The sequence below is a fragment of the Cottoperca gobio genome, chromosome 18 (genome assembly GCF_900634415.1).
Source record: "Cottoperca gobio chromosome 18, fCotGob3.1, whole genome shotgun sequence".
Taxonomy (NCBI): Eukaryota; Metazoa; Chordata; class Actinopteri; order Perciformes; family Bovichtidae; genus Cottoperca; species Cottoperca gobio.
The window spans coordinates 11,144,661-11,281,608 of record NC_041372.1 but is presented as its reverse complement, the minus strand read 5'-3'; the positions used below and the strand labels follow the sequence as shown (position 1 = coordinate 11,281,608).

Sequence of the window (136,948 nt, the reverse complement as noted above, 5' to 3'; positions counted from 1 at the left end):
GTTACAGTGAAACAACTGCACAGCAATAGAGATAACATTATATAATCCTATTATAAAAGGATAATAAAATACGATGAGTAGGACACTCACAATTACCATTTCTAAACTAATCAAAATTGTTTTGATATGACTAGTAGGCTATAAAAGAATATGTATCCAAGTACACATTTTGAGGTACTTTACTTGAGTAATTCCATTTGATAGTTACAAGGGACTTTACAGATTTAGATTATTAATACAAAATATTATCAACAAATAAAATATGATATGAATTAAGCTACACAGCAGTATATAAAGTACTTACATTATTTAAATTCTGTATAATGAGTTACTTTAGGTAGCTTAAGTACATGTTGGTTGTAGTGCTTTCTGACTTTGAGTATTTCTACACATTACTACTTTTACTTCAGTAAATGAGTACTTCCTCCACCAATAAACACAAACAAGATCAGCTGATTTATGTTCAGGATAAAAATAGCAATGATGTAATAATCGTGTAAAAATAATGATGTGCTGTCAAATGATGTAACTTGTTTGACAACTGGTCAAAGCACAGACCACAGCGCCTTCCTGTGGGTTAAAAGAATACTGAAGGTCATTTAATCACAGCGTCTCACTTTATTCTCACTTCATGTGTTCTTTTAATTCATAATAGAGAGTTTCCTCTTAGCTGTGTGTACATTACAGACATTATTGACTTGTACAGAGTGTAAAATAACTATATAACATATATCGTTACAATTTACAATATACTTTAAATCCCCTATTTAGAATTTATAAGCGGTATTAAAACATTTAATAAATGGTTTATAGCACATTATCCAACTATAAGGATGTTTTAAGTGTTAAGTTGCTGACAAATACATTAATAAACCCCTATATAAGCGTACAACTACATAATACCATTTATTAGATGTTTATATTCGGGACTTAAGTTTAGTGCTATTCATCAGGGGTTTGCTGAATAACACCAATTTCTATGTTTTATTGATTTTTATACAATACAAATAGAGTACAATTACAAAACACTCCAATAAGCACATCATAAAACAATTAACTGTGTGATTCTGTCACATCCTAGTTGAATGGCCTTAATCAACGGCCAATATGGGAATAAAGAACGTCTTTGTCTTCCAAATAGATGTTGATCTTCTTTAAGTGTAGGCTAAATAAGCATATTACATTGACTTTAACACGAAGCTCATTGATGAGAAATGTGTCGCATGTGATCAACCATCCCCATCACACCTGTGGACTTTTGTCTTCACCTCCATCTCCCAGCTCCTTTCTTACACAGAAAACTTTTTAAATGACTTTTCCTTCTTTCTTTATTTGATTGAGACACGTCCCTTGTCGCCCACGAACGCATGTGGACAAACTTCTCACACATGGCTCCTTTCACTCCTTTTGTCCCGCTCCCTGCCCTGAGCATTCTTCTCCTTGGTTACTGGTTGTCATGGTTTCTGAAGCCCCTGTAGGCTAAAAAACTGGAGGGATTAGAGGCAGCCATTTTGGGGACAGCTGGGCCAGGTTGGTCCCTGTTGCCCCCTGTCCCGCTCCCAGTCACTCTGGGGGGAAGAGGGGTGGCATTGTGTGAGGATTAGAGCTTCCTGTGTGTCAGCTCATTACATGGGGTGGGAGGAGGGGAGGGGAGGGGGGGGGGAGTGTACAGGGGTGAGGGGGTGACGGGGGTGAGCAGAAAGAGTGAGGGAGAGAAATGAAAGAGAAAATGAAAGAGAGTGAGTATGAAAGAGCGTATGACACAGAGAGGGGAGGGAAAGGCAGGGGGAGGTAGGGAGGGAGGTGGCAGCCTCTACAGCTGCACCCTCAATCACACTCATACAGGCTCTGATTATCCTTTTCACACATACACACACACACACACACACACACACACACACACACACACAGTAGTGGGGAACTGAAACATATTAAAAGACGTTGAGGGCAAAAAAAAGAGGCAGAATTAGGAGACAGCTAGCCCAGCGCCCCAGACAAAGAGCCCCCCCGATCCAGACACACCGAGAGCTGGAACAAACAAGCGAAAACTGACCAACAGCACACAGAACAAGAGTCATGCAAACAGAATACTTAAACAGATAAATGAAGTGACAAAGACGCAGGCTTAAACTGAACCCAGACCACAAAGAATAGAACAAACCACAGACGAGCAACAAACAGGTCTCCTCTTCACATTGCCTTTGTTTTATTTATCTTTTATACATCACATGGGAGGCATGGGAACATATGTTGTCATTGCTACAAAAAAAGGGTTTACAAGGCATACAAATACTAAACTGGGCAAAGCAGGAATGCAGTGAGTGCAGACAATTTCTGCAGTAGCAGAAAACTCTCAAGTGCTTTGAGAGAGGAGAGCAGAGGGAAGAGGGGGAAAAGGAAAGATAAAGGATGGGGAATTACAACGGACAGGGTTCATCCTTGTTGTCGGTTTGACCCTGAAGATAGTGTCGACAACAAGAAAAAACATTTACAATCATCAGTATGGATAAGGTCATTTGCTGCTAGCAAATGTTACAGCTATAAGTACAAGGACTTCTCACAAAAGTACTGATAATCTAACACAATCATCGCCATTATTATTACCATCGTGGTTATCATCATTGCTAATGTGTTTGTTTAAGAAGATGTTTCGGAAGCACACGACACAGTGCAACTCACAGTGCAACTCAACACATCAGAAACATGCTTTCAGCAGCATGGCATTAAAAAACAAAACAAGGAAAGAAAAAAAGTAACAATAAAAAGGCATAACATGTAACCGCAGCTCATATTTACAAACATCGGCCATTACTAATTTGGCCTGTTTTGGTTTGGAGTTCATCTTGTAAAATGCTGGATCGTCCCTCTTATTCAAATCAGCTTATACAATATGTGCTGAAATAGGTGTCAGCAGACAAAAGCGCAAACAATTAATTCTCATTGTGACAATTCTGTGAAGTGTGTAAGATAAGGCCTCACTGTGGTCTTTGAAATACAAAAATAACAAAGCTAAAATACTACATTCACAAATCTCTTGCAATGTTACTAGAATAAAAACTGGATCTATCTGCCTAATACAAAAGGTAAACATGAATTAGAATTAATGACTCAAGAAAACAAATCTCATTCTATATAAAAAAAAAAAAAAAATACATTCCCTTGTCAGGACCCTTTTAAAGACTGACTGCAGCCACTTAACAATACTAACTCTACACAGTAGTGTCCATAGGCTCCACACTTGAAACAACCCCGATCGGTAGAGGATCTGTGCTGTCCCCTTTCTCAGGGGATTTAGCCGATCCCTGATTTTCTTCTTGCTGTCCCGGGTTCTTATTGGCTGAATCTGAGCAGCGATCCTCCGCAATGTCAGTGTCATTGGTTTGAGCCTTGGAGGGGGTATTGGTCAAAGCTCCAGGGTGAGTTTTCATATGGCCCTGTTGATTGGAGACACAACACAATAGTTTTTAATATATTCATATTAATACATTCAAATTATTGTCTTAGGACCCAAGAACAGTGTAAATCCACAATATATTCTGCCCTTACCTTCAGTCCACTCCTGCTGGCATACGCTTTTCCACACTGGGTGCAGCTGTAGGGTTTGTCGGGGCGAGAAGGCTGGGTGTTCAGTACTGGGACTGAGGGCTCTGGGTCCTCTGAAGGCTTTTCCTCCACTCCGTAACCCTCCTCCATTGGAGCATCCTTCTCTGGCTCTGAATCCAGCACTGGCAAAGGCTCTTTGGGTGCGATAGTCTCACTCTTGCCTTTGCTTTGGGCAGCGTCACTCTCTTGTGCCTCCTGCGTTACACTGCCACAGGCCTCTTCTGCTTCAGGGATAGCTTTGGGGCTGGCAGGTGGGGTGAGTGCAGGTGAGGGATTTGCAGCTGGGGGTTCGGGGTTGGAATCAGGACTTGTGGTGGGTTTGTCTGTGGAGCAGGCTTCATCATTATTAACCCCTGTATGCAGCGTATCATTTTCTACTCCAGGCTTTGAAACACATAGAGATAAAGGGGTGTCATCTGCCTCTGCGTCTCCATTCACTACAGCTAAGGGTGCTTTGAAAGGACTGGTGTTGACCAGGTCAGCATGGGTCTCCTCCTCCGAGTACATGGCACTGTTCATGGGGCTACCATCAGCTAGGGTGTTGTCTCCCAGACGCAGGGGGTCCTCGGCTCCCACTGAGGGGGGATTACGGGTCAGGGGTGGGCTAACACTGGGTGTGGAGCCCTCTGACTCTTCCATCTTCACAGAAGTGGCATCAGCAGCTGTGGATTTCTTAGAAGTAGACCCTGAGTTGAGAGCATTAATTGGAGACTTGGAGCTTGTTGTTAAGGCCAGAGGAAGGAGTTGTGGTGCCTTCGATGGGGAGTTATTAACACGCTCATTGAAAACGGCATTCTCTGTTTCTGCTGCCTCTTCAGGAGGCATATCTTCGTCAGGTGGTATTTGCCCTCCCAGGTGCAAGCGGATATGGTGCTGAAGAACCAAGGCATTTGTAAACTTGCGTGGGCACAACGGGCAGGAGTTCAAGGCACGGGAGTTGGCCGGTCTTGCACGGTGAGTGGCCATGTGGGCTCTGAGGCTGCCCTTTGTGGAGAAGGAACGGCCGCACAGCTTACAAGGGAAGGGGCGCTCTCCCAGATGTGTGGCCTGGTGCAAGCGCAGAGCTCTGGGGCAGCTGAGGACACGCAGGCAAACCCCACACTGATTAGCAGCCTGGCCGGTAGGCAGAGAGTGGGTAGTCATGGTAGTTGTAGTGCCAGAACCTAAGATTCCCTGGCTGGTCATTAGTCCAGCAGCATTGGTACTTGGGCTCAGGCCGAGAGCAGCCAACATTTCCCTGCGATAGGCACTGGAGGTGGTGGACAGGTCATGGCCGTATGTGTCCCCATGTGATTCAGCAAGTAAGGAGGCGGAGGAAGAAGAGGCACCTCGCTGTGGCTGCTTTTCAAGCTTCTGTACTAGGCGTTGCAACTTAGAGGTGTCTGAGGTCTGGGTAGAGGTGGTGGGGGAAGATGAAGACGGGGAGGAGGTTGATGGTTTGGGGAAAGGTGGAAATGGGAAGGGCAGCTGATGAGGCGAAGTGAGGTGGGAGGCAGATGGGTGACCTGGGGGCCGGAGAAGTGCAAGGTGGTGAGGGGAGGTACCTTCAGGGAAGAGAATCTTGGGGAGGTGGGCCAGTTGGGAGTATGGGGAGGTAGTATGGAGGGCGGAGTGAGGAGGTGTGTTTTCATCAAATCGCTGCTGCTTTGCTCCTTTGAACTGGCTGCCCATGGCGGAGGACGAGGACGAGGACGAAGGCAGTCCTGTGCCAGATGCGCTGGCAGCCGCTGCAGCCGAGGCTCTATTCAGTTGTAGCAGTGAATGGGCTGTTGACAGCAATGCCATGTCCACTGACGGGGGCAGAGGTAGAGAGGAAGGCGATGGCCGAGTGGACGCACCAGACAGGAATCCTAAAGCCATGTTCTCTGTCATCCCAGGAATGCTTCCTTTCACTGCATTAAATGGCTCGTCATCATCAGTCCGCCGTTTTCTCCTTCTCTGGATGGGACTGGGAACACTCAGTGCTTGCTCCGTCAGTGCTGGGGGCAGCAGAGAGAGGGAAAGCTCCGGGTTCTGCTCTCTGTGTCGCAGGAAATGGGCTTTGAGGTTCCCTCTGGTTGTAAAACGGCTCAAGCAGACGGGACATTGGTAGGGCCTTTCACCTGTATGCGACCTCAGATGAATCTGGAGTGAGGAATCGCTGCTTAACACCTTCCCACAAAAACGACACACATGTTGAGGGCGTCCTGCTGAGGAAGCTGAGCCCAGGGAGGAGCTGGGCTGGAGATCCTGGGAATGACTGGCGGTAGGAAGGGGAGGGGTGGGGAAACTGAGACTATTGCTATGACCAAACGAGGAGGTGTTGGAGGATTTCTCGTGGAGGTAGCGTGGTGGTAGGCCCAATGACAAGGACAGAGGGTGTAGGGAGGCAACAGAGGAGCTCATAGAGGATGAAATAGATGTGGAAGAGGTAGAGGAGGATGGAGCTCTGCTACCATTGACATGTGAAGCACCTGATTTAGAGATGGAGGGCTGTGGGAAGAGGGAAGATGGAAGTCCAGTCAAAAGCGATGAGGCTGTGCTTACTGCCGTGGCAGTGGAGGGGTGTGTTGGTGATGAAGATGCTGCTCCTATAGACTTCTGGTTGCTGTCTGCACTACTGGCATGTGTGTTATTATCTTGGCCAAAGACAGCACCCCCCAGCCTTAGAACGTGCCTGCAGATCTCCTCTGTTATCTGCATCTGGTGGATTTGCCTCTGCTGTAAAACCCTCAACTCTTCTAGCAGTATAGCCAAGGTCGGCGACACCTGGATCTGTCCCTGCTGCCCAGGAGAGCTGGAGGCCTGGTGATGACCTGGACTGGAGCTGTCGCGGCGAGGCAGCACATACTGAGAAGAAGAGGATGAGGAAGAGGAGGACGAGGTAGTGGTGGTGGCTGAGCTGCCCATCGTTGGGGAGGTCATGGTGGAGTGAGAGTTTCCTTGGTGGGACAGGTTGTGGGAACCTGAGGTTTGACCCAAGGGAGGAGGTGAGTGAGTCTGGGATGACAGCGAGGGGTGCGGAAAGTCTGGGGAAAGGGAAGAGTGGGTGTTGGGGAGGGAGGTGGTGAAGGGGGCTATGTGGCTGGGCCAGTGGGGAGGAGGCGAGCTCTCGCTGGGCAAGGAGGGCGCGTGGAGCCCACCAGGGGATGGGCGAGGGGCCAGAGGCGGCTGGCAGTCTTGGAGAGAGGTGGGGGATGAGGAGGAGGACCCTGATGAGGTTACTTCTGAGCCAAGAGATGTGGATGGTGACTTCATGCCCAGGTGATCATCTGAGGATTGACAGAAAAAAAGAGAACTTTTAATTCACATTTGTTTTTTTTTTCCAGGTATGTAAATTCATTAAAACTTTCTGCTTCAGTTACAGTCTGTTTATTTCATTGATTATGCTTATTGTTTACAAGTTTAGTTCGCAAAGTTGTGTGCATACCAAAAGATCCTGTTACGACTTCAAAAGAAATGCCTGCTAGGAAATGGCCTTGAACAAGCAAATAAACAAGTGGAAGAAACGCTGCAGTCTATGAGTCTTTCTAATGTCTTGTCTCAATCTGTGCTCTCCGGAGCAAAACTCCTCAAACATCTTGCACACACACAAAAAAGCTTACAGACCACCTTGCTGCTATGGCAACTCATTTTAGAGGACAATGGGCATCACCAAGACAACCCATAACCCCTCTTAACCCACCCCCTCCCTACAGCAGTTACGTCTTTCATCTCCCTATTCACCCTTCCCCCCTTTACGTCACAGTGGAGGTCAAGGGTCAGGCCAAGCTAAGGGTTTTGGGCACTGTCCAGACACTCTGATTGGTCAACTAATCTGACCTCTGCTGCTCAGGGGTCAAATTCTTTCAGAATCTTGAGCACAGAGTGAGAAAGAGTAAAAAGAAAAAGAAGGGGGAGGGTAACAACAATGGAGAGACAAACTAACTATTCCCTCCTGGAGTGATATAGTGATGGAATGAAAGACTGTACCTCAGTGAAATGCCTTCCCTGGGACTTATAAACAAACCCTAACCTGCAGGAAACACATAAATAACTCCCAGGCTAAACTTTCTTTTGAGGAAGTTTACCTGCAGAGAGTCTTAAGTGCATGCACTTAAAGATATAACCCATTGCAACACAGAACAAGTGCGAGAGCAATCTCACCATCCCCTCTGAATCTTTTTTTTTTCTCATCCATCTGAGCCCCCCGCCCCAACTGTGTAGGAGTATACAGTCAATAGGGTTGGGGGCGAGAAAGAGGGAGAAAGAAGGGGGAGGGAAGTATTGAGAAGGTGGAAAATGGGGGAAGAGGGGTGCATAAGAGAGAAAGGCTTGGACCAAGAGCAAAAGAAGAAGAGAATAGAAGGGTGGAAGATTAATCTTTACCAAAAACACTGCCTTCCCTTCCCCCCACCCATGCACCTTATTGTTAACAAATAAGAGGGTGCTCTATACTAATCAAAGACCTCCAGCAGTCAGCGCTGAGCAGCCTGTTGGTTTCCTAGAGGACGAACAGCAAATGAAAATGGCCACAGATGTATGTTAGTTAATCCTACTCTATTCATTTCACAGGGACACGTTTATTGGCCCCGACCAAAGTGCCTAAGGCCTCCATTTAGTGGGGCCCATTACAGTGAATGACTGAGCAGGAGAGGTTTCTTTAGTTGATAAACTTAGATCTTCAACTTTTTGATTTTGTTAAATCAGGTGCGTTTGTTGGAATGTGGCCATGCATAAATAAACTTTTGAAAATTACTGCAATCAACAGAGAAACCACACAATAGCCCAAACAGCGCACACAATTCATGAACGCCGAAACCCACACTTTTGCTTTTGATCAATTCTCTGAAGATTGTAGGACTCTCAAAGTAAATGCCGCACGCAGAGATGAGCACCATTAAGTTGCAGGATGGTTGCACTCTTTCAAGAAATTCAAGACAAAAAACGCATGCACATTCGTAAAGATGTTTACTCACCGTGAGATAGCAGCCGTGGGCCCCCCGGATCCGCGTTAACTAGATGCTGGGGTCGCTTCTGCTTCCGGCGTGACATGATTCACTGCGACTCAAACAGAGAGGGGGGCATCAGTCGGTTGAATGGCAGTAGGCACTTTTTTTTTTTGCGCACTTGGAAGCGCTCCTGTAACCATCCGAGCATCTAAAGTTAAAGAGTCGTGCACATCCCGCAAGTCCCGGGATAAAAAGTAAAATTTCAAAAAAATAAAAGAATGTCTGAGCTCACTTATAAATCTAAAAAGAGCGTCTTTTTGTGGAAGAATCTAAAAAAAAGTAGCACTAGGTGAAATAGGTGAAATCCGCAGGTCTGCACCGTGCCATATGAAGCTGCGTGTGTGTGTGGCTGTTTTCTAAAGTCTCTTCTCCCCCAAAAAAACTTGTCCAATTTGCGCCCCTCCTCTCCCGCTGCATGCACATACAGGGAACACACACACACGCGCGCGAACACTCACACACGAACACACTCACAAACACACACACAGAACCACTCCTTGTTCTTCAATGATATTTGCATTTCAATGGCGTGTAACACACAGCCTCCCTGGTTCTCTCTTTCTCTTTCTCCCCAGCTTTATTTTTCTTTACACACTCACGCAGCAGCTATAAACTTTCAATAAAACATGACAATTAGGTGTCAAAGCCGTTGGATGGCTGAAAAACTAATTTAAATGGGCGTTCGGATAGGCTATTTGGCTATAAGATAAATGTTTTAATCATTTCTGGAAGAGAATAAATCATTGTGGGTCAAATTAAGACGCACTAACATGTATAAAAGAAGTAACAAGTGACTCATCCATCAGGTAACATCTGTTGAAGACCCCCAGGTGTACTGCAGACACTTTTATAATGATCAGCAAGTATTAATAATTCAACCATAACAATTGACTTGCAGGTGGTTTCCATCAGTCAACAATATGTCTTCCCAGTGGTGTTATTGTGCCGGATGAGGAGTGAACATGCGATATTTCTACCCTTTGATTTCCATAGGGCCAATTATAAACAACAGTGCACTGAGTTGTGTGCAAGTGGGGCCACACAGCCATTCCACATGCATGCATGTATTTCGTGTGTTATCACCAAGCGTATAATACCCCCCTCCCACCCACCCCCCAAAAAAGCATCTTACACTGGAGCTCTATTTAAAAGGCAGAGAATAGATGGGAATCTTTGACAATGGCGTGCTGGACACAGTTGAGTGAGCATCTCCCCTCTCTCACTATGAACCCCCGGATCCACTGCCGCACAGCACAATGCCCCTCTTTCACCCCCCTCTTTTACTCCTGTACCACGTGGAGAAATGGATAAAAGAGAGAGAGAGAAAAAGTGGGAGGAGGTGGAGGAGGAGGTGGGGGGGGGGGGGGCATATTTAAGTAGGTGTCTCAGATTATACATATATCCACGCAGAGGCCGTGTTAGAAAATAGAGCATTATTTGTTTTGGGGGAAATAACTGCCATGTTTCTCTAAATGGTTACAGTTTGGGCTGCTCATTAAAGTGTCTCACTTCATCCAACTTAATCATCACCTGGAAAATAAACTATGTAAAGTCAAAGTCCAGGTTGCATTAAGTAAATAGCTACAGCCACATTATAAACATACTCAATTAAATTGAATTCAACATTTCAGTTTCAGCCGAAGTATTATGCATATAGGCCTAACATTGCCAACAGTAAAAGTTGTACTATTCAGTAGTTTTAGACTTAATTTATGTTACTTTTAAATAGCCTATCTGAAGTCAATTTCTTTAGGATTTTACCGTTGAGATTGTGTGTTGTGATCAACCAATCAGATTACAGTATTCATTTAGCGTCACGTGCAGTGCCGACTGAAGAGCTAACCGGTAGGTTGGTAGCGAATCTCCCGAAATGACCAGAATATATATAATATATAAGTCAAAGTTGTTCTTTTCATAGGCAGTGGCTAAACAGAAAGCAGACAGCAACAGTTTAGCCTGACTCTTATCAATTTACCTGCTAGCCTGCTAATGCTAACATTTAATGGCAGTTGGTTCAACATTAAGCTAGCTAATTTAGCTGAGCTACATTGCTACAAACAGCAAAGTTATGATATTTGGGGTATTTATTATTACGTTATCTTGTATATTCACGCTAGTAAAGAACAATTTGAATCTAAGACATAAAAAAAACATGAATAAAATGATGTAATTTCAGTCAGACAGTATTGCAAATGAATAAACTGAATGTAAACAGTAAGGCAGTCAATGTATATGCATAATGAGCAGTGAGAAATATATATACACAGATGTGTTTTTAAAACAGTAAGTATATAAGGTAAAATGTTATAGTGATGAGTTAAGAGCTCAAAAGTCCTGTTGCCTGCGGGATGAAGCTATCCCTGAGCCTGATGATGGGAAAGAAAAACTCTTAACAATGCATAAAATAGCAAAAACAGAAACCTTTTTTATCCCAAACCTAGTAATTTTGAGTTCCCAAATGTCACCAAATAGGACCTTGGATTCTTGAAACCTCCTAGAATTTGATTTCCGAAAGAGTGTAGGCTTGTGCCTGCTAATACATTTTATTGAATAGCCTTTTTCTCCTAAATATCTTTTTTTATATGCGTTACCTTGCTAGGTGAAGGTCTTTCAAATTCAAAATGTATGTGATGCTTTATAGAACCTTGCCTACTGCTCATCTCCATTACTGAAATATAACTGTACTTTTCACAGTCGTGGCCATGTCTCTCTGCGACGACACACTCCTTTGTAACTTCCCAAAGTGTCGGACCAAGCTGGGCGGCTTCGCCTGGGTCACAGCTTGCTCACATGTTTTCTGTGATCAGCACGGGTCCGGTGAGTTCAGCCGCTCTCCTAGCATCTGCCCGGCCTGCTCCTCTGCGCTGTCTGGGAAGCTGGACATTGTGAGGACGGAGCTGTCGCCCTCTGAGGAGTACAAAGCCATGGTGCTGGCAGGTCTGCGACCAGACGTGATTCTGGACATCAGTGGCCGTGCTCTGGCTTTCTGGAGCTATCAGGTCAAATATCTTTATGTTTGTGTTTACGTGAACATAGTGTAGCTCTGTATCTGCGAGTCTTGAAATGTAGCCTGTAGTCAGTCTTCTCTTTCCCTGTAAAACACCCAGCTTTTCTTTGTAAACAGGTCACTCAGGAGCGCATGTATCAAGAGTACAGCCTGTCTCGGGCCGAGTCCCAGCTGAAACAGTTGGAGAAGGTATTGACCCAGCAGAACCAGAGCAGAGAGGTGGAGCTCACCGGCATGAGGGGGGAAATCGCTTCCTTGAAGAAAGTAAACCATGATTCTTAAACTCAAGTGCAGATTCATAATGTCACATTTGAAATTGACCTTAATAAGAGTGTCAATCCACTTAAAAATAAATAGCTTAAGCATGCCCTTTGAACTGCCAAGAAATACCGTTGCCATTCTGTAATGAGTTACACCCGAGATAAGATTGTACAAGCGACAGAGGAGTAGCTCCATGTTCATGATCTCTATCCGTTTCTCGACTATAGATGAAATAGAAATAAGAGAAGTAAACGTCATTATTTATCTATGTTCATGATCTTGAAATCTTAACTTTTAGGTACACATGGCGATTTTAGTTGCCGCTTGTTCACAAGGATAGAAATGTATAATATTTTGTTTTGTTCAGGTGATGGAGGAGTATAAAAGGAAGTACAGCGAGGTGTCCGAAAGGTTGATGGAGAGAAACAGGCAGTACCAGAAACTACAGGGACTGTACGACTCTCTGAGGCTGCGCAACATGGTGGTGGGTGTGGGGGAGAGAGACATGGCGCCACAACTGGGACATCACGACTTCAACACTGGTAAGAACAGCAATTTGAACTTAGATTAATGTTACTGTTTAAAGATTCAGATACTTAAAATAATATACTATTTAAATGTTTACAACAATATCGGTGCCGATTTATTGACGGAAAGTTATTCGCCAGTAATTTTGATAATCATTTAAGTAATTTATTTGACTTTTACCTTCAGACTTTTGCACCTGTTTGTCAGACAAAACAAGCAATATGAGAACCTTGGTCTCTGAGAAGCTGTAAAGGGCATTATTTAACCATTTTCAACATTTTAAAGAGCAAATGAGAAACACAGATCGTGAAAATAATCATTAGTTGCAGTCCAAAAAAGAAAGAGTGTGGCAGGAAAGGAACTAAACTTGAATGCTTTTATTAAATCCGTTGTCACATCACACTGAGGAATAAGAAAAGGAAGGAAGCAGAGAGAATGATGTTAAATGGCACAAAGGAAGACACAGCTGTAGGTGTTTTGTCAAGAAGTGGTCATTAAGAAAAAAACAGTCGGAGTAATGAACTGATTGTCTATGTAGGGGAATTTTACCCAGCATAACAATGAGAAACATCCGTCAACCCCCCGTGTGTGTCACGCAGGGGGGGCTCGGCAGGCAACTCCCCAGAGAAGCCCTCAGTTCCTCCCCGTGGCCCAAGATGGGGACAGCAGATTCTTCTCCTGCCTGGAGGCTGACGGAGCCAAGACCTTCTTCCAGTATAGCTCCCCTACCAGGGAGAGAGGCCGGCTCTTCATGAAGAAGCATTGAGACGGCAACAGGTTTCAGAACGGTTGCACATTAACTTATGTGAACAAAGTGTTCTAATATCTAATTTAGTTGACTCAGTGTTTGCCTCGAGTGCATTTTTGTAATATCTATTGTAATTTTGAACTAAACTAAGAGTGAAATCCAAGGTTCAACTACTATTCCTGGTCCCTACCTAAGAATTGTGATAAGAAGTACTTATAAATTCTGTTTACAAAAAGCACTGCCTTACAGTCTTCTGTTAATGTAGATTGAGTCCGTTTTAGCGAAAATAGGATAGTAACAGCTTCACCTGCTTCTAGTAAAGAAACAGACACATTTATAAAAAGTATAAGAAGTTTAGTGGGTTGGAGTAAGAGGGGGTAGTCTCACCCGAACTGAAGTAAAGATAATGGATGCTTTGTTTTGGTCCAAAAAGTAAGAAATGCTCTATAATAAAAATAAATCAAATCATACATTTTCCTATATGGATACAGTACATATGTTTCTGAATGAATAACAGTAGGTGGTCTGTCATGCACACTGTGAGCAATTTGGCCAATCTGGGTTAAACCTGAGCAATTGGTTGGTTGTTGATTGGAAGCATAAGGAACCCCACTGAGGTCTAGACTTGGATATTGTGTGTAATGGGAACATTTTCCTTGCATAACAAACAACCAAAGCAGCTGGTAAACTGGTAAACCCAGTGTGTTTTGTACAGATTCTCTTTGAACTGTTTGATGAGTAACATTGTGGTGAAATATCTGATCAAGAGGTCTTTTCCACAGAACACATTTTGACATTACAGTCGGTAACATTAAATAATAAAATGATCCATTTAGCTGCTTCCTTTTCAGGGTTCTGGTATTGTGCACGCTGGTTCACTGTCACAGTTTACTGGGAACAATTAAATAGAGTCGAGCCATCGGTAATATCTTTTGTAATACCTGTGCTTTTCCTACTATGAAGTGTCCAAATGTATTCTGTGAAAAGTAAAATAAATTAAATACCAATATAGTACATTTCATCATGTACATTTTTTAGGACCCCTGGTGGCCCTATGCTGTTTTAAGACAAAACGCAAAACAATAAATTTACGGTAAAAGGATTTTTGTAACAAGGCTGACATCATAATGTCATCATCACAGGTTCATTCATATACAAAAAAAAAAGAACTCAGAGTTGTCTCCACAACAACAGAATACAAAAAGAAGCAATATTTATAATATTAACAAAGTGTCTATCTAAAGACAAATTAACAGGGTGACCTCTATTTACAAAACAACACATAAAAACAGGCACAAACTTTGGAAACTTCCATAGTTATCCAAACTGGTCTTTGAAATCCCCCCCAAAAAATTGGTCCTCTTGCTGCACTTCCTGTTGCTCGTTCAGCTCATTCGCTCTGGGGTTTGTAGCTGACGGAGGCAGCAATCTGACTTTGGACGTTTTGTTTCTTGCCGTTGACGATGAGCAGCAGAGGAGAGTCCACTCGTATACTTCTGAAGTCAAACGACTGCCGGAGAGAGGAAATGTGAAAGTCAGCCATTTGGAAAAACATTTCTCTAGAAATGTTGAACTGCACACATGAAACACTGACCTCATCTTTATGCGTTATACTGTTTCGTTTGACCTGAGGTTCAGGAATGACTACAGTGTCTCCGATCAGGACGCCCCAGCTGTCAGCGGTGTTGTACACCATCACCAGTATACAGGACTCCGCGCTGTCCACCATGCCAAACGTACTGGAGGGAAAAAAAGATTGCAAGATTTTTACACTACCGCTCCACAAAGTGTTTTGTCTAATATCACACCACGATATGTGGGCTATTACTGAGAAGCTAAGCTGCACTCACAAGGCCATGCAACCCTCAGAGGCCAGGCTGAACACCACCTTGCCCAGGGCGGCCACACCAGCGTTGTGACCGTGCGTGAGGGAGGAGAGAGTTCGAGGCTCCAGGCTGCCGACGCGGCCCGTCGGAGAACGGAACTGAGGGGAGGCGCAGGGACCCAAGGCCGACGTGCTGAGGTTAGAGAGCATCGTCCTTAACCGACGCGCCTTCACCTTCCCCTGAAGAGATGGAGAGACTGACGCTTAGGAGCTAAAACAAGAGACACGGATGTGCTTTGCTGCCATCTTGTGGTGAACAAAGCAATCTGTCATTTTGATGATCATATTTACATCAACTTAAACCAAGATGACATTTTATGAAATAAATATATATCATTCTTTTAAAAACAATAAACTAAAAAGGAGTACAATACTCATATACTCAGGGCTTATTTCTCTATAAAACAAGTTCAGTCCTAAAGCTAAAATGATGATAAATCAAATGTTGAGTACGTTTCACTGGTTCCATCTTCTGTTTTTCGTATTCTGCTATGAATGTAATATATATGTTTATGTGACGAAAGAAACAAGACATTTTTCTCCATACCTTGTTCTGTAAGAGTTCTGTGACTTTCTCCAGATACTCCAGCAGCTGCTTCTCTCTGCCTGGAGGCTCCTCCCAGCCCGGGTCGAGTGCCGCGGCTCGGCTGTAGCCGCCGAGCGCCGACCCGAACATCTCCTCATACTGGAACAGAGTGGCTCGGTTGAAATGCAGCTCCGGGTAGCACGAGGCAGCTCTGTCTACTTTCTCCTACAAATGAGGACGAGAGGAGTAAATAGTAGAATAGTGCAATAAGAGCTGATAGAATGTATTAAACATGTTTAGCGCTCATACTCACAGATTGAGCGTAGGCACTTAGAGCTTGTTGAGACAACTGTGGATTCTGTCCACTGGTGAAAAACAGGGACACATAGGCATTTCCCAGGATGTCTAAAAACAATTACATGAAGTACAATTTTAGCCACATCATTTGTATAATCACTGTAAGAACTTTCCTCCAACTCTTCTCTGCTTAATAGTAGTAGCCGGATGCTCTACTCACACCAGGACGTCCCGTCTGTGACATCCAGCTGGACAGCTTGTCGGGCCATGTCCACACTCTCCATCACCTGCTTGCTATGTGCGTCGCTGTCCGCCGCCGGCAGCTGTCTCAGCACCATAGACACGTTGCGTAGAGACACTTTGTTCTTGCTCTACAGAAGGGGAAGATAAAGCATAAGGCAGAGGAGTCAATGAGTGAAACCTGGCATGGAGAGAGAGAGAGAGGAATAATTCCACAGGAGTCAGAAACAACCTGTATATTCATTAGTTACGTAACATTTGTTTTTGACAGATTTAATTTTGTCCGCTATTTTTATTTATTGAGTCTTGTTTCAAATGTCCCTGTTAGTTTTTATCATATTTAGTCAACCTCATCCTGTTTTTATGCTATTTTCTAATTGACGAAAAGTCTGAGCATTTTAAGTTTTATCCTTGTCAAAGATAGTTTTCAGTCAATGGAAACCGTTGATCTTTTTTTAAGTCATCGGATTATGTTGAACATTTTAGTCAATCTAGTCTAGCCAAAATATCACCTTGTTTCTTTCTCCCAAGCCCTGTTGTTGTCATTGTTAACTTTAACGTAAGTAAGTTACTCCGAGTCCTCCTGACTGTGCTCATTGTGTGCTGCCGCAGTAGTCCTGATATGGCGCTCGCAGCACAGGAAACAGAACTGCTGCATTGAAGAAAAGAAAAAAACAGTTTTCTTTTTGACAACGAAAATAAAGAGGGATTTTGGTAAAGTGTTTATGTTTTACATTTTAGTCTCGTCTTTATTCGTGCACGATATTGCATGTCGATATAGTCGCGATAAGTGTTTAATGACATCGGTGCCGACTCATCGTCTTGTTGTTAAATAATTGCACCATGCCAAATTTTATAATGGAAGCGCTTTTACAATACCTTGTGTATTACTGTATATCTAAGTATGTGGTGCTTGTATTATGGCTTTTTGTGTGGAAGGAGAACGGAAAAGAATTCTTCACTGAGTTGAAATCATAACCATCTCCCTGTCTTTAATATACCTGTTGCAAGGCGCCGGTGAAGCAGTTCTTGGCACCGATCAGGTCTCCTTTTTTCCAGTACTGCTCCCCCAGTGTGTTCCAGCCCTCGACCAGGCCAGGCTCCAGCTTCACAGCGCGGGAAAGGCAATCTTCTGCTACGGCATTGAAGTCAGGAGCCACGTTCAGACACCTGCCCTTCTGCAGCAGAAACTCTGCTTTGTGTTTCAAATGCTCTGTGGGTATTCGTTAACGCAGAGATACAGCAAGTGTGAATTATAATCTTCAAAGTTAAAGACCGACGTGCTGTTGTGTAAATGTAACACTCACCTTCTTTCTCCTCCAGCTGCTTGAGTGTCTTTTCGATCTCCTGTGCGACATCACTTTGTTTCCTGCCAGCTTCCTCCACACTGTGAGTCTCAAAATAGCAATCTCTGAAATTATACAGTTCATCCACGAGCTCCTGTGATGGGAGGGCATGAAGAAGGAGGGGGGGAGGTAGAGAAAAAAATACATTTTGACAGCAGTTAAAAATAGACCAAAGGCACAGTTTTCATAGCAAAATCTGGAAAGAGGTGGGCATTAACCAGATAGAGAGGGTCTCATGGAAGAAGCTATTGAGTTGCATTATTGGAATTGTAGGAAGCAGTGTTTTAGATGCTTGACCCATACTTGGGTCTAAAAGCTTTATGGAATTGCAGTACCAACATGCCCCTTTAAAACAACTGTCAAATCACAGTTGTTATCGGAAAATAATATACGGATCTATCTTAATGTACACCTCCAATTGTACGGTGTGATGGGGTCTAAAAGTTATTGATAAAGGATGATTTAGGTGTGAAACCATTATCCTTGGTGCATTAAGCCCTAAGGCACACCGAAAACCTGATGATTCAGCTAGAAGTGAATTGATGCAAGCTAATAATGCTTATAAAAAGTAATGTATCTGTGTTTTAAAGGCTTAACCGCAAGGATTCGAAGTTATTCTACACATTAATTAAGTAATGTGTCACTCATACACCTGACACAGTATCAGAAATAAAGGGCGAATACTAAATAAGGTATGTTAGCATGTCAGTTGTTATAGTAACGAGATGTCCAGCGAGCACATTAAGAGGTAACACACGACGCTGAGCTCACGAGAAGTCAACAAAACACGAAGACTCAGACATTTAGTGGATTTAAATATTCGTGTGGTATAATTGAGAACAAATACCTTCATAATTTGCAGTTCGTTCTTCTCTTTCACAGGCTCACCACTCTTCTCCTCTTCCGCCATCTTTGCTTTAGCTCAGAGAGGAAATAGCCTGGTGACGGGAGGAGCAGCGGAGCAGAGGGTTTAGAAAGTTACGAGACGAGTATTAAATCTAAGGTTCTAACGTTGATATGATTACAGAAAATATCTATTTACTAAAATAGCACGAATGCAATGAATTTTAGCCCAGAGGAAATAGGTTTTTAATTTCACCAATGCCGGAAGTTGGAGTAGTCCGTACACAAAATGAGTCCGACTAAAAAACCTCTTCACAAATGAACTGAAAGATTTATTTTTACACGTTTTTCTTTGCTATAATACAGTTTTCAGTACAGGATGATAAGCGTATAATAATGTAAATGTTTCAAATAATATAACCACCAGAAGTGTTCGTTTACACCAGTCAGCCGGAACGTTTCTCACACAAGATGCTGGTACGTCACTTTTTCGTCTTGGACCATACATTTTTCGCTCCCAACAAGGCGGGCCAGTGTTCAACTTTTGTCTAAATATTGTTCAGTGTGACGGTGTCGGTGTTGCTATTGCTGTTGACTTCAGCTCGTCATGTCGGACACATGGAGCAACATTCAGGCGCACAAGAAGCAGCTGGACTCTCTGCGGGAGAGGCTGCAGCGGCGGCGGAAAGACCCAGCACTTTCCTCGGGTACGTTCAGACCAGAAAGCGATCAGTATCAGCAGGGCAGCAAATACCCATTGTTTTTGTTATTAAGTCAACAATTCCGTCTTTTTCCAATTAATGAGTTAATTATAGTGGAATGAAGACAAACGTCCATGTTTTATTACAAAAGGCCACAATAATGTTGATGCAACTGTCAAACTTTCAATTTACGTCACTTGTTTGCTTCACCATACTTTTTGCTAAAAGTTGATTGCAGAATATTTATATTTAGGGCTGCAATTAAATATTATTTTCATTATCGAATAATCTTCGGATTATTTTCTACATTTGTTGATTAATCGTTTGGTCTATACATTCTTAGAAACTATTGAAAATTATATTTCAGTCGATCGATTAGTCGAGTTATAGTTAATTTTCTTTTCCAAGGAACTCTCAACAAGTAAATTATATTTCTTGCAGTTTGATAGTTATAGTTTTGGGCTGTAACTGACTTGATTTATTTGTTGGGTCTATTAATACAGTCCCATGCCCATCATCATTTTCTTGAACCCAATATGACATCATCAAATACATTGTTTTGTTTTTGACTTATTGTCCAAAACACAAAGAAATCCAGTCTACTTTCACGGAAGGGAAGGAAAAGCAGCAAATATTAATTTGGTAAAACATTTGTGAAACTGGAACGAGTGAATATTTGCTTGAACAATCACAAACCATTACTTAACAAAATCTTATATCCAGATGAAATAGCTGAAAATGTAATGTTTGTAATGTTCACATTGTCACGATTGAAAATGATAAGGTGTAAAATGCTTTTGATATTTAAATAACCTGGAAAACTTAGCATAAAAAAACCTTTTTAAATGATGATTTGAACCTGTATTGTCTCCTCTCGGTCAGATGGAGGAAGCAGTACAGAGGGTTCCACAGCCAGGAGTGACAGCCCGGCTCCGTCAGCTCCGCTCCCGTCGCAGGAGGAGACAGAAAGACCACCAGACCCTGAACTAGAGAAGAGGCTGCTGGCATATCTCTCTGATCTGAGTCTTTCAATGCCAACGGACTCCCTCGCTATCACAAATGAACTAAGTGTGCGTCTTGAAATTCTTGTGGCGAATAGTACACAAGTTATGTAGAGGAAAGTGAAAACATGTTATGTTTAGCTTTGCTGCATCATATTAACAACTTCACATTTTAAAAACGTTTTTTCTTCTGTTTGTTTACAGTCTGAGTCAGCTGTCAGTCACGGATGCATCCAGAGTCTGCTGCTTAAATTCTCTGCTCAGGAGCTCATCGAGGTCCGTCAGCCCGCCTCGGCCTCTTCATCTACGACTTCCTCCTCCTCAGTCGTGGTATCAGTGGACCACACAAAACTATGGGCTATGATCGGGACTGGGGCTGGAGCCCAGCGGCCTGGAGTCAAGAGAAAAGCAGAAGATAAAACCCACCACAAAAGAGCTCCAGGCTTGTCGCCCGCACTTCAGCGTTCTGCTTCACCTCCGCACTCGTCCTTCACCTCTTCCTTCACCTCTGTAACGCCGGCTTCCTCCACACAGCTGGCGGGGCCTTCGGCATCAGGGAGCGGGGCTGATAAGAAGGGCAGGAGCAGCAAAAGCCAGTCGTCTCATTTGGACATGGAGATAGAGAGCCTCCTGAACCAACAGTCAACTAAAGAGCAGCAGAGCAAGAAGGTATGAAGAATAAGGAGATGACCGATATCTCCTCTTGTCTCGTCCAGCAACCGAAATGATCGACTGGTGCCGGATAGTGTGGAGGTGTGTTTTCTGATATGGTATGATGTTATTTGTGCACAGATGAGCAGAGAGATTCTGGAGCTGCTTAACGCCAGCACAGCTAAGGAGCAGTCCATCGTGGAAAAGTTCCGGTCTCGCGGCCGAGCTCAGGTCCAAGAGTTCTGCGACCACGGGACCAAAGAGGAGTGTGTGCGCTCCGGGGACACACCTCAGCCGTGCACCAAGTTACACTTCCGGTCAGTGTTCCTCAGCATGCTATGCTGTATTTATTTCCTGTCATCTCTCTCTCTATCAACCAACTTTAAAAACTTTCTATTTGATTTTGATTTAAAATACTATAATCAAAGACATACTACTTGTATTAAAAGTTGTTTTCTCATTCAGTCGCATCATCAACAAGCACACGGACGAGAGCCTCGGCGACTGCTCCTTCCTCAACACGTGTTTCCACATGGACACCTGCAAATACGTCCACTATGAGATCGACAGCCCCCCCGAGATAGAGGGGAGCCTGCTGGGGCCCCAGGGCGGGAGCACAGAGCTCGGCCTCTGTGCAGGGGACGCCGACAACAACGAGGGCAAACTGTTCCCCTCACAGGTGAGGAAGAGCGAGGAAGGGATGAGGAAAGAAGATGCAGTAGGATAGCGGGAGAGGTGACGTTTTTCCTGGGTTATGAAATGAACAGAGATTGTGTTTTGTCTTTGCAGTGGATCTGCTGCGATATCCGCTTCTTGGACGTGTCCATCCTCGGTAAGTTTGCTGTGGTGATGGCCGACCCTCCGTGGGACATCCACATGGAGCTACCTTATGGTACACTGACTGACGACGAGATGAGAAAACTCAACATCCCCATCCTGCAAGATGACGGCTTCCTCTTCCTCTGGGTCACCGGCAGGTAACTACATCAGCTTACTTAATTCCCTACAATGTCAAGATGTCCCTGAACTAAACACGAGAACTTACCTGGTTTCCTGGTCCCCAAAAGGGAGGGGGAACTTAAAAAATACAAGTAGTATTAGTGGGATTTATCATATCTAACAATACTTAGTCTACAAACACTTTTTCTACAGTATTGCCTCACAATACATTTATCCAGATGTAGTTGTGACTGCTCAAACTCACCATCTGCACAACTTCTCTTCTTCCAGGGCGATGGAGCTGGGCAGAGAGTGTCTCAATCTTTGGGGGTAAGATTTTACTTCTGTGCTTCCACGACCCTCAAGTCATGTTGGGACACCATTTCATTCAAATCCAAGTCTTAAAAGTGTAGAAAAATGCTGGTGTTTTAATAAGTGCTTGAATTTTACGAACCATAAATATATTCAGCTTTTTTAAAATTTGTTTATTTTCATATGTCAGCTATGATCGAGTTGATGAAATCATTTGGGTGAAAACCAACCAGCTTCAGAGAATCATCCGCACGGGAAGGACGGGGCATTGGCTGAACCACGGGAAGGAGCATTGTCTGGTATGTTTGTCTTCCGCTGCTCTTATGTATCTTTTAATCTGCCTGTGTGCATGAACGCATGAAGCTGCGTAGCGCCGAGCTTTAGGAATATGTCCTCCAGGAGCTTCTACTTCTTTTGCATTCTTCTTGGTAGTTGGCAAGGATTAGCTAGAAGATGTTTTGAAGAGAGATGCTGAGCTGCTACAGGCTCGTTCTTTATAAACGGGCCTCCAAAGGTGTGTGTGAGATAAATGTCTGAAATATAAAGCATGTTGCTTCTCTTCAGGTGGGCGTAAAGGGAAGCCCTCAGGGATTCAACCGAGGTTTGGACTGCGACGTCATTGTGGCCGAGGTAAACGATGTATTTATTCTATAGCCTGAGAAAGGTTGCTTCAGATTCTATCGCTCCGTCACATTTCAAACTCTCTTCCAGGTCCGCTCCACCAGTCACAAACCGGATGAGATCTACGGCATGATCGAGAGACTCTCGCCCGGCACCAGGAAGATCGAGCTTTTCGGTCGACCTCACAACGTCCAGCCCAACTGGTAACATAAAATAATCCCGCTTTATTTTAAAAGGCACAGTTCCACATATATTTCACAAGTACTGATTGACCTTTTTTTTCCTCCTCCACCTCCTAGGGTAACTCTTGGAAACCAGCTTGACGGCATTCATCTCTTGGATCCTGACGTCGTTGCTCGTTTTAAGAGTCGTTATCCAGACGGCGTCATCTCCAAACCCTAAAACCTGCAGTGATGACTTAATCAGTGGTCACAGGTTTGGAAGAAGTTTGTCTATAGAACTGTTTGCTTTTTTTTATACCGGTAAACTCATTTCTTAAATAAATGTTGTCAACAAGATACATTGTCTGTCTTGGGTAAGAAATGATCGATATGTGAAGAAATAATGTTTTGGTGTTACTTTTTCTTTTAAACAATGTTTTCATAATTTCTGTATGTAATTCCCATTTTTTATGCTGCAAACTTTTCACATTCACCATCAACAAAAACACAGGAGACGGTTTTAATGTACATTTTTAGTTATCATTTTGTTAGTAAAGAATAAAGATACTTTTCTTTTGACGTACTCTAGATATGATTAATGGATAATGGGTTTTGCCTAAAAGGACAAACATTGAATTTTGAAATTTCAGCGGTGGCATTTAGGATCAGCGCTCACATTCATATCTGTTAGATTATTGCAAATACAGAACCAGTTTCATCCTGAAAGTCTGCAGTTAGTAAAGAAAAAAAAAAAAGTTAATACATTTTAATATCAAATGCAACCAGGAAGGTTTTTTTTATAATTAAAAAAAAAATATATATATATTTTTTTTTTAATAATAAAAAATATATATATTTTTATAATAAATATATATATTGTTTTATAATAATAATGAAAAAAAAAATATATATATTTTTTTATAATAAAAAATATATATATTGTTTTATAATTAAAAAAATTATATATATTTTTATTTTATTTGCGTTGAAGCCAAACAAGAGTGACAATATACCAAATTTGAAAAATACTTTTTGCTGTGCAGCTCAGTTTGCTTAATGCTTTCAAAAGAGGCGCTAAGCATCTTCCTGTTAGGGTACAGGGGAGCAGGGTTAGAAAGAAAACAAAGTCCAGGGAAAGATCAGCATTAGAAATATGTTTCCGTCACTCTTAGGTGGTGACTGATGGTGACGAGGTTTAGATAAAGATGTTCATCATCACACTCTGAAGGTTAACTCCCTCATCCTGCTTTGGGAAACACTCATTTATCACAACAGGGAATTGAAAAATCTGCACTTTATTTCCAAAGGGAGTCAAAACAGTAAATAGAAAACAGTAAAAAAAAATAAGTTGTGCACTTTTTGGTTGTGAATGCTGTAAACGTGTCTTTTATGATGTTTTCTCTCTCATCAGCATGGTGTCCGTTTGGGCAGTGGCTCCACTCTCATGAAATCTTAATGCACAGAGATTGAAAACCAAGTCTGTGCCAGTGTGTTTCCCCCGGTCCCTTGTTGAGTCTGATTAATCATCGTGAGTTCTTTTGTGGGCAGCGAGCAACTAGGGGTTAAAATGCAAACTGAGGCTGTGCACAACTACTGTTGATCACATCTAAAAAGGTGGCGATAGATGCGCTTGCTCAGCTATCGGGCTCCCGTGTCCGCACCACAGGGTCCAAGCATGAATGGCTGACGTAAAACTTAGATACAGGAGTCCATTTATCTCCTCTGCAGCCCTCTGTCCTCCTCAGTAGGTGGCGTCCACTGCGTTGATGTTGCTGTCCAGCTGGTGTCTAAAAGACAGCCTGGCCTTGGTGGAGAAATATATCTGGGAGCCCCGACTCAGGTTTCCTGCTCCTTCACTGTCGCTACCCCAGGACGTGGTGGAGCACAGATGGGGCTTCATCTCATCAATGGGATCTGAGTGGTAGAAGACAGCGATAGAGAAGTCAGTCTTTAACAAGGCGTACTATCGTGAAATGGCGGTTTATTTGGTCTACATCGATTTTCTTAGAGTGTAGCTGCTCCTCACCTGCCGCTGGGGCGCCCTGCCTGCTCTTGCAACGCTCTTTACAGCGTCTGTAGAAAGGAAAACACTGCAGCATCTTCACACCCATGGCAGAGAAGTCTGTCGAGAGAGCAGAGTGAACATGAATATAAGAGAGAAAATGAAAAAACTTTTATATTACGGTTGTTTTAATGCACAAGGTTCCCTTTGAGACGGACGAAACAAATAAACTTTCTCTGGAATACGAAGTAAAACATATGTAAACACAATTATTCCCAGGATGCTTACTTCTGCTGTAAGCTTCCACTTAAGCATGTCTGAGTGCCTGCTGACAGCTCCTTGTCTCATCACCAGGTCACAGTTTAATGGAATTATGATCCTGCACTTAAGCGACACGATATCCTAACGTAAGCTGATAATGTCAACGAACGCCACGATGTCCCAGCAACCAGCCAATCAGTCAGTATTTACAGGGCCAGCATCATCCTCTACGCCGCTTAATCCTGGAACAGGACGTCAATGAGCTACGGCCGCCAGAGAAGTTATTAAGACTTCTCCTGACAACCAAACACAGATTACGTAGAGGTCGTCTGACGTATGCGAGATATGATTAACAGCCAGACAGGTGCATATCTCAACTGAAGCTAAAGCTGCCCCTTTACTCTGTGGCTCCTCTGAATGATGAGATAAAGCCAGGACCACGCTCCTGCACTGAGCTGTGTTTACTAACAGCGAGTGAAAAAAGGGTATTTATTTGAGTCTAATCAGGTTAGGAAATAGGTCAGGTGAAATGGAGCAGCGGAAAGTGATTGATCTCTGCAGTTTCTATTGTAATTGTGCTTTAGAGTAAGAGAAGAGTTGTGTAGGTTTATTGATTATGTTACTAATTATCTTAACTGTATAACTTTTACATGATCAAACATCAATAGCCACAGAAACGGCCACGTTTGTTGCAAGACGACCACAAATAGATGCAAAATGATTACAAAAACACTTGAATGAACCGCAAAGACACGCAAAACTACTACCAAGAGATACAAAACAACCACAAAGAAGTAAAACAACCACAAAGAGACGCACAATGACCACCAAGAGATGCAAAACAACCACCAAGAGATGCAAAACAACCACCAAGAGATGCAAAACAACCACCAAGAGATGCAAAACAACCTCCAAGAGATGCAAAACAACTACCAAGAGATGCAAAACAACCACCAAGAGATGCAAAACAACTACCAAGAGATGCAAAACAACTACCAAGAGATGCAAAACAACTACAAAGAGATGCAAAACAACCACCAAGAAATGCAAAACAACTACCAAGAGATGCAAAACAACCACCAAGAGATGCAAAACAACCACCAAGAGATGCAAAACAACCACCAAGAAATGCAAAACAACAACCAAGAGATGCAAAACAACCACCAAGAAATGCAAAACAACTACCAAGAGATGCAAACAACCACCAAGAGATGCAAAACAACCACCAAGAGATGCAAAACAACCACCAAGAGATGCAAAACAACCACCAAGAGATGCAAAACAACCACCAAGAAATGCAAAACAACCACCAAGAGATGCAAAACAACCACCAAGAGATGCAAAACAACTACAAAGAGACAAAGAGATGCAAAACAACTACAAAGAGACAAAGAGATGCAAAACAACTACAAAGAGATGCAAAACAACCACCAAGAAATGCAAAACAACCACCAAGAGATGCAAAACTACTTCTAAGTGACAAGAAACCACCATAAAGAGAAGAAAAACAACCACATGGAGATGCAAACCATCTAGAAAGAGATGCGCAAGACGACAACAAAGAGATGCAAAGCAACTACAAAGAGACGCAAAAACGACAGCAAAGAGATTCTAAATTGTCTGAAACAAACTGCTTGCTTCAGCCTGAGGAGTAAACCCACTAGTGATAAAACACTAAGCCCCATTGTTCATTAATCACAGACAGGAAGATAGTGATATCTGATGACAAACAGCAAACTGTGATTGCGACATACGGGAGAACTGTGTTCGGGCTGCCCTCTTTTTTTCACACTGTTTACTGCCCATTCCTCATGCAGCTTGACTCAGCGGACTCAGCAGATTCATGGAGACGTGACAGCTCACACATACGCACAGAGTCACGCTGCTGCAGCACATTTACAAGCCACAGAGGACACTTGTCTCCTCTAAAAACAAACCTCTGTTTCTCTGATTTAACTATTTGTTTGGATGAAAACAGAATAAGCTATTTTTTTCGCATCCATTTCTTAACCATCTAATGCACCTCTTGTCTCGTTTTCACCCAGGTGTGGCAGTGAAACCCTATCCCATTTACAGACACAGTGAATCCATTATTGTTCGGTCAATTTAGAGGTTCTGTCCTGTGAAATGAGAACTCGCAGTATAGCACACAAGGAAAGAGAACAGGGACAGTACTGATGTTGTTTTCCCACACATTATCCTACATTACACTAGTTCCATTCCACAATTATGCTATAAATTCTTTGTGTAATAATAACTCGGCAAGCATACACCTTCACAGAAACATGTGTGCAAAGAAGGTCCACACACGCCAACACACACAACATTAAGGCCCTGGTCAGTGGGGAGGAATTTTGGGCCCAGATCATGATTGGCTGTGGGGGTCTGGCAGCACACAGCCTGGAGGAGAAAAACAACCTCAGATGGTAAACGCACACACACACACACACACACACACACACACACACACACACACACACACACACACACACACACACACACACACACACACACACACACACACACACAAAGCACACAGACAGTACCCACATTGATCAGAGACGAGGGGGAGAAAAGGAAAAGTAGAATAAATAGATGGGAGGTAGGGTAAACAATGAAGATCTCAAAAGAAGTTGTGTCTTGACTTTGCAGCACCTGAATAATCCGGTTTCCCTCTCTCAATCAGTGGCAGCTCGCTGATGGAGCTGAAAATTGTGCAATCCTTCGGACAAGCATTAGCAAGTGGCTTTTGGCTTGAGGTTTTTGAGTGCATTGTGAGCATTTCCAGGGAAAAATAAACGAGTTTTGCGAGTTAAACGCATTTTGCAGCTCATGATCCCAACATATTCTCCATTTCTAAACGTCACCAGTCCACACTCATGCAGCAGAGCACATATGTTTACTGTAATGTTATAATAATCTCCACTTTTCCACTGAGCCCTCCCTTTCTTTCGTCAGTTATTCCCTGGGGATTTATGAAATAAAGTGCAGTCTTCAGTCACTGCCCGCAACACAAAGCTTCACACAGGCCTGCCAGGCTGCATGACGCACACACTCCTCTGTGCATGTATACCTGCACAAGTGCGTGTGTGTGTGTGTGTGTGTGTGTTTGTGGGTCCAATAATAGGATAAAGCAGCTTTTATGGGTTTTTCTAGAGCTCTCATACAACAGATGGATAAAATAATATCAGTATATTACTCAAGTGCTGTACTTAATGCACTTTTAAAAGGTACTTGTACTCCCATTTTTTGCTAAATATTGCACTTTTTACTCCACTAAAAATGTTACAAACAAAATATGCTCTTATCTTATAATGTATGATGTATTGTTAACCACCTAAATATAAAGTAGTTCAAATGAGTTCCACCTAATACATAATTAAAATGCAGCATGAAACAATCCAGTAATATAATATGACACTCTGAAAGGGTAAATCTTTTAGGGACCGTATGAAAATGATTGGGGCGGTGACGGAGGCTGAACCTTATTGTTCACTTGTTAATTAGTTTTTAACACTACTTTTACAAAATAATAATATTATTGGTGTAACTTCTTTAATGGTTTACATCAATTTCTGCATGTGGAAAGTGGTTTTTGATGTAACTATGTATGTTATTAAATATTTAAAAAATAAGGCTTAAATAAATTATAAATTTAGGATGGAAAAAAAAAAGACAATCCTCTACTTCCCCCCCAAAAAAAGTCAAACAATCCTAATTTTAGATAAAATAAAAATGTCAACATCCTCCCCATTTTCTGACCCCTCTAACAATTTTGGTACAGTCCCTAACCTGCAGTTGAGTATTACTACATTGTGGTAGATGAAGAAAGTAGAACTCCTTCCTTTAGTAGTCATTTGTTTAGCTAATCACCTTTTTAGTTTACAATTTCACTCTCAGAAGCGCGTGCAGGAGGCTTAGGCACGTGAGCGCGTGCGGGTGGAAGGTTGAATGAAGCCCCAGACGTGTTAATCTGAGTTTCCATCGAGAGGACTACCCGTCATGTCTGAACAAACTACTAAAGACGGGCTTGTTTACACATTGTAAGAGTCCGAAAGTGGAAACATTCATTAAAGTGTAAAGTAAAGTATATTTCTTTAAAGGTTTAAAACTCTGCCCAATCAGTGATGCCAATTAAACTGAGCATTCATACGTGCAGAATTAAGCTTTACAAACCGTATAGCCCAATGCTTTCACCACAGAGTGACTTCTTAATGAACAGGGACCTCCTCCACTGACACTCCTCCTGCCCCAAAACCAAAACAGCAACTCTTACACTGAATCTGTTTTGATAAGAGAGGCGTACATGTCAAGTATTATAACCTATATGTGTCCTCCCTTTTATTATGCATCAACAGAGCATTAGGAGTCATGAGATGCACGTCTTATAAATACATTAAATTGCCTTTTTAAATGACCTACCTGGTGAAATAAACTTGTAGACAGGCGTTGGAAAATTGATGCTTTTGATATTTCCCAGCTTCAACACGAGTATCCTCACTTCATGTGCACTTTCTAGTCGCTTCCCTCATTAAAATGCTCTCGGTGCGCTCCTCAACTGTGCGTCCCGTTGCGTCCTTATTGGCAGAGTGGAAAGGTCTCCGTGGCGCGGAGCGACTGAACTTTAAATAGCTAATCCCCCGGAGCATGGCGAGCGAGTGGACACGCCTTCACCCTCCCTCCCTGTGAGCTCCCTCCTCTCCTCTCCTCTCCTTTCCTCGTTAGCTGCCGCTCACCCATCATCCCACACGCCTCCTCCTGCATGCTTTGTTTTGCCTCTACCTCATTCACATATGTGTTGATACAGATAACACACACTTTGTTTTTTTTAAATCAGAAATAGCTCCCAGTGTATAAATAGTTCATCCTCAAATCATGCAGGATGAAGTCATATGTGCATACAAGGTCAGGATTACTCTCAAAGATCATGAGTCAAAGGGGATCTGATCAACACGATGATGTAATCATCAATCACACTGTTAAACTGTATTAATCACATTATATTAATACAGTTCTTCTCACCTGATCCATCTAAGGATCTTTTTATTTCCTCTACAGAGAGGTCAGAGGTCACTCTGCTGGTATTATTATTTAAAAAAACATAACTTTAAATAGCCTGCATGACTGTTTTACAAAGCACTTTGAGCTGCACTTTATGTATGAACGATGCTAAATAAGGATTATCACCATTATTACCATTTTATTAGGGATATGCAATTAAATGTAGGCCTCTGTATACTTCTGAATCAGCTCATTTAATTGCAGAACACTGGATGAAATTGCAGATATAGCTGTGGAGGACATCTCTACCTATCCTGTTAGAGTGAGAGTGTTTAGTCTGAAGTGGATACCGAGAAGAATTAGCAAGCAACGCCCCTCAAGTCCCACCTTGTGTAATACCATTTTCATGCAAATGAACCTCCAGTACACATAATGGATTCTCATTCTTTAACTATCTAATATCAGAAATCTAAGATCTGAATCTAACATGTAATCACTTGTTTCTTGGCTCATGCCACCACATTCAATGGAAACCTACCAAAGGTTTAGAAATGTCACATCATAGTGAGAGTCATGCTATGTAACCCTTCTTGGTAAAAGTAAATTGGCAGGTGTAGCTTCCTTGGCACCTATGCAATTTGAATTAGCACATTTGTAATGTACAGCACGTGCAAACGCAAAGGTTTAACCCATAAAATACCCTAAACTGCATCAACCCAAAAACAACCAGCTTGACTGCAAGACGGCTCATGTTCGTGGGTGGGAAACCAAATCATTTGTCATGTTGTCAGGAGGCAAAACCGGGAGAACCAATGACATTGCAGACAGTTAGGAACAGAACATACACTCTGCATAAAGACACAGAGAGATAGACCTTGGCTCATTAGATGGTTTATTGCTGTTTATTAGCTTTCTGCTGTTGGTTTAAGGCTTATTCTCAGGGCAGCTCACTCTAAGGAGGCGGTTTGTCTTTGTGGAAATTTACCCAGATGAGCTCTCCGAGTGAGTCTGTGCCTGCTGGTTAGACATCACCCAGGAAACAGCCTGTGCAGTCTGTGCAACAGCACATTTCTTAAGCTGATTCTACTGTGAACTGCAGCAGGGACTTAACCCACAAGTACAATAGTCATTTTTTTCCCCCCACATCAAATTGTAATGAGAATGCATGATGGACATTTACATGTTGTAAGCTTGCATAGATTGTGTCCCGTTGCACAGTCCAACACTAGTTATTCAAGTCAATCCTTTATAATTATAAGACAAGTGCATTTTAGTGCCCTGTGTGGCAAACTGCAAGTGGAATTAAAAACTAAATTAGATTGCAAGGGGAGCTAAATGTGTTTTTTGGAGTGAAAGTGAGAGATGTACTGAAGCTGATCCGTCAGTGTTGATGACAGGTTGTATCTGCTACTGTTGTACGTTCCACAGCGGCTTCTAAATCTCTGCATCTGTGTGGGAATGCCCGGTCGTACCCACATGATGACAGACGACCATGTGCTCACTCACGTGTGCGGATTTACACCTGCAGATGGTGAGGACATAGTTCTGTGGGACATCGTCTCTCATTTTAAATTACTTACTTACTCTACTTAACAGCAGTTAAGCGGAAAAATGGACGAAAGCAGTTTGGCAGAGTTCTAGTTCTAAATTAAAGATAAATAAACATATTTCTGATAGCATGAAACAAGAAAAAGATAACTTAATCTTCTTATTCCTCTCGAGACACAGTAACTTTCTATGATGAATATTCTCAACTGTTCAAAACTGGGAATTACGAAAACATAATAAACAACAGCCCTTTTGTTTTTTGTGCAACAGATTCCAATCTTGCACTGAGGTTACTGTCACGCCTTCACAGAGTGACAAGTGGTCCTTCTGCTGTGTCGCCTCCGTGCATTCAGACCCTCGTTCCTCTCCTTGTAGGGTGATAAGTGCCCTCTGCCAGTCTGCCGGTGGCCCGAGTACAATCATGAGGCAACACGGCAGCTTCCTGTGAGCTCAGATATCCAGAACGGAACCATTCCCACTGTCCTATTGGCTTCAAGTGCCTATCGTGATATCAGGGGGATAAACCATGGTGAGTGGAAAGCCACATTGTCAAAATACTGACATCTTTCTCTGTGAATTTTTGTGCCCCTCTGGTAATTAAACCCCTCAGTGATACTGCTCCACTGGCCGAGAGACAGGAAAAGCAGCCGTGCGAACGTGCAGGAAGGACGAAGACAGAAACGGAAAGAACAAGAGACACGAGAGGGTCAAAAGTAGAACATCCATAATCTAAAAATAATAACGTGTATATATAGATATACTAGGATTTGTGGTAGGATTTGCAAGACACCAAACACATAAATGCTTACCACGGAGATAACAAGAAGGGAAAATGTTCCTAATTAACTAATTAAGTTGATTTGGATCTCATTCAAATACTGTATAAACAAACTAAAATCAAGTCATTGCAGGTACAAATCTGTCTAGTGTGATCTCTGCGTGAGTGTTGACGTCTCCACCCCAACTGCGTGTTTTTTGCCTTCTCCCTGCTCCCTCACATGTCCAGACATTCCCACACCCGGAGTTTGTTTATTTACTGTAGATGTTGGCATGCGTCTGTGGAGCCGGAACTGACTGGCTGAGGTTGCTCATGGCTGGTTCCAGTCTCTGTCACCATCCCTTATTCTCCTCAGCCCCCTCCTCCCTCTGTACATCACGTCAACTATGTCATGCTTCTTAATAACCATGCCCCGTTTTACATTAGGACACTTTTATTGCTCTCAGTCATTACATTAATCCTCAAGTGCACTGGGGAAGGGCAAAGAGCAGACTGGCTTTACGGAAGAAACAGTGAAATTAAGAAGAAAGTGTGCTACATTTTTTTTTGCTAGCTTGTAAACAAATAGTACGGTTGTTATGCCTTTATTTTACACCTTTTCAGACAGATGATACCCTAAAAAACATAGCCACAGAACCGAAATTAATTAATTTACAACATTATACATTACAATATGTGAAGTTAAAGTAGCTTAACCACACTGAATCACATTAATAGTGTAGAGCTGAGCAGCTACTGAGCTCTGCTAACGCTAAGCTCATGACCATTAGCAGGAGTTTAGCTTAGTTTTTCACCGTCATGATTGGGTTTATCTGCTGACTCATTAAGTTATGTGAAATAACTGACTGAATTACTAATGTAATTAATTGAAATAGCTCATTTTCATCTACATATATCAGCTAGGGGGGGGAATAATAGCTTAATTTAGTTTTAGCTTTAGCTAAGGCTAGCTAGAACTACCTCACCACCTAGCTAACAGTGTTCCTGCTTCATCTGGCTAGTCTCTCTGACGCAAGGACTCAACTCAATTTTGACCAAATATGTCGTGACTGCCTCTTGCCTTTGAAGGGCAGATTTAAAGGTGCTTTCTTTGTGCATGACTTGATTTAACCTCCTGGACTGAAACCTCTCAGCTCCACACAGAGCAAAGCTAGCAGATTTGAAACAATACTTCTCCTCAGTTCTGGCTCAGTCTGTGTGTTTGCTGCCGTTGAGCAATGGTCGGTAAAGGAAAACAGTGATGCTATGTCTTGTTGGTAGGCCTAATGTGTTGTCTCAAGTGTAAACTATCACGTTTCAGGGTAAAATTATAATATAGTGGCAGTAACACAGACGCTGCTGTCAGCATCTTTAAGCAATTGTTACCTTCGCCGAAATTACAACCAGTTCAACTCAAATTAAGACCTGACGGGAAAAGTTCCATCTTCAGCCTTTTCTGTGTGATCCTATTATAAAATGTCATTTTCATTTGGATGAATATCGGGCCAAAAATGAGGTTAAGTCAATGTATTTATAGAGCACATTTAAAAGCAACACCAAGATGTGTAACGGAGGGATGTAAAAGTACAATTAAATAACCAGAACGCTTTTTCGAACAGCGTTGTAAATAAGCTTGCAAACTTGTTGAAGACGCCTGATTGTCTACTTTGTGGTTCCTCTTAGGTCATTCACAGTGTGGTTGGCATAATTATTGGGTGGTGGACACTGCTGAGTTATCACTTACGTGTGTCTGAGCTGATATTTGTGCCGCCAGCATGACTGTTCCTTTTAAACGAGGCTGCGGTTTTGAATGTGCTGAGGAGATTTCAACCAAGGTACAGTGGAGAAAAAGGAGACAGTAGCACCATTGTAGAAAAGTACGTTCAATTATAAGCTTTTATCGACTTGTTGATTTGTCCTGCTCTGTCCAAAAATGTTTTCGCTAGTCCGGCCCATACTGGCCAGTTCTGCTTCGTGTCAACTTGTTTTTCCTCTTCTGCTTCCTCATTGTTATGTCAAGTCAAGCCTGAAAAGCAGAGAGGAGGGGTTCACTTTTGGGAGAGGGGTACATTTCTAAATAATGGCCTCACCACAGGGTCTAAACGAGTGCTCAAGGCAGATCTAGAAGAGTTTAATGCTCGAAATGATTGTCTTTTTGACGTGTTGTCGTTCCTTCTTCAGGAACCACTCTCTGACTTTCAAGTCTCCCTCAGTGCATGCATGGATTTCCATTAGTGTGTGTCCACCACGCCATTAAACAGCAGTTACTTTGGATTCTTTCAGAGTGGCTACGATTTGCATGAGAAGTGGCTGAGAACGGGCCCCCTTCCCATTTTCCTCCCTTTTGTCACCATTCTTTCATTCCAAATTCTTCTCACTTATGCTCCTTCCTCGCTTTGTGCTGTGCATTATATAAGAGAGCTGCATAAACACCGGCCAATCAGTTAAGCTAAGATGGTCATGGTGTTGGGCACAGGCCTTTTGTTTTTCACAGCTACATAATTTCCCCTTCCCTGTCCTGGAAATATGTGCACACAGGAACTTGAAATTTGCCAGGAATTGTATGGTTTAGAAGCCAAAGTACACAGAAAAGCGGCATGGCATGATTGTTATTCACCTCATCTCATCATCGCTTTTATCTGTACTGCCGTGGAGGCAAGGCGTTTACTTTGAGCTTGGGATTGTTTGGTGTCTATATTTAACTGGGTGCAGCTCTGCAATAGGCTTTTAACTTAAATGTTAGGTAACAATTACCACGAAACAGCTTCATGGCAGCGAAAGATTACGAGCTTAACCTGCACCTGTGTACTGTTTAGGCAGCTGCAGTGTTCACAATGTCCACAGGGGGCTTTTTGAACTTTGACCTTGTCTCGACGCACACGATAATCCTGTTAGATCTGGCTGTCTGGCTGCATGGGCACAGCATGAGGTGAGTAATTGACAGAGATCCTAACAGTGATTCTGCAGAAGTCCTTCAACTAGATAATCAAGAGTTATAGAGTGACACAGTTAGGTGCATGTCCCTGTAAATATCAGTGTGTTTTGGGAGGGAAACAACAGCAAAGTTCACATAAAAATAAGTTTTTAATGTTGAAAGTCACAGAAATAACTTCCCGTGAGGAGTTCATCAGCTGTTATTGTGTTGTCACATTCATCTAAATATACAGCAGCACATTAAACAAATGCTTTGATCCATAAATGTTTGTCTTCAGTGAGGAAATTACTTATTAATTCAGTAATTAAAGACACATTCAACCAATAATAAGTCAGGCAATGCACCAGAATTCATAAAATAATAGAGTAAGGCTTTCATATATATATTTAAAATATCCTTCTGAGATAAATGTGAGACAAAAGAAAACCCCATCATCATACAGAGTTATCCCTGAATATGAAATGGCTCCTTTGCGACGGTGGGTTATGACTGGGCCATGTTCATTTTCACAATCCACCCTTATTCTGTAAAAAGACAGGAGACACATGTTTATGTCATCTTTGGGACAGGAAGCGAGCGCTCAGATGACTGACAGAGCTGTTAATAAATGTGAACATCATGTTAATGTGTAGACATTTGTTGATACAATACACAGGGAGTTAAATCACTCCCCATAATGGATTCTTGAGCGTCACTGATTGCACTGAAATACATTCTTGAGAAGAATAGTTTGGTATTTTAGGAAACATACATATCGTTATGTCCATTGCTTTCTTTTATGTTTGGAGTTAGAGCATTTCTTCACCTCTCTCTTTGGTTTCGCGACAGTCGCCACAGATGCATCCCAAGCAGCCGTTGACCACCTGGATGCCGCAGAGCACAACCTGCAGCACCCCCATGGCCAACAGTATGGCGAACAGAACGACGTGCCACATCACCGCGTTGAGAGGGTAGTCGCATATTCCCCACAGAGTCTGGTTTACAAGGTAGCTGCCATTGCCACTGTGAGGGGAAAAGAGAAGTAGAGCGTAAGCACCGTCCAACACACACACACACACACACACACACACACACACACACACACACACACACACACAGCATTAATGAAAATATGTGCGATGCACGCCAAATTTGGGGGCACAGGAAGAAAAAGTGTGATGACTGAGTTGAGGAAAAATGTGAGAGTGGAGAAAGAATGGAAAATAGAAAGGAGGGAGGGAAGTTCTTAGCCTTTGTTCACCCGTTAAGAAATATTTAGTAGTGGGAATTTTATAATTTTAGTTGAGAAGATTGATACAACCCACCTGCCTGTGTAGTAAATGTGTAGCCGTAAGCATTCTGTTAGGCTAGCTAAGCTTAGCTAGCTTGGTTCTGTCCAAATCTGCCTACTAGCACCTAAAGTTCAGAAACTAAAAAGCTTTTTCTCACTTGAGATAATTAATCCAAAGTGTAAAGAAGACACATGATGGGGATTTGTCATTTTTGACGGAACCAGACTACATATAAAACTGAAGAAAGCAGAAAATCCTCCCATTTGAGAAGCTGAGGCATCCATCCAGTTTAGCCAAATTGTAAATATTAGAACTAATTCTGGTTAATGATGCATAAAAGACAGTATTAATATCGCACCATGCAAACTTGGTTCCCTCCCTGTAACCACTGGTGCCCCTTAAACTGCCATGTCACCATCTGACAGTCTACATGTTAACAACGTGCTCATTTATATGTTTATTAACGATTGTCCCGATCACCTGTTGAGCGTCCATCAGGTGATTCAGTTTTCCCTGCCTCAGCTCATAAAATGCTTCAGTAGTGCCAGCTGTGCTATCCTTGAAGCATTATTGCTTCATTGCTTCAGATTGTCTTTATCTGAAGCTGCACAATAACACAGAACAGAAAGTGCTGCCACCTTCTGGATTTTAATAATATTGCAGTTGCTATTCTTTTATAATCAAGAACTGAAACTTGTTGAAAGTAAATATGATGGATGGAAATGACTCAACAGCATCGCCTACATGCCCAGAAAAGGTACATTTGAATGAGTATCACTCACGTGCCCAGGTCTTCAAAGGGGTAGACCCATGTGCCGTCGTCCAACCGACACTTGGGTCCAATAGCCAGACCAGCTGAGGCCACACTGGTGCAGTAGATCGCTCCAATCAGGCCGAAAGCAGAGGAGAACACAGAGCTCAGCATCTGACAAGAGGAATAGGAACATATTGTTTATGTGACATATGAATTAACACAAACAGCGACTTGACGTGATTTAACACAGACACAAACACACTCCCTGGTGTAGTCTGTGTGTCTCTGTGGTTGTTTTGCCCCTTCTTATAGTCGTTGTGAGTCTCTTTGCTGCTGTTTTGCATCTCTTTATAGTTTTATTGTGTCTCTTTGTAGTCTTTTTATTTATACAGTTTATTTGTGGTCATTTTCTGGTTGGCACGTGTCCTGTAGGCCAGTCCAGTAATCCATCTATGAGTACATTACATGTACCATGATGGTACTGTCCATATGGTGAGTTACTCATTTGTTTGTCCTTTGGTATTTGATATGACAGCACCCTCGCCTTTGCCTTTAACCGCCCGTCACGAACAGTCCGGTCCCCACACCGACATATAAATGTAAATCTTTCAAATTACTTTACTCACCCGGCAACGGTTGCCACAGCAACCATATCCACAGCAACCCTTGCCCCCGGCCCTGATAGCCGAGCAGCTCGGGCACAGCATCTGAGAAGTAAAAAAAAACATATAAAACATTTATCAAGTAAGACATTTAGTTTTCATCACGAGTTACATCTTATGTTAAGTCAGTAAGAGCTGGCATGGTGTGTGTCTTTGTGTCTAAGTGCACACACACTACACATTTGCATTTATATGTGTGTGTGTGTCTCTGTGTACGTTCTCTTATCTCAAGCAAATATTTGTGAATCCTCAATCGAGTTCTTTAAGGGAAAGACATCCAACTTCCTGGTGCTTGTTCCAAACTGTAATATCGGAGACTCAAAGGTCCCTCTGGTACATTTATGAGCTGCAATACTTATCAATTATTTATTGTCCGTGTCAACCTTTAAAAAAACCAAGATAATGTTGGTGGAAACTTGCTTTATCAGATCTGTTGTGTGTGTGTGTGTGTGTGTGTGTGTGTGTGTCCTTGATGAGGAAGTAGAGGATCAGACAATGTTTTAATCCCTTAAACACCACAGTATATATTTATATATTGTATCAAAGTGTTTAAATGTACTTGGTCAAGGCCAATTCTTTATATATGTTAAGTAGTTTCATCTATAACATCTCAACATATGTAAAGTATGTAAAGTATCTTTCTGACAAATAAATGTAGTGCAGTAAAACGTTAGTATTTCCCTCTGAATTGTGGGGGATTGGAAGAATAAAGTGGGTACAACCTTTACAATTGTACCCAACTTAATGTACTTTGTTCTCAATCTGTTTTAAGGATGCTTAAAACAAAATATTACGCATGTTAGGTTAAATTTTAAATGTTAAGATGCCTTTTGCCCCAGTTTAAGAGTTATTTGCTGGGAAGAATCTGGGTATAAAAGGTAAGGCAACGGTGAAAAAAATAATAAATCTGAATAAAATGATTGTAAATTAAACCAAAATTTAAAATGTGTTGATAACTATACTTTTAGTTTTTCGTCCCACAGTTCATCCCCTAAAAGTAATCACACTTTTATAGGTTTACACAGATTTTACAGGTTTACACAGAGCAGAGTTAATGACTTAAAAACCCAATAAAACACACAATAAAACATCAAACCACACTTTCGTAAATACAGCTCTACTCACAAAGAGGCCTCCTCCGATGAATCCCCCCATGAGCCAGACCTGGAGGGAGATCTGATCATTTTCCAGACTCTTCCCGTCGGGGAAGAACAGCAGCAGGTTGGCGATCATTGAGATGAAGGCTGTAGACAGCAGGATCAGGCCCACCAGGCGGGCACACTTCCCCGTACAGCACATGGTTTTACCTTTTTGTCTTATTCGCTGCTAAAAGTCTCTTTTCCTCTCAAAGTCAGAGGGAAGTCAGTGAAAAGTGGGGCGAAACAAATAGAGGAGGCGAATGAGAAGCTCACCTCTGCACTGTCACACTGCGAAAGTCAAACACAGCCAGTGACAGTTTCAACAGGAAGGAGGGAACAAAGGCCAAGTATTGGTGCGACTGCCTTCAATCTGATTTCAGACCTTTGTATTTTCTCATGGGTCTCACATAAAACTGGAAGTTCGACACTTCAATGTCCAAGTGAAAACGCGGGACAAACATTGAACTTAAACAAAAGAAGAAAGGGGTTTCTGTGTGTGTGTGTGTGTGTGTGTGTGTGTTCAGGGGGCTCGATCACGCAGTTGGACGCCCTTTGAAACCTGCTCATGATGATATCAGCCTGATCTATTTATGGCCTATAGCAAACACAAGAGAGAGGGCTTGCCTTCTTAACAAAAGATACACATTCGAACTTACTGTTACAGTATGAGCTGTACATTAATTAGCTTGTGTGTGGTGAATTTAAGGCATCACATTGGAGCAGGTTTGGCGATTAGGTACTTTAATTTCCCATTTATCTGCTACATTGCACCACTATAGTATAGGCCCTGTCAACCTTGTAAAACCTTTATAACTTCAGCTTACATGGCGTATGTTCCTAAAACATTTATTTAATCAATTGACCACACACACACTGGGCAGATAGTCTCCCAGCAAAATATTATTCTAAATGTTCTCAACCTTATCAGTAGAATCGGTTAATAGGAAAAAGAGGACGTATTTCACTTTCTTCACATGACGTACCATCCTATGTCATACTGTTCAGTGCTGAGCAAAGGTTGGAGACATCAGTTTGTAGAAATCCCCAGTTGTTCCTCGTTCCTTGTTTATCAAGTGTAGAATATGGAAGAATAACACCACTTTGTTTTTCATCTATAGACGATAAGTGATACTAATACTAACATACTAATTGGGACTTTCCCGTGTTTTTGTCATAATTTTTGCAATGGGAGAATTCGTAGGCCTAAAAACTACAATTGTTTTGATTATCGATTAATCTAGCAATTATTTTCTAGATTAATTAATTATTTGTTTGATCTATACAATAAAAATGCCCATCGCAATATTCAACAGGCAAAGATTATGTCATTAAAATGCTTATTTTGTCCGACCAACACTCTGAAACCCAAAGATATTCAGTTTAATATCACATAAGACATTTGAGAGGCTCTAACAAGGGAATGAATCGCATCTTTAATTGAAAAATTACTATTCTTTTACCAATCAACTAATCAATTCATCGACTATTTGTAGTTTCATTTTAAACTCGGTTATCGTTATGGTTCTCTGTCATATGTGTTTATTTTATTCTGCTTTATTTTCTTAAAATGTAATTTTTTATTTGATTCGACATGAACTATTTTGAAGTGTGTAAACTCATAAGATTTATATGTAGCCTGTTTAATTTGATTTATATGGAAGCCTAAGCTAATGTGTCTTATTTGTTTATTTAATATTTGTTTGCAAGGAATGTCTTTTTAAATAAAGGTTATTTGATTTAGCTTGGGGTGGTTTGTTCTCGTTGTCGTTAGCTCAAAGACCCCTTCTTCTCGCGAGACAAAAGTTCCAGCTATTAATGAGAGTCCAGTCCCGAACTGATCGATGACGCTGCGTTCAACCAGCCAATAACGTGATTGTAAACAATGCGCGTGCAGCTGTCATGAACCCCGCTGTTCTCGCTGCTCTGTAAAAGGTGACACAGCCCAAAACTGCCCACCAAAAAAACTGCGATGACAGGCAAGTTAATTTAACACACCTTTTCAGTTCCACTTGACTTGAGTTCATTATAAATGCTAGCTAACCTTTTGTTTAATCCTCGTGCGATCTGTTATACGCAGATCAAGTTAAAGAGCTCGTGTCAAAGTGCCTGCAGGCCCGGGACTTGGCGTACTGTCCATACAGCCGGTTCCCTGTCGGTGCCGCCATATTGACAATAGATGGCGCTATAATCACAGGTAAATAATACAACAGGTGACTTGTCTCTTATGTCAAGTGCACCCATCAAAACTACTGGAAGTGCAGTGGTGGAAAGTAACTACGCACATGTACTTTATAAATATAGGCCAACTGTATTTCATGCTGCTAAAACTGAGTACTTTGTATTTTAATTGCAATTTATGACTTTTGTTTTGTCACAATACATTTATAGTTAATACTTATGTTGGTGTTCGATTATTTAGTTCTTTATGTTTGTATTTATTCTTACTTTTGTATACAATAGATGCTCCCATTATTTATTTATTTTTAATAACATATTGATACTATGCAGACTACTGCATCTGTGTTTGTACTTTTCCTTATCTTATCTTATCTTCCAGTACAACTCTGAGGTGAAATACAACGCATTGTTACACAGAAAATCTGAAAAAGCTCCAACTCAACCAGCTACAGTATTAAAATGCATCACACAAATGCATCTTTAACAATGAAACGATGCAGAGTGTTTGTGCGTTTTCAGGCTGTAATGTGGAGAATGCCTCCTACGGGCTGACGGTGTGTGCTGAGCGGACGGCCATCCAGCGGGCCGTGGTGGAAGGACACAGAGAGTTCACTGCCATTGCTGTGACATGGTGAGCCTCTCAGTGTAAGGACTTTGAGGAAACATTTCATACAGCACATGTTGCGATGCATTCATCCTCTCCTCTCTTCTATGCAGTGATATTAAAGACCGCTTTGTCGGGCCATGTGGAGCATGTCGACAGGTTCTTATGGAGGTGAGTCATCTCTTTTATGACCAGTATGAACAAACATTAAGTGATACACTGCAATAACTTTCTACCTTATCAAATTATTTCTATCTATAATTTAATCCTAAATACAAAATGTTCTTAAAAGAAGATATAAAATAAATGTTATTCATGTCTTTTTCCTGCTATTATTAAAAACTTGAAGTGTTTTAGAAGGTGCTGAATTCAATCATTTCAATAATCAAAACTCATTGTTGGCATATGTTTTCTGTGATTTAGAAAGCTAAACTAGCTCCTTGATTCATAGCATGTTTAGTTTTTGTTGGGTAAAATATAATGTAAAACATTTATTCTGCACTGTAATCTGTATTTTCTCCAGGGAATTTGAGGGCTTTAGCAACATGGATGGGACTTCGAAACCACATTCAGACCCTTTAATTCACAGAAAACACAACTGAACAGTTAACAGAGTAATTACAAAATGAAAAATCAAGGCCTAAATATAAAAATGTAGATATGTGTCTGTGTGATACATCATTGAGTTGGACTCGTGACCTCAGTGTTAATATAAACCCTGGCTATTACACCTTGCATGCTGCTTTCTCCTTCACTACTGTGCTTCTCTCTCTCTGTCTCACCAGTTTGGATCCGACTGGATTGTATACTTGACCAAGCCAGATGGATCTTACAAAGAAACCAGCCTCAGTGAACTGTTGCCTCTAGCCTTTACCCCGGCCCACCTCGCAAAGAACTGATGAAGCTTCAGCTGCATGCTTGGACATAACTTTTTAATGCTTTATTAATACTTGTTTTTTTTATAGCTGCAATGTGTCTTGAATTGTGTTATGAAAACACTGCAAATTAGGAAAACAATAAAAAAAAATCCAATAGACATGTGTGTGATTATTATTATTATTGTTGTTGTTGTTATTATTATTATTATTATTATTATTATTATTATTATTATTATTATTATTATTATTATTATTATTATTATTATTATTATTATTATTATTATTATTATTATTATTATTATTATTATTATTATTATTATTATTATTATTATTATTATTATTATTATTATTATTATTATTATTATTATTATTATTATTATTATTATTATTATTATTATTATTATTATTATTATTATTATTATTATTATTATTATTATTATTATACCAGAGACTTTACTAGAGAGAGATCTGCGTAACAGCTTCGTCACGTGCTGACGTGGGCGAGGCCGAACTCTGTTTCCGGAAACATGGAGGCTGTTGTGAGCGATGTGGTAGCGCCAGAAGACCTTTTAGTAAGTTTTTCCAATTATTAAACCTCTTCATTTGATAAAACATAGTTTTTAACACATGGGTGAAACACACGGAACATGTGTTCACTCGGTAAATGCTGAAACTTGGGTAAAAATCGACGTGTCGGAAGATACTTTGTCGCGTCACCTAGCTAGCAATGCTAATGCTAACAATCATGTTTGTGATAAAAAAACAAGTCACGGTGACATCGTCATTTACGCTATTCTTTATTCATATGACTTATGCTAGTAACAGTTTGGGAATGAGAGTTTTTAAACCTTAAATCTAACAGCTGAAACTTGGAAAACATAACATCTGTCAGAAACAAAGACAGTAAATGACATAATATAAGAGTAATATAAGCAACTCATGGTGTTTCTGTTCCACTGCCTTCCTGCACGGATGGTTTATTTAAATATGACATGAATTAAATGATGTGGTCGCTTCATTTCTGCTTTGTTTATGACAGAAATTCGAGAAGAAATACAACAATGAGCTGCTGAAGGGAGCCGTCTCCAAAGAAACAAAGTTTGAGTATGCGTGGTGTCTGATCAGGAGTAAATACACAGTCGACATCAAGAAGGGAATTGTTGTCTTAGAGGGTAAGGAACATGTGTTTTTATTATATTCAAAGCTACATGTTGCCGTACAGACTAACAGTGGCTAACCCTTTTCAGATATGTGCTGGGAGAGACATTTTACAGATGAAAAACAAACTTATTGACAAACTAGAGATGGAATTTGAATGATTATGTTTTATTTCTAAGCGATTACTTTTTTTAAATCATAAACGTATCATAATGTAACAGTTCGAATCAATGTTTGTTTGTTTCTTGTCCTAGAACTCGTTCAGAAAGCATCGAAGGAAGATTCCCGGGACTTCTTGTTCTACCTGGCGGTGGCCAAATACAGGCTCAAAGTTAGTGTCATTCCTAAAATAGAAATTAAGATTGTAGCATGTTTTTAAAGCATTGTTTAAATCTATTTATTCTCCCTTGTTCTTCCAGGAATATGAGAAAGCCCTGAAGTACATCCGAACTCTCCTAAAGAACGAACCGGGGAACAAGCAGGCGCAGGAGCTGGAGAAACTCATCGACAAGGCTTTAAAGAAAGGTACGAACCAGAGTCGTGACAAATGAACAGAATTCAAACGGTTATTTGACCCTGTTGTTTAAGTGTAAAACCCACAATGCTGACATTCACATCTTGTCACCCAGACGGCTTGGTCGGCATGGCGATCGTCGGGGGGATTGGTCTTGGCGTGGCCGGTTTGGCCGGGCTCATCGGCTTGGCTGTGTCAAAGGGAGCTGCTAAATCCTAACGTGGACACGGGACGACGTTTCTTTATTTTGCTGGACTGACACACTCACCTGCATTTAAAAAAAATCTATAAATAATTAAGTTTGTGGAGGGCGCTTGACCGATGTAACATTTTGGTTTGAAGTTGAGTAAGGGTTTGAATAATGCCAGTGAATAACCGTATTGTAACAGGGTTGAGATTCACCATGTGTGTATCATTACTTACCTGTCTAGTCCCACACTATTGCATGGCACTTTCTAATTATTTGTGTAAATAAATTACATTTCTTGCTTTAGTTTGCACCTCATCCTTCAGTTCACATTTACATAGGAATAACATGTTTCTTAAAGTGCAGTTGTGGTTTTGTTGAATTGCTTCTGACTTAAAGAATTGTTAAGGAGTGTGTTATCGGTGCGGGAGGAAGTGTATGTGATACCGAAGGCGACTGTGATTTGTTTGCCGGTGAGGTAGAAGTGACTGTCGTACTGCTGAGGAGGCGATGAGGAGAGGTTTCTTTCTCCCATTTGTTCTGAATACTACTTTACATTTAAGGGAGGCAACACACTTATTGGAATACCTTTTTTGTTTTGTCATTTAAAAAAATGCATTTACCGGCGCTACATTTAATCGGTTGTGTTTTTCATCTTGTTAAATAAAATGCTGTTGAACTGAGAGAAGATTTGTGTTCTATGTTCTCTTCTTGTCGAGCCGTTCAATGACGTGTTGGAGTAATGAGTGCAGACAGACGAGAACAACAAACATACAGTAGTCCAACAACAAGTAACCGATACACCGACGGCATCAGGAACCAGACGTCTCTGAATGAAATGTACAAAGTGACATAAATGACGTCGCTTTGTACAAGAATAAATGTATAGAATTAAGAAACCCGGTGCTTTTTAATGGATGAACACACCGCTCGCTCGTCACAGTAATGTTGCATCGTTAACTCTATAACAAAGCTTCATATTTGACCAGATCTTTATATGTTCTGGGTGTAAAAAGTAAAGAAACTAGTTCCTATTTTTGTTAAATAAATGAAGGGAGTACAAGGAGCTGGTCATGTAATAGCATTTGGCACAATGTACTTATAGTAGCTTGATATGTCACTTATTTTTTATTGATGTGCCATAACTTCTTTTTATTACATTTTATTATTATTTATATTCTAATAGAGACATTATTGAAGAGGAAGAAATGCAAAAGTGTATCATCTGCGTACAAAAGGATTACGAAAGAACAGGGATTTTCTATTTATGTCGACCTGCATCTGATCAATTTATCTAAATCATGTTCTGAAGAATCTTTTGTTGACAGAGCAAAGTCCAAATATCTTATCCCTGTCATTTATTGACTCTATTAAATTTACAATGAGGTTTTGGTGGACACTGTAAAGACAGAAAAGAAAAAGAGTGCATTATGATCGTTATCTGGCGCTAAGATTGGCCCGTACATGTTTGAACAAATAAACGTGCCTGTCCTTGTTCCCTCGCTGTCGATCATCCTCACATTTTGACCCCCGGATAGATTCGAGTCTGGAACCGTTTTTACGACAGGAAGGCTTTCGGAGGTTATCAGCCTTGTAGGGTGTTATCAGCCTCGTGTGGTGTTACTTATTAACCCATCTGACGGGACCGAAACTCCCCAGGGACAGATCAGTGAAAACAATAATCTTCTCCTGTGTGAAAGAGATGATCGAGTGAGTAAACGGAAAGAGAAAAGTGTTGGGAGAGGTCCCCACATTTAAAGAAATCTAAAATCCAAATCAGAGGAGCAAAACACCCAGCTGGAGTTGTCGCCATGTGCGTCAATGATTCATCAAAGCCGGTGTAATTCAGATCCGCTTCAGCGGGTTCCAGTTTCGAGGGCCAATGTTCATTGAGTACCTGCTGGTTTAAAGACACGGCTGAGAGATATTAATGTGTAATCATCGTAAAGAAAGGGAATACGTCTGGGAACATGGTGTGTTGGTTAAACTACACCCTGTTTGTATGTCATCACACGGTAATTTGAAGTTACTGTATAATCCAGTGGAACAGCGCTTTATTGTCTTGTCTCTTTATATTACCGTAGGCGGTGACGGAGACAGTAAAACTATAATTTTGTAATCATTTTTATGTGCAGTTAATGTACAATATATGTTCCCGGCTTAGTTTTTTTATTTCTTTCCATGTTTCTTTTATTTTATGTGCAGAGAACTCACAATGTGTCGTTTAGGGAGCACCAATCGTGGCAACAGGCAACATTTTGTGACCTTTTTTTTTTAAAAGCACAGAAAAGATCAATGAAGCTTTTGTCCTTTTTATCAGTCGCTCCACTACTTTGATCCGGATTAAAAATCTCCCTGGCGTCATTGGATGGACCGGAACAAAATGTTGTCATTCGTGGTTCTCAGAGGATGAACCCTAATAAGTTTGGTGATCCCCCGACTTTTCCTCCAGTGCCACCGTAATGTTGTCTATTGGATGGATTGCCATGAAATGAAGTACACATTAATTGTTCAGTGCCTATAAAGCATATTTCTGACAACCTTTAGCCCTATATGTTGAAAACGATCCACTATATGGTCGTATACATGATGATTTACGTAGCAGGTAATGTGTGTGTAAGCATCTGCTGAACACACACATTCCACAGAGTTTTAATGTAGGCCTGGACCACAGGAGTGAATCCTCGCTGCCACGCGGTGAGTAAATCCTAGAAAGCACACAAAAAGAAATTATGGGCTTCTGTCTAGGTACCACTTTTTAAAAAAAATCACATAAACTTTGTTATCACAGACGAGGCCGGTGTGCCATTTGCATCCCATAAACAGCTCGGCCATTAAATGAGACATTTATGGCGCGGCAGGATCCTGTTTTTATTTCATTTAGACGAGCTCAGTCAAAGAGTTCAGATATAGATTTGAATAAAAGTGAGACTTCCATCCCGTAGATACTCTCACAGTGTCCACCATGTTAGTAAATGTGTTATTCCTCAAATGGATTCATTTACAAGATGGACTTTGGGGGTTTAACAAATAGTTAATCAATATAAACAAAGAATTACTTTATTCAAACATCTTTTGGTAATATCAGAGTAAGCACAAAGACATTTGGACAAGAGGTGAATGAATTGACGCGTCTCCAGAGTCAGAAACTTTCCTTTGCAAGAAGCAGCTCGAGTCAGCTTTATGGTTGGTGTGCGTCTATTTCTGGAGCCTTATTCTTGACCTTTATACAAAGCAGTTTACAAATATCCCCACCTCCACACACACACACACACACATCAGGGCTTTGTTTGAAATGCAGGCTACGATTTATCTTAATATTATCAGTGTGGCGAGCGCTATCTGAGCAAACGCTGAACCAGCGGCTATCAGGAGGATAATTAATGAAGACACACAAACACAGAAACTTCAGATCTTTGTCAATTAGCCTTTAGCCGAGACTTCGGGCCTCAAGTTGCACCAATTACCTGTTGATACCTTTCCAATATCTTGCAAAATCTCGGGTGTGGCTCTCAGTCATTTTGACCTTGTGTCATGTGGCCTTGAGATTTCCAAACCAAAACAATAAAACTGAGAAGATGCAATTGGCTTCTTGGCTGCGTTTGAAAAGTACTGTTTTAAAATGCCGCTGCAGTGTGACACTTGGGGTATAAAGATAACATTTTTGCGTGAAAGATCCAGCACAAAAAGCCCGTTTAAAACTCCTCATACATCGGTTAAAAAAAAAAACGTGTTGGAAAAATGCCTAATAAACATGAACAGTGCCGTGTCATTAAGAGAGACTGATGACCATTGGACCCTGAGAGTGAGCCGATAAACACCTGTTCAGTTTCAGGGGTGTAAGATACGAGAGAAAGAAGATAGAGTGTGTGTGTGTGTGTGTGTGTTAATGTTAGAGGGGAGGGGGGAGGAGAGAAAGCCAGTCATATAAATCATTATACATATCTGTGGAGCTGGACACATCTCCCAGTGGCAGACGCACCACTGGCACACTCTCACACACTCATTGACTTTCTATCAAACCAGAATCAGATGTTTTTATAACAGGTTGTTGTTGTTTTTTTACTGATTTTGAAAACTGAGATCTGGATATACTTTTGTTTGACTGCTGGGCCGACGAGGGGGCATGGATCCAATCGTGGAAGTCGTGGCTTTGGTGCTGGGGTTCATTGGTTGGGTGATGGTCGGGGTCACCCTGCCTAACCGGTACTGGAGGATCTCCACCGTCGACGGGAACGTCATCACCACGTCCACCATCTATGAAAACTTGTGGATGTCATGCGCGACGGATTCAACCGGGGTCCATAACTGCAGAGAGTTCCCTTCACTGCTCGCTTTGAGTGGTATGTTGACAAAGAAATATCGTCTAATTGCAATAAATACATTTAAAGTTGAAAGAAGAAGAAGTTAAAAGTAGTTGGACACCTTGAACTTTTGCTCTTTTGAACTTGAAATGTTCTTTTCTCATACAAACTGTCCAAAACCTCTTGACCTTTTTTGACTTATTCCCTCTCTGTGTTCAGGATACATCCAAGCGTCCCGTGCCTTGATGATCACATCCATAGTGTTGGGCACCTTTGGACTGCTGTTGGCCCTGATAGGAGTGCAGTGTTCGAAGGCTGGAGGGGAGAACTATGTTCTGAAAGGGAGGATCGCCGGCACAGCGGGAGTCCTTTTCATACTTCAAGGTAAACCAGTGACATTGAGCGCTAAACGAATGTTTGTTCAGACCAGTCTGACTTCCTAATATACGACTCAATAATAAATGATGTTTTATTGCACATCAAAATCAATCCATAAATGTCCATCCAGCAAGACTTTGGACCTCTGTGTAACTAGAATATTAATCTTTATTATCAACAGGTGTGTGCACAATGATCGCCGTGTCCTGGTACGCCTTCAACATCACTCAGGAATTCTATGACCTCTTCAATCCCGGGACAAAGTAAGGTGGTGGTGGTGGTGGTGGGGAGGGATGATTGCACGTGGGCTGACTGACTGACACTCTGCTGTGCGTCGCAGGTATGAAATGGGAGAAGCGCTTTACATCGGCTGGTGCTCTGCCGTGCTCGCCATCGCTGGAGGAAGCTGTCTCACCTGCTCCTGCAAGATGGGCACAGAGGAAAAATAGTGAGTTCACTTCTAACGGCTCTCCGCCTGCTGAAAATGTTCCTCCAGACACTATGTCAAAGCTTCAAAGTCACTTTTTAAATGTTAATAAATAAATAGATGTATTAAATAAAATAATTAATACATTTGTAGCTAGAATAATCAATATCTAAACAGATCGTTGACTTTGAAAATCAACGTGCAAAAATTTAATTCATAAATAACACATCATTAAATTGATTTGTCCAAACTGTGTATTTATTATTTATTATATTTATTTATGCACGTTGATTTTCAAAGTCAACGATCTATTTAGATGAAGGAAATTAAATTAATTATTATTTTATTTGTATTTTGGCTCACCAACTATTTAGACATTTATAATGTACATACACACATATTGAACACATGTGATGCAATTCATGAAATTCGTGGCACTCTGGCGCCTTGTTGTGGCAAAACTTTATTAATTCCCCTGTGGGAGAAAGCCCTGAAGGTCTCCTGTGTGCATTATGGGATGTAGAAGGAGCTCATTATCTCCTGATGTATCGGTCGGGCCTGCTCGTCTCAGTACCTTTGTGTCTGACATATGGAAAGTTTTATTTGGTCTCTGATTTAATGACCATTAAGTTTCGTTGTGCAAGATGAATGAGGTCGTAACAAAGTGCACCCAAGCGGGAAGTGGACTATAAATCAAAAGGAGTGGTAATTGATGAGTCATGATCAAATGACTCAGATTACCTTCATCAAATGTTCTGAATAGTTGTTCTCAGAGGCACATGAAACAAATAGGCCGGAGTGAGAATGGAAACTTGTTTATAGTGAGAAAAGCCTGAGAGGTTTGGCGCCCCTAGTGGCAGGAAAGAACAATACACTGCTTCAAGTACACAGTTCTGAGACAACTGGTAGAAGTGGAAAACATTTTGACATGTCACACATAGGGAAAGCACAAGTATTAATAATAAAATGAATGGCTGAATTCCACTAAGCTGCAGTTTCAGGGTTCATGCTATCGTGTTAGTGACTGATGTTTTTGTTTAACCTTCTTGTTTTGCAGCCCGTTGCCTCATCAAACTAGGGGAACTGTATATTCTGGACCGGCACAGACCAGGAGCGTGGCCGCTAGCACTTACGGACGAAATGCTTACGTTTGAGGATATAAAAACAATAACAAAGAAAAGTCCTGGGGTAAACCTTTTCATCGATACACCTCACATCGTCCTGATGTTCAGTTTTAACACTTCAGATGGAGCTTCTTTCGTCCATGGCTATGTTGAAAAGATAAAGGTCCATCATGAAATAACATAGCACCACTGAACTGTATATAATCATAAATTACATTTCAATTGTATTCTGTAAAATTATATTATTGAATCGCATTGAAGTTGTAGCTACTGTACGCTTTCAATGATTCTATTTATGTTTCCATGATGATGTAAGCACAAATACTTTTACATACAGTCACTTATAATCCAATCATTTGATGATCTGCATGCACACGTCTAGACATTTGTAAAGGGGAAGGTCAAAACTTTAATAATCCAGATATTTGTGTGTGTTGTACAGTTTTATAGATAGTACCTGTGAAAGAGGGTAGAAGTTATCTTTATATTGTTTTCTTGTTGTTTTTTTACGATTGCTCACAATAAAATGTGTTATGCTAAACATTTACGTTTTACTAGGTTTTCCTGTAGTCAATAAAGTTATGATTGCACAAACTTTTCTTTCTTTCACAAACAATAGCAAAGTTTATAATTATATATATATATATAATTTTTTTTTAAAGAAACCATAACTCAAATTATGGGGAATTACAAATCAGAGATCTTTTAATTTGTCTCAAATGTTATATTTCCTTCAAATAACAGTGTAAAATTGCGAAAACAAATTCTGTATTTATAAAATATAAATTATACTGTGTTCTTTTTAATTATTAAGATATACTGTGTAAATATATGATAACATGGCACATCATTATAAGCTACTAGGTCATAATGACATTTTTACTGTCATAGGTCATGTCCTTCTGAGAATTTGGGCAATATCATGACATATTGTACAATTCAGTAAAGATAATTATTAAAGTACTGTTACCTACTGAGGTACAATTTTCAGGTATTTCCATTTTATGCTACTTTATAGGTCTACTCCACTACATTTTGACAGCTTAGTTACATTTTATCTCACAATTATTAACTAGTAATGACCACAACTTAAATGTATAAAGTGTTTTTCAATATAAAGTAACATGTGAGAGTCTTATTGTGTAATTTAAGTTAACTTTCGATGTCTTGTTCTCCCTGACCCACTGTTATTGACACTAAACCGACGCTTGGTTACAGCACACGCCGCCTGTCTTGGCCCATGCAGGGCAATGGGAGTACCGTCAGGGTTAAAATAGTCTGTCCAATCAGAGCAGCCCACGTTTCCAGACGAACACGGAAGTGCGGCGCGTGGACCAACCACGGACAAGAAAGGGAGGGGACGACGATACAAGAGGCAGAAATGTTCCGTGTACAAAGTGTACAGGCTGTCAGCTGTTCAGCTTCTCCATCATCATGTTACGTGGATATGTTTTAGGTTCAACTAAAGTCCATTGAGTCCCTGTCAAGTTGGGGAACCGCTGTTAAAGCGTTAACATTTTTAGGGGGAACCTTTCAGCTGCGTGCCTTATTTCTACACGGATTACTGTCACACCGGGACCGTAAATACACCGTCGTAGCTGTTCCTGCGGTCTGGCAGAGGGGAAAGATGGAGATTTAATTAAACAATTATTACCGTTTCAATGAAACAAACAGGTATTTTCCCTCCACGTGAAAACAGAGGCGTGAATTTAGCTGGTTCCGGTGTGAAGAAGTGAATCTATCCGGTGATGGAGTCGTGTCGGCGGACTGGACTCAGCGGGGTCCTGTGCTCCTTGTCGCTGCTGTGTGTCATCCTGGACATCCAGCTGGACGGTAAGGCTGACTTCACAGTCACTAGCAATGTATTAAAAGCCTTAATAAACAGAAGTACAGACGTTTGTGCACGTCACGAGCTTCTTTGTAGCCGTTAAAGTGTCCCAAACTGTCACTAAATGTTAGCTTACCTACTGTAGGTACCGCCCCTACGTCCAAGACCTGCTCAGAATAACAGTGATTGCTTAACTATTACTCGATATGAACATTACTTAAACTGTAAAAGCTAAATGTTACAGGTTTACAAAGTGTTAAAGAGTATCTGAGGCGTCGCCAGGAACTAACCGGCTCTGCTTGGGATCCTCTTTCCTGTCAGCACACCTCCAAAGATCCCTCTTAAAAACATATTATTACAATGTGTGTGTCCTGAATTCACTTTTACCTGTGAAGTCACTTCTTAATATTCAAAGGTATTCTCTTATCTTTTATTTGATTAATTATTTTACATTGTTCTTTTATTTTTTTTTATCATATGTATACATTTTAGACTTAAAATAGTTGTTGTATTGTTTGACTATCAATTAAATGTTGTAATTTAAAGCACTTTGTTTTGAAAAGTGCTATATAAATAAAATTATTATGTGTAAAGGAAAAATATATATAAGTCTACCTGTTACACACTAAATACAATACCCAAAGTTATTAAAAGTTTCAATAATATAAAATAAGGAGAGCAGGAAAATATTTGCCATTTTTCTTCTTAAATTACTTCAAAATGTAGAATTTCTTTTCAATTGAAACATCATTCTACCAAAATCTAAATCCATGTTATATTGTGATTTAGGACATAATAAAAAATAAATGTTTTTGACAAACTGTGTGCTAATCTAGCAAGTTAAATACTGCACAAATCTAGATAATGCATCACACTGATCCTAAAATGATATACAAGTTCAATATTGACTTAAAGCACCGCTCCTCTCCCGTTCGTGTGATGATTCAGGTGTGGCAGGTTGGATACTTTAAACAAAGTATGCTTTGAATACTTGTCAAGCTGGTCTGAAATCTAATCTACGCTTCTGATTTGCTTGAAAATATTTAGATTTAGTCACTGACAAATGAGCTGTTAGTAGGAATATAAATCACTGTAATGTATGTAATCCGATGCTTTCTTTTATGTGTGTTCTCACCACAGTTTTGTCGTTCTTATGATGGGTGGGGGTCCCGCTGGTAAAACTTTGCCTCAGTGATATATTTCTAGCGAGGCTCAAGCGCTGTCTTATGTTACAGGTGTCTTAGGGGCGACGCATGTCGAGATCGAGCACCACTTGGAGATGGGCCGCAAACTTTTGGCTGCTGGTCAGCTGGCTGAAGCCTTGTCCCACTACCACTCTGCTGTGGGTAAGGTTACACACACACACACACACACACACGCACACACACACACACACACACACACACACACACACACACACACACACACACACACACACACACACACACGTTTATACTGGCTGACATTTTCAGTCTGCCTCTGCTCCAGTAATGCCTGTCCTCTTCCATACTACACTACACTACAGACAAGAAAGGTTTGTTTTTGTACTTTTAACAACATTTGTGTAATTGGCATTTTACAGAGGGAGACTCTAAGAACTACCTGACCTACTACAAGCGAGCTGCAGTGTTCCTGGCTATGGGAAAATCCAAATCTGCCCTGCCAGACCTCACCAAAGCCATCCAGCTCAAACCTGACTTCCTGGCTGTAAGTTCGCCTGATCACAACCAGAGAAGCATGTGTATTGTGCGCTTATCATATTTCTTTCTGTCTCTTTTGCTCCTCCTACGTGCCCTCCTCTTGTCTTACCATCTCTTTTATGTTCCTGTGTTTTCAGGCCAGGTTACAAAGAGGGAACATTCTGTTAAAGCAGGGCAGCACACAGGAGGCGAGGGAGGACTTTGAAGCAGTGGTGAGTTTAAGTCCTAAATCCCCGCCTCTATCCTTTTTGTGTTGTACCTGAAGCCACAGTTTGTCAGAATCATGCATGTGGTTAAAGATGGAATTTACCTTCTTTTCTTGTGTAGCTGCAGCGCTCCCCAGACCACGAAGAAGCTCAGGACCAGCTGATGAAAGCAAACGAGCTGGAGGAGCTGCAGGAGGAGGCCCATGCTGCGTACCACCAAGGGGACTACAGCTCCACCATCTCCGTCCTGGAGAGAGTCATTGAGGTGTGTGTGCATGCATTTCGTCTGTTTATTATCTCATGTTGCTAGTTGGATTATTTACCATGTCAAATATCTGCATCAAATTTCCCCCGTATCTCTTGTAAAGTGTCAAAATATTTTTAGCGGACACATCTGGCGCTCCATTGCGTGGACACAAATGATTTAATTCTCCTCATGGATTAAGTCTGATCATTATTGCTGTTTTGAGCTGAATTAGTTTGCACACCGTCTTTCTTCAGATCTCTCACTGGGATCCTGAGTCGCGGGAGCTTCGTGCGGAGTGTTACATCCGAATGGGGGATCCACAGAAAGCCATCCTGGATCTGACGCCGACCACGAGGCTGCGCAACGACAACCGCGCTGCCTTCCTGAAGCTCAGCATGCTGCACTACAGCCTCGGGGATCACCACGAGTCACTCAAGTGAGCTTTGTCGACGGAACAAACACATTTAGTCGGCAGAGTCGTGCAAAAATGAAGCATTCGTTTTACCATGTCGTCTGTCTCGCTCCTCTGCTTCTGTGCAGTCACATCCGGGAGTGTCTGAAGCTGGACCAGGATGACAAAGAGTGTTTCAGCCACTACAAGCAGGTGAAAAGGCTGAGCAAGCAGCTGGACTCTGCAGAAGAGCTAATTCAGCAGGACAGGTCAGTACTTGCGTAGGATTGGTGCACCTTCCCTCTTAGAACATCTAACATGTGTTTGCAGGATGTGCGATTCAAATATATATGTCTGTGTGAAACAGAAAATGTCAGATAAAAGTATCAGATGCATGTGCAGCCTCAACGAAGGGATCAGCTCTGGTGGTAAGTCACAGATGGGACCCCTGCTCTATTTACATCTCGTCGGGGATAACAAAAAGTCGGGGAGTAATGCAGCGATCATGCAAAGTAGTATTTAGAAAGCAGGCAACAATGTGAAGCTGACCTAATTAATTAAACTTAACAGAATTGTCTCTTTTATCCACAATTAGGTACCAGGAAGCAATTAATAAGTATCAATCCGTGATGAAGTCGGAGCCCAATATCCCATACTACACCAACCTGGCCAAAGAGAAGATCTGCTTCTGCCTCGTCAAGGTGAGAGAAAACTCTTGTCTGTACATTTAAAAGCTCCAGTTCTGTGATAAAGGATGCAGACGATGCGACATTCGGTCAGTTTTACTCATCTCTCTCTCTCTCTGTCTCTGGCCAATTGTAGATTAACTTTGCTCTGGATGCCATAGACGTGTGTTCAGAGGCTCACCAGAGAGACCCCCGCAACGCCAACGTCCTCCGAGACCGCGCCGAAGCTTACATCCTCAACCAGGAGTACGAGAAAGGTAACGGGACCAAAGGAACGCTCTTGTGTCTAGTTTAGCATAATAATATTTTATTGTCTTATGAAAAGTAAATCTGCTCTGATAAAAGAAGGTGACAAACACGCTTTTAATACGTTTGTTTTCAGCGGTGGAGGACTACCTCGAGGCGAAAGAGTTTGACAGCGAAGGCGAGCGCATCGACCTCAAAGAAGGGCTGGATCGAGCGCAGAAACTGCTCAAAATCTCTCGTAAGAGGGACTACTACAAGATCCTCGGTGTCGGCAGGTAACCAGCACATCCAGTCTCTTATTACTTCCTAGGTCATATCGAGCAGATCGCTCCAATTAACTCTCACAAACTTTGTTTTTCCTCCAAGGACGGCAAACAAGCAGGAGGTCATCAAGGCGTACAGGAAGCTGGCGCTGCAGTGGCACCCCGACAACTTCCAGTTAGAAACGGAGAAGAAAGAAGCGGAAAAGAAGTTTATCGACATCGCGTCGGCTAAAGAAGTCCTCACCGACCCAGGTCTGTGACTGTTCTAGCACGGTGTATATCATCCTGTTCCTCTGCTTCCGTTGTCCTAAACGTGTTCCCATCTTCTCCCAGAAATGAGGCAGAAGTTCGACGCAGGCGAGGATCCCCTGGACCCGGAGAACCAGCAAGGCGGAGGACAGGGCTGGCCTCATCCCTTCAACCCTTTTGAGTCCGGCGGCAGCTTCCACTTCAAGTTCCACCACAACTAGAGAGAGGAGGACTTGACGGACACGAGGGGACGGCGGGGGGGAGTTGGAGACATTTTGGGAAGAACGGTGGCGGTGTCTTCCTCAGAACGCCGAGTTTCGTCGGTTACTTGAACCAATTGATTTTTAATGCAGCGGAGGCTCGAGCTGTACAGTGACACCTGGACTTACCCACTAACGGAGGATCTCACCGGCTGCTGTCGGAACGTCGACACTCGAGGCCCTTAGGAATGGAAAGGCCGTAAAGCAGTGGATGTGGGACATTTGGGTTGTCTGCTTTTTTCTTATTCACTACTTACTTTGTGCCATTCTCTGAACCCAACGCAGTAGCCGCTTGGACATTACATAGGGGGACTGTCAGTGTGTTGATTTCCGCTCGCAGTGTTCTATAAAGGACTTACATGTTAACTGATCTCAGTCACCATGTCAGATCTTCTCTGTACTAGAGAACCAAGATTTTTTTATACATCGGGAGGCATTTTGTTGAGCTTTTACATTAATGGTGAGTAGGGGAGACTTGAGCACTATTAAAGGAAACGTGTGGGTGTTAAAAAGTTTTGAAATCCTATGGATCTTAAATCAATGCAGAGCCGTGATTTTTATTTTAAATTATCTTTTGCGTTTTCACCAGCTATCTAATTGGAATGTGTGAATTGTGTATTTGGGTGGAAATATTGTATCTTCAAGCTTGCATATTAACATGTTCAACTCAATATCCTGGACAAAGGTGTAGCAATTCATGACGAAGTCAAGTAGTATTCTGCTCGTTCCTTTTCCACTCGTTTCAAAGCACGTCTTTGAAAACTTGCACTTTTACCCTTTTTTTTAGTTTGAAAAACTACTCCACATCTTTTCCTCTCCTGAAAAGTTACTGCAGGCCGTTCAATGCCTCTTTTATAAAATCTGAGAGCTACATTTATTAAAAAAAAAGAGTCTTCCAGCAAAAATGCACATTTTAAATGTTAGTTGGAGTTAGTGTGTCATTCATAATCGGTATATTTAGAGGATGCGGCTGAGACACAATTTGAAAACTTAATTACGTTGCAGATAAAGATCAAAGTGCAACTTTGTAAATGAGGCGCCGGCGTTCCTGCCAGGGAAGACGGTTGAAACAAACATTCTTTTGAAGATTTGACTTAGTTATTTTGTCAATAATAGCTTAAAGATACAGCGACTGCAACGGCTTTTAACCCTGTGTACTCGCTCGACTGAACCAAATGTGACCGGCTCTTTGTATTTAAATCGACTGAAGTGGGACAGTTTCTGTTCTGGGTTTTCTTTTTAGGGGTTTTCTGCTGTTAGTGGCATCAATTTTACTGTTGCCAAACTGAATCAGCTGACTCAAGCGTATTAAAAATATTGAAAAGAAATCTAGTTTTTGTCCTAATTTCATGATGCACACAGAGCGCGACAGAACAGCGCCCCCTGCAGCTACAAGCTGGTTAGTGGTTTGTCTTTATCAACACATTTGGTAATAAGCAGCCCCAATGCAAATATGTAATAAATGACATTGATGCAGTTTTGGCCATGAAAGAATCTACTGAACTCATTTATCTTTTTGAATCAATTGAGTCTGTATGATTCATGATCTTTTTTTATGAATGAAGACAGTTTTTAGTTTTTGCTATTACATATCGTCACATTTCCAATAAAATGAACTTTCTATCCATTTCTGTTGATGATAATTAAACACAAAGTCTTTAAATACAGCAATGTATTCTTCAAAACATAATGAAACCAACACGGTAACTATACACAAACACTTTGTCCACACACATCCAGGTAGCTGCTGTTTACCCACACAGGCTGTGTTGTGCCGTCACTGCAAGCATAGAGGGAAGAGCTGAATCCAGAGTTCTGTGTCTGTATCTGTTAAAGGGATAAAATCCTCCAACGAAGATGTCGTCGACCCTCCTTTGAGCTCAGCTGGCTCACCTAGAGACAGTCACGCTGTGCACTGAGTGTCATCAGAGGCTTCATCAACGGTTTGCTCCAAATCGTTGCGTGTCTTCCAGACTGTCCGCCTCCACCTCGATGGATACCACGTGGTGACCGGGGATCATGGCCAGGCCCAGGACGCGGGGTTCACCCTGGGAGAATATGTCTGAGGACAAATAGGGATTTTAAATGTTTTTAAATGCACATGGTTCATTATCAAAAGGTGTTTCTTAATGCGAATCTCTTTCAGATCTCCATATTTTAAAGAGACAATTGTGGGAAATAATGTAATGGAACCCAAATGTTCCATGACTGTCAGGGTGATAACACACCTGGGATTATAATTGTGTTCTTCAGTCTTCACCTACCTGTGGATTTGAGGAACTCCTGAGCTGATCCGAGGATCACGTTGCAGTCTCGGTCTGTGCAGAGGAAGAGCCCCACCAGAGTCCGTCCGTCTGTCATGCGGATCCTCATGTTTTTGTTAAGGAGCCCCTCTAGTTTCTGCCGGGCCTGGGACGACGGGGACACTTCAGACTGCTCCTGCGTGTGAGCAGAAAGGTAAGAGACAAACTAACCCTGAATTTAATTTAAGAACAATCAGTCAATGCATTGATTAGTTAGCTGATAAACAAACATGCATGTGATTATTCTTTAATCTAGTAAAACATACTGGAGCTTTACTAATAAATGCATTTAGGAAACGGCATGCATATTTTGCCAATATAGATCGACATTATAGATGATAAAGTTAGCGTTATGTATCCAAATGTAATCTGGTCAATATAGGCTAACGTGACCGTTACATAGTTTAAACAGGTGACAGTTATACCAGCTAATTCGTTAGCCACCGGCTAACGTTAGCTACAATTGAAGCCTTGATAATGATTGAATATGTTTCAAGAAACCCGTTTTCTCTCAGTTATGACACTCCAAACGTGGACAATCACGTCAAATACTAAACAAAATAAAGAGAAAAACACATACATGAGTCGAAGGACCATTTTCCTCAATCATTGTTGCCATAACCCCTTCTTCTTTACATTTGCTTACGGATCAATTTGACTGACGGACCAGTTAAACCGGAAACTGTATATCCGGTGTTATTTTTAAAGGGGACGACACCACCAAGTGATGGAGCATAATATAATTAAACATTAAGGTTTAACATGAACATTTAGGCAACAAACAAACTACAACAATACATTTCCACAGCTGACCTTTAGCATAAATTAGCCGATTTTGTGTGTATTTAAATTAACGTTTTTAAAAGATACTCTGGAATTACAGAGTGAGTGTAATATGTTAAAGTAAGACTGTGTAATGTTTTAAGGATAATGTATGGGGTTCTATTTATGCCAAAATTACAGTCACATGCTTGCTTTTATATTCAACTTTAAACTGTACTTCTGACGTCTTGTTGCACTCCTTGTGGTTTAAATGTACTTTCAAGTTTCTATGACTTGTTTTTAGTCTTTTTAGCTAACTACATGTTTTATTAATATTAATTAATTAAAGAAAGAGTGAGTGTGACCTATTCTCTGCTCAGGATGACATTTCTCCATTATATATTTACATAGAAAATAGTTTTTGTTGCTGCTATATTAATGTTCTGAATGCTGTATATGGAAGCTTTAACAAAGATAGCCTTCTGGTTGTTGAATTGCACGGAAAGTGCAATAAAGGACATTCATAACACAGTCAAGCGACAGGGAGAACGTCACATCAGATGACATGCAAAACAAAACAGTCAAACCCCAGGGAGTGCAACACGACGACAGAAGTTGACACAGACAAAGGTTTTGTCAGGTGAGAAATCGATCTAGACAATCGAATATTAAAAATAGCTTTGTCACAACTGAATTACAGCTTAAAGTTGAATAGACAGACAAATGTTTTGTCATATGTAAAGTCAACATAGACAGTGTGACATCATTTTGGCCCGAATGGAACACCACATTGAATTTCCCTTCATCATCCCGGAGCCTTTTAATCAGCATACTTCTTGTTTTACTGACATTTTAATGCAGAAACTAAAGTGTTGAGCAATCACACAGACCATATATGCTATCATTCCAGGGCAATAAAAGTAAAGATAAGACGAGTTAAAACCAAACAAGATATGATAATAAGACTCGCACTGAATTGGCAAAAGGCGTTGGAGAGCCCGTGGAGGGAGGACTGCTTTAGATATTAATCAACACCTTGACAGCACAATGTCACAGCTGGAGGTGAGTAGCATATGCTGGACTACATCCTTTTTTTCTTGTTGTTGACTCACTAAGAAGGCAGTAGTTTAAAAACTTTAAGATGAAGCTACGTCTACCTGTGACCCCTTGTCACAGGTACATGTCTGCTTTTAATTACCAGCTCAACCAAAGTGAGTTACGGTCAAATCTTTATAATACGTTTTTAATTTGTTTCGTTTCCTGTTAATCATTTCACGACCTTTTATCTTAAAACTTATGTTTTCATCTGTTCAACTGCTTGAGGGATTTTCTTCAGATTTTGGGACAAACGCTTGAACTCAAGGATGAATTTATTGATTATTGGGGGGGGGTCAGAGGTCAGTAAATGCCTTGAGTGATGTTCCTCACATTTGGCACACACGTCCACATGGACTCAAGGATGAACTGAAATGTGGTAGTCGAAGGTCAAGGTCACTGTGACCTCATGAAACACATTCTTTTGCCATAACACAATAATGAATATGCTAATTATGACAATTTCACACATACGTCTCTGTCATCTCAGCCTCTTAGGACCGACTGACCCGTGTGTAACTGCTGTTCACATGGAACTCTTCTCCACCTGTACAGTTTAGTGATGCAATATGAGCGGATATGAGGGTTGAGACTTCGCAAGAACCAGAAGAAAAGACGCTAAAGCAAATTAAACACTGATGAAACTTCAAAGGGCAGAAGAAGCCATAATTGGAACTTATTAACTTGCTCATGCAAGACTACACACAAAGAGAATATGTCATACTTTGACTTAAAACACTTTGTTGGGACATGTAAAGCTAACGTTCTCTCACTAGCCCCCGCTACATGAGCATTATCTGCTCCCCGGGTCGCCTCGGTTCACAGCTCAGCTCTGAATGGAGCACGGGAGCCAGTGTCTTCCTCTGTGTGTCACACTGCATAAAATCTGGGTTAGCTACAGTGCAGCTCCCAGGGGAGGCGCTTTTTCTCCTCATCCTCGACATGTCTCCCTGCCAAACGGACACAGGGGGTGTTGGAGGGGAGGGGAGGTGAGAGGAAAGAGGGCGGGGGAGCCACAGCACAGTAGTGCAGTGTGTCAGGGCCTGCAGCGTATGAGAGAGTCCTGGGTAGTTTCACCCTCTTTTTTTTTTTCAGGGCTACAAATACCTCACACTCGTATGGATGCTGGAGGTGAGGGTATATAAACTACACCCATAAAATCCACAGAAGAACACACACATATCTGATGACAGCTCAGTGAATCTTCCTGGGGGGGAGCTCCAGTCACACACTCGGATATACACACCTCCTCCCCTTCGTGTGTCTTGCATTGCGCCGTGTCTCACTTGGCAGATGTAGCTGTTGGATCAGACTCTTAACAAATTCCTCTCTTGTCGTTTTGTGGGCGCGGGGATGTCGAGCCGGAGCGGTACAGGCACCTGTTGCAGCGGAGAGAGGAGCGTGCACAGCAGACGAGGCGTAATTAAAATGCTTGTTTACATGATATCCAGTTATTGGTGTTAAAAGCCACAGCCGGCAGAGCACACAGAAAAACAACACGAATAGGATGCTTCACAAAGTTGTGGCTGCTGTTTGTTGCAATAGCATTTTAATTGCATAAATATCTTAAAGGTTAAGACACATAACAATCGGAGGCTCGTTAAGGGTTGATGACCAGCTGTGTCCAATTAACTGATTGATGCATATAAAATGTAGTTTAGGCCTGCACATGTACATATTACAGTAAAACATGCTTTCATTTAGTAGCGTAGGATTCTAAACTTTGTTAGGGAATGAAAAATACTTTATGTAATATGAGTAAATTCTGTAAATGTGTGAATTTAAATCAAACATTTGGAGAATTAACTTGCCGGAGGAGACACCTTTTTTACATTTTCACAGCACAGGTGTTACTAATATCATTAACGAGTGTCCCATAACAATCTGACGGTGAGCCAGCGTGCACAACGCCATGACCCTGAAACTGAAGCAGCTTTAATGAAATTGACCCATCAGTTATTAATTGTATTATTTATACCCTACTGTGACATGTCAAAACGCCTATTCCACAATATAAATGATAGAAACCTTAAACCAAGGTTCCCTCAAGGTTTTTCCTGAGGTTTCAACCACATCTTCTTCTGTGCTTTCAAAAGCTGCTGTATGCAACCCAACGCTCCACAAACGCCTCATAAGTAGACGTTTGCTTAAGACATTTTTTATCCAAGGTTAAGAATAAACTGTGAAAATGTCCAAAGATGCTGATGTAATTATGCGATTCATTTGATTTAAGGCCTCTTCCTACTTATACATGAGCCTTTGCTGCATTGAGGGAATGAATTCAGTCATTTTTTAAGAGACTAATTGCAATTAAATTAGTTGAATGCGATGGAAATCAACGACATGCGTTGTTTTACATATATTTTCCTTTTTTAAATATTTTATCTGCCACACTTTCTCCTGTCTGACCCTGATTTAGTTGTGAGGTTTGAATGTAAAAGGCGAATCAAAATGTCTTTTGTCAAAACAAAAGTGCCCTAAGCAGCCACTGAGGGCTGACTGGGGTTGAGGGATTCCCATGGCCTTACTGCCATCCAGTCTACTCTGCTGCTTCTTACAGTAAGAGTTCACAAAATCTCTTGTTTGTTTCAAACCTCTGTACCAGAGATGGATTCTGTGCTTCGAGCTGTTTAATATGATGGGTTATAAAGGGGGGGGGTGGGGAGGGGGGTATAGTTTGCATATTGTGAACTGTTTCCATCCCCACCACAAGTAGTTAATTTTTAAGCAATACAATCTGATGTAAGTCTGGGCATGGCTGCGGCAGATTTTCCCAACCCCCCTCTCTCAATCCCTCCCCAGCATTTACACACACACACACACACACACACACTGCTGCTCCAAAATAATTTTTATACAACGGTGGGGGCTCCGGAGAATATAAGGTGGCCATATTTGATAGATTTGTGTCGGGCTCTGCAATGCAGAAAGAGAGAGTTGTTGCGTGTGATCTTGCAAGTGACAGTGACACAAGTCTGTCGGATTCGTGACTGATCCGGACTTCTTGGAGGGAGAGGGAGAAAAGAGGAAGGGGGGGCAGACAGAAAAGAAACAAACAAGTAACAATGTAACTTACATGCAGTCACACACCCCTTTCTCTTGTAACAATGTGTACGTTTTTAAGGAGGGAGGGGGCGCGCAGAGGGAGAAAGAGAGAGGAAGAGAGATAGAGAAAGGAGGAGGGGGGTGCGTTCTGAAATAATATAGTCAGCCATTTTTTATGTAAGGGGATTTTTTCTTATTGGGGGGGTTGTTAAAAAATAAATATAAGAGGGCGGCCATCTTTGTTGCTCTGCCTGGTGTAAAATATTTCAAAACGCCCCCCACTTTTTTCTGTGCCGATTTGAATATTAAATAAATATCACACATTCGGGGCAAGAATACGCTTTTTTGAATACAAGGACGGATCCAATGACAGGAATATAATGTCCTCTCCTCTCCGGTCCTGTGAGGAAGACGAGGGCATGGTGGTTAATTCTGAGGGAGGAGATTTTGATGAAGAAGACGACGACGGAGACCTAGACGAGAACGCAAGCGACATAAACTCGCCGGCGGCGCCTCGGGAAACTGCAACACCAGCCGCGCCAGGTACAGTAAAGAAAAACTGCTGGACAAGTCGGGAGCGCGCACACCAAATAAAAACACACTTACTAGCAGTGAAATGTTGGGAGAAAGGGGGCATGTTAGAAGGAGCATCGGATCCCGCAGTTTGTGCCCCATATCAGTGCTTCTCCAGGTCCAGTACGGTACAGTAGAGAACCAGCGAGCTCGGGCGCGCGCATACAAAATAGAAACATACTTACTAGTCCAGATTTCCTTTTCTCCCAAAAAAAAAAATAGACACATGTTTCACCACCTTTAAACCGCTATACACCCGCAGTCTGTGCAGCTATATGTTGTTATAGGTGCCATATTTGCTACAAGAGAGGCTGGGGGGGGGGTGGGGGGTGGGTGAGGGAGGCGAGAGCGCGCTTTGAAAACAGAAAACTCCTCTTCAGTTTACAACAAAATGCAAAAGATGTATGTGTTGTTTGTGTTTTGTTTATATGCTCATGTTCTCCCACTACGCATCCTCTTCACCCTCCTGCACATCCCAACAAAGTTTAAACTAAACTTGCCCACCGCTGCTTTTTCGTCGCAAGCTCACTTCTACAACATCAAAAAGTTGATGCTTGTGTGTCCCTTAAATCCACATTTTTTTTGACAGCTCCTAGACATGCATGGAAATGTAAATGAGCAAGGTAATAATAAGGTCGCCCTGAAGGGTTAAAAGCTCATGGCGAAACAAGGCTGGCAAAAACATGGACTCCCCTTGGCCGGAGGCTATATATATTTGATACCCATCTCTGCAAGGAGAGGATGCGTTTTGCTGTGCAGACATGAAACCGTGGTGCCAGACAAACTTGCCCCCCCCCCCCTACCCCTATTGTCACTATGACAGGTCAAAATATCTGCTGCGTGCTGCTCACTTCCAGGACACAGAGGTGTGACTGTAGCTGGTAGCTTAGCATACATGCCCACTAATTAGCTAAATAACATGTTAATTAAACGTATTTATAGCCAACAGAACAGGGTTGTTGTTGTTTTTGCTTCTCTCATGCATCAATTTTGGATTGAATGCATGACATTCTGGAAGTTTCCGTGACAGTGAAGCTTGCACCGGGTTGCAGTGAAAGTAAAGGGTGCAGAAAGTAGCGGTTGGTTAACCACACTGCAACAGTAGAAGTCAAAAATAGCAATGCTGCAGCCGTAAAGGTCGCAGTTTGTTCATTAAACCTATAATAACTAGTGATATTGTGCGTTGATTATATGCAGATGTGACATATAAACTTAAAAGTGCAGATGTCAGAAGGGAGAAATATGAGTTCACTGTAAATAAAGAGGACGCAAGTGTAATTTCCTCTGTGAATATACAGGAGTCATCCATTGCTTTGTCTTTAGTCTTAATTAGCTCGACTCCAGACCCGCCGTCATGGCCGTGCCAGACAGATGAATTAGTGTCGAGCTTCCCGTCGAGGACCTTAACCCCATCACGACCTCTAGCAGCGGTCACGGCGGTGGTCGGGGTCCCCGTGTGGGAATTACAAAGCGGGAAATAAGTCGTTCCAGTTCACCGCACCGTCCCGCTGGCGGCCTCTGAATCACCGAGCCCCGCGTGCGTGCTGCCGCCGCCCCCGGCGCGTCTTCGGCGGCTGCGCGCGGCACGGATACGCGGGAAGCGGGGTTGGTTTTTGTACGGGGTGGGTGTGAGGAGGAGGAGGTGGTGGTGGTGAGGGGGCTGTTGCTGCTGCTGCTGCTGCTGCTGCTGGTGGTTCACTAACAAAGGCAGGCAGACAATAAAACCCTACAAAATGTATCCTATGAAAGGCTGGTTGCACAGCTGAGACCACAGCCCATATTTTGGTTATGCTTCAATGCTTTGCTGCATTTTGTCTTTTTGAAGCTGAGGCCGTTACTATTTCTCTGTCATTCTCTTGTTCTACTCCAAGCCAAGCCAAGCCAAGTCAGGTCAGGTTGCGGGTTAAATTGCGTTCCCTGTGGCTGTGATATTGCACAGGCACCATGGGGAATAGCTGCCCTGATATTTTCTCACCACAGATACAGTCATGTACTTTAGATGCACTGTGACTGAGAGTCTTCTATTATATAAGACAGGGGGGGGGGGGGGGAAGATCAAACTATTTGTATTTCTACTATTTTCACCTCTTAAATCTAATACATGTACACATATAATAACACTAGATTATGTTTTTACACATCAGGATTTATGGATGCTTTTCAGCTTTGTTTACGAAGGGGGTCACACTTTTGCATCGCCAATAAACCGATTATCCCCATGCCACCAACACCAGCTGTCAAATCTACTTACAGCCCTCTGACAAACTGTATCTAATTTAGCATGTGTCACAATTAAGACGGGGTCAGAGGTTGCGGAAGACACCGAGGCTATCACGCAGCTTTTGTTGTGTGTAATTATGTTCAGTAGGGATTAGCTAAATGTTGGGAAGCGTTTGAGAAGATTATTGCTCATCTGATTCTAATAGCTGTCTCTCTTTCACGCTTTCTTTAACCTCTAGACGAAGAGGCGGCGATATCACACAGAGAGGTCCCGTGCAAGAAGAAAGGGCGGCCGAAGAAAAAGAAGGACACAAAGAAGAAAGACAAAGAGGGGAAACCTGTCAAAGTAAAAAAACGCAAGAAGATTGTAAGTTTGTCTTTTCTTTTCTTTGTACTCTGCTTGACTACGTTACATCTTTTAATTATTTTTCCTGCATCTTCTTTTCTCGTCTCCTCTTCAGGACAGTGATGTAGAGAGAGACTCCGAGAGAGAAAGAGACTACGGCGAGAACTCGGACAGCGTAGCCAGCGACTATGGATCTGGAGAGAAGAAGAAGAAGAAGAAACATAAAGAAAGGAAGGAGAAGAAAATCAAGAAGAAGAAAAAAGTCGATGGGGATCGAGACAGCAGTCAGGAGGAAACAACAAAGGTAAATCAAAAATAATCTCTAAAGTAATCTTTATAAGAAAATCCATTATCTTTCTGTTCTGATCGTGGTTTCTTCTCGGCAGCCGATAGAGCAGAAGACCTCGGGCCAGCTGGCGAAGGAGTGGAGTCTGGAGGATGTTGATCATACCTTCACAGAGGAGGACTACAGGGAACTCACCAACTACAAAGCCTTCAGCCAGTTCATGAGGTACAGTAGCCCTCTCTTGTTTTCTCGTGGTGTTGGCTCGGACGGTAAAATCGAGACATGCAAACATCCCATACATACATTGATTTCTTTTTCCATTTCCTGCAAGTGTTGTTGGCACGGTGATGGAGTTAGAGCCACGTTGTGTTTAATCTCACATGCCATGATCCGGCAACAAATAAAAAGAAGTCAAGAAGGACATTTTGTTCTGTGATTGTGATCTCTGTATTTATGCTTACAACCAGGGTTCATGCAAAGTCTGGAGAGTTTCAAAAATGTTTAATTTAAACCCTTACATTTTTACAGGTTAGGAATACACTTCATGTACTTCTATGCATTGGGTGCAAGGTTAATGCCAACGTGAAGTGTGAGCTTGTTTGTCGTTCTACTTCTCAGGTCCGCCTATTGAAAGCATATATTTCTGCAATATATATTTGTATAAAGTTTGAAGCCTGTCGTTGTCGCACAGACCAACCTCCCTCTACACTAGCAACACAAACTGTCCATGGTGAAGCTACCAGCTGCATATCAACACATACAGGTGGTGTGGGTAGTAAACAACTTGCCTCTGTCCCCCTCTGGCAGCTGTGTTGTTATCCTCCCTGCTAGCTGTGCTGTCAGTGTGTCAGCGGCAGCCTGAGCTTCGGCCTGTGTGTGTGTGGCTCATACCTGCTTTCACTCTGATAACATGGAGTAATCCAGAGTATCCACTACTTCTATATGTTGAGAAGTTATTTGCTGCAACAGACTCGGCAAGGCTTGAAATGCCTTTTGCTCCTGAAGCATTGTTTGATCACTTTCGGCCCCAACCGGCCGGTTAAGAGGAGTGAGGAGTCAGCAGTCAGTGACGGTATTAAGCAATCAATAAAATGTGAATCACTGCAACCGAAAGACGTCCTTGTGCATATAGTTATAGATGTGCACACAAAATATTAGGCTGATGGGTCCAATAGAGTATGAGATTAGACACACACACACACACACTCCCACGACCAGACGCATGACGCATGACGCATGACATGACGCATGACGCATGACACATGACACATGACATGAGATAATAATGGACAATTGGCTATAAATAAAACAATTAGTCAGTACTCAGTATTCTGCTTGTATGGCTTCTCTTTCCAAAACGTTTGAAATGTGATCCTAACCTCTCGCTCTGCCAGGCCGATGATAGCCAAGAAGAATCCTAAGATCCCCATGTCAAAGATGATGACCATCCTGGGGGCCAAGTGGAGGGAGTTCAGCTCCAACAACCCCTTCAAGGGCAACGCCGCTGCTGTCGCGGCGGCCGCTGCAGCTGCCGCGATCGCTGTCGCCGAGCAGGTCTCCGCAGCGAATGCCTCGCCTGAGCCGCCGCCGCCTCCGCCGCCGCCACCGATCAGAAAGGCCAAGACGAAAGATGGCAAAGGTCAGCGTTAGGCCTGTAGGCCTTCTTTCCCTGTAGATCTAGGTGTCATTGTAGGGATGTGTGAAATGTTTTAGAGGCACAGCACAAACACATGCTGACGTCATGTGAACATCTGATGTGAACACAACAGACTGACACTATTTTTTTTATTAAAACAGTATACACACGGCTTTGTCATTCTTTTATTGGGATGTGTTGCATTATGATCTTTTCTGTCCAGGTCCTGGCTTTAAAAAGCGCAGTAAAAGTCCTCGAGTCTCAGACAAGAAAAAGGCTGCAGCGAAGGCTAAAAAGATGGCCCCCATCCGTATCAAACTATCGCCTATAGGTGCCAAGAGGAAGAAGAGTTGCTCGGTGAGTACAAAGCTTCTGCGTGCCCCCCTTCTCTGTGTCCTTATTCCAACGTCTTCTTCTCTTCTGTTTCTGTTACTTGTCAGCCCCTCGTTGACCCTCCCTTTGTTCTCCGTCAGAGCGAGGACGTGGACGAGGAAGAGTCCGAGCAGGAGGACTCCAGCGTTCACAGCTCCTCGGTTCGCTCCGACAGCTCAGGCCGCGTTAAGAAGAACAAGCCAGGACGGCCTACCAAAAAGAAGAAGAAAAGTACAAGTACGTGCCCCGTTTGTGTGTACAATATAGAGTTATTTGTCCACTCTCTTCAGACGCCGGTGTCAAATATACTGTAACAATCATTTTCAGACATTTCTGTGCTCGTCCCTCCAGTCCCAGGTGAAGAGGAGGGGGACGGCTATGAGACGGATCACCAGGACTACTGCGAGGTGTGTCAGCAGGGCGGGGAGATCATCCTGTGTGACACTTGCCCTCGAGCTTACCACCTCGTCTGCCTTGAGCCTGAGCTGGACAAGGCTCCCGAGGGCAAGTGGAGCTGCCCGCACTGCGTGAGTACAACCAGAACACGTCTGTTCCCGCTGTTCTATTCGTGGTTTTGCTCAGCGTCCTTTTTTTTATTCATATATTTATCTCAAAGCGATGCGTCTACTTGGCAAAGAACAAAAACATTTAAAAGTGGTTTGTTTTTACGAGCTCGGTGCACCGGGGGAATAGAGGCTTTGTAGCTGCATCACAAATCTCAGTGAAAAGAATCCTGCCCAGACAAAGACGGATACCTGAAGTGGTGCTGTAGGTGTAGATCTAATCTGTGTTGTCACAAACAAAGCCCGACTGTATTGTTAGAGGTGAGCAGGGAGGTGTTGAAACAAAGTGCTGTCCAGACCCTTGTGATGTAGACCGACGGCCTGTTGTCAGTTGTCTCTTGTTGTCGCTGAGGTTCTACATCGTGAAATATGACGGTGGCACTGATTTGCCATCTTTGTGCATGTGATGCGCCAGTATTCTCATTGAGATGTCACTCAAATGTTTCCTTTTCGTGTTCACCCTTTCGCAGGAAAAAGAGGGGATCCAGTGGGAAGCTAAGGACGAGGAATTCGAGGAATTCGAGGAGGACAGCGAGGAACGAGTGATATCGGAGGTCAGCGCGGGGATCGCCGTCGGGGTGGAGGAGGAGGAGGAGGACGACGACCACATGGAGTTCTGTCGGGTGTGTAAAGACGGAGGCGAACTGTTGTGCTGCGACACCTGCACCTCCTCCTACCACATCCACTGTCTAAACCCGCCGCTGCCGGAGATCCCCAACGGAGAGTGGCTGTGTCCGCGATGCACGGTGAGATGCTGCAGTTTTACTTCGCTGCTGTTCGTATGGGATTCTGTGTGCTGGTGTATACACATTCTCATAATCAGAACCATGATGTTGTCTTTTAAATGCCTCCTCATTGGGTCTTTTCCCTTTTCCATAAAAGCTCTTTAAAGACGTTAGTTTTCCACTCATTGTTGCTCGTGGGCTTAATATTTTGAAGTAACGTATCACGTGACAGACGAGCGTCTTGACATGTGTCACGAGACACAGACGCACAGACAGATGTACCCGGTGATTTTATTCAATCATCCGGTACCAAATGACCCGGTGGTATGTCCAGTCACATCTTACATCTTTAACCTGTTTGATTAGGAACTCTTAAGTGGTCAACCGTGACTTCCTGTTTCACTGGGGTATTAATATGAGGTGACACAGGCCTACAGTTTGCCAAACGTTACTGGGACTTTGAATGGGACAGGGTTATATGGTCAGATGAGACCAAAATAGAGCTTTTTGGCAACAAACGTCAAAGGTGGGTTTGGCGTAAGACAGGAAGATAGCCTTACAGAAAAGCTCCTCATACCCACTGTGAAGTATGGAGGTGGATCTTTGATGTAGTGGGACTGCTAACAGCCGTGGTTGGACCTTCCAGCAGGACAATGATCCGAAGCACACAACAGCAATGGTTTACTGACCATAGAATAAAGGTTTTGCCACGGCCATCACACTCCCCGGACCTAAACCCTATAGAACATGTGTGGGATGAGCTGAAGAGGAGAGTCCACGAGCGTCAACCTCTGAATCTGAAGGATCTGGAGAGCTTGTGTGGAAGAATGATTTCAGTCATTCTGGAGGGCACTGTATATAGGTATAGGTGGGTTGGAGATTTGAAAGTGTCGCTGTGACAGCGACGTGGCAGCATGAAGCAAAAGAACATTGCATGTATGTATGATTACAATGGAAACTGACACTGATGTCTATAAGTCTAACTAAGTCAGTTTCCATCGGCAAACAATTATATTTAGACACATTTGTGCCGTGAAGTCAAACTTTCGCTCTCGCTACAGTGTCTGTCCTCTCACTGTACACACACACACACACACACACACACACACACACACACACACACACACACACACACACACACACTTAAACAGAGAAAATGAATTTTGTGTTGATAATGCACTTAAAATAAGTAGTCATTGTTCAAAAATAGCACTGAAGCTGTTTGTGTTGTATGATATCCTGGGCAAAATATTATTTTGTGTGTGTGTGTGTGTGTGTGTGTGTGCATGTACTGATTTTCAGCCAAAGTGGCCCCAGTGTTTATTATAGCACTTTGGGGAATTTTTAGATTCAAAGAAACAGTGTCAGTCCAAATAACTATAATTAGGATTTGTGTCTTCCCAGGACTTGCAACACTGCTGAACGTTCCCTTTATTACATTATAGTTTTTCTTATATAATAAAATAGAATTTCTCTAACGCATGAAGCCCAAATGGACTCTTTGTTAGATCAGCACACACTTCCAGGGATTAATTAGTCAGTGTCTTCCCCCTCTAGTGTCTGCCAATCAAAGGGCGTGTCCAGAAGATCCTCCACTGGCGATGGGGTGAACCTCCGCCTCCCATCCCTGTCCCCCCAGGCTCTTGACGCCCCCGCTGATGCCCCTCCGCCGCCACCCATGAAGGGCCGAGCAGAGAGGGAGTTCTTTGTCAAGTTGACCGGGCAGTCCTACTGGCACTGCACCTGGATCACCGAGCTGCAGGTGAGAGAGAAATGGAGGGATGGATGTAAAGTGATGGTTAAAAGAAGACTCCAAATTCTGTCCCAACCCCCCCCCCACCCCACCCCCCAAATCATCTTTCTCTCCCGCTTCCTTCCAGCTTGAGATCTTCCACTCGGTGATGTACAGAAACTACCAGAGGAAGACGGACATGGACGAGCCTCCCAGCCTGGATTACGGGTCGGGCGCAGAGGACGAGAACAGAGCGGGAAAGAGCGAGAAGAGGAGGGCCAAGGACCCCCAGTACGCCATCATGGACGACAAGTTCTACAAATTTGGCATCAAGCCTGAGTGGATGATGATCCACCGCATCATCAACCACAGGTGAGCTTTGTGTGTGAGCGCAGTATCTGATCCGATGTGTCAAACGTTCTTTCATTACAGCTCAGACCAAGTGATTTATTTATATTTAGAAACATAAAACGAGTTTTCCCCGTGTCCCTGCCAGTGTGGATAAAAGGGGAACGTATCACTACCTCGTGAAATGGAGAGACCTGACCTATGACCAGTGCACCTGGGAGAGAGATGACCTGGACATCCCTGACTTTGGAATTTACAAGGGCAACTACTGGAGACACAGGTATTATAGGAAAACATATGTTTTACAACACTCCAGTGGACTCAAACAGTTTCTACTGTCGTAACGATATCGTTTTAGCTTTTGTCATCGCGTTAGAGGTTTTATAAGGGGGCCGGAGAGCATCCCAACGTGTGGAAACCTGCTGTCGGTCAATGCGTAGTTGCTTAACTCCGTGATAACGTTGCTGTCCAACAGAGATGCAATAATGAAGGAAGACCCAGACAAACCCAGGAGGATGAGGAGCAAGAACCAGGAGGGTGAGGAAGAGTCTTCTGCCTCGCCAGTCACTGATGTGAGTTAACTGTAGTTTCACTGTGGTGGAGGCTGCTTCCTGTCTGTGTTTCACATCTCAATTACAAACCACTTTTGTTTCGCACTTTTAAAAGACAACCACATTGATTGATACTTCATTGATCTCTCCTTTTTATCCGTCCAGCCTACGATAAAATACGAGGATCAGCCCGACTTTGTCACATCGACGGGTGGGACGCTGCACCTGTACCAGCTGGAGGGTCTGAACTGGCTCCGGTTTTCCTGGGCTCAGGGCACAGACACCATCCTCGCAGACGAGATGGGCCTGGGTAAAACCTATCCAGACCATCGTCTTCCTCTACTCGCTCTTCAAAGAGGTACTGGAGCCCCATGGTGCTGTCGTCATTATTTTTCTCCCATTTCACTGAACGATTGTATTAAAATGTTCTTCCTCAGGGTCACACTACAGGTCCGTTCCTGGTCAGCGCTCCGCTGTCCACCATCATCAACTGGGAGAGGGAGTTTGAGATGTGGGCGCCCGACTTCTACGTGGTCACGTACACGGGAGACAAGGACAGCCGAGCCATCATCCGAGAGAACGAGTTCTCCTTCGACGAAGCCGCTATCAAAGGAGGGAAGAAGACATTCAAACTGAGGGTGAGGGAAATAGAAATTCAATACTATATATTAATCATGTTGGATTTATAGGATCATATCGTGTTCATTTCTTCATAACATAATTAGTTGGTTTTACATATCCTTTTTTGTTTCCCTTCTCATCGGCCCTGCAGAGAGAGGCTACTATTAAATTCCACGTGCTGCTGACCTCCTACGAGTTGGTGACCATCGACCAGACGTCGCTCAAGTCCATGGACTGGGCCTGTCTGGTGGTGGACGAGGCTCATCGCCTGAAGAACAACCAGTCTAAGGTACTGTAGCTGCTGTGTGTGTGTGTGTGTGTGTGTGTTAATATAAATCCCCATCTATATCATTTAATATATAACATTTTTGATAAAGAGCCCTTACATTTCAAAGAATTGTGACCTTGAAAAGCAAATGTGTCAGCGCCCTCTGGTGGACAAACTATGTAACAGCAACACTCCACGCCACAGCATCTTTAACATATATTTGGCATTTTTCACTGCAAGTTCTTCTTACTTCAATTAAATTAACTTTATTATACCAAAACAGTTACTCTGTAAGTCATGCAGATAGAAATTCATTGCTAATAATGACTTTACATCCAATAAAGCAAATAATAAAGATAATTGCAGATGAATAATACAGCGTTTTTCTCGTGTTTGCAGTTTTTCAGGCGTCTCAACGACTACACGATCGACCATAAGCTGCTGCTGACGGGAACTCCTCTCCAGAACAACCTGGAGGAGCTGTTTCATCTGCTCAACTTCCTCACACCCAACCGCTTCAAGTAGGACTTCTCACACACACATACACACATTTACACACACACACACACGGGTATACTTAATTACATGACAACATCTCTCTGTGCAGTAACCTTGAGGGCTTCCTGGAAGAGTTTGCCGACATCTCCAAGGAGGACCAGATCAAGAAGCTCCACGACCTGCTGGGGCCTCACATGCTGCGGAGGCTGAAGGCCGACGTCTTCAAGAACATGCCCTCCAAGACCGAGCTGATTGTCAGAGTGGAGCTGAGCCCCATGCAGAAGTACGACACACGGGAGGGTTTAGGGGGAAATGTGGAGACACGCCGGTGATCGACGTTTTTTTGGATGACTGGGGAACAATCTCCTCTAGTTTCATCGTTAAACACATTTTCTTAAAATACACTGAAAATATAAAAGGTTATTTAGTTAATGAATCAAAAATCCTTTATTTGACACGGATGAATGTGGTTTAAAGGGATTCGTAACAATCTTTAAACTTATATTTCGTCATAAAATGAGACAATTCCTCAGCAAATTGGACACTGGAGGGTGGAGAAGAGAAAAGGGAAGGATGTTTATCTTGATGGTTTACTTTGAATATGTACGGCGGTAATCATTTCATTAAGTTGCCTATTTATGGTTTTTAAACACAGAAAATACTACAAGCTGATTCTGACCAAGAACTTTGAGGCTCTGAACTCGAAAGGCGGAGGAAACCAGGTGTCTCTGCTCAACATCATGATGGACCTCAAGAAGTGCTGCAACCACCCCTACCTCTTCCCCGTCGCCTCCATGGTGAGGACGGACACACGAATGCTCTTGTCCTTGACACGAGCATTCGGAATATAGCTCAATAGTTATATTATATTATATATTTAGAAATCCTCCATTATTTGCTAGTATTTCACTTCTTTTCCAACCGTCTGTTTTGGATTCTTCATGAATCGCAGAACAGCGACACCCTGTGGTGATGTTCGGCAGTGCATTTGAGTCATATTTGTGTTTTTTAATAATTACACTTGAGACGCAGCGAGTGATTTAATCCTCGCGGTATGGTTTGCGTGTGTTTTTTTTCTCGCAGGAAGCCCAAAAAACCCCTAATGGTGCTTACGAGGGGTCGGCCCTCACTAAGGCTTCTGGGAAACTGACGCTGATGCAGAAGATGCTGAGGAAACTAAAAGACAATGGTCACCGAGTACTGGTCTTCTCTCAGGTACACATGTACAGTATTCGCAAGCACAGGCAAGTTTATACACACACACACACACACACACACCAGATGGACATCTCCCTTCACAGATGTTAAATTAGTCCCATGACTCCTCCAGAAGGCTCCGCAGCACACTGGTTCCAGCTGTGCGCGGGTAATCAAGTGTGGATGAAAACACACACACACACACACACACACACACACACAACCAGCTTCTATTTCTCTCCAACATTTCTAGATGACGAAGATGCTGGATTTACTAGAAGATTTCTTGGACCATGAAGGTTACAAGTATGAAAGAATTGATGGGAGCGTCACAGGAGCTCTGAGACAAGAGGCCATCGACCGCTTCAACGGTGAGATACCGGATGATAAGCTGTCCTCGACTTTTGTTGACGAGTAATCGTTTACATCATTATGACTAGTCTCGGACACAAACTGTATCTGCTTTGGTTAGCTCTATTTTACTCGTTTTAAAACATTGTTTAAAATGATCAGATGAGTATTATATCGGCGAACGCCATGCTCAATACAAGCTTCATCAAAAACAGCAGGACTTCCTGTTCCTTCACAATAAGAGTCCTCACTTCCGCCTAACACAGGTGAATTTCAACGGGCAGCTAGCTAAATAAAAGCTTTTATTTTTAACACAAGGTCAAAAAGTAAAAACACTAGTCATGTGAAGATGAAATGATGTAAGATAATCAATTAAATATAGAGCATAGTGTGTAAAAGTAAAAATACAGTACTATATACAATATATCTAAATCTAACGAGGACGTCTCGTAATACAAACACAGTAGCAATACTGCATTGCTGTTTGTTTTAGTGATAATCCCAGATGTATTTTCTCCAGTTCAAGAGCAGATGGAAATGCAATACGATGGTAGAAGGAGACTCTGTGGAGATGAGAACTGAGAGTTGCTAGAACTGATGCCAAACTGACACAAAGGATGATAAGCACAGGGATGATAGTGACAGGGATGATAGTGACAGGGATGATAGGGACAGGGATGATGAGCACGGGGATGATGAGCACGGGGATGATGAGCACGGGGATGATGAGCACAGGGATGATGATGAGCACAGGGATGATAAGCACGGGGATGATAAGCACGGGGATGATAAGCACGGGGATGATAGTGACAGGGATGATAGTGACAGGGATGATGAGCACGGGGATGATGAGCACGGGGATGATGAGCACGGGGATGATGAGCACAGGGATGATGATGAGCACAGGGATGATAAGCACGGGGATGATAAGCACGGGGATGATAAGCACAGGGATGATAGTGACAGGGATGATAGTGACAGGGATGATGAGCACGGGGATGATGAGCACGGGGATGATGAGCACGGGGATGATGAGCACAGGGATGATGATGAGCACAGGGATGATAAGCACGGGGATGATAAGCACGGGGATGATAAGCACGGGGATGATAAGCACGGGGATGATAAGCACGGGGATGATGAGCACAGGGATGATGAGCACAGGGATGATAAGCACAGGGACAGGGATGATGAGCACAGGGATGATAATCACGGGGATAATGAGGACAGGGATGATGAGCACAGGGATGATAAGCACGGGGATGATAAGCACAGGGACAGGGATGATGAGAACAGGGATGATGATGAGCACAGGGATGATAAGCACAGGGATGATAAGCACAGGGACAGGGATGATGAGGACAGGGATGATGAGGACAGGGATGATGAGGACAGGGATGATGAGGACAGGGATGATGAGCACAGGGATGATAAGCACGGGGATGATAAGCACAGGGACAGGGATGATGAGCACAGGGATGATAAGCATGGGGATGATGAGCACAGGGATGATAAGCACAGGGATAAGCACAGGGACAGGGATGATGAGCACAGGGATGATAAGCATGGGGATGATGAGCACAGGGATGATAAGCACAGGGACAGGGATGATGAGCACAGGGATGATGAGCACAGGGATGATGAGCACAGGGATGATGAGCACAGGGATGATAAGCATGGGGATGATAAGCACAGGGACAGGGATGATGAGCACAGGGATGATGAGCACAGGGATGATGAGCACAGGGATGATGATGATGAGCACGGGGATGATGAGCACAGGGATGATGAGCACATGGATGATAAACACAGGGATGATGAGCACAGGGATGCACGCTGAGTGGAACGTGGACATATCACTAAGCATTTTATTTATATAGCTCAATATCACTAATCACATATTTGCCTCTGGATTATTTTTTTTTACAATCTGCTCAGCATACGACACCCTCTGTCCTTTGACCCTCGCTTCGCTTTCCAAAAAAGAACTCCCAAAGCCTCTGAGATATAAAAGTATAAAAGTGGCATGAAAAATAAAGTAAAGTATTTTCTCTCACACACTCTCTCTCTCTCTCTCTCTGTCTCTCTGCCTGCAGCTCCTGGTGCTTGTCAGTTTTGTTTCCTGCTCTCCACCAGAGCGGGAGGTTTAGGCATCAACCTGGCCACAGCAGACACAGTCGTCATCTTCGACTCTGACTGGAACCCTCACAACGACATACAGGTACTGAAGACCGGTAGCTGCAGAGGAAGGGAATAATAATAAGTAATACGTTTTTACTAAATGTTTATTCATAAGTTTTTATGTCACTAATAAAAGTATAAGCAGCAAATAAGCCTGTATCTCTCTTCCATTGCTCCTGTAATATAATTAAATGCGTCTAGTTCAAAAATAGTATTTCTGTAACGAATCCCTTCCCAGTACGACCTCAATTTTGATGCAAAGAAATATGTGCGCCACCTGTTTACCGTTGTCCCTCTCTGCGCAGGCGTTCAGTCGAGCGCACCGAATCGGGCAGTCCAAGAAGGTGATGATCTACCGCTTTGTGACGCGAGCCAGCGTGGAGGAGCGCATCACTCAGGTGGCCAAGAGGAAGATGATGCTGACCCACCTGGTGGTCCGGCCCGGCCTGGGATCCAAAGCCGGCTCCATGTCCAAACAGGAACTGGACGACATCCTCAAGTTCGGAACGGAAGAGCTGTTCAAGGACGAACTGGAACGCAAGTTGTTTTCCGACTCCACGATAATATTCTGTCAAAAAGGGATTTTCGGTCGAATACAATAACGTGGGAATTAACTCCACGTGTGTCCGCAGGTATGAAGAATAGCTCGGGGGATAAAGTGGAGGACGAGGGCAGCGTGATCCACTACGACAACGTCGCCATCGACAGGCTGCTGGACCGAAGCCAAGACGGCATAGACGACCCGGACGTCCAGAACATGAACGAGTACCTCAGCTCCTTTAAAGTGGCCCAGTACATGGTCCGAGAGGAGGATAAGGTGAGAGGGGGGGGCTTGACAGATGCAGCACACACTAGTTAATAAAGTGTAAATGGTTTCCTTTTTTAAGAAAGGTTCTAACCGCCGTGTTCTTTTCTGACGCTCCAGATCGAGGAGGTCGAGCGGGAGATCATCAAACAGGAGGAGAACGTGGATCCGGATTATTGGGAGAAACTGCTGCGGCACCACTACGAGCAGCAACAAGAGGACCTGACGAGCAAACTGGGCAAAGGCAAGAGGAACCGCAAGCCCGTCAACTACAACGACGCTGCGCAGGAAGACCAAGGTAGGGACCGGGGGTTTGGACCCGGTGCTGTATGGACCTAGTAGTCTTAAAAAGTAAGCTGAACAAACTCCTTTTTTTTGTTTTAAGTTATCTATCAAACCCTTGGATTTAAAACATGAGTCCTAAATGATTTGCTGGCATTAAGATTTCTTATATTTCTTATTCTAAACCTGTGATCTTACTAGAACTGGAAGGATTTCAGATGATCTGTCTGTCTGAGTTAATGCTTGCACAGTGGAAGTGAATGGGCCTGGCCTATTGACAGACCACCATGTGCTGTTTCAGAGTGGCATGCTGACATTTCAGATAACCAGTCCGAGTATTCAGTGGGGTCCGAGGAGGAGGACGAGGACTTTGATGATCGGCCAGAAGGTGAGGAGAGATTTTTAAAAAAAAAAGAGAGAGACAACAAAACCGAGCAGTGACAGATGCCTGTAGGAACACACACACACACACACACACACACACACGCGCGCGCTCACTCGCACACAGCCACAGGTCTGTGTTGAATTATTACAAGATGAAATTGAGTTAGTTGTAACGGCTGCCTGGCGGAGTCCAGCGCGTTAAGATTGCCAAAAGAAATCCACCTCCTGAACTTCAGACAGTTAAAAGGGAAAAACGCTCGAAGCGCTTCAGAAGTTTTTGATTTTTGGTTGATGTATTGATGAATCACTAACTGTGCAACATCCTCCCTCTCCCCCCCCCCCCTTCTTTTACATCTTGTATTCCTCCTGTGTGTTTTTCTTTTTACCGAACGTTCTGCTACCTGCAGGTCGAAGGCAGTCACGCCGCCAGTTGAGGAATGAGAAGGATAAACCTCTGCCTCCTCTTCTGGCCAGAGTGGGAGGCAACCTCGAGGTTCGTACGACTCTCTGGAACCACTTCTGCTTTCATTTTTGATTTATTTTATTGGGATATTACTGGAATCTGACAACTTTATTTGAAATTGAACTCAGATATTTTTCTAACCATCTTAAATGAGAGATGGCAGCAAAGGCTCTTACATCTCCAACAACTCTACCTTCCCAGGAGGTGGATCATAATGGCCTGCATTGTTCCAGTGTGGACTCAAAGTTTATTTTAGCGTTATTAGGCAGAACTATTCAGAGAAGGCCTTGGGAAGTTTTAAGAAATCCACAGATTTTCTCCTCCTGATATTTTTCTTTTAAAGTCTTCCAGATTAATAACAATACGCAGATACATGTGAACACACCGACACTATTTCCACTTCCCAGGCAGGGAAAATATACAGTGAAATATCATTTTTCATAGGTGCTGGGCTTTAACACACGCCAGCGGAAGGCTTTCCTGAACGCAGTGATGCGCTGGGGGATGCCGTCTCAGGACGCGTTCTCCTCTCAGTGGCTGGTCAGAGACCTCAGGGGCAAGACCGAGAAAGAATTCAAGTAAGCGAAAACATTTGATTTTTTTTTCCTCCACTTCCATCCGCCCTTTAACCATATGTTTCTCCTCTTCTTCTTCTGTGCCAGAGCGTACGTGTCCCTCTTTATGCGTCACCTCTGCGAGCCGGTGGCTGACGGCGCCGAGACGTTCGCAGACGGCGTGCCGAGAGAGGGCCTGTGCCGCCAGCCGGTCCTCACCCGCATCGGCGTCATGTCTCTCGTCAAGAAGAAGGTTTGACCCGCGCCGTTCGCTTCCTAAGTCCAGACAAATGTGTTGAATGAAGCCGTGACGCTTAGAGAAGGAGAATTGTGAGTCTTGTGTAAAATAAGAGCAGATGTTGAAAGAATATTATAAAATCCAAAAAAGAAGAAACGTAAATATACACTGAAAGAAAGAATATGACATATATGTACAATATATCTGAATTACAAGTGTAAAAGCTGTGAGGTTTTGAAAGTGACACATTAATTGCGTTTCCTGCTTCCTCCTTCACAATAAAAGCATTATCAGCAGCTTCTGATACGATGAAGTAAAAACACTAAATGGATTCCATACAAGCATCACTTCCTGTGAATCCCTCGCGTGTGTGTGGGCGATTAGACGCCGCCACCAACAATAAACTACTGAATGTCAAAGCATTGCTATATAAGCAGTCGTAATATCTTTCTTTCAACAAACTACGAAGACAATCTAGCGTTCAGCTGGTGAATAAAATGTCAGAGGTCTTTTTCCAGTGAAGAAATCAACCCGTGACATCTTGAAAGATGTTCTGATTACTCTCCTGCTGTCAGTCTGCCAGCGTATTTATCCAAACATCTGCAATCCAGTTTTCAGTCCAACTTGTTGAAACCGGCCGACATCCTGATCTGCTATCTATGCCGGGGGGTGGGGGGGGGATGTATGATTTACTGCCAGGCAAGAAGGGCATGTGGGTGGTGCGTTTAAATAAGGTGGCATTAGGTAAAGCCTGCATGTGCCAAGCTTTTTTTATTTAATTAAATGTATTATTTTGTGTTCCAGATCCAGGAGTTTGATCACATCAACGGCCGGTGGAGTCTTCCAGAGCTCAAGCCTGAGGTCACCCTCGACAAATCCTCCTCCAGGGCCTCCTCTCCTGTCGTCAAGACCACTACGCCCACCACGCCCACCCCCGAAGCCAGCTATAACAACACACCTTGCACCTCGAAGCCAGGTGAGTCACATCAACACATCCAGCAGGGGGCGCTCCATGTAAAGGCCCCATGAATCTAAGCCTGTGTGTGTGTGTGTGTGTGTGTGTGTGTGTGTGTGTGTGTGTGTGTGTGTTTTATGTGCAGCGACCCCGGCTCCATCAGACAAGCTGGAAAAGAACGGAAAGGAGGGAGAGAAGGAGGAGGACAAAGAGGAAGGCGAGGCCCCGTCCGACAATGAGAAAGGGAAGGAGAAAGAGAAGGATGAGGGGAAAGAGGTGGACAGCAACAGGACAGCGGAGCCTGAAGAGGTGGGACACCCGATGTTCTTCATCAGACAATGAATGCATTTATGTTTTATGTTTTATGACTTTCAATGCATGCCGTTGTTCTGTTTCTACTTCCTTCCAGTCGGCCAGTGGATTCCGTTCATTTTCATACAGCTTCAAGATCAAAACGTACTTTGTTGATGTTTGGCAAAGAGCGCAGACGTCACGCTTCCCGGGGAATTAGAGCGGTATTTTCATTTCATGTTAAAAAAAAATGGCTAAAAACCCGTAAGGTAGAAAAAACCCAAAACAAAAACCAGAATGTGAAGTAGATGAAATGAACAGCCAGATGGCTACACTTTAAAACAGACGGTTATTTGCATGACCCCGTTGAAATTGATTTCAAATGATAAGAGCTAGATCATTCATTGTTTACGCGGCGGACGGTTAAGGCTTCTGTTCATCGCGTTGGAACCATGTGACTACGCACAGCGCCAGAGGAGCAGCTCGGTGGGAACGTCGGAGAGATTGAGAAACAAAAGAAATGACAGTTCAAATAACTTCTGGTGGGAAGAAATACTGTGTTCATGTTTCTACATTTAATTATTCTTTCGGATCGATATGTTTTGTGTGTTATTTGTCCGATTTCTTTGTATTTTCTTTAAGTTATGACACAACTGCCATACTTTTATGAATTATTATGTTTTTGCATTTGAAGATACTCCCAAGAAATGACATCACAATAAGCAGAAATGCTGACGTAGACACAGGCGGACCGTTGCTATAGAATAAGCTGATTTATAATATAATACTTTTCAAATTCAGTTTTTTCACTTCTGTAAAAGCTGATTTTTAAATGTGACATTTGAAGACCACACAACAACGAACAAGGCTTAACTCGGCGAGTAATGGCGTGCTGTGTTACCTTTCCACAGCTTTCCTCTTTGCCGAAAGACGCGTCACAAACCGCGTCCCCTGGGCAGAAAACGGACGGGAAAGAAGACGGCGACCTGAAGGAGGTGGAGAAGAAAGGAAGGACCGACGGCTCACCAGAGGAGCAAAAAGTACAAGAGGAGAGTAAAGAAGAGACGAAGCGAGACGCCGAGGTCAAAGAAGAGAAATCGGGTAAGAGCGAAAACACGAAGCAGGTTTTGTTTGGAGTAACAAGTTAACTCGCTAACGTGACGTTTTATTCCTGGTAAAGGAGAAAAGGCCGGGGAGCAGAAGGACAAAGACAAATGCGAAGAGACGGCGACTGAAACGACTGACGGCAAGGATAAGAGCGAGGCGTCCGACGTGAAGAGAGGTACGCCTCGCCGTGATCGTAAGCTGCCAAAAATACACAAACGCAATTTCTCGCTAAATGACACCTTTGCCGTCTTTCTCGATAACAGAGGAATTCAAAGGGGAAAAGGATGCTGGGAAAGAACTCCGAGCAGCGAAGGAGGACGCGCCCAAGGGTAACGTGAGGCCTCCCATTGAGCGACCTCGCTTTATGTTCAACATCGCAGATGGCGGCTTCACCGGTCAGTACTCGTTTACCTGCAGCGGGAGGAGTGTACTTGCTTTTTAGGGTTCTAAGTAGCAACTTTAGCCATCTATGTTTACTTCTTCAACATTCATTCTGGGCTTTTTAGGCGGTCAACTAGCAGGATGTCCATAGAAAAGACAATTCTGTTGCACAAACATCTTCAAAAACAGGTTCATCTGTAAGAAATGAAGGAAGAAAAACCTTTAAAATGACTCTTTTTATTATTATAAACTGCCAAGTTAGATATATTGGAAGAAATCTGAGTTTTCCAGTCACAGTTTTGATAAGAAACTGACATGAACACGACTCCAGGAGGAAGGATGTGTCGTGTTGTGGAATTAAGATTCTAGTTCCCCATCGATTTAGATATACGTGTAACTGTATGCTTTGTTCACAACATAATCGTCCAAAAGGTGAAAATAACTTATTAACTTGTCCAAACAAGTGACTAAGCAGTCCAAACAACATAAACATCCAAAGCAGAAAAAACATTCCCGTTGCTTTCCAACGCTTCTGTACAAAAAGCCCAAATGATCTCTTCTCCTTGATCACAAACCCAGTAAAGCTCTCTGTGGCGTGGAAACACCTGCAGCCGGGTTTCAGCTAGCTAAGCACTTTGAGAGCTGCCTGATTTTGAGCTTGTGTTGGCTTCACCCCGCAGAGCTGCACACTCTCTGGCAGAACGAGGAGCGCGCTGCCATCTCCTCGGGGAAGATGAACGAGATCTGGCACCGCCGACACGACTTCTGGCTGCTGGCGGGAATCGTGATGTATCCTTGACGGCAGTTGCCCGAGCGATGACCCCGGTGTGTTTATTTTTCCTACAAGCCGGCAGAAACCCAGCGTAATAAGTCAACAAGCCAGGCAGAGCTCGGTAAACAGCAAACTGTGTCTGCTGGAAGCCAATGCAGCGGGTCATTTAGTTCATGTTGTTCCCTCTATTATGGTGATTAAGGCCACGCAGCATTGACATAAATCTCTGTTTGCATTGTTCTGCAAGCTAATCATGAGACCGAGTTAGACTCGAATAACGGGGGAGATCATGTTTGTTTCAGAAGCTGCCTGAAATCTATTGTTTTGCTAAAAATAACCGCAATTTTGGGCTTTTGAAAAGTTGAAAAATGAAATGAATCACCCTCAGAAATCAGTGTTCAGCATATGGGCAGTCTTATTGACGTTGAAATGTAAAAAAGACACTTTGTGGTTTTGAAGTCGGCAACTCTCACGTAAAAAACCCCCACAAATTGTGGTCTTTACATTTCTGGTTGTGTACGAATTGAACAAACAAAGATACAAAATGTTAATTAGTGAGGTTGAGATGTGCTGGAAGGCATATTTTTGAAACTTTGGACAGAGCCAGGCTAGCCGCTTCTCCTTGCTCTATGCTAGTTTTCATGCTAATAGCATGCTAATCGTCTCCTGATCTCCAGCTCTGTGTTTAACAGACTTGAGGCGCAATAAACGTATTTAATGAAATGTTGAACTCTTATGTGGGTCACAACCTTCCCTACTTAGCGTCACCGTTGCTTTTTTACGATGTTGAGTGTTACGTGACCCTTGACCCCCTGTGCCAGTCACGGCTACGCCCGGTGGCAGGACATCCAGAACGATCCCCAGTTCGCCATCGTCAATGAGCCTTTCAAATTGCAGGCGAACAAAGGCAACTTCCTGGAGATGAAGAACAAGTTCCTGGCTCGACGCTTCAAGGTAAGACGAGACGCAGCTACAGCGTGTGGAGACACTTGATTCCAGTACCTAAGAAATATGTTTCTCAAGAAGCCAACATTCCCAAAAACAATAAAAACAAGGACTCTACTTTAATGAAATGGTCTTAAATTGCCAAAATGTTATTTAAAGTACGACTATAAACATTTGAATCCAACCTTCAGGACTTGACAGTTTCTGTGCCGGCCCGACTTCTATGAAAATAAACTATTTTAGCAACATTTCGCAGCGTCTTCGATCACCTGACCGATGCCCCTACACCCACATATTGGCCGGATGGTATTGCTGACGGCTGCATTTCTGGAAGAGCTCTCATCCTGTTTTTGAGCGGCTCACATGCTTCAGATCCCGCCCTCAACATCCTCATTTACTGTATCTCTGTCTCACTCCAAAATGACCCGTAGTAGGTTTTTTGGTTGTAATTGGTTGAGTAACACGATAACTTTATAAAACGAGACTTATAAGAGCTTTTTAAACCCTTTCTATGTTTAAATGTTTGCAAGGAATACACTTTTTTTCTGTGTTATATCTAAAAATGTAGTTGATTTACATGCATTGTTTAATATCAGCTGTTTTGGTTTCTGTCCTTTTATCGTAAAAGGTGCAATCATATCAGAATATAAATAAGTAAAGCTTGGCCCTTAAGGAATAGCAAGAGCGAAGAGAATAAGGACAAATAAAGGGATAGAAACAAATAAATAAATATACAGAACAAATAAATAATAATAAATTATATGCAAAAAATAAATAAATGCATGTATAATAAATATATACAGAAATAAAAGAACGCATAAATAGAATTGCTTATAATTATTATTTTATATTTTGTTACTCATTCATTTTTTTATTTAATTTTTATTTATTTACGTATTTATTCTTTTATTTATTTATTATTTCCACATTTATTTTCTTATTCTTTCACAGATTTGTTTTAATGGCAGTCCCATGACTTCTGGTTTATTTGTAAAAGAAATGGAGTATTTGACCCCTTTGTCCTGCAGCTGTTGGAGCAGGCGCTGGTGATAGAGGAGCAGTTGCGACGGGCGGCCTACCTGAACATGACCCAGGACCCTAGCCACCCGGCCATGGCGCTCAACGCCCGCTTCACAGAGGTGGAGTGCCTCGCGGAGTCACACCAGCACCTCAGCAAGGAGTCGCTGGCGGGCAACAAGCCAGCCAACGCTGTCCTGCACAAAGGTCAGGGATGATGGGAGGATGCCAATAACTTCATTTCTTATCGTCTGTACAGTTAATAAAACAAACCCATTGAAGCCAAAACAGTGCAGGCAGATTTCGACAAAGTGGGAGAGATTGGCAAACCGATAATCACAGGCGTACATTAAAAAGAGATGCACATCAACACATCTCACAGCGCTGTTGTGCAATCTTCCTTCCTGCAGCGGCCAAAATCGCTCTGCCTGAAGCCGACTTTAACAAAGCCAAGCAGATAAGCTTACACGCTGTTAAGTGATAGCTGCAAACATTTCCTCACTGGCTCCCTGGCAAGTCTGTCCATGCTTATATTGTCCTGTCGAGAGGATGCTGTTCTAGCTTTCTAGTCTTGTCTCTCTGCGCTGCTGAACTTCATGAATGTCTAATCGGTGATCAATTCCATGTAGGGATGTGATGACATCAAGATCATAATAAAAGGATGGGAACAGTGTCATTACATGTGCTTCTTTGGAAATAAAAGGCCCAAAAACTTTGTTGAGATGAGACTTTTACAGATGATTTATAGTGTTCAGATTTCTTTCAGATAATTTGAGTAGTTAATGCTTTTGTTTTGAAGGCAGCTTCAGCCACCGGGTAATTGTTGTATATATTGGCAGACAGCTGTTGGCGGGATTATCAAATCATTAACAAGAAGTGCAAAAGAAGCAGTAAGTAGAAGCTAAAGTGTGAAATGATGGTTTAAGAAGTGGAGTTGTAGTAGTTGTTGATGTTTGTTGTTGTCATAGCAGTGTTGAACCAGCTGGAGGAGCTGCTGAGCGACATGAAGGCCGACGTGACCCGGCTACCCGCCACGCTGTCCAGAGTCCCGCCCATCGCCGCCCGCCTGCAAATGTCCGAGAGGAGCATCCTCAGCCGACTGGCCAGCAAGGGCACTGAGACGCACATACCCCCGGTCAGCGACCTGCTTTTAACACACTTAATCACACACACACACACGTACGTACACAAGAGAAAACCGCAGCCACATGCACAAGTTGAAACCTGATCGAGGTGCCTGCATTCAGTGGGAAAATATTAAATGGCGGACGGCCAAGGAAAACACAGCGAGCCTATTATCTTGTCAACCCACCTGTGGATTTAAACTTCACTTCGTTTAGTCAGCAGATTTATTAGTCTAAAAGTGGTTAGTCTCAATAATCTCATTGTTCTATCCTCTATTTGTGTAAATCACATCCTACTTCCTCTGTGCAGCCCATACCTCCAGGACCCTACGCAATCCCCCACAACTACGGAGCCCCCTTCACCCCCGCCCCCCCGAGCGCCCTACTCATGGGGGGCGCCAACTTCAATCAGATGGCGCCCGGATCCTTCATATCAGGTCAGTGTTTAAGGCTCCATTGATCTTTTAAACTACTGTCAATAGAGGCTTGGATCTATCCTAAACTTAAAGGGGAACGTCACTATGTTCCATAACGCTGTCAGACACGTGTGATAAAGATCTGAGCGTGTCCGTGGCTAAAACACGCTCTTTTAGTGGACGTACATGGGGTCATACATGGGGTACAAACCCAGAGAAGTTAAGATCTCAAGGTGTACAAATCCTGTTTTATAATATCTCAGTCGTTTTACTGTTTTACGTCTTACTTTGAAGTTGCTATAGTCAGTTGAGTCATTTGAGTCTTCAGGTGCTCCGTGTGTGAATCTGTGGGTGTGTGTGTGAGAGAGAGAGAGAGAGAGAGAGAGAGAGAGAGAGAGAGAGAGAGAGAGAGAGAGAGAGAGAGAGAGAGAGAGAGAGAGAGAGAGAGAGAGACGTGTTCCAGTCAATAATAACAAACATCAGAAGGCATTAAGGCATCCATAATTATAGTAATCAAGATAATTTACTGAAGAATACCAGCGTGTTTGATCTGTTGGCGAGCTGCCCGTGTAAGCCAGATTTATTCTTCCATGTGGAGGTGAAGGATTCCCATATTGTCTCTTCTTCTTGGTGATGGAAGATAATTATGGGAAGATTTGCACGTGAACTGACGATACAAATTCATCAATGCGAACATGTTTAAAGGGGCAGTCTGCCAGTTTTACACATGAAGCACTGTACACGTGATGAGGAGCACTGCTCAGCTTGTGAAAACTGTTGTGTGTGTGTGTGTGTGTGTGTGTGTGTGTGTGTAATGTCCTCTGTGGCTCTGGAGGGGGACATAACCCTGATGATGTCATAGTGATGTCATCAGGGTGCTCTCTGCTCGGACTTGGAGACTAACTAGTTTCTAACAGAAAGAGTTACAAACTGGGAGCATGGAGTTTGACAGATGCAGATAATAAAAAGACTGGGTTGCATTCTGGGAAATGTAGGATCCAGTGTTTTTTGGACATTAGGTTCTAAAAGACGGGAATGTTTCGTCCTGTGCTGCTTCGGGAAATACTAAATCAGTGTGGTGCTCCTTTAAGTCCCCATTTAGTGTGTTGAAATCATTGCTCTCTAACGTTACTGAAAGGAGACCACAATTATTCTTTCACATCAACATTCTCTAGCTCGTTCATCTGTATGAGAAAACACAAGCCGCCCGAGCTCCCTAATCCCAGTTCTTGTGGTCTCGGCGTCTCATCGTGCACATCAGCTCCAGCAGAGCCTCCACGACACCCTGACAGAGACGCACAAATCCTGCTTCAGAGATCTGGACTTGATTTACTTGGCAACTTGCACTGATGATGGGCAAAACCAGTCCAAAAATGTTTCTTCTATTTAAAGATATCATCTGAGGAATTCCATCTTTATATGGTTATGTTGTCGTGGAAAAACATTCAGTTAGAATCAAAATAACTGACTCTGGGAATCCAGCGTTTCAGGAACATTTCTTTGCACGATAGTTCTGTGATTGAGTGTTCTTACTCTTAGATTTCAATATAATCCTTTAATATGGCGAGAAAGAGGACTACCCGATGGCTTCTAGAGCAGCAGCGTTTTTAAGCACTTTGAGTCGACACTTTATCTCCCTGTGCAGCTTAAATTGTGAAACCTGCAAAGAATCCAGAGTCCATATTGGAAAAACACATCTGTAGCTTCTGATGTGGCTGCCAGATAGACACCTGAAATAGACATTAACCAAATGAAACAGGAACGTGCTTACTGCTATATTAAGGCATTTTCATCTCTTAACATGTCTGACCTCAAAACCTCAAGACTCAGCAGTAACGACACATTGTGCAACAATGAAGCACGGTCTGGAGTGCTATCAAACCTGTCTGTATTTTTTTTTACGAGACGTGTTTATTTTCTCTTGTGTCTCTGATCAGCTATTGTGCTAAAAGCTGGCAAGTTCAAATCATAAAAAGAAGGAATCTGTTGTGTTTTGGACTCTTGTCCAAATATCCTCGCCTGCAGTATGTCAGCGAACTGGCAGTTGCGAGTTCATTTTCTCGTAATGAGTTTGGTAACTGCATATGCGCACCAGACGCGCTTCTCCGCTCTGCATGTGTGTTCGTGTTCGGAGATGTTTAGATAGCTGCGATGTGGCAGAGATAACTAGTAAAACCTGATATTCCCCAACAGCTTTGCCCTAAAAACCACAACACCCAGCTCTCTCGGTGCTGCGCCTGCCTCTCACTCAGAGTATCTTGATTTATGTAATTGTAGACCGAGACATCTGTCAAAGGCATTGCATTTTAGAGAGCCAGGGCCTATCTCTGAAAATGTCATTATGCTCGGTGTCTCGCCATGCCAAGAAAACATTCGGACTTTGTACCAAGGTATTTTGAGAGCGACCGCAGAAGGAGTTTGGTTGTGTAAACGTCGTGTTGTGACTTGTGAACCGGCAGGAGGGCTGGGCCCCGGCCCGGCGCTGGCTGTTCAGAAATAGTCGCGCGCGCGAGTTGTGTTGCTCCGCTTGCGGGGGCCTTCGCAGAGCACAGTGCAGTTTGAACAGCCTGAACTCTGGCAGGGCACAAGCACGTAAATGAGGCCACATTTACGGTCTTGATTGGGGTCGCGCTGGTTCCTGACCCTTTTTTAGACTCAGCCAGGGAGGAAGAAAAAAGTGAGCAGGAGAAATGGACGGAGTTAAAACAACAAAATTCTCTGATTTCGTGACCTCCAAGCTTCCCTCCATTAATAGCCGTCTCCCGAGAGAAGCTCCCTCACTTGAGTACACAAAACACATCCAGAAATATGCATGTCTGCTGTGGCACTTTTTAACTACACATCTACTTAAGCTGTACTCTGTGAACTACAACATGTAATGATACACCAACTGCTCCGATGAAGGATTGTTTTGTGCTGCCTCACACATGCACAATATCTTGTTTCAGCCGTCGGTCCTGCCGTGAGGACGCTGCTCATCTGCACTGAGAGGAGTCCCCACATTCTAGGCACAACTTCTTTTTAGGGACGTAGAAATTAGGGAGATTGCCCTTCAAGTGGAGCACACTGGTTCAAGGCCTCATGTCTGCAAGCACCCGCCCTGCTGAAGTGTCCTTGAGCAGGACAATGAACTCCCCCCCCCCCCCCCCCCCCGCCAGCTGCAGTAGCTCCCCCTGATCTCTGACCTCGCTGCAGAGGAGGCAGGCAAACTAAAAGAGAATTCCCTACGGGGACCAGTAAAGTGTGACATTATCCTGCTCCCCTCCGAGTCTCCACTACAGTCTGCCGCTTGTCTGCCCCCACAGAAGCCGCCGCCGCTGCTGGGGCCACCGGGGGAGCTGCGTGGGGAGCCGCCGGAGGGCCAAACGCTGCTTGCCAGAAGACCAAGGAGCACGATGTGGTGCAGCGGCAGCGAGTGGTGGACCTTTGGAAGGACGGCAAGTCCGAGGGGGCCATCGGGCAGGAGCTGAGGATGCCCAAGTCCACGGTGCACAGCATCATCGTCAAGTACCGGCTCAGCAACACGGTGGAGAACCTGCCGCGCAACGGGCGACCAAAGAAACCCTGAGGGGGGAGGAGGACACTCGCAAAGACCAGAGGACAGTTGGATAATGTATCCAGGAATGTAACAAAAATGGAGACAGTTAAAGCTGAAATGGAGACCTGAATGCATGAGGAGGAAGTCCAATGAGGACCCAAGGACAGAGCACTTTGACACTGCTGGAATGTGAGGGACATAAAGGGAGGGGTGAAGCTCACTGGACGGGGGGAAAGGAGAGCGCATGAAAAGTGAAAAGACATGGCGGTGCTCGAAAGAAAACGAGCAATCAACTACAGAGAGAGAGAGAGAGAGAGAGAGAGAGGGCCAAAATAAAAAGGGAGAGGTGAAGAGCTGGCTCTGAGATCAAGAGCTAATGATGCGTGGGGGGGGGGGGGGGGGGGATGAGGCAGAGAGACAGAAAAAAGGAGAGATGACCTGTCTGGAACAAATAAGTTCTCCAGTAAAGAGAAAAGACGCTACTGAAAAAAAAAAAACCTGACTTTAAAGGGAAAGATGTCTGGACTGGAGGACGGGGGGGGGGGGGGGGGGGAAGACGGTATGTTAATGCAATCACAGGTTTTCAGGAATGGAGAAAAATGCAACAAAATCATTCTAAAAACCCCGCAGACAGATTTCTCTAGACTTCTTTTTCTGTTTCTCCCTGTGCGCCGAAAAAAGATTTCCCCCCGGATCAATTCTTCATCCGCCGGCTGACTGAACAAGCCCGTCCCCTCGCTCTGACCCTGTACTCCCTCATTCCTCCGCAGCCCCTCAAACTCCTCCGTCTCTCTTTCTCAGCCTCACACATACAGTACATATGAATCTACACACTGTGGACCTCACACACAACCTGAAAACCTGCAAAGAACTTCATTTAACTGCTCAGCACAGGCAGATGAATTTCAAACTCGAAACGGAAAGCTATGAACTCAGATTATCTTGCAAAGAAATAGAAAAAAAAGAGGGTTTTGGAAGTAACACTTCTTCCCATGGACTCTTTTGCCCCCGCATTCCTGAGTCCAACCGAGCAGAGCAGCAAGAACCATAGATTTAAAAAAATAAACTTTGCCTTTGTCCAACAGTCAGTAGCAGCATTGCTCTGACCAAATTAAGAAATGTACTGTATTGCAAAGCATATTTACTATTGCACCTTTTTTTGTGGGGGGGGGGGGGGGGGGGTCACTTAAAGGGGAATATCACTCCACTGAACTCGCATTTCCTGGTTTTTAAGCCTCATCCGTACAAATATCAGTATCTTTACGAGCCGCTCTTCCCCAAAACTAAAGACTGTAATCTGTCATCGGAAGGGGGAAAAAAAGGGTGGGGGGGAGGGGGGGACGGGGAGACATTTTTGTTCCTCGAGCTTCTTTATTGTGACAGTGTGATGGATCCCACGCTGGAAAATGTCCCCTGATCCCCGAGAAAATAAAACACTCTGGACTGTGTCATCGTTTTTCCAGCTCAGCTCAGCGTGTGTGCGTGTGTGTGTGCGTGTGCGTGTGTGTGCGTGTGCGTGTGCGTGTGTGTGTGTGTGTGCGTGTGCGTGTGCCTGTGCGCAGTAGAGCTGTACATTGGTGGGACATCCCAGATTAAAGAGCAGGGCAAACTCCTCGTTTCTGCGAGGAAGAGAGGCGAACAATCGGTTTCACAGTCCATACTTTTGTAGTACGTACGAGTATTTTTTAAGCTAACATTGAGTGATATTTCCCTTTAAGCTGGAAGGACATGAAGACCAGAGAAGTGTGGCGGTGGTGCGGCCTGCAATGAGGACGTTACTGTACGTGTGAAGGTTGAAGAATGCTGTATGTGTGTGAATGTGTTGTACATGCGTTAATATCTAAACTAAGTATCGTTTGAAGTGTTATATTGGTGCTAATATACCTGAGCTTCTTTACCTATTCCAAAACAATACTTCTTTAGTTTAAGCAATATAAGATAGTAGATAATAAGATAATAAAATGATAGTCTATTAGCAAAATTACAACTTAAAACTGCACTAATCAATATTTTTATTTTAGCAATGTATCAAATGACTACATGTAAACCCTGGTTTCAGCTGTGAAGCTCTGAACACATTGTAGATACCTTCAAGAGACACTAAACAAAGTTAGCGACTAGCTGGTGAAGCCGGCGGAGCATTTAGCAGCTAAAGAGGAGTAGGTGGAGACCAAAACAGAGCTAAAAGGAGAGCATATTGCACTTCCACTGACTGAAACACAACTCTGATGATGTTACTCCGTGTCGAGCACGCGTTCTCCATCTAACGTCAAGGAACACGTAACATTTGCATCCAAATGGTTCTTTACAGTCAAGTCCTTCATTTTCCTTCAAACTGTTGCAACACATGGATTTACTAAACTCTTTTTCAAGTCTCCTTTGGACAAACTCTTAATTCTAAAAATCAAACTTGTGCTTTTTTAGTTCCTGACATTTCAGAGGCAGAAGGTTGTTCCTGATGAAAGCTTTTGGCATAGATTCACTCACGCAAAGCCTTTCTGCAAGCAAAGAAACGCTGCGTTTCCTGCCAAGATGGCAGCTTTCACTTCTATCAGATAGTATTAAGGACCTGCAGGGGAGAGACTTGATGGCCAGGAATGTTTTTTATTGCCTTTCTGGACTCGAGATGCTCCATCCAGTGAAGTGCCAGAGTTTTAGGCGTAGTAGCTGAATAATGGTTTAAGGAATTATTTGAGATATGTCCAGATGTGGGCTGTTTAATTTATCATATTTTTTTTTTACTGTTACTACAAATATCACTGCCAAACTAATTCAGGACAAGAAATACAAGTGTCTCGTTGAATTCCGACTCCTGTTATATCTTCATCGCTTCTTTACCTTGTATGCCTTTTTCGTAGAGCCAAGTCGCACTGGATTTACTTCCCTCGAGCTGCTCTGTCAGAAACGCCGCAGAGAAGCAACCGTTGTATCTTTTTATTTACAGTGCAGCCAAACAAAGTCATGTTGTTTTAATAAAGAAAAAAGACCTGAAAATGCTACGTGGAGGTCACGACTGCATGTCTATACATTGAACGGCTATTACACAAATAATGCATAGTATCCAAAGCGGGGGTTTGATTTCATAGACATGTTAAGGAGTATAACTATAAGAGGATTGTTTTTAAATCTGACAAATATATTCGCTTATTTAGATTTTTTAAGTGTATAGAATAAACATTTCTTGATAAATCGCAACAGTTACGACCTAAATATGTACCGAGCGGGACATTATACACTTGTCAGCGCTCTCTGGTGGACATAGTATGTAATCGCATCTTTCTGCGCCGCTTTATTATTATTATTATTATTATTATTATTATTATTATTATATCGGCCATAGCGACGTATCGGTCTCTCTAGTTAATTTGTCTTCTCTCCCCGTCTTCCAAAACACTCTGCTGCTTCTTTTCTTTTCTTTTTTCTCTCGCTCTGCACCCGTAATTCCTCTTACTCTTTCACCCGGTCTTTACCTCGATTTGTTTTGCTTCTTATCAAACTCTGTCCACACACACACACACACACACACACACACACACATTCTCTATCCCCTATGTTGGCCTCCACTGGCAAAACGCCACAAGTGTTCCTGGACCCACACATAGTTACACTCCCTCCCCCCCCCCTTCCTTTAACTCTTCAGCTCAATACACTCCTTATCGGATCTTTGATCTGCACGGGGGTATTATGACAGTTTATCTTTCCCCGTGGCGCGATTTGAGAGAAGCGCGCTGTTAGTCTATTCCTGGCTTTGTTTTGAAAGGAGCGCTAAACTCGCCGTTCCACTCCCCGAGCAGATTCATGATACACACAGATCCCTCAGCCGGGCCAGCTGTGCAGTCGTGTAGAAAGAAGTTATCTTTCATGCATGTGTGAGTTTTTGTGTGTCTGTGACCTCATGTGCCTGTGAGTGTGTGTGTGTGAGTGTGTGTGTGTGTGTGTTTACTCATTGCCGGCCTCACTTTCTCCAGGTCATGCATTTCTGGGGTTTTTCATTATTGTTATATGATATATTGATGTACTGTATTATGCAAGTTTGCTCATTAAAAAGATTATCAAAGTATTATTAAGCAAGCCTGGATGCAGTGTGTTCATCATGATACCTTTATCATAAATAAACCAGATGATTGGCATGATGCGTTTATGTCGAGGCTTCTTCCCTTTAGACGTCGAACAGAAGTTTCTAAATGTGTGTATTAATCCTATCTGTGTCGGAGCAGTGTTTCATAGAGAATCTTTTAGCTTTTAGTCTGCGAGAGAAAAATGGAGAATAAAGACGCGTTACATGTTGAGCTGACTGATCTCTCTCTCTCTCTCTCTCTCTCTCTCTCCCCCCCCCCCCCCCCCCCCGCAGTGTTGAACGGGCCTCCCATGTCTGTGAAGAAGGAGCGGGAAGCAGAGCTGCTAGTCAACCGGAGGGAGCAGCACAGCGGAGAGGTCATCTGTATCGACGACTAGACTACACACTCCCACACAAACACACACACACACACACTCCCACACAAACACACACACACACACACACACACACACACAGAAAACCCGTCTACTTCAAAGATGTCTTCAATTTCTCTCCAAGAAAGTTTTGGCTGTTCAAAAATAATCGAACCACACATCCAGTATTAAAACTTATTGACTGACTTAGGGTACACACAAATGCAGCACATACACACACTCGCACACATCACTGTCCACGGACACACACACACACACACACACACACACACACACACACAGCCCTACAGTCCATATTGTCTCATAACTTCTTGTGACCTTTTCTCGTCTGCCTCAAACCATTATACTCCTCATAAGCGGGCCTCTTCACACGGGCCTCCTCCTTCTCCTCCTCCTCCTCCTCTTGGGATGCTTCTAACCTCACACTTACACACACTTACACACACAACGCTCAACCCACCTCAATCCTAGAAACCTTTTAGATCTCTCAATAGGCCGTGTAACCTTCCTCTTCCTCCTCCTCCTCCCCTCGACAGGAAGCTGCATGTGAAACTAAAATCATTTCTACCGCCGCACTCCATCCCCTGAAGCATGCTCTAATCACAATAATGCTGTCTCGTGGAAAGGGAAGAAAAAAAATGGTGTCAAGCTGTGCCTACAGTTGTTTTAATACTGTTTATAATTCTCCCAGAAGAGGCTGAACCTCTGATTTCTCAGTCTGAGCAGCTCCAAGCACAGCTCCAGCTTTTTATTGTTTAGTTTTTTTTTTTCCAATGATGCATAGAAACATGTGCGGCAAGGTATGATATGATAATTATATTCAGGACTTGTTCGGCCACATTAAGTATTTGCCGCCGTCCCACCCCGCTTACCTGGTTCTAGTTTATGTAAAGAGCTTTGAGGTATTTTGGTGGTTGGCTATTTTTCGGAAAACCTCCGATGAATGTTTATAACCTTTTCATAAAGCAAGTCAGTGTTATTAAAACCTATCACCCTGAACACTCTTCCTAACGCCCCCTACTTCCCCGTCTCCTCCCTTCCCCTCTCTCAATCTTTCTTGCCGTTTCTTTCGCCCCAACTTTTCTATTTTCTTTCTACAAAATCCTGTGATGTACTTTGCATATTTAAACCGCTCATTCGTGTCCCCTCGTGTTTTTACGCTCATGATTATGACTATTGTCGTCGTGTGTTCTCGCTGTTGCTATTCAAGAAAGAGCTTCTACCAAAAGAGACATTTTTTTGTAACGAGAAACTACGAAAAACGATAGTATGCGCAACACACAAACGCACCTTTTTGCCATGTTTGTCCTATAATTACAAGAGAACGCAAACGAAGAAGTTGAGCGAACTTCAGAGGTAGATTTATTACAAAAAACATTGTTTTTCTTACTTACGTTTTAGATTTGGGGCTTGCAAATGACATATACATATATAGAAAATAGGCCATATGTAACCCTAAATGCTTCTTGAATGGAAAGAAAATGTATACTATCTAAACCCCAGTAGAAATACACGGTTATTATCTGGAAAATCGAAGGCTGGAAATACATTTTATATACCGCATCATTAAAAAAAAACGCCTTAATAAACATAGCTGAACAAATGTAAAATCATTAAACTGAATTAAGAACCTGATGTCAACCTGTAAATCCTAGTCAGAGTCTGCTTTAATTTAAAACAAAACACAAAAAAAGCTACTGTAGGGAGTTAATTTATCTCATAAATCCCAGACATTTTACACGGATCTTCCCAGGAAATAGTCTCAGTCCATTTTACAAATTATGTCTCATTAAAAAAAAGGTTTTTGCAACCCCTGAACTGAAATGTTAAAAGCACTTAATTTCCACTTTTTTCTTTTGTCATCTCCAGATTTTTGTGTTCATTTCTGGGTATCTTGTGTCACTGTGTATGTAGTGTTGCCGATCAGTGGCAGTGAAACATGTCAATGATGACGCATCTCCGTTTTTATTTCTTTCTTTTTTTGTTTGTAATAAAAACTGAATGAAATGATTAAAAAAAAAAAAAACACTGTGTGGATTGTATTTGTATTTGATACTTTTTTTTTTTTTTAGTCAGTAGTAGTGCTAATAGTGAAATATATAAACTATTGGACAATGTCTGTGAATATAGTAAAAAAAAACACCTGCTAAACATCAGCATGTTAGCATACTGACCTAATTAGCATTTAGCTCAAAGCTAAATCACTGATGTAATGCACACCAAGGTGCGAACAGGTGCATGCTGGGTATAGCTAGCTACAATACTAGCTTGATGCTAATATGCTCCCGGTGGAAACTACGGCTGTGACATTTACTCAGGAACTTTGTACCTTTTTTAGTGACGTGTATGTGAGGACCTTTAAGCAGTTTGAGACTCAGTGGGACCAGAGAGGCCGAAGTGAACTGGTTTTTAGTTTCCTGGAGCAAAGTGGACTTCGCGGTGAGTCCAGCAACACACCGCAACAAGCACGCACATGGCATAGTGGTGGAGTAGTGTGTAGAGGTCAATTTTTTTGCAAATACCACCTGATATAAATCGATCTCTCTGTCTCTTTATTGATACATTTAACTTTAATAAGTTTAGTGGACACTTGACTAATGTAAATGCAGATTGAGCATTTTTTTTTTGTCCATAAATGCTAAATAAAAAATGCTCCTTGTCCCATTTCCTGCTTATATTTCAACTTAAATTGCTTAAGTTGGAGAGGTTTTAAACGTAGCTTCTAACTCATTCAGATCCTGAGAAGATTAAAGTGAAATTAAAACATTTTAATGTCTTTTGAAGCTCAAACAACGGTTTGAAGCATGGCTTTGCAGGAAGAAAATAAATAATGGTGTCCCTATTTAGCTTTGGTTGATAAATAAAGGTAAATAAAACTAAACCTCTAACTGAACAAACAGTCTTCTTCAGAGACTAATAAATGCCGTCAATCTGCTTCTGCTGTGTGGAAGATGTTGCAGTGATTCAGTGTCTCCTCTTCACACACTTTACTCTGTATCCCACGCATGACAACAACCTTGAGGAGCAGATGGTTAGTGATTCATGATGCCTAAAGGTGAAGAGTCACCCTGCTCTGTTATTCAGAACTGATTGATGCCTCGCAGTTCACTATTTACTGTTATCTGCGCTTTGTGATTCCTAGTGGAAGAGTCAACTCCCATTAAGTGCACACTGACAGGCTCATTAAACATAATATAGTGACTGTCTCCTTTCTATGCTCTTCTGTACTGTACATTCATTTTACATTTATGCTTCAAGCATGATGTTTTTATGTGAGGAAACTGGCAGGCAGTGCTTTAGTTTCACTGCACAATATATTTAAATGTAGGACGTTTGAACTGATATGCTTGAAAATGTAATTAAAAATGAAATACACCCAAATAATGTAATCTTCACTGTTCAGATGCTATCAATTGGTACTTTCCGCGATATCAGAATGACATCATTATTAAGGTTATTTATATATACTTGCAAGAGATGTTAAACTTGCAGACTTAATAAGATGGTACTATTTTACTTGGTAGTATTGTCCAATGTATAAGGGGTTGTTACTATATAGCCTATAGCTTTCCTATTCTTGAATTTATTTGGCCACTAGGGGGCAGCGCAACATGAACATATTATCACCTTGAAGTTGTTATGGTTAACATGCTAGCAAACAGTAGCCATGTATACATCCAGCTGATGTGGAGCAACAGTAGCATTCATTTGGAGTGATGCAATACGACAAACACATTTCATGTTTGTGTCCACCTGACTAACGTATTCGCCGCTAAATGCTACGCTGTGTTCATCAGCTAGTTGCTAATGTTGTCGGTCTGCCATTTGGTACTGGGCTAGTGTACAGTGGGTTTATCGTAGCTGGAAACGTTGCCAATGATGGCGGGGAGAGTGAACAGTAACGTTGTGGTCCTAAACCAAGACTTTAACAGCTTAAAGAAGCCAAAACGCTCCATTGAGCTGGAGGGAACCGCAGAGTGATAAATATCCGTGGGTTAGCAACTCCTTTCACAGAACGCATTATTATTTTACCCTTTCTTAATACAAGACTGTATGTTTTTTTTTTTAAAACAACAAAAGAAAAAGTTTATTCAACATTTATGACGAGCGAGCTGAGAAGAAATGAATGCCCAGGCATTGCATGTATCATCATTTTACATATAACTTCTTCATAAGACTTCACAAGAAGTTGGTAATAAACTTTGACATTTAGAAAAATAGGAATCGGATAAGGGAAGTGTGTAAGGCTATGCGTGCGTGCGTGTGTGTGTGGAGGGACGAGGCATGTTTTTTCTCAAAGACCTTCAGCTATGTGGTTCAGGTTCAGATTCAGGAAGTGAAAATTTAGATGGCTGCCGGTGTGTGCAGAGGGTACTCAGGGGATTCAGTGTGTGTGTGTGTGTGTGTGTGTGTGGTCTGATCGGTGCAGTCAGGGAAATATGAGGTGCACAGGGATGTGGTGGGGATGAGTGAGACACAAAAAGGAAAAGGATGAGGAAATCAAACAGGATATAACTTCAAAATCTGACATTTTTCCATTTGAAAACATGAATGTTTGGCTCCAATTAAAAACACTACATCCGCTGCAGTAAAGTGCTGAGGAGAAACCAATGCGGTCCGTCCACAAAAACTACTTATAAACAAGAGTGGGAGTGCTGAACCCACTGCTAGAAATACACAGTTTGTATAATAGCAGGGAATATTACAGAAAACGGCAGCATATGAGAAAATGGAAGGAGTTTCATTTCTAAAAAGAGGTAAAAATAAAGAAGTGACAGTCTTACAACGTGACTGAGAAACCTTTCAGAACAAAAACCAGATGCGTAAAGTGATGAACATTGACTTTTAAACCGTCAATCTTCACAAAATCACAAACCAAAACTTTCAAGTTAATGTCTGCGAGGTTATTTAGACGTATATAACCCAGATAAATAGAGTAATTTCCCAAACCCATGGGTGCACTTTGGATCTACTCCATGTTGTTTCAGCGCGGTGCGTTGGTCAGGACACATTTTTCATTTCTGACTTTGAGAAACTAATTCAATTTGAGCCATCGAATGTCAGAAAATGTCTAATACTCGGGGTTTATGGCCAGACAATGTTCTTTTTTCAATAGAAAATCTTTGTAGACGTATGAGAGCCAATACAATTTAATGTATATCAACAGTAATCTGAAGAAAAGAGACACGCAGCTATATTGAAACCTGCACGCTTTGCTTACTAACACTTGCAAGTCAAGCCGATACTATACACACAAATACCTTACAATCCAATTTGACCTTAGAAAAGAGCACAAATTCACATCCACGTTCATTACAATAAAGTATATAGTGAAGTATATACAACGTATTTCAAGAAAAGACTTAAGTAAGTTGGCACTCAGACACACATTGCATTGTAAAGATCAGTATAAAATCAGTATAATTGTTTTGATTCATCAGATTTCGCACATGTATAAAATATCATTGACGCTTGCAGACGTGCTCTCAGCTTCTTGAGGCAACGGTGATATAAAAGTGGAAGGTGCATGCACAGCTTTAACTGTCAGTCTTATAAAAAAAGAGTGTAAGCACAATTTATTAAACGATACACAGGCTAAGATGAACATCCTAGTATTTCTCTTTTTTTATATATAAAGCCCTTTATCTACAGAACAGCTTCCATCACATCTGTTCTCTCGGCAGACATTCATCGAGGAATTTCGTCCACCTCTGGTCTTGGTTTTAATCCAAAAGTCTGCGTTTTGCGTTTGACCACAGCACGCAGCTGTCCAGAGGAGAAAACATTCCACAACAACTTCCACAAATATCAGGTTTGTCTTTCAAATGAAACGTCTTTGGGAAGAGGCTGTGGCGGGACGCGATGCCCCCGACTGCTCAAATCTCATCCATACGAAGAAAAGATGAGTCAGTGTAAAAAAAGATTCCACGCTTCAGTTGACTTTAAAGATGCTGAAGATGTGAGGCGAAGCGGAAGGATTGCCCAGAGTGTGGAGTCTGAAGGACGAGCCTGTGATGGCCTGCAGCTCCGTGCCCTTGTCCAGTCGCAGAAGGCCGGACACCTGGCACGGCTTCAGGAAGTGGAAAGGGTGCGGCCCGGCGGAGGGGGTCGTCCCGTAACCCTCTATGCATTGCAGCTTCTGAGGCCTCTGGCCGCTGGTCACCACATCCAGCTTCACATACTGAGACTGCTGCTCATTGAACAACACCTGAGGATACAGAGGAGAGGATGATCTCATCAAAAGAGGTTCGCGCAGACGACGAGAACGCGTTTCTCCCTCTACTCAAATAAAAACCAAACCGAACCGACCTGCCTCAGTATTTCCAAGGCCCCGCTATCGTTTGGCTAGATTTTCTCCAGACCGCTGTCAACTTGACAAGACCGAGGTCTGGCTACATGAGATTGCCCGAAACCCGATATCCACCTCCCCGAAAAAAACATGATACATACCAGTACAGTTTGACTGATGTTTGTACAAAATAATCCGCATAAGGGAAGAAAACTTAGTCCAAAGACTGATTCACTCGAGTCGCACAAAGGAAATACCTCAGGAAAATGTAAAGGCTCAATAAGTAGGATTTGTTTGTTGTAAACCCAACATTCAAGGTTGGCCCCCGCTCAAAGAGGGTTAGGGTGCTCGCCAGCGGGTAAAAGCCAACCCTAGAGTCCCTCGTTTTGTCCGCTTGGCGTCTCGCCTCGCTGTATTTGGTGCTTTTGTCTGCCATTTTCGTAGCTTTCTCTTGGCGTGCTTACAATCTAGCACCTGGTCGCTACCTTTTTATATAGGTTGACGTCCAGAGATGTCCCGAACACGGCAAAATGAGAATAAAAGAGAAAAATCCAGGCAGGGGGGCAGGGTCTCTGCAGATACAGACACCGAAACACACCTCTTGTGGGTCATAAGTGATGATTGTGAGGGATTCTTTTTGTAGGAGTCTATACATCATTTTTTTTATTTATTTTTTTTACGGAAAATGTACTCATTGTGCCTTTTTTAAGATCAAACTCTCTTTACGCATGTTACTTTTAAAAGACACTTGTTTGAATTGTTTTATACAAGCGTAAACCAGAATTACATTTCTTTCTTTCTTTTTACATAAAACCCTCCCCCCCCCCATTTGACAATTGTCTCATATCCAACAAATACTTTGACTACATAAAACTCAGTCTTTTTAATTAGCAAAGTTATTCTTAAATTATAACATTCAGTACCTTGCCGTTTTTCATACTCAGAGAAATGTTGGCATTTGTTAATAAACTACAACTCCCAGCACAAACTCACCTGGCAAAACAGGAAGTAGACGCCCGCTTTCTCCACAGTGAAGGTGCCTTGTTCCTTGTTGTACCTCACCGCTTTACTCATATTCAACATCCTCTCTTCCCAACCCTTTATCACACCACCCTCTCCCACTGACACACACACACACACACACACACACACACACACACACACACACATCCCAGGTTAATCATGTCATAGACAAGAATTTCACAGATTATCTTCCATCCGTCATTTTTATGACTTACCTTGCTGAGAGGAGACTTTGGTTACTGGTGGAAAGTAAAAGAGACATTGGAAGAGAGAGAAAAGGGAAAGTCAATTAAGATTTTATGAGTGCAATCGTATAGGGGTCTATGATTGAAACCACTTCAGCAGATGCTACACGAGACGGCTATAAGGGATCTGCCAAGCTACTTACTCTCGAAATGAGACGCCGCTTTCTTTCCATTTCCATTCCTCCCTCGCAGCGCTCCCCCTTCGGAAAGGCAAGGAGAGACAGAATATGAATGGCAGAGAAAATACGTCTGTGTTTTTTTTGATAAAACAATCATTCCCATCTGTATCTGTCGAATAACATGTGCGTTAATTTGCTGCCATTTAGATTAAACCTGGTTTTTTTTTAACGCGATTAGCAGATGGGCAAAGGATTTCCTGTCACGTGCTTCGATATATTTCCTCAAACTGTTATTTTCAGTTAGAAGCGTGTGCTTTTTTTTGTTGCCTGTGGGGGCTAATCTTAGTGCCAGCTGGTCACAGTCATGTAGAAAATACAGAGGAAGAAGAGAGATGGAGTATAGGAGGATGGAGAGCTGTGTGTGTGTGTGTGTGTGTGTGTGTGTGTGTGTGTGGGGGGGGCAGACAAAGACAAGATAGGCATGGGAAAAGTGAAAGCATTAAATGCAGCCTGAGAGACGAGCTAAGAACACTAAATAAGAGAAATGAAGTGCTGGAAAAAGAGAGTCAAAAAGGTCTTTGGCTGTTCTGTGACCCAAAAGAGTCGATTAAGAACAGAGTGAAGCAACAGCTACGACCCCTGCTCGGATAAATACAATAAATAAAACACAACACTAATAGGCCAAAGCTGCAGAATGCCTGCTCGTGTTACTCACTAACGGTTTATTTTAGCTTTGCGATGTGGCCTACGGGGAGCGATTTCAAACACAGATACAACTCGAATACTGTGTGTACGAACTAAGAAATACATTCTTTATGTTTCGAGACGGAGCGGCCCACGCCAGCGCACAGGAATATTAAGTCCCTGCTAAAATAACTTGCAGGTGGGTGACCCTGTAGATTCAGGATTTGCTATGGGTGAGCGTAAAGCCCTCAGGCTGGCCAGAGTTTCCTGACTTAAGCTGTCAGTCATCAGGAGAGAACATAACGGCAGTGTCCTGCTGAAACGCTGCACCGCAGTGGTCAACTTTCCACAAACTGGAAAAAGCTGTTCTGGCTTTTATATTCCCATCGATGGACATGGATTTCTTCAACACTGTTTAATGCGTTTTGGAAGACAAAGTCGAATATCAAAAGCTAATACCTGCACGATGTCAATACATGTTTTGGCGAGACTTTTCTTGGATTGGACTGAAATCCAGCGTTAAGAGCGTCGGAGGGTTCACTCTCGGACAACATGTGAACAATCAAGCAAACCCGTGATGGTGACGCAAGCAGGGGCTATAAATACTGCAATGATAGGTCATCAAATATCACCGCTTTCACAACAAATCATAGCTGTGTCAGTTGTGTGCTCGGGGGGGTGGGGGGTGGGGGAGAAGAAAATCAATTTCATTGGCCAAAAGCGTGCAACAAGGCCTCTCTCCCGCGCCAGCTGGTTTCCTGGGCTCCGAGGCCGCTCTGGTCAGACCTGTAATTTCTGAGACAGTCATCCAGCTGCCTACTTTTTCCTGTCAGCTTTTAGCAGCGGGTTGACCAAAGACCTGACCAAAGTGGCATGTGGGGCCAAGACTGGCCAGCGTTTGTGTTAAATGTCCTTCCCAAAAAAAACAACAGAGCTCAGATGGTAAGCATCGTGTCTGTGGTGATTTGGGGCGGCTAAAAAGCGCAAAACTTCGATATGTTTGTGGTGTTGAAGTCTAGAAAATGCAGCTGTGGAAGACTTTTGATTTGCAATACCGTCTCTCTTCACTCTCTGCCCCACCAGCAGCTCCCGCTTCTCCAGAATGAGCTGAACAATGGCCTTCCTCTGTGTATTGACCTGTTGAAAGAGAGAAAGAAAAAACTCACAATTAACAAAGTCCAATAAGTTTATTATGACTTTTTTCTGGCACAGATCCCACGCAGCCACAGACGGCCTCTTCCAGCCAGCCAGCCACATAAACAGGCTCGTCTTTTCCAGTATCCTGCCCCTGCTGCCTCGCTCGCTTTAGAATAGGTCGACCACTTCCTCAGAGACTGGTTGCGACATCTAATGCATGTTTGTAGTGCCTTGCATTCCTCGCATCTTTACTCCCATTTCTAAAAAAAGAAATGGATTTTGTCAAGCCAGCAAAGTTTTAATTCCTTGGCTGGGGGTCCGCTGAATGATCGAAGGAGGCCTATATGAAGTAAGAGAAGTAGTGGCTCAGGGAAAGTATGTTTAAATGTACTGCTACTGTGGAAATGGAGGCAGCGAGGTTGCTCTTCGCTCTCCAGACGTTCACTCACTGGCTCTCATCAGGAGTTGGCCAACGGTCAAATGGACAGAACGGGGGCCCCTTGGGAAAGGCTCCAGCATCAACACTCCACGTGTCCAATTTGTGTGTGTGTGAGTGTGTGTGTGTGTGTGTGTGTGTGTGTGTGTGTGTGTGTGTGTGTGGGTCTGTCAACATGACACACAGCCAACCTGTCCTCCTGATCTCAAACCCAGTGCAACCTGGTTTTGTAAATACTGTGAACTTGAAACCAGAAGAATTTCCATCGGCTCCTTTTTGGCTGCTTTTGGAGAAATAATTTGCCTTGTGATGCAACCCCTCGTGCTGGAGTCTAACATTCGCTGCAAGTGCAAGAAGTCTCAAAACTGAACTATGCATGAGAATGCAGGACTGATTTAACTCCATAGTTAATCCTGACACGTGCATAAGAAGTGGCTCTGCATGCTGCAAATGCTTTACACTTGCCACACTTTATCACCCAGGCTGTTTCACGCTTTGAGCCTCTGCTCTGTGCAGTCTGTTGGGTATAAAGCGCTTACAATGCCAAATAGTTGAGGCTTTCCAGTAAATTGAGGATAAAACTGGAGCACAACTGGCACCAGAGTAATTAAACATGGCGGGGGCAGCAGCAGAGGGGGGGGTTGGACACAAAAATAAGCAGTAACTCCACACAACCTGACTGCACTTATTGGTAAGCAATAAAAGTGCCAAGCAGAGGAATGGTGCAATAGAATAGAGTACGTGCAAGAGGGAGAGAATGGAAGGGAGAGAGAGGAGGGGGGGGGGGGGGGGAGTGAAGTGTGGAATTGCATTTTTCCATACACCCCCCGCGAAGATTCCCGTAACCGCAGCCACAAAAAAAAAAAGAAGTTACATAACAAAACACTTGAATATCTGTAGTACCTTCAGGCTTGTAAATATTTGTGCTGGTGCAAATATGCATGCTATTCGTGTTTGCAGGATTGATGGTCTTTTTAAGTTTACACAATACAAACCTGCTCTATTCGGTCCTGCAGGATCTTGAAGGACTGAGACAGGTCCCGCGTCTGTCGCCAAGTCCACGCCGTAAACAGCGCGCTGCATGCGGCCAGAGACAAAGCCACCAGGGCCAGAGAAGCCCAGAAGACCCGCAGCTTGCGCACTCGCCTCCTCTGCAGAATCCGATGCATGTTGGTGCAGACTGCGCTGCTACTCACCGCCGCAGACCATCCGAAATCCCCACTCCAACTTCATTCCAGCACAGCATGAAGTCCCTCCAAATGCGTCTCTGTTGAAATGACCATTTTGGTGAGAAAGACGCGCGAGTGGACTTAACTTAAATAACACCTCGATGCTATGTAAACGCTGTAAATCTCGATTTAATTAACAGGTTTGTGTGTGACAGATGAGGGGTTTTAACGCAACAAATCATCCGATCTTTTCCTCCGCACAGATCAAAGCCACCATCCTCCACCGTGCCTCTAAAATGCAAGGAAACTGCAAGCTGCGCACATCAACTGTTGCATCCTTCTCCCTGTGATTCGTTGACTCAGCTCTCTTGTCTTCCCTTTAAACAGCGCGCTGGGGGGTCACTCTATTAGCCAGACAGACAGACTGAGCACACATGAAGCGTGAATTCATACACACACACACGCGCGCGCGCACACAGACAGACTTGGAGGTGAACTTTCCGAGTGCCCTTCTCCGAGCTTTGATGTTGTGATCGCAGCGTGCATCCGCCGTAAAAACCAACGAGGTGCGCACAAGAAAAAAAAAAAAACCATACGAGGCGCACCGGGGCTTCCTCCACTCCTCCAGTCACTTTCATCAACTTGCATGCCTTGAAAATATGTGCCAGTCACGCGTGGAGCAGTTCCGTTTGTACCCACACGGTGGCGGTAGTGTATATTTAATGAATGATGGGGATGATGCGTTCACTGTATAGCCAAGTGTACCATCAACTACAATGTAAAAGAAAAGCTCCCAAACATGGACATATCACCCTTTACTTTCATCTATAAAGACATTCAAATTAGCCCCACCTTTTACAAGCTGCAATGTAAAATTATGAACACTTTAATAATTATAATCCAATACTACACTATTCTGCATATTACTTTTTGGCAATTTAAGTATATCTTGATGCTACTACTTTTGTACATTTACTTAAAATGTTGAATGCAGGATATATATTGCTACTTAAGTACATCCTCCACCTGATGAATAGCATGTACTGAGCTTCTTTGGGGCTAAAGTTCTATCTTAAATTCTTATTTGAACCAAATTGACAGGTGGTGTTAGTGAGCCCCCTATAGGTCAAATGCAAATAACATACTGCCTCAAGTTTCACCCTTTTTTTAATGAGCATTTTCATTTTTTAAGCTCATATGTTTATATTTTAATTCATGCAGTTATTTTTCCAAATGTGAATCATTTTAAATGTACATATAGGTTTATGAAAACAATCGATACGCCTCTATGACATGGACACACAGCTCTGGTATTATAACTGCACGCTAACTTTTGTAAATATATTAGCATGTGAATGGTACACTGGGTAACGTCCTCCCAGACACTAAAGTTGTGAAAATGTGCCAAATGCATCAACATTGTTGTTTTTCCTACTTGTACTGATGATTACACCATGTAGTAATCACACACACACACACACACCCTGCACATTTCCTTTCTGGTCTTTTGTATGCTCTTCAAAGTGTGCTAGCTATTGTTCTGGCATTATGTTGGGACGTCCATGTTGATTATTGGAGCATGCACTCTATAATAGCACGATGACAGCTCATGAAATGTACTTTTCTTTTGTAGATTTTGCACATTTTAAGCAAATAGACATGAATATTTTTCAACCCAATGTGCCAAAGATAAAAAAAACTGCATTCTTCACTCAATTATGTATGAAATAAAATGCAAATTGAAAAAAACCACAAAGGAGGGTCAGTGGTTCTTGCTTGTTTAGAGTGAGAGAAAACAAACTAAATATAACCCACAACTCAGACTGTTTTCATTAAATTGCTGGAAATAATACAGAAAGGCCTCTTTAAGAAAATTAGACTGGATATAAAACAGAAATGCAGTGCCCCTTTTCATTTGAGCAGGACAGGTTCAAAGACACGGACTGAGCCCAGTCCAAGACTTTTATTTTTTCAATTCCACCAGATGGATCGTCTTTGTCTGATTTAAGGCTCATTTCTTTGAAACCAGCCCAAAGAGTTTGTCATGTGGCTGCATGGAAGAAGGTTTTTAGTTCAACTGATTCTTTTACTTCACAATATCATCCCTTAGTACACACACAGCTTAAAAAGGAACAGTGCAAATACCAACATTGTGCTTCACAACAGTTTTACAGCACTCCTCATCGGGAAGACAAAAGGGAGAGGTGAATGACTGTTCTCATACTTTATAATGCATTTAAAGGGATAAGTTACCAAGTCAAACAGTCATACAATGAATTCTACAGGACGTCTTGGCTTTGCAATGCATACAGGTTTTTTGGGGGGGATTTTTGTGCAAAAAAAGATTTCATTTCTAGATGATTAATTATGTATTAAGACTTTCTCTAAAAAGAAAAACCCGCACACATGCACACTCCTGTCAGACCTTTCTCCTGCCCATTTATTCTACATTTTTTTCAAAAGAAGAGAAGTTAGGTTATCTGATTCAACACAAAATGTAAAAAGGTGCTCTGGGTCATAACATATGACAAGGGGGGAAAACACAGATTTCAGTGCCTCGGTTATGTGATATTTAAATGTATTGCGTGGACCCCATTCCAATACTTAAAACTGCATCCTGGACTTACTAAGTAATTCACCAATTGACTGTTTGCTAAACCCCTTTTCAAACAAACAAGGCACAGCAGGAACATGTTGAAACGGTGTGCGAGAGGCTGTGATAAAGAGTTTGGATGGTTTTGTTTTTAAAATGCCAATGTAAGTTGCGCATTAGCATGCCTGGCTAACTCTCTTAATACTAGTAACTGAGCATTACTTTTAAAACCAAGGAGAATATTAATAATAAACAGCATTACTTCCTGCTATAAATAAGCCTGCTTTTACCTCCATGTGAAAGAGATGTTGGTGGCGGCATTGTTATTATTGTTAAGTTGCATATGTGCTGTGTTAGCATGGAAAACTTGATAGGTGTAGTAACAATAAGGCGGGGGGGGGCTTAACAAACAGTCTGCTTTTTGAGAAATCAGCTTAATGATTGTCATTGTCAAGTTTTGGAACAGGGTCACTGAGTGGTGCTCTATCCCTGCACTGTGTGACCTAAAGGTTGCAAAGGTCATGCCGTCATTAGCCCCGTGTTGGGGTTAGGGTTGGGCCAGGTGCTCCAGCGCCTCACCCTCGCAGCGCATACAGTGGTAGCCCATGTCAGCCGTGATGTCGAAGCTGCCCTGGCTGAGGTAAAAGTCCAGAGATGGTTTGTTCCAGTCCAGGACGGTGAAGTTGAGCTGGTTGCAGCCGGCAGCCAGGCCCAGCTACGGGAGCAGGAAGGCAGACATGAGTATATGTTATGCGTTAATCTGCAAAACCATCTTTGTACAAAAGCAAAGGGCCCAAGACTCAATGTCTAGAGTACATTTCCATGTCTTTACGGTCACAGCCAAATTATGGATTCAGGTTTTACTCACCTGAGCTACCTTGCTCATAAGTGCTTTACCAATGCTCTTCCCTGAAAGACACAAACATGTCGTGGTTTACTTTCTCCAGGCCATTTTCACAAATGATCTTTACTCCATAACAATAATGACATAAAGCACTGTACCTCTGAACTCGGGCATCACGTACAAGTCCTCCATATAAATGGCTCTGCCTGACCATGAGCTGTAGGAGTAGAAGTAAAGTGCATATCCGATCTTCGTATGGCCTTAAAGAAAAAGAGAGATTCGACAATGGATTGTTTTGTCCAACAATGCAGAACATTCTTGTTGTTCGTGTTGCTATAACTTGTCCAGTGTTGGTAGCGTGCTATGGCAGCCACAAGCTAATCCCCTGCTATACAATTATACGTTTGCGGAGAAGCTGTTTGGCTAGGAATGCGCTCGATTATCAGAGTCATGGGCGTAGTATCTCAAACGCACATACACAGACGGCCACTCCTCAGTAAGGAGTCAGATACCTAGGACTAGTGGACAGTGGAGATCGTGTGGAAAAAGGGCTGTCATGGAAGAAAAGGGCCCAGCTGGGCAGCAGAGCGTATGTTAATGTTCTCATGACTGTAGTCTGAGGAAAAGCAGCGTGTTAGCCTTGTTATATAAGCGGTGTGTAAGGAAAGAGGCCACATCTGCAGTGCATCGCCACATTAGGTAACGGAGCTAATAAATATAGATAGATGAACCTGGCAACTGGATGGGAACTAGTGTTGAATGCAGCTGCTTTAAAGCACGTGTTGCACAATTCATGACCTTATCAAGTATGAGTCTAAAGTGTAGTTTATCGGTATTGTAAAGATAATTGATATTTTTACTTGTCAAGCACAGGTGTGATTAATAACTTTAACGATGTCTCTGTTCCAGTGCCGGGGCCCTCGTTAACGTTATTTGTTACACCTGTGCTTTACGACTCAGACTTTCTGCTGCTATTGAAGCTATTGCAATTAAATGCCAGATACAAAGCAGCTCTAATCAATATTCTTATAGTAATAATTGATTAAGTTACTACATGTATGGCCATTTCTTTAACAACCCACAGACAAATATGTCAATGTTGTCTTTGCAAACAAAACATAAGTTGAGGGGGGTTATGACTTTCTGTAACAGAGGCCTGTACTATGAAGTAGTGACGTAAACAAGTGTTATTGATGGTTCCCCCCCTCTCACCATCTTTGGTTTTGTGCTGTTCCGGCACTTCAGCGACGATCCCATGGAAGAACGGGTTCTTGGAGAAGCCGTCCTGCTCCAAGTCTGCGCATAAAAACATTTGGTTAATGTTCTGAATACAAGTATATTTGTTACTTAAATTAAGTTACTTACATAAGTGAAGTTCTCAATGTAAATACTATAAGGCAACGGTTGACTTTTGGACATGAACAGCAGGGTTAAAGTCTTGTATTTAGACTTTATCGCTCTTTATACTGCCACTAAATGGACCTTGGTGAGATTGCACTTTATCCAAGGTCAATCAGGAACCGTCTCTCTCTACTGGGATATTGTCTGACGTCAACTGGATTTCATCTTGTTTATTAATGAAGGTCATAAACATTTCATCACAGGGGCAAAGCAGAGAATTATACATTTTTATTTTAAACAGATTATGTTAATACAGTACCTCTCTGTGTGACTTTCACGTGGTCTGCGACTTTCTCATATTCAGCCAACTCCTGTGAACAAATAAAACAAATAACCATTATTATTATTATTATTATTATTATTATTATTATTATTATTATTATTATTATTATTATTATTTCATGAAGAAAAGAAATCCCATTTCGTTAACCTTAAACATGTAATTCAATTAGCACCAAAACAAATGGCTGCATACACATCTGGATATCTAATAACAGCTGCACCGCGTTATTGTAAGTGTCTACAGTCATAGACAGATGCGCCGCACGTGTCGGCTCACCACGATCATCCGCGCGATGTCCTTGCAGTCCTCCACGTTGGCTGCACGGATAGAGAAGTCCATGTTGTGTCCGTGGGTCTGATGATGTGATGCTCACAGTGTGTTTCGGTTCTCCGGTTGGTTACTGTGGATCCGGACGGATGTAACGTGAAAAATGACGAGTGGACGAGTCCGCAGCTTTCAACCAACACAGATCCTCTCCCCGAGAACAGGTTGAGCACTGAGCTGAGAGCGCCCTCCCCCAGGAAGTAGGCGATTACGGGCCAGGATATCGACTACTATGCACATTAAAGGATTATAAAACATGCTATAGAAAGAGTTTGTATACTGTAATGTAGTTCTGGTTAACAACTAATTTACTGTCGCTTTATAGACAGGGTTATGATCGTCTTTCTGGTTAGTGAATCTCTTCCTCCTGCAGGGGCCAGGTGATTCCTCTAGGGGGTCCTACTGGCCCCACATTACCAACACTCTCTATGCATTTGTAAATGTAGAAACCTGCCTGTATGCTGGAATAGTACCTCTCCCATGTTTGTATTATGTCTAGTTTATTTAAGGGACTGAAGGAGACCATAAAGAGGGATTTCTTTTTACAACCTGGCAACCCAAAAAAAGGTTTTAACTGTATCTATTAAAGTGTTATTACTAAAGCATAGGTTAATTATTGTTTAACCAGCTTAGTTACAATGTATTAATCCTCTACACGGGATGCTTTTATTTATAAAGTGGTACTTTTTATATTATAAATTGCTGTAATTATAAAAACAGTAATTATATTTTAAATCCACTGATTTGCAAACTGCCTGATAATCATTCACGTAAAGATAGTTTTGTTTGGGAGGCTTGCTCTGGGGCCTATGGGTGGCGCTGTTAGTCAGTCATTAGGCTTTTTCAACATCTGGGGAGGAATATTTTTAATTGACCTTATGTGTGGTGCCACTTTCAAGTCAAACTTTGCACATGGATAAGTCATAATTTACCAAATTGCCATGAAGTTGGCTGAGAACATTCATACTTAAGAGAATAAACCCCTTTGGTTTAGATGATCCCCCCACCCCACATGGCTTTTCCTCAGTAATCTCTCCTTCTGCTCCATCCAACGCTTCAGTTGTGTGCGGTGCAATAAACATTTTCGCCTCTAGGGGGGCCTAGCAAGGTGTTTGCTCTTATGTCACTGATAAATGTATGCATGTCTTTGGGATCAGTAGCAGTAGTTCACCTTCTCTATTGCTTGAGCTTAAATGTTTCTCAGTAGCCTAATTTTATAATGATCATTGCACTTTCTGTGCATACAAAATACAACTATTGTATATCACTGGAGAAGATCCTAACTCTTGAGTGGAGCTGCTACAGAGCTGACCAGTTTGAGTTATTATTTCTAAACACAAGCTGAAGATTGTTTTTATTCATAATGAAGCTGCTACATACTGTCGTCCTCTCTGCGGGGTCATTGCGTGTGTGTGGAGGGCTGATTCATCACGCTCCTATTATGAAAATCTAATGAAAAACAGAAGGTGTCACTACTGGAGAGGTTAACACGGCCCACGATGAGGCACAGTGTGGACATGTCATCAAACTGTGAACTTTGGCGGCAGAAATAAGAATGATCTCATGAATTTACACCGACATAATGGCAAGTCCCCGACATCCAGAGCGCTAAGTTTGAGGAACTGAGAATCTCTCCTTGTGGAAGCCTCTCTGATGAAGTTCTCTGACTCAAGCAGCCAAATTGAGATTGAGATCCTAAAAAAGAGAAGCAGTCCTATTAAAATACCTCATTAATGACCTCATTCTGCGACACCAGCTGCTAAATGATGAGCTTCGGCAGGCATGTCAGTAAACTTCAGTGCCGCACACACAGCCTAAGGGTGAAGTTAACTGCTCCTGCAAGCTCCTCTGAGCATCATTAATGTTCTCTGTGCGATCCTTTGGTTAAAGAGTAGTGTAATGATTGTCAGTGAAACCAGACAGCTAGTTGAGCCATGTTAGGTCTCAACAAATAATTGATGAAAGATTTAGCAGTCAAATATCTCCGAGTTGATGTTTAATGTTTAGAATTACAAAATAACATGCTTGTAACTTCTCGATCTCAGCTGCCTTTTGGTTGTTTATGTGTTATTTCTATACATACATCACAGTATAAATAGAAAACTGTGGTGTGCATGGGTCTAAAAATAAGTTTTATGAGAGATTTGTCACAGTACATGGCATTCTGCAGAGTGTTGGGGTGGGGAGGAAATGAACAGGGAAAGGGGGGATTTTGCTGGGCTGGCTTCAAATGCTCACTAGACCAGCTTTCTCCTGGAAAAAAAAGGCTGTCTGTGTTGCTATTAATAACTCCAGAAGGACGGCGTGTCTCTTTAAGACTGACTAACTGCTCCTTTCATACGGACGCAAGCAGAGCAACCCGAGCTTGGCCACCGTTTTCATCAGCCAGCCTCCTTAGAGCTGCTGATGACGTGCTTCAGTCACCCCTGACAGTTTTTACAGACGCACATAAAGACTCACAGGCAGTCAGAAACATTGTAGACGATATTAGTCAGTGGATTGTGAGTAAGAGAGAGTGGGGCCTCTCTCACTGGGCTACGCACTTCTGACAAATGCTACAAAAACCCTGAGAAAATGATGGTTGGTATGCAATTCAGAGGTTTACTGTGTTACTGTGACAAAATCCACGAGTCCCCTGAGCAAGGGTGTCTGATGTTGAACACCCGATGACCCCCCCAGGATTAATGATGACCTCATGAGAGTGAGATACAGCCAACAGCCGCTTAGCTTAGCTTAGCTTAGCTTAGCATAAAGGAGTAAGTGTTTTCTTTTTATGAATTGAGAAAATGTTTTAACTTCTTATGATTAAAAACAAATGTGTTGTCTTACACAGTATTACGTCTATGATGCAGACTTGTGCACGCACTGAAAAAGGCAAATGTAGCACCACTGACACCTCTGAGTGAATAAAAAAAGATGGCAGTCTGTGTGCCAACTTTAAAGGGAACATTTGGAAAAAGCTTCACAGCCAAGTTCTGTTAGCGTCATTAAAACAATCCAATGACTTAATTGTCTTGGCATTAGAAAACCTATTAAAACACGCCTGTAAAATGCTTAAGTACTTAGTTCAAATTCATAACTCTGACCTTGCTACTTGTGATTTTGTCAAGCTATTGTTTCTCTGTTTGAGAAAGTTGTTCTCGTAGCTTTAGGGATTCAGTACAGTCACATATGTCATCTCCTTAAGGGCTAGACAGGAAGCCTCTTCCTCTTCCTGTTTAGGAATCTCTGGTGACATCTTCCTCCTTCAGTTTCCATGAATAAACGAACAAAAACATTAAATCACATTTTTGTTTTTATTCTGGGATCTTACATATTCGGTTTGGTCTCTCTTTGGTGTCCCTTCCTGTAAAATGGCTTCAAGAATCATTATGATTTTAGGGAATTCCCCGAGACAAACCCTTCCTCCTGTCTGGCCTGCTCATGTTATTACACTTAAACCCCGACCAGTTAGCTCAGCCTGAAAGGAAATTAGCTCATCAGCAGTCTGACGCAACCCTCATGTGAAGATAACTAGAGGAGGAAAAAAGCAGACGCGGTGTCATTCCCTCTGCTCCACATGGGCCCATTAACTTGCCTTATTAGGACATCTGCAGCCCATAGTCAGGCTGGCAGATGCTGCTTTTTGTTTTCTGTGTGTTTCTGTGTCAGCCTACCTCTCATAACTTCCCTCAGACACTCGGAGTCATGTGATTGCTGTGCAGGTCAGGTCACTTGGCTACTCATCATGGGACTTTGGCCGAGTGGGAGGTGCAGTAGAAAAATTAAACAATAACACTGCAGGTACGTTTTCCGTAAAGATTGAATAGCTTTCAGATAAGGGGGGAAAAAAGTATCTTATTGTGTGCGCAGCTCCATGTCATTCCAGTTAAATGTTTCTGGCAGAGGGGCACTTCACTTTCTGTAAACTACTGGCAAACATCCCATCTGTGTTATCAATCTGGGATAAATGACCCTCTTTCACTCACAACTCAAAACAAAAAAAGTTTTATTTACAGACCTCATATTTCTATTCCCCTGACAACACCTGCAGCTTCCCATTTTGATCCCAGGTCTGTGCATTGCAAAACATACATTCCCTGTCCACTGTTAGCCTTAAGGGCAGGTGAAAACGGACGTTTACAGACAACACCGATTTACGTGTAAACCTGTTGCTACTGTAAACATAACTTTTTGAATAGTTTTTAAAGCGTAATAATACTCCTGCGAGCCTTAGGGCTACTGTGCAAGTGTTAAACTGTCTTGCATATTTGCACTCAGGTTAGCACACAGATTAGCACTTCCTGATATAGACCTTTTTTAAAACTTTGAAACATCTAAATGCGGTTCCACTTTGTTTGTTGTTGCTGATATCAGTAGCTGGCAGGAGGTTAAATTGGAGACAGGCAGTTCCCAAGCAATAACTACTCTGAAAGGCTCAATAGAAATAGAAAGGAGAGTTTAAAGCCACAGGCACAGCTGTGCGTTTAGCTAAATGCTACTGTTAGCATAATCCCTACAACAATGCTATTAATATGCTGATGTTTAGCATGCTAACCTTCTTAGTTTAGCGGACTAGCTAACTAGCTAACTAGCTAACTAGCTAGAAATGATTGCATTTAATTAATTGGAAATGTTGTTTGATGATATTTTAATGTCCATGCTCAGATCTCTGGGATAATGATGCATCTTTAATCACCTGTTGCCTCTGAGGCGTTTACCTAGCCAACACACACACACACACACACACACACACACACACACACACACACACACCCTCTTATGTTCACAGACCCCAAACGGTAAACAAACAAAAAGAGCTGTACATCAGATCCGCACATTCCTGTATTTCCACACAACCAGCAGCTTGTGAAATGCACGTAGCATATCTAAACTTCAAACACAGCGAAGCAGCATCCTGAGGAAATCGCCTCTCCTTTTTAAAGCTTTACTGTAACCAGACATCAAAGCTCGAAGGAGGATGCGTGTGTGCGTGTGTGTGTGTGTGTGTGTGTGTGTGAGATTAAGTGGGTTTTTAAGTGGCAATAAAGGTGTGGAACCTCTCGGACTACAGAAATTCAGAATTCAAAGTTATTGAGTAAAACCACGCAGCTTTTTTATTTCCCCTTCTTAAGAAATGATCTCAGATTCAATTCTTTTGAATTAAGGCGAATAACAGGAAAACCCGACTATGAAGCCAACCAATACAATGAACCCCCCCACCCACGACTTATCTGAGTAATGGAGCCATTTCCGTCTATGAAACCGAACGCCTGTTGTACTTATTCAGGAAGGTGTCACCAGGGAGGGGGTGAAAACCCTGATTTACATGATTGAAATCGACTGGTCACTTTCACTGTAAGAGCAGCTATTGTGTTTTTGAGTGGGTCAAACACACAAAGCATACAAACGACCTCGAGGATTCAGACTCACCAGTTACGTCTTGACTTGACTTGACTTGGATAACCTTTAACACACGTATCATACTGGACACTTGTCAAGTCCTCCTATCGTGTTCTCTATTGTAGCACTTCTTTGAGAACAGTGGGGAGTGACTCGTAAATCTACTGTGCCTCATCCAACTTCCCCTTACAGGTAGACGCTCTGTTAGAACTGTGTGTGTGTGTGTGTGTGTGTTGCTTCAGTAGAACTTGAACGCTGTCTTCACTGTACATCAGTAAATGCCAATTATATTTGAATTTACAGCAGTTTAGAAAAAGGGAACTGGGCATAAAACATTTCTGCAACGGATGGGCGGGAGCTTTCAATTCACTTCCTAAATTTATTTGCCCTGCGTCCAACAATAGAAGTGTTATATCCCCGTTTAACTTCCCAAGGCGCTATGACAGAACTGATTTTGCAACCCCTGTGAATATGATAGCGACTGTTCAAAGTGAAACAGTGCTTGGTCTTAAGGGCTCGAGCCGTTTCTTGTCATGAGGCGTTGCTTTCAACCTTCCATTCTGCTCTTGCCGTAGTCTTTGTTTCTCACGAGGACTTGTTCTAACCTGAGAGGATTGGATACTTGGTTGGTTTCAGTCACAAGTACCAGTCAACACATTTGTATTAATGGCTGCCAATTTGTTTCTGAACAATTGGGTGTGTCTGTAATAGAGCCCACACCCCCTGATAAGAATGTCTTGGGGCTAATTATGGAGCCTAAATAAAGACTTTGTGCTTCAACGGTTTATTTAACTGCAAATTCTTCTTCTTCAGTTTTTGATATTTCACTGAATAAGGGAAACTTGTACTTCTCAACAGCTGCACGCTTGCCTATAACACAGTTTGGATGCTGACTCTGTCCTTGCTGCCCGTTTGCGAGATACGTAAGGAGGGTGGGTGCCTGTCTGAGATGGTCCATTATGTCACCGGTGCCCCAAGAATAGTTACAGTGTGTCCTGCTAGGCACTGAGGCGAGAGTGACGTTCAGAACTTAACTGTTATTGGGCCAAACCCAGAAGAAACAGGGGCCCTACTGTGTCCACACATCAGGCACACCCAGCCACACACACTCATACAGACGCTTACACACATGGAACCGTTTAAGGTTTTCCTCTGCCACTGTTCAAAATGCCCCCAAAATAAACACTTAAAGCAGATCTGAACCAGCGAGGCCAGTGATCCCCATTAGAGACGGGCTGTGACGCAATGTGAAGGTAATGAAAGGTAATGAAAGGTAGTGGGTTTCAGATGTTTCCTCAGCCTTGTTTTGTACTGGTTGTAAGTAATGTGAAACTTTCCGTTGGTAGAGCCATGGCCTCGTCAAATGATGACGACTAATATATTGTCATAAAATGTCTATATTTGAAAATGTTATAGCAAAAATAAAAAGGCTTTTAAAAAAACAAGACAAGACATTTGAAGATGTCAGATTCAGGAATCTTTTATTTAAAAAAATATTAATTGATAATAAAAAATATCTATTTATAGCTCTACTCTCAATTAAAACCTTCTTGTTGGATTAATCATCTTACTCTTACTATCTGTGTACAGTATGTTAGATGAGCATTATATTTTATAGAATATAAGACCGTGATTTGAGACCCAATGTGCTGTCAAATATTATTATATCAGGGAATGTGTATCAAACGTTGCACAAGAAATCAATTCCCATTTTAAGGAACCATAAAAGCCTTGAATATTTCACTTCTATTTGCTTCAATGATACAGCATTTAGCCTACATTATTTAATACTGTTACACAGTGTGAAAGTACTTGATGTGTTAACATGCTTCAGGTGACATAGGGTACACTGGAACAACTATGATAAGGGGGTATGTAAATATGCACATGCTATAAATCTTCCTTTTAAACACCAATGCCAGTAAAAAAACCAAAACGAATTGTCAATAGTCAATTGTTATCCATCCTGCCGTGTACTGTAAATCCCTCTTCTATTGTAAATCATACCTACTTTCCCACTCAGGCCTCCCTCCTACAACAAGTGCTCGTGCACGTATGTGACGAGCTCGCGCCTACGCTGTTTTTAAAAGGTTGTCCCGCGAGCGCTCTGATTCACTCACACACGTCGGCGAGCAGAGAAAGGAGAGCATGATTCAGTCTGCACATAAACTGTCTCCGTCTGCAAATGTCTCACTGTCGTGTCTTTGCGCCAGAGGAACACTGAGCTGATGGGAAAAAAACCTTTTAATCAATACATTTAATTGAAATTCAAAAGGGGGTTTTGTGTGAACGTGCAGGATAGCAGACTTCCACCTGTCCTGTGCGTTTAAAAAACATCACGGAACTCTGCGGTTCACCTGAGTCGCACGAGGACATCGTTTGCATGAAACTGTGGCCAGGTAAGACACATTTTTCAAAAGTTTAAATTAGTTAAATTATTTTTTGTGTCAATGCCTATTGGTAGTATTCACTGAGAAGTGTAAGGTTTTTGACAGTTTGCCACTTGTTTGACGGGACGCTCCGGGGCGCCGTCGAACCACATTCATAGATCTGTCAATTTAAAGTAATCTCGCTTTATATCTGAGAATAATCAGCACAGTTTATCTGTTTATAGGTTTAAGTAATCCGTAGACTTTGGTGGTTAATTCGGCATAGAAAGAAGAAGAACATGACTTGAAGAAAAAGTTTTAAAAAATAGTTTGCCATTGCTCCATCAATTGCTTTTCAGATTAGGTGAACCAAATTCTAAATACGTTCTACCTTGTGTAGTGGTGCAATATGAAATTAAGAATGGATCTTTAATATAACCTCTTAGTTGACATGTGTCTGTACTGTATTTGTATGTATGCAACCTATAGCTATAATACAATTTGTGCCACAAATCTCTCCATATGATTTTTGGCTACAGAATAAGTGTTTTAAGGTAAATATTAGCAAACATGTTCTGTTTGGATGTGACAACTCTTTGCACAAGTTCAATTGAAGTATAGTCTTTTTTTTTTTAATGCGCTTGACCCTTTACCTGTAAATTTAGATTTGTATTTGTCTGATTATTGAGCGCAGGGAAAACCAATGGTGTGGTTAATGCAAAAATAGCTTGCTACATGTGTGTATTTCCAAGTGAAAGTTGTGTACATGTTTGTAACCCACACGTGTAGCTGTGTGTCTGCAAGCCCGGGGTCAACTTACATCTTTTTTGTGATATGACACACTCACAAAAGCATGCCATTGTTTATAGGAGAAATATTTAGGTGGGGGGGGGGACGGAGAATGCAAAGCTGTTTCCTGCACAGGGGGTCGACAAACAATGGCCGCCACCTTGGAACAGTCGGTGGTTCTCTCTGCAAGTCACTTCTGAGGAGCTAGGATGTTGAAAGAATGGCTGAGAAAAGAGAAAGGGGGGAAAAAATAAAGTTTTGACACAATGGAGAACAGGCAGTTCTGTAGGTTTGAAGGATGGGAGACAATGGGAGGCCAGATGTGAACGTTGCATAAGACTCGAGTTGGCAAGGTCAAAGACTCCTTCAAGTCCTCCAGTAACTAATAACACGGTGATATGAGTGCTTGTAATGCTTGGCACAGGGTGGAGTGTAAACACTGTGATTTACCTGTGTGTCACTTTTGTGCGTTAACCGTAACCTTCAATTTATTTTGGCATGTCTGCAGTTTGTCCGTGTGTCTCTTCACTGCTGTAAATATTTAATGGCCGGTGTCTCTGGTGAATGAATATTCCTCAACCGCGTCAGCTTCGTAACTGATCCTGTTTGGTGGCCTTTTGTGTTTCCATGCTGCGGTACAAGTTGTGCTGACTGGCGCGTGTTTTTTTTTTTTATCCCACGTCAAGGCATTGAAAGCATGAGATTGCACAAAAACTGTAACAAATGAAAAGTAGCTTTATATAGAAGAGGACCCTCAATGTCAAAACAATCTATTTCCACAATGTACTCATCTGTCTCACTAAATGATTCATCTGCTAATGTCCCCGTCTTTGTTTGCCTCCATTTCAGATAAAAGCAGTGGATGCAACATCGCTCCATTCATCGAAGAAAGGTGGAAGAGTGGGAGAGGCTCTGAAGAGGACCAGCTGACCACCGGCAGATACACCTCAGCTAAAATTTCCTCCACGCCCAACCTGAAGCGTACCATGTCCCTCGGCACGTTTCAGCTCATGCAGACTCTTAAGAACTCTCCTGCTGCGCTACGTCGCCGCTTTCGCCGCGACCGCACAGAGTCTTTATCCCACGGTGACCCTCTCTTTAAGGTCCACTATCTGGGCACGATGAAGATCTTCTCTCTGGATCGAGAGCAGGCCCAGGACGCTATTAGCCACTTGCTGGAAGGTATTGCTAACGGGAAGAAACTGAGAAAAGATCACGCCCTGGTGGTGCGCCCGAGATACGTCGAGGTCAAGGAACTGAGTACAGGTCGGCAGCTCACTAAGACGTACCTGCAGGACATTGCGTACTGTGCCGCGGATGCCAACCGGCCCAATGTCTTCCTGTACATCTGCAAACATCAGGGGCAGCAGCTGCAGTGTCGAGTGTTCTGGTGCAGCCGGGCGGAGCGGGCGCGAGACATGACGGCGTGTCTGGCACATTCTTTCCAGCGGGCGCTGAGCGACTGGCAGCAGGAAGGCTCGGCCACCCTGCAGCCAGGAGAGGTGAAGGGGAAATGCGTGGAAGAGTCGCCCAACTCTCCCGCCAACACAAAGAGCGCCACGCTGCCTGCCAGTCTGGGAAAAGGTGAGACCTAAACACATTTGTTCAGCTTCCCAGTTGTTGTTACTCTGCTTTTAGCCACTTACAGTTAATCTAGTGTTACTTCTGTGGTGCCCCTGAGCAAGGTGCTTAACCCTGAGCTGCTCCGGGGGGACTGCCCCTGTACTTAGTTCACTGTCTGGTGAATGACCTGTAATGTAATGTAATGTATAATAAACTCGATTCCTAAGATGTTTTCACTGAAGATGCTTTTTCATTTCGAGTAAACACTCTTTATCTTAGGCTGAATCTTCCCAGCTGGCCTCGGTTTTCTACTTCTTGCAAGTTTTACATGTCGTTATTCCATCCTCAAATAAAAAAAAAGGCAAAACAAGTTTTAATTTCTGTCTTTTCTTTTCAATTCTGATCGATCGTGTAGTTAGTGCGTTTTTGCTTTCTACGGCAGAATAGTTCTAAACCAAAAGTCATTTTAAACCCTCATCATTCTCTCCTCTTGCTCTCAAGTTAGAAAGATAAGATTCCCACTGCAGCGAGCACATTTAGTGAAACGTAATGAAACAAACCGCACGAGGACACGTTTTAGATTCAAGGTTGTCACACTCTCGGGGCCTGTCGGATGTTCGTAATGAAACATTTAAACGCCAGTTTTCACTTTCTCATCTGCAGCTGCCGAGCGAACGCCACTCATCACCGATTGTGTCTTTTTCTCTTTTCAGTTCGCTGGAAGAAGAGGGGCTCTGTGTCTCGCAGCCCCCTCAGAGCCATCACGAGAAGAGGATCTGCCTCTGACAGCTGGAACTGAACCCCCCCCCCCAACGCTTTTTAACCCTTTCGAACACGGGACCACATTAACCTGATGACAACCTCAAGGCCGACAGCACTAATGGGAGGGATTACACGACAGAAGGGAGGATAAAAGGGATGTCCATATTTGGATGAATGAGGACTCTGCTTGTGACAGGATGTCGCCATAATCAGCGTATGGACTTGAAGCTTTTCGACGCAGCAAAGTCTTTTGCAACAGTGGCGTCCAATGTAGCAGAAAGTGCTGTTGACGGCGGCCTTTGTTCACCCGTCAACACCTACGTGAGGACTTGTGCAGCCATTTAGGGAGCAGACTGGAACATTTCCGTGGCTCTGGTTTTGGTTGGCTTGTTTTTTTTTAAGGAGTCTACTTGATGCTTAAGCCGCCAAAAGAGTTCTGTTGGAATCGGACGATTAAACGTAGCGGCCACATGCTCCACAGATGACGACCAAAAACTGTGGAAAGACGACGAGCTTTCTTTTTGAAGGCTGATTTTTTTTTATTTTATTTAACTGACATTTGTGCCAAGTCATGATTTTATTTAATTGTTTCTTTTAACCATGTGGCACTAGTATGTTGCTCTGCTTTTATTTGTGAATGTGATGAACAAAACCTCCCTTTTTTTTAATCTACATTGTGAGCGGTTTCGGCCAAGATATGATATAGATGCAGGAAAAATGCAGGCGTGTCAGACAAACGTAAAATTGATTCGTCTGCAATGCACAATATGCCGTTTCTGAGCACTTTCATTCTTTTTATTCCATTTATGTAGCAGCAGTAACTGCATTATAAACAGAATCCTAACGGTCCACTGCGCTGAAGCATTTGCATTTACGTGGAGAAAAGCACACTCAGCCATGACTCGCGGGTTTGTTTGTGTCCGGACACTGGGAACGCTGTGTTCTCATGTGGAGCCTCAGTGTGGAATGCACCTGCTTTCCAAATGGGCGGGCAAATTTGAGAAATGTGCAGCCATGACATTGCATATTGAGCAGCAGATGCTACGATGTGCTTTTAAAGAAGAGCCCCTCCATTACCAAAGCCTTTAAAGGTGCCCTAACTCCGCGGGTAAAAGTGAGCGGTTATAGGCATCGATATGTGCCGTATTGCATAACGTGCTCTCGTGATGGCGATTTATGGTTTACAAATGAGATGGTACCCCCCGAGACGACCATCATTTTGTGTTTTCTGACCAAAACTAAGCTAGCGCATTTTTTTTTTTAATTGAGGTGTTTTTGACTGATGTGCCACGAGGATTTTTATCAATTATTTTAATATTTTGTACTTGTGATGTATCTTTTCAGTTACAAACGGCGCAACTACAATCTCAAAAAAAAGGGGGTTTAATCGCCTGCTTTAAGGCGTACTGTTTTTATGTACATATTTTATGAAATATTAAATCTTTTTATACAACATTTCGTTTGTCCAAATATGTGTTTGTTGTCATGCTGCTGTAACTTTCAAGGAGACAAATGTTTAACCAGCTTTAACTTCTGCAGCTTTGACCCTGATAAATCATTCTATTTTCAACTTTTAAGTGTGTGTGTGTGTGTGTGTGTGTGTGTGTGGCAGGGTAAGACATTCAGAGGTCCTGGGATGTTTAATCTCAGTCATGTGACACAATTCCCAGGGTTATTTCTCCTGTGTTTTCACATTTTTTAAAATACATGTGACTACCTTCCAACTGTAGTACAGATACAGCAACAACTGGACTGTGTAGCCTTGAAAGAAATAGGTTTGTACAGTGTGTGTGTGTGTACGTAACACAAGAGAGAGACGTCATCAGACCAAACGCACCACGACACAAAGAAAAAGACCGAAATACAGTCCTGATGAGATTTCACACATTCAAACCTACTTGCTGTCTCTCAACAAGAAGTCGGTAAAAGTGCACCAATGATATCTCGTATAAGAACTATAGCGGTCACTCTCCAGAAGAGTCCCGCACTGTGGGACTACCGGCCGATCCGGCGCTCTCCCTGTGTCGCTGTAACTCCAGCAGGAACTGGACGTGGAGACGCCTCAAAGGCTTCACCTCCTCGACCACTGTAAGGAGAAAACTAACATCAAAAAGCATTCACTGATACCTTTTAAACTCAAGTGTGTAGAAAGTCTTGATTTCCTTTGGTAATGTAGCTAAACAGCATCACCTGCTGGCTTCAGTCATTATAATAATGGTGTATTAAAATCAAATGAAGTATAGACTTACCTTTGTCATAGTGCAACTCGTCCCGGTTTCCGTAAATCACGTACATCTCCAGGAAGTTGAGCAGCGCGCCTGTGACGAGGAAGCGGTCGGGGAGGGGAAGGCTTTTGATGTAACGCATGTCCAGGGCGAAGGGGTTGGAGGGAGAGGGAACGGTGCACAGGCACACCAGCTCACTGATGACGTCCCACACGCGAATACCTGGAAAAATAACAACGGAAAAACACGAGCGCAGATCATTTATTTAATTTAAACGTCGAAATCTTTCTATCTAAAGCACCGAGAGCTTTTTTCCACAGACCTAATCCACACCAAACGTTAGTCTTAAGGTTAAACTAAAGACATCTGCATCTGATTGAGCTCATGGAAAATGTTGTAATTATTGAATCTGTGCAGTGAAACAATAGCTCCCTCTCATGTTTGGATTCCTCACATTGTTTCCATACCTCGCGTCTGCCAGTCTGCGATGGACTTGAGTTTCATGGGCGTGTCTTTGACCATCGAATCGGTGCCTCCGATGTTGACCAGGCGCTCGTGATTGGAGCGTATCCAGGCGTAGGGGCGTCCGTACTTGACGTAGCCGGCCAGTAAAAACAGAGTGCAGTTCACCTCCTGTTGAGGGACAAAGTCGAAGTTGTCATACTTGAGCGAGCAAGTTAGTGGGAGGAAAAGAAAAAGACTGGGCGAAGCACTCACGGGCACGGCTATCTCTCTTTCACTGGGAGAGGCTGGGAGGAGATGCTCCTCACGGCTGGGGTCGCTGAGAACACAGAGAGAGGCCGACCAATGAATGAAGGGCTTTATTCAGAACTAACAGGAAGTGACGCACCGATGGATGGCAATGAAGATTTGAATACATCCAATAACACCATGTGCATGTTTCTATTTCCAGATGTGGCATCAATCACCTGACAATCTGTGGCTGCGTCCTGGTGGGTGTGTGCGACGGGGGGTCTCGTGGGCTCGCAGGCTCCCCGGGCAGGGGAGAGCTGCTCCGGCTGTCCAGGCTCGGGGAGCTGCTGCTGGGGGAGACATCGCTGCTGTTACAGCTGCTGGTGGAGGAGTGGGAGGAGGCTCTGGAGACCACAAAACCTGGGGAACGCCAACCCTGCAGGACAGGACAGGTGGAGGGGGAACAGGGTCGTCACTGATGATGATGATGATGATGATGATAAATAAATGAGGAAATATGAAGTCTGTGCAAGTCAGTAGGGGTTGAGATGTACTCATGGGCAGATTCTAAAACAATGGGCCTCTGGGCACAGACATTCAGAAGGCTGCAACCACCTCTCCAACATAGGAGCACTACTCAAAGACTTCATGGTTGTTTAGCCTCTTTTTGTTGTTGTTTTGAGTCTCTGTGTGGTCACTGTGTGTCTCTTTGTGGTTGTTTTGGTCTTTTAGTAGTTAGATTTTGTCCGTGATTGTGTTGACCCTTTTTTGTTGCAGTTTCGTGTCTCTTTGAAGTTCTTTTCTATCTTTTTTATGGTCATTTTATGTGTCTTTGTCGTCCCGTTGTGTTTCTTTGTAGTTGTTTTGTGACTCTTTGCAGTCATTTTGTGTCTCTTTGTGGTTATTTTGTGTCTCTTTGTGGTTATTTTGTGTCTCTTTGTGGTTATTTTGTGTCTCTTTGTGGTTATTTTGTGTCTCTTTGTAGTTGTTTTGTGTCTCTTTGTGGTTATTTTGTGTCTCTTTTTAGTTGTTTTATGTCTCCTTGTAATTTTTTTTGTCACTTTGTAATTGTTTTGGTCTTTTTGTAGTTAGTTGTTGTGCGTGATTGTTTTACCCCTTTTTTGTAGTTGTTTTGTGTCTCTTTGTAGTTGTTTTGTGTCTCTTTGTGGTTATTTTGTGTCTCTTTGTGGTTATTTTGTGTCTCTTTGTAGTTGTTTTGTGTCTCTTTGTGGTTATTTTGTGTCTCTTTGTAGTTGTTTTGTGTCTCTTTGTGGTTATTTTTTGTCTCTTTTTAGTTGTTTTGTGTCTCCTTGTAATTTTTTTTGTTTTGTTTTGGTCTTTTTGTAGTTAGTTGTTGTGCGTGATTGTTTTACCCCTTTTTTGTAGTTGTTTTGTGTCTCTTTGTAGTTGTTTTGTATCTCTTTGTGGTTGTTTCGCCCCTTCTCATAGTCGTTGTGAGTCTCTCTGTGGTCTCTTAGTGTCTCTTTGCAGCTGTCTTGTAGTAGTTGGGGCTCCTGACACTTTTGGCCTCTGGGCGTGTGCCCAGAGGCCCGTTCAGTAATCTATCTATGGATGTTCTGTGTGTCTTCTGCAAAAACTAACCAGATCCTCATTAACGACTGTCAGCAGCAACTCCTCTTTCCCTCTTAGCCAAGGCTGGAAGTATTTAAAGCCCTGCAACACAAACACGATTACTTGCAAAGGCATAGCCTGACCATGTAAACTGTGTGTTCTGTCTGCAGGTGCATTCACTGACCTGCAATGATCCCAGTAAAGCCAGGTCACTTAGAAAGTGATGCAGCTTCCTCCTCTGCTCCCTTTCTCGTTTCTATTTAAATAGTCACACAGGCAAAACAATTAGCACTAAAGATTCATTTGACTTCATTCTGACCCAACATCCCATCAGCCCCCTCCCAGTCTAGTATCCTAGCAACACATGTAACGCCTCCTCCTCACCGCATCCTGCATCTCCATCAATAAAGACTTCACTCAATATACTAAACGATGCACAATAGGCACAATGCATATGTAATAACGTGACATTACATGCAACAAATTCGATTCCGATCCTAAATCCAAAACAAAAGCACATTATGAAGGAAACAGAACTCACACTGCCGCTGCTCATCTTGTACCAAATTGCAAACAACGTCGTCTGCTTCACATGCGATCATGACGTGTTATACTACAAACCTTACATTGTGCTATTTAAAGCGACTTATTTTCCAGGTTAGCTGCTACGGTGACACACACATACACACACACACACATACACAGACTTCGGGTGTTGCCTCTTCGATGCTCACTGTCGCAGCACGAAGTTAGTTTGGTGATGGGGATGTGAAGCCCCTAGCGGCCATGTTGGAGAACTACCGCTTAAATATGACAGCAATGATACCACTGACCAAATGGTGAAGTATTGCCATAAAAACGTTACATCTTGTTTGTTTTACAACTTACTGGACTTAATATAAGTCTTTATTTTTGGCCCCAGAGTCATATGTGTAACTACTATACTCGGGCCTCTGTGTTTAAAGCAAAAGTTTAACATTTTTGGGAAATACTACCTATAGGCTACCTATTTCCCCCTGCTTCCAATTGTTATACTAAGCAACGCAATACATGGAGATAAAACATTTCTGCACAGTAAACAGTTTTAATAGGGATTATTTATTCAGTAGAAAACATTACCGTGAACATTGTACAGTTAATTCTGTGGACTCCCAACATCAGACAAGCTTCACAAGGGTGCATTTGAACACACGTGACAAAAAGAATCAACACACACACACACACACACACACACACACACACACACACACACACACACACACACACACACACACACACACACACACACACACACTTAAAAGCATCATCATATTATGTCTAACACATGTTTTTGTCTTCACAGAAGACACTTCAGCCTAAAAGTTCCCGGTGGCAAAGTGAATGAAGAAGGTCCTGATCTCTTTGGGCGAGATGGTGACAGTGAAAGCTTCATCTCCGCCGCTCCGTGCCCTATTGTTGCCTGCGATAAACAAAAACGACAAGGAATTAGCAAACTAGTATTTCATAAAATGTACATATCCAAAAAACTAACTCTTTCTCACTTGTTTCCAAGTTTTCTGCAGTCTTCCAATTCCACCTCTGCAGCGTGGTGATATTCCAGGTTCCTGTGAGAGAACGCTCCTCCAGCACTTTCACTTCCCCTATGCCCCGCAGAACTTCCTGTTCACACAGGAAATGCCCATTGAAATAAGAAAAAGAGAAAAAAGATTATTCAATTCTATTTTTAAAACGACGAAGGCTTTCCTCTTGCAACACTGCGATGTTAGAAAATTAAGTATTCTTTGTTGCACCTTCAGGTTCACGGTGACCGGCTTTGAAAGCTCGGGGTCTTCTCCGTCTTCAAAGAGGTGCATGATTCTCAACAGGACCCGATCGTAGTCTGGCTCCGAGTGCAAGTCCTTACCTAGATGTGCATCGTTCAGAAATTAATCCCCCAGAACACACAAAGGGTGTATCAAAAAACCTCCCACACCAGCTGACCTGAGTTTACGCGGCGGAGGTGTAACATCATGATCAGAGCTGTAGTTCCATCCAGGGATACTGAGGCTGAGCAGGTGGAGGTTGGGCGGCAGCACCACCGAACGCACGGGAGAACTTCTTCTGGGTTTCTTCTCCTTCCAAGGCCTCTCTGATTTTTGCAAGAGAAGAAAATAAAATCGAATAGTCTTTGATGTCGTGCAGCCTTAAATAAAAAGACAAGTCCTCACGAGGTTGGTCTATGGGCATGATGACAGGTCTGTGCTGCAGCTCTATTGCCTCCCTCTGGTAGAGCTTGGAGGTGGCACTGATGGAGCCCAGCATCATCCACAGGGTGGGCCTCGCCACAGAGCTGTCGTTGAGGGTCAGGTTGTAGCCGAGGTTCCAGGCAAGGTTGTTCCAAAGACGGCGATGGAGCATGACCTGAGGTTGTTTTTGTTGTTAGGGCCATGTATAAAGTTTCACTACCACACACGCGTCCACTGTAATGTCATCCCCACCGCACCAACCGTTGGTTAGCATTAGACTTGAGCATGCGATCTACTATATTTAAATCATGTTATTGATATTTAATTATCACAAGACCGCATTGAAAACTATTTGTGGTTCAATCTCACGGGAATTTCTTTTTACCTCTAGTTGTCCGTTGGCTTGGCTGGACACACCGTGAGCTCTGTCGCTGACCAGCACCAGTCTGCTGAGCTCATCCTCAATGTAGGCTGCCCGGACCATGGGGAAGTAGTTCTGCAGAAATGCACATTATAGAAAGAATATTTGACATATTCTATCTTTTTAAATCCAAGAACTTACTCTTGCTAAAGTGTTATCCGGGAACTTCCTGTACGTCCTCTTCATCATCTGATATCCATTGTCATCCGTGTACAGGGTCCTGTTGTTCTTCAGAGAGGAGCTGGTTCTGAGGACCACCTCTGTGTTGAGATGGAGGGGGCCCAGCCGGTAAATCTGCTCCAGCCGGTGACACGGCACCCTGCTCCCAAAGCATTCTGGGACTCGGGTGGTGATGGAGTAAGTGTAGTCTTTATCGGTTTCCTCTCTAGAAGATGCAATGTTTTTAAACCGTAAAGAGTGAATGCCACATCAGGGTTGATTTTTACCGTTTGGTTTTCACCCACCTGTAGAAGTGCTGCCTGATCTCAGTCACTATCTTCCCGGGGATAATCTCCATGTCCACGGCCTTGTAGGCCCGCACAGCTGCACCGTTAGCGCTGAAGATGTAGTTGTCAGAGATGGGCCCTGCATTGAAGTCTTCATTCGCGTGGTATTCCCAGAAATCCTGAGTCATCTCCACTCTCCTTCCTTCCTGACTGCCGAGGATGACACAGAGGTCAAAGGTCAGACTCTACGGTCTAAGAGACATCTGAGAAGCTTGATGACACATTATTGATAATCTTACAGATAAGTGATGCTGTGCAGCAGATTTGTATCCTGGTCAAACATCAGCTTGTAACATTCATTCAGAACAGGCAGGAGCCTCCTCCCTGTTTTCAGCCAGTCCCGGATGTTGAGTCTCTCAAACTGAACCCCTTTGGCTTGGTAAGTCCAGTCATACTTGCACCTCCTTGAGCATGGCTTCTCAGAAAACTTAATCAGGTATTTCCTGTGCTGAAGGCCTCCCAGCTTCACCACGATGAAAAGATCGTAGGTCACGTTGGACTGTGCCGACCTCTGGATCTGTGACAGACGGAGGAAGATGATGTCGCGGTCGTAGGTTATATAGACTTTCTGTACTTTTCTCCACTGTTACACTATCATTTACCATTTACCATTATTAAAGACAATATTTCAAACATTTGTTACTTCATTAAAAAACAACAACAACCTGCGCAGGCACAGGTTGTCCATCGTCATCGAAGACGCCCGCAGTGGCGAAGGTTACAGTGACGTTGATGATGGTGGTGGTGTTCCAAGCTAACGGGTTGTAAACGATGACATGTTGCTCCAAAGACTGATGAACACCTGTTAGAGGAGATTAAGGACATGTTTATAGATATACATATATCTCTTGTTGACTCATGTTTAAGCTAGCGTTAGCATTTAGCTGAAAGCACAAATGACAGCATGCTAATGGAGGCTTTGCGCACCTTTTCGGTGGTTGCGGCTGCCGAGGATGCTGGGTATGTCGAGGCTGTGGGGCAGCAGGTAGAGCGCAGCCAGAAGCTCGTCCACTCCCATCATGCCCTGCACGAGATGCCGCACGTACATGTCTGCCACCTTGGGAGACTCGGTGCCAGTGATGCCATCATGGTGCTGGACCTAAACAGTCATATGACGAGCATGTATAATGTTCGGTGTGTAGCGCCTTGCAGGTCATAAACACACCGTATGGAATTTATGAGCTACGGGTGTCTCAATAAAACAAAAATAGGAAAAGACGGATATTTTTTTGACCTCTGACACAGCCCAGCGAAGCGCCCTCAGTTTATCCAGGGCCCAGTCTTTAGCTACAGGTCCGTCAGGGAAGCTGATCCGGTATCGGGTGAAAAGAGTCTCCGCCGCATGCAGCTGCGAGCTGGCCTGTCGCGCCACTCCTTTCAGAACATTCCTGGAGGCGTAAAACCCCGTCCAGGCCTGGTGCGGCTCTAGGAAACAAGTCAGCCACAGGAGATGATATTTAAAAACAGGAAAATTACTTTTTGTTTCGTCCTTTTATGTGAAAACAGATTCTCACCAGTGGAATATGGGAGAAAATCTTCACTCCCGCGGAGCTCCCAGACAAGATTTGATTGGTAGATGGCCTGGAAGTATTCACTAAGAGTGGCATACTGCACTGTCACCCCAAACTCTTTGCTGTTCTGGTTGATGTACTTCATTAGAGGATCCATGTTGTTGAACTGGACAGATGAGTTGTAGAACTGTTTGTCACAGCCCTGAAAGACGAGGAAGGATTTTAGTTGCTGCACAGAGAAAAATTATTCTAAAACTTATGCTTCAAATCCCACGCTTCTATTTACTCACCCATGGCCAGAGCACATGGTTCGTCTTAAACCACGCAGCCCTCTGCTTGATGTTCTCCACCATAGTCTTGGCGTAGGCCTGTACTGTCTCCTTGGTGACAGGTAGGCTCATGTTGGGGTAAACTCCATTTTTAGGTGGATCGGGGAACAAGGCGACTCCATTCCAGTAGAAACCAGAGCTGAAACATAAGAGCATGCTTCCTTTGTATCTCCAGTTTGTCTATTCAGTAATACTCATTTTAAAAATATAGATTATAGTATTAAGGTGAAATGTAGGTTCAAGAGTTCAAGGTACGTCTAAACATGGACTACCTGTTGGAGAATGGCAGGTTGGATGGGGTGCAATAGCTAAACTGGTCCATAGTGTGAGTGAAGATCTGCTGCTTCTCTTTAAGAGACGGAGAACCTCTCCATACAAACTGTAGTTTCTGTACCAAAAGAATAGATAAACGACATGCAGCTTTTCTTTTAGTTGTCAAAGTGATCTGTGGTTTTTACAATTTGTGAATTCTGAAATTGTATTCCCTGTACTGATCGCAGTACTTGGACTAGAGCAGCAACTAATACCTTGTTCTTCTGCATAGTGTCTTTGAGGTCATAGTCAACGCGGGAGATGAGGTGGGCGTTGAACCCAGCCAGGGCGAAGAGCACCGGCGTGGTCGCAGAAGGCTCCAAATGGATCCACGTGCCAGGAAAACTGAGGGCGCACCCCGAACGTCTCATAAAGGAAACCATGTCCCTCTGAAAACAGCCCATAGAAACAAAGTCTACTACTATCTCTTCTCTCAAACTGACATTTACAGGTGCAGGAAATGTGTTGCACTACCTGTCATTTGTAGTATCTCATCGTCTATGTCAGTTACAGCCTCGTCGTGCATCACTTGGCCCCCGATGATGAACTCAAATCGACCCTCCTTTACAAGCTGTCGTACCTAGTAATCCAAACCACGACATGATGGGTTAAATCTATACTCTGTATTAAAATTGTCCCTCCAACAACTGTAAAAACGTCAGTACAGAGTATTAACCCATCATGTGCTCTTACTTGTTTCTTATGAGAGTCTGTGGCCACAGTATCCCACCACAGTCGAAAGAACTCCTGCTCCACAGCAATGAACCTCCGACCTTCAGCCCTTTGACAGCTCCTCGGTCACACTGGTGTACACATTGGCTGCATAGGCGTGCATACTCTCCTATGTAAAGTACACACTAATATATATTATGGAAAATTGCACACATTCCTCCACAATATGTGGTAACAGTGGTTTGGTGACACAGTTAAACGATATGCTTGTCAAGTTTAACACCTTATAAAGAAGTGTGGTGACAGAAACTTACCTGAATAGTGTACACCCAGCCAACATCCATGTGACTGTGAGGAATTACAAATGTTTGAATTGGCTTGTTTTCCCCTGCTGTGTAACAGCAAGAAAGAAAAAACACAACAACGGCTAAAAATCTCATATTTTTAGCACGCGAAGCCGTGAATTAACTTCTCAAATCTTCACCCAGACTTCTTTATTATTGTTGTGCTGCATCATGTGACTCTGACTCCGATACGGAAGCCCAGAAGAACCAAACTAGCTTGACGCCGCTTTTTTTTTTTCTAACGCGTGTTTTTTGGTAACCTTTAAACCGGAAGTAATAATTGTAAACAGTGCTTGCATTTGGAGGTGAGAGTATCACCAAGAGCAAAATTAAAATGTCAAAAAATAGGAGAATAGCGTTGATATTTGGAGGCTTTGTAACGGCTATTGCCGCCGCGTTTTACCCTATATTTTTCTACCCGCTCGCGCATGAAAAAGATTACAGTAAGTGTCTTTTCCTAAAGTTAGTTACACAATTAGACAGCTTACTAATGTCATAACGTATGTTTTAGTATTGTGCTTATTATTTACAGTCACAGCTAAGCTAAATGTTACTAAACTAAACGAAGCTAGTAGCTTTATGTCGCGAGGCTAATACGTTTGTTTACGTTAGCTAGCTAGTTAGCTAACCTGTTTTATGGCACACTCATTATTTTCTCAACAATTTAACATAATGATTTGGGGTTGTTATGTAACCAAACGTTTGTAAAAACAACATTTACATAAATTGTTGTCCACAAACTTGTAAGCAAGCAATACGAGTTTCTAACTGGACTCCCAGAGGTTTTCTTTCCACTTTTCCAAAACAATAAACATGTAATTAAACCAACTAAGACAAAGATAGAATGATGCCAGGAAAATTCATTCAGCTAAGTAGTTGTGGTTTCCCCTGTATGTCTTTGTACTGCCACTCCACTTATTGGACAGTCTTTTTATATTGAGCCAGTTTTGGCAAGCACACATGGAAAGTCAGGACATACAGTAGATTGAGGATACATTTCTTCCATTGTTACAGACAGTGCAGACAAAAGAAAACAATAAAGCTGGAAGTCTTGTTCATGACATTGATTTTGACCACAGAAATGTGCTCTTCTCTCTTTGCTAGAAGTTGTCCAAAAGACGAACCGGACAGGAGTCAACCAGGCAGAAATTCAACCCGTTGGTAAGAGCACATAGTAGATTTATGTACGACGTTTCAGTCTATTATATACCTGATGTACACTTGAAATGCATATCTCTATCATACACGGATTGATTGGCTCAATGCAATTCTGTTTCCTTTTTATGTTTGTTCATGTTTTGCCTGTTTTACTGAAGGAGCACCAGATGCATGGGGTTTACAACAATGTTGATAGTCAGCTAGTACTTCAAGTATGGAGATTAGATACTGGGTAAATGAGAATTAAATTGCTCATACTGTTGAAACAAGTCTAGAAAGAGGAGTTCTGACTAAGTTAGTGCCTTAACAGTAATGTAAAGGTTGTAGTTACATACTTGCTGACAGTGTATTTTATTTATTTTTATCTAAAGGTGTGAAGATATGGTCGGATCCATTCAAGCCTGCAGGCAAATGACGACCAGAAGCCGCTAAACCTTCATTAATTCCACTGATACGGATGCTGATGAAGACTTTGAACAGAGAACGTCTGTTTGATGAGTGCTTGGTGTGCGCGTGAGTGAATGTTTTCCAGAGTGTGTTAAGGGATTCCTTAAATCCTATAAATAAAGATTAAAGCTCCTATAACTAAAAGAATATATTTTGGATGACTTAATATCTTTTTTTTTTGCTTAAATGGGTAATGTGATGATGCATAGGAAAAACATCTAGAATATCCTAAAAAATGAAGTGCTGCTATTTCTCTTTTGTCCACAAGGGGGGGCTCCATTTCTTTCTGTTGCATCAAAGGGCACTGGACTGTCTAATGTTTTGTTTGTGCATCTTAGATATTTTGGAAAAACCTTTCTATTTCCAAAAGCTTTGCCCTGGTATGCAGCCTGTAGGAAATTATAATAAAAAATACAGTGGTTTGTTTACCCATCCTGTTCACAAGAATCTCTTGACATTTTATTTTGATTTAGTTGATTCAAAAAAAATAAAAATAAAATGGAAATAGTAGAGACAGAGTTATTCCAGGACACATCACTCTGTATTATTATTTCTCTGTCACAGACACAGGGTTTAACTGTTGCTCCGCTGTTTAAACGGCATGTGACTTTAGCTGTGTTATGCCCCATGGGCTGAAAAGACTGGGCAGAGCTTCGTGGTCGTCTTGTTCACAATCCTACCCGATGTGATCCAGACTCTCTTTACGAGTCCATGGGTGCCGTAAAAAGCAGAGAATTCCAAAACTACAATTTTTTTTCCCCTGTACTTTTGTGGTTTCCTGACATTGACCAGCATCCCCTTTCAGAGTTTGGTCCATCAAAGTCCTTTTGGAGGAAAGATGGATTAAGAAAGAACCAAAGCATGTGTTTATGCTTCTTCTGAGATGGTGCATTTTTGTAAAAAAGTTGCCCTAAAATCTTTCACAG

The 136,948-nt window shown here is 42.7% G+C and overlaps 17 protein-coding genes across 23 annotated transcripts; 9 read left to right on the top strand and 8 right to left on the bottom strand.

Moving 5' to 3' along the window:
• Positions 1–2,189: 2,189 nt before the first annotated feature.
• Positions 2,190–8,744, bottom strand: si:ch211-212k18.5 (sal-like protein 4). The gene is made up of 3 exons (XM_029454777.1): positions 8,541–8,744; positions 3,547–6,854; positions 2,190–3,434 (listed from the first exon to the last, which is right to left on the bottom strand). The coding sequence occupies exons 1-3, from the start codon at positions 8,614–8,616 to the stop codon at positions 3,210–3,212; spliced, it is 3,609 nt and encodes a 1,202-aa protein (XP_029310637.1). The 5' UTR covers positions 8,617–8,744; the 3' UTR covers positions 2,190–3,209.
• Positions 8,745–11,275: 2,531 nt separating this feature from the next.
• On the top strand, positions 11,276–13,168 carry ccnb1ip1 (cyclin B1 interacting protein 1). Its single transcript, XM_029455033.1, has 4 exons — positions 11,276–11,572; positions 11,698–11,844; positions 12,209–12,383; positions 12,969–13,168. The coding sequence occupies exons 1-4, from the start codon at positions 11,276–11,278 to the stop codon at positions 13,133–13,135; spliced, it is 786 nt and encodes a 261-aa protein (XP_029310893.1). The 3' UTR covers positions 13,136–13,168.
• A 288-nt stretch (positions 13,169–13,456) lies between these two features.
• Positions 13,457–18,697, bottom strand: ttc5 (tetratricopeptide repeat domain 5). Of its 2 annotated transcripts, XM_029455031.1 has the most exons (10): positions 18,679–18,697; positions 18,259–18,349; positions 17,373–17,505; positions 17,067–17,278; positions 16,046–16,196; positions 15,842–15,933; positions 15,550–15,753; positions 14,968–15,182; positions 14,712–14,856; positions 13,457–14,627 (listed from the first exon to the last, which is right to left on the bottom strand). In XM_029455031.1, exons 2-10 carry the CDS (start codon positions 18,319–18,321, stop codon positions 14,508–14,510), a joined length of 1,335 nt encoding a protein of 444 aa, XP_029310891.1. In that variant the 5' UTR covers positions 18,322–18,349; positions 18,679–18,697; the 3' UTR covers positions 13,457–14,507. The 2 variants fall into 2 exon arrangements, with proteins under 2 accessions (XP_029310891.1, XP_029310890.1); XM_029455030.1 differs by lacking the exon at positions 18,679–18,697 and having other exon boundaries at positions 18,259–18,506.
• On the top strand, positions 18,598–23,223 carry mettl3 (methyltransferase like 3). Of its 2 annotated transcripts, XM_029455029.1 has the most exons (12): positions 18,598–18,731; positions 18,818–18,961; positions 19,838–20,025; positions 20,161–20,625; positions 20,749–20,924; positions 21,073–21,286; positions 21,397–21,584; positions 21,838–21,876; positions 22,049–22,157; positions 22,423–22,488; positions 22,570–22,682; positions 22,779–23,223. In XM_029455029.1, exons 2-12 carry the CDS (start codon positions 18,862–18,864, stop codon positions 22,879–22,881), a joined length of 1,761 nt encoding a protein of 586 aa, XP_029310889.1. In that variant the 5' UTR covers positions 18,598–18,731; positions 18,818–18,861; the 3' UTR covers positions 22,882–23,223. The 2 variants fall into 2 exon arrangements, with proteins under 2 accessions (XP_029310889.1, XP_029310888.1); XM_029455028.1 differs by lacking the exon at positions 18,598–18,731 and having other exon boundaries at positions 18,745–18,961.
• Positions 23,224–35,415: 12,192 nt separating this feature from the next.
• Positions 35,416–39,130, bottom strand: tm4sf5 (transmembrane 4 L six family member 5). The gene is made up of 5 exons (XM_029454990.1): positions 38,957–39,130; positions 37,796–37,876; positions 37,198–37,340; positions 35,950–36,146; positions 35,416–35,668 (listed from the first exon to the last, which is right to left on the bottom strand). Exons 1-5 carry the CDS (start codon positions 39,128–39,130, stop codon positions 35,664–35,666), a joined length of 600 nt encoding a protein of 199 aa, XP_029310850.1. The 3' UTR covers positions 35,416–35,663.
• Positions 39,131–40,761: 1,631 nt separating this feature from the next.
• LOC115023762 (cytidine deaminase) lies at positions 40,762–42,788 on the top strand. The gene is made up of 5 exons (XM_029454992.1): positions 40,762–40,946; positions 41,048–41,164; positions 41,668–41,779; positions 41,866–41,923; positions 42,538–42,788. The coding sequence occupies exons 1-5, from the start codon at positions 40,940–40,942 to the stop codon at positions 42,649–42,651; spliced, it is 408 nt and encodes a 135-aa protein (XP_029310852.1). The 5' UTR covers positions 40,762–40,939; the 3' UTR covers positions 42,652–42,788.
• Positions 42,789–43,091: 303 nt separating this feature from the next.
• Positions 43,092–45,174, top strand: fis1 (fission, mitochondrial 1). The gene is made up of 5 exons (XM_029454991.1): positions 43,092–43,202; positions 43,670–43,802; positions 44,043–44,119; positions 44,208–44,313; positions 44,418–45,174. Exons 1-5 carry the CDS (start codon positions 43,158–43,160, stop codon positions 44,519–44,521), a joined length of 465 nt encoding a protein of 154 aa, XP_029310851.1. The 5' UTR covers positions 43,092–43,157; the 3' UTR covers positions 44,522–45,174.
• Positions 45,175–45,945: 771 nt separating this feature from the next.
• On the top strand, positions 45,946–51,211 carry cldn15a (claudin 15a). The gene is made up of 5 exons (XM_029454988.1): positions 45,946–48,832; positions 49,013–49,177; positions 49,353–49,434; positions 49,512–49,619; positions 50,656–51,211. Exons 1-5 carry the CDS (start codon positions 48,616–48,618, stop codon positions 50,750–50,752), a joined length of 669 nt encoding a protein of 222 aa, XP_029310848.1. The 5' UTR covers positions 45,946–48,615; the 3' UTR covers positions 50,753–51,211.
• Positions 51,212–52,100: 889 nt separating this feature from the next.
• dnajc3b (DnaJ (Hsp40) homolog, subfamily C, member 3b) lies at positions 52,101–58,126 on the top strand. Its single transcript, XM_029454796.1, has 12 exons — positions 52,101–52,555; positions 53,786–53,896; positions 54,133–54,257; positions 54,388–54,462; positions 54,578–54,721; positions 54,958–55,139; positions 55,244–55,363; positions 55,690–55,795; positions 55,917–56,037; positions 56,163–56,301; positions 56,393–56,541; positions 56,623–58,126. Exons 1-12 carry the CDS (start codon positions 52,471–52,473, stop codon positions 56,757–56,759), a joined length of 1,494 nt encoding a protein of 497 aa, XP_029310656.1. The 5' UTR covers positions 52,101–52,470; the 3' UTR covers positions 56,760–58,126.
• Positions 58,127–58,334: 208 nt separating this feature from the next.
• Positions 58,335–59,824, bottom strand: naa38 (N-alpha-acetyltransferase 38, NatC auxiliary subunit). 3 transcript variants are annotated; one of them, XM_029454797.1, is made up of 3 exons: positions 59,682–59,824; positions 59,063–59,237; positions 58,335–58,860 (listed from the first exon to the last, which is right to left on the bottom strand). In XM_029454797.1, the coding sequence occupies exons 1-3, from the start codon at positions 59,718–59,720 to the stop codon at positions 58,736–58,738; spliced, it is 339 nt and encodes a 112-aa protein (XP_029310657.1). In that variant the 5' UTR covers positions 59,721–59,824; the 3' UTR covers positions 58,335–58,735. The 3 variants fall into 3 exon arrangements, with proteins under 3 accessions (XP_029310657.1, XP_029310658.1, XP_029310659.1); XM_029454798.1 differs by having other exon boundaries at positions 59,063–59,234; positions 59,682–59,810; XM_029454799.1 differs by having other exon boundaries at positions 59,063–59,231; positions 59,682–59,783.
• A 4,246-nt stretch (positions 59,825–64,070) lies between these two features.
• On the top strand, positions 64,071–92,077 carry chd3 (chromodomain helicase DNA binding protein 3). Its single transcript, XM_029454800.1, is given in 42 exon segments — positions 64,071–64,546; positions 67,036–67,163; positions 67,258–67,446; positions 67,529–67,653; positions 68,823–69,067; positions 69,288–69,421; positions 69,538–69,673; positions 69,764–69,963; positions 70,470–70,745; positions 72,282–72,356; positions 72,358–72,486; positions 72,605–72,828; positions 72,953–73,084; positions 73,280–73,376; positions 73,521–73,673; positions 73,675–73,713; positions 73,793–73,993; positions 74,128–74,265; positions 74,644–74,765; positions 74,852–75,025; positions 75,398–75,539; positions 75,826–75,957; positions 76,193–76,310; positions 78,387–78,511; positions 78,777–79,008; positions 79,104–79,288; positions 79,397–79,574; positions 79,860–79,946; positions 80,350–80,435; positions 80,850–80,983; positions 81,068–81,212; positions 82,002–82,173; positions 82,298–82,461; positions 83,355–83,544; positions 83,624–83,725; positions 83,814–83,945; positions 84,612–84,720; positions 85,525–85,657; positions 86,677–86,872; positions 87,634–87,800; positions 88,100–88,226; positions 91,511–92,077. Coding segments are annotated over 42 exon segments (6,399 nt in total). The 5' UTR covers positions 64,071–64,383; the 3' UTR covers positions 91,774–92,077.
• A 9,252-nt stretch (positions 92,078–101,329) lies between these two features.
• Positions 101,330–107,297, bottom strand: tnfsf12 (TNF superfamily member 12). Of its 2 annotated transcripts, none has more exons than XM_029455288.1 (6): positions 107,124–107,297; positions 105,611–105,692; positions 103,896–103,952; positions 103,723–103,746; positions 103,478–103,605; positions 101,330–102,403 (listed from the first exon to the last, which is right to left on the bottom strand). In XM_029455288.1, exons 1-6 carry the CDS (start codon positions 107,295–107,297, stop codon positions 102,128–102,130), a joined length of 741 nt encoding a protein of 246 aa, XP_029311148.1. In that variant the 3' UTR covers positions 101,330–102,127. The 2 variants fall into 2 exon arrangements, with proteins under 2 accessions (XP_029311148.1, XP_029311149.1); XM_029455289.1 differs by having other exon boundaries at positions 105,611–105,952; positions 107,124–107,255.
• Positions 107,298–109,058: 1,761 nt separating this feature from the next.
• Positions 109,059–112,992, bottom strand: LOC115023401 (diamine acetyltransferase 2-like). Its single transcript, XM_029454352.1, has 6 exons — positions 112,695–112,992; positions 112,395–112,446; positions 111,947–112,030; positions 110,893–110,994; positions 110,759–110,799; positions 109,059–110,605 (listed from the first exon to the last, which is right to left on the bottom strand). The coding sequence occupies exons 1-6, from the start codon at positions 112,755–112,757 to the stop codon at positions 110,438–110,440; spliced, it is 510 nt and encodes a 169-aa protein (XP_029310212.1). The 5' UTR covers positions 112,758–112,992; the 3' UTR covers positions 109,059–110,437.
• Positions 112,993–119,603: 6,611 nt separating this feature from the next.
• LOC115023493 (low density lipoprotein receptor adapter protein 1) lies at positions 119,604–125,062 on the top strand. Of its 2 annotated transcripts, XM_029454514.1 has the most exons (3): positions 119,604–120,523; positions 122,132–122,866; positions 123,559–125,062. In XM_029454514.1, the coding sequence occupies exons 1-3, from the start codon at positions 120,508–120,510 to the stop codon at positions 123,642–123,644; spliced, it is 837 nt and encodes a 278-aa protein (XP_029310374.1). In that variant the 5' UTR covers positions 119,604–120,507; the 3' UTR covers positions 123,645–125,062. The 2 variants fall into 2 exon arrangements, with proteins under 2 accessions (XP_029310374.1, XP_029310373.1); XM_029454513.1 differs by lacking the exon at positions 119,604–120,523 and having other exon boundaries at positions 120,551–122,866.
• Positions 125,063–125,232: 170 nt separating this feature from the next.
• Positions 125,233–128,832, bottom strand: LOC115023492 (uncharacterized). The gene is made up of 8 exons (XM_029454512.1): positions 128,639–128,832; positions 128,282–128,353; positions 128,128–128,199; positions 126,762–126,961; positions 126,550–126,613; positions 126,300–126,465; positions 125,857–126,054; positions 125,233–125,693 (listed from the first exon to the last, which is right to left on the bottom strand). The coding sequence occupies exons 1-8, from the start codon at positions 128,651–128,653 to the stop codon at positions 125,572–125,574; spliced, it is 909 nt and encodes a 302-aa protein (XP_029310372.1). The 5' UTR covers positions 128,654–128,832; the 3' UTR covers positions 125,233–125,571.
• Positions 128,833–129,165: 333 nt separating this feature from the next.
• LOC115023490 (epididymis-specific alpha-mannosidase-like) lies at positions 129,166–134,612 on the bottom strand. The gene is given in 22 exon segments (XM_029454511.1): positions 129,166–129,556; positions 129,639–129,756; positions 129,888–130,000; positions 130,078–130,105; positions 130,107–130,225; positions 130,305–130,497; positions 130,708–130,818; positions 130,885–131,128; positions 131,208–131,399; positions 131,489–131,766; positions 131,915–132,051; positions 132,177–132,348; positions 132,484–132,674; positions 132,764–132,962; positions 133,051–133,228; positions 133,362–133,477; positions 133,617–133,715; positions 133,717–133,790; positions 133,876–133,981; positions 134,095–134,178; positions 134,180–134,242; positions 134,388–134,612. Coding segments are annotated over 22 exon segments (3,045 nt in total). The 5' UTR covers positions 134,514–134,612; the 3' UTR covers positions 129,166–129,452.
• Positions 134,613–134,678: 66 nt separating this feature from the next.
• smim20 (small integral membrane protein 20) lies at positions 134,679–136,452 on the top strand. Its single transcript, XM_029454516.1, has 3 exons — positions 134,679–134,860; positions 135,522–135,578; positions 135,947–136,452. The coding sequence occupies exons 1-3, from the start codon at positions 134,752–134,754 to the stop codon at positions 135,988–135,990; spliced, it is 210 nt and encodes a 69-aa protein (XP_029310376.1). The 5' UTR covers positions 134,679–134,751; the 3' UTR covers positions 135,991–136,452.
• Positions 136,453–136,948: the final 496 nt, after the last annotated feature.

Coding starts and splice junctions, on each gene's coding strand:
- si:ch211-212k18.5 (XM_029454777.1), bottom strand. CDS start 8,616: ATGTCACGCCGGAAGCAGAAGCGACCCCAGCATCTAGTTAACGCGGAT. Junction 6,855..8,540: donor CCCACGGCTGCTATCTCACG/GTGAGTAAACAT, acceptor GTCAATCCTCAG/ATGATCACCTGGGCATGAAG. Junction 3,435..3,546: donor CCAGCAGGAGTGGACTGAAG/GTAAGGGCAGAA, acceptor TCCAATCAACAG/GGCCATATGAAAACTCACCC.
- ccnb1ip1 (XM_029455033.1), top strand. CDS start 11,276: ATGTCTCTCTGCGACGACACACTCCTTTGTAACTTCCCAAAGTGTCGG. Junction 11,573..11,697: donor TGGCTTTCTGGAGCTATCAG/GTCAAATATCTT, acceptor CTTTGTAAACAG/GTCACTCAGGAGCGCATGTA. Junction 11,845..12,208: donor AAATCGCTTCCTTGAAGAAA/GTAAACCATGAT, acceptor TGTTTTGTTCAG/GTGATGGAGGAGTATAAAAG.
- ttc5 (XM_029455031.1), bottom strand. CDS start 18,321: ATGGCGGAAGAGGAGAAGAGTGGTGAGCCTGTGAAAGAGAAGAACGAA. Junction 15,183..15,549: donor CAGAACTCTTACAGAACAAG/GTATGGAGAAAA, acceptor CCATCTCTTCAG/GGGAAGGTGAAGGCGCGTCG. Junction 14,857..14,967: donor TCTGAGGGTTGCATGGCCTT/GTGAGTGCAGCT, acceptor TTTTCCCTCCAG/TACGTTTGGCATGGTGGACA.
- mettl3 (XM_029455029.1), top strand. CDS start 18,862: ATGTCGGACACATGGAGCAACATTCAGGCGCACAAGAAGCAGCTGGAC. Junction 20,925..21,072: donor TGCACCAAGTTACACTTCCG/GTCAGTGTTCCT, acceptor TTTCTCATTCAG/TCGCATCATCAACAAGCACA. Junction 22,683..22,778: donor CACAACGTCCAGCCCAACTG/GTAACATAAAAT, acceptor TCCACCTCCTAG/GGTAACTCTTGGAAACCAGC.
- tm4sf5 (XM_029454990.1), bottom strand. CDS start 39,130: ATGTGCTGTACGGGGAAGTGTGCCCGCCTGGTGGGCCTGATCCTGCTG. Junction 37,877..38,956: donor TCATCGGAGGAGGCCTCTTT/GTGAGTAGAGCT, acceptor TTTACTTCTCAG/ATGCTGTGCCCGAGCTGCTC. Junction 36,147..37,197: donor CCCTTTGAAGACCTGGGCAC/GTGAGTGATACT, acceptor TTCCCCTCACAG/TGGCAATGGCAGCTACCTTG.
- LOC115023762 (XM_029454992.1), top strand. Junction 41,780..41,865: donor ACTGCCATTGCTGTGACATG/GTGAGCCTCTCA, acceptor TCTTCTATGCAG/TGATATTAAAGACCGCTTTG. Junction 41,924..42,537: donor GTCGACAGGTTCTTATGGAG/GTGAGTCATCTC, acceptor CTGTCTCACCAG/TTTGGATCCGACTGGATTGT.
- fis1 (XM_029454991.1), top strand. CDS start 43,158: ATGGAGGCTGTTGTGAGCGATGTGGTAGCGCCAGAAGACCTTTTA. Junction 43,203..43,669: donor TAGCGCCAGAAGACCTTTTA/GTAAGTTTTTCC, acceptor TGTTTATGACAG/AAATTCGAGAAGAAATACAA. Junction 44,120..44,207: donor TGGCCAAATACAGGCTCAAA/GTTAGTGTCATT, acceptor TTGTTCTTCCAG/GAATATGAGAAAGCCCTGAA.
- cldn15a (XM_029454988.1), top strand. CDS start 48,616: ATGGATCCAATCGTGGAAGTCGTGGCTTTGGTGCTGGGGTTCATTGGT. Junction 48,833..49,012: donor TTCACTGCTCGCTTTGAGTG/GTATGTTGACAA, acceptor CTCTGTGTTCAG/GATACATCCAAGCGTCCCGT. Junction 49,435..49,511: donor CTCTTCAATCCCGGGACAAA/GTAAGGTGGTGG, acceptor TGTGCGTCGCAG/GTATGAAATGGGAGAAGCGC.
- dnajc3b (XM_029454796.1), top strand. CDS start 52,471: ATGGAGTCGTGTCGGCGGACTGGACTCAGCGGGGTCCTGTGCTCCTTG. Junction 54,722..54,957: donor TCCTGGAGAGAGTCATTGAG/GTGTGTGTGCAT, acceptor GTCTTTCTTCAG/ATCTCTCACTGGGATCCTGA. Junction 55,364..55,689: donor GAGCTAATTCAGCAGGACAG/GTCAGTACTTGC, acceptor ATCCACAATTAG/GTACCAGGAAGCAATTAATA.
- naa38 (XM_029454797.1), bottom strand. CDS start 59,720: ATGGCAACAATGATTGAGGAAAATGGTCCTTCGACTCAT. Junction 59,238..59,681: donor AAAATGGTCCTTCGACTCAT/GTATGTGTTTTT, acceptor GCTCACACGCAG/GAGCAGTCTGAAGTGTCCCC. Junction 58,861..59,062: donor GGAGTTCCTCAAATCCACAG/GTAGGTGAAGAC, acceptor ATTTGTCCTCAG/ACATATTCTCCCAGGGTGAA.
- tnfsf12 (XM_029455288.1), bottom strand. CDS start 107,297: ATGCATCGGATTCTGCAGAGGAGGCGAGTGCGCAAGCTGCGGGTCTTC. Junction 103,747..103,895: donor AGCGGCGTCTCATTTCGAGA/GTAAGTAGCTTG, acceptor ACTTTCCACCAG/TAACCAAAGTCTCCTCTCAG. Junction 102,404..103,477: donor TCTACTTCCTGTTTTGCCAG/GTGAGTTTGTGC, acceptor CTGTATCCTCAG/GTGTTGTTCAATGAGCAGCA.
- LOC115023401 (XM_029454352.1), bottom strand. CDS start 112,757: ATGGACTTCTCTATCCGTGCAGCCAACGTGGAGGACTGCAAGGACATC. Junction 112,031..112,394: donor CGTGAAAGTCACACAGAGAG/GTACTGTATTAA, acceptor TTTTATGCGCAG/ACTTGGAGCAGGACGGCTTC. Junction 110,800..110,892: donor CGTGATGCCCGAGTTCAGAG/GTACAGTGCTTT, acceptor TGTGTCTTTCAG/GGAAGAGCATTGGTAAAGCA.
- LOC115023493 (XM_029454513.1), top strand. CDS start 122,086: ATGATTCATCTGCTAATGTCCCCGTCTTTGTTTGCCTCCATTTCAGAT. Junction 122,867..123,558: donor GCCTGCCAGTCTGGGAAAAG/GTGAGACCTAAA, acceptor TTCTCTTTTCAG/TTCGCTGGAAGAAGAGGGGC.
- LOC115023492 (XM_029454512.1), bottom strand. Junction 128,200..128,281: donor CTTTACTGGGATCATTGCAG/GTCAGTGAATGC, acceptor TTTGTGTTGCAG/GGCTTTAAATACTTCCAGCC. Junction 126,055..126,299: donor CGCAGACTGGCAGACGCGAG/GTATGGAAACAA, acceptor TTATTTTTCCAG/GTATTCGCGTGTGGGACGTC.
- smim20 (XM_029454516.1), top strand. CDS start 134,752: ATGTCAAAAAATAGGAGAATAGCGTTGATATTTGGAGGCTTTGTAACG. Junction 134,861..135,521: donor CGCGCATGAAAAAGATTACA/GTAAGTGTCTTT, acceptor TCTCTTTGCTAG/AAGTTGTCCAAAAGACGAAC. Junction 135,579..135,946: donor GGCAGAAATTCAACCCGTTG/GTAAGAGCACAT, acceptor TTTTATCTAAAG/GTGTGAAGATATGGTCGGAT.